The following is a 144,179-nucleotide window of genomic DNA, read 5'->3' as shown; positions in this document are numbered from 1 at the left end:
ACTTACATCGGGTTGGGGTTGAGCATTGCTGTTTTAAATCTTTTTCACATTAACTTATAATACTCCTTTGTTCCTTTCTACTGTTCCAAACATCAAAAATGTGTCCAAAATGTAGCACAGCCTCGCCGCTTACACTTAATCGCATCGGATGCAAGCTAACAAGCGCGTGCTCGAAAAGATTGCGTTTGTCCATTTCCTACTTTCATCTCATTACCGCTTTGTAAGCGAACCCATGCAGCCTATGCCTTTGCCGTAACGGGGTCGGTGCAGGTCGGCGCAGAGAGCCATTGAAACCCGAAAGGGCATTTGATCGGTGGCCACTGCAGTGTGTTTTTCTTCATTACCGATCGCACGACCGATCGTTTGTTACAAACCGATACATACCTGAATTAATAACTTTTGCTACCTGCTTGTGGCTCGCGCTGTGGAGTTTGGGGAGGGCGAGGGAAGGACACCACTCTTGCCGCGATCAATTGACCAGCGAACGTGCGCGCACCCACTTTGGTATGCAGAAAAGGATCTCAATCTGTGCTATCCACTTCCCACTAATGAGAAACGGCCAGGTTAATAGCTTTCCGCTTTTGGTGTCCCTCACATTGACAATGTATCGTGGACACGATTCGAATGGCAGACAATTTGGTACTTGACGGAACTGAGTGAGTAAGAGTACCAAAACCCTTTAACGACAGTAGCACGGATGCGGACGGATGCGAGGAGAAGGTGCAGCAACGGTCAGCAGCAAATCTCCAGTCATCATTAGCCCTGGAGTGGACGGTTACAAGAAGAAATTCCTTTTGCTGGACTACGGCAGAAGAAAAGCAGGCGCACACACACACACACACACACACACACACACACACACACACTGCCAAAGCAAATATGTCGGATGAATATCAATAATTTGACATGGATTTTATTGACTGCAGTTGTTGCAGTAGGGAGGGACCAGTTGGTGCGACCAGCAGCCTGTATGTGAAGGGCGTGAAAGGGAGATTGCAGAAAAACTCTCCCTTTTTCTGCGAGTGGGAAGCAAAGGTTTTGTCCTCAACCTTTTGGAGCCCGCAACGGTGACGGCAAATTAATGATACACCATGACGGGGTGGAGAGCAGAAAAAAAAAACGCAACCCAACGGTGACAAACGACAAGTGCATGTGCATAGAATGTCACACAGAGCAGAAGGCGCAAGAGAGGCAGATTTGGTATGTCGTTAGTTGAACGTTCAATCCGTCTAGTGCACTTATGATTGGCAGTGAGGTTTTCCTTTCTTTTTAACTCGTTTCACTCGACAACTCGCTACTTGCTTCGCGACCCGCCATCGCCATAAAGGACTGCCGGCCCCACCGTTCGTTGCGGAGCGAGGCGAAAGAAGTTACTTAGTGTTTTCACTCTTAACATAGAGTGGTCTGTCGGGGCTAGTTTGTGGCAAGTTGCAAAAAAACTCCTGTACAGGCAAGTGTATGAGCAAGGCGGAGCCGTTACGTCGTGTTAAAAGAATCGAAAACATTACCAACTCGAAAGCCATCAAACATGACCCTTTACCGGCTCGCACTAATCGGCGTTCGAAAAGTCCGGCGTCAGTACTGCTAAATTATTCATTCCACGATGCCACGGTGCCGTTTGTTTGTGTTTTGTCTTTCTTTCACTCTCTAAATATTTTCCTTCACGCGTGATGGCTCTAAGCGCATCCTCTGCGAGCGACCATTGCGTCGAGCGCTACCAACGGTGAGTGACTTACATTTTATGGACTAGCGGACACGGTACAGGGTAGACATGATGATGGGAAGCTGGGCTTGTTTTTTGCCCTTTTGGTGTGGTAAATTGCGTGTTGACAAATGGTTATTGATTGTCGATGTACAACACTTGTTCAGGTGGAAACGTTTGGCGCCGTGTTATCTCCTTAGAGGTCGGGTTGTTTCAAATACACGGTTTTTATTAAGTAAGGTTTAGAAGTGACAGTGAATATTCATTTATTCTTTCTATGCGGTAGCTATTGGCTACAATTTGCTTTTTTCTGAAACCGTTGTTTTGAAAATTTATTATTTTTTGTTGTTTTATATACTTTTTCCAGATTTTTATGCTATTTCCTTACTTACTTACTAGCTCAGCAATTAGCTCTCTGATTTACATACTTAATTTTTACTTTTTTTACTTACTAACTTACTTACTTGCTTAACTACTAACTAACTCACTTTTTTATAGAGACTTTGATCCAATTGACCTTATTTGCATCTTTGATTAATTTCATTAACATACTTACTCACTTAGTAATTAACTAAATTACTTACTTACTTACTTACTTACTTACTTACTTACTTACTTACTTACTTTCTTACTTAGTAACTAACTAAATTACTTACTTACTTACTTACTTACTTACTTACTTACTTACTTACTTACTTACTTACTTACTTACTTACTTACTTACTTACTTACTTACTTACTTACTTACTTACTTACTTACTTACTTGCTTACTTACTTACTTACTTACTTACTTACTTACTTACTTACTTACTTACTTACTTACTTACTTACTTACTTACTTTCTTACTTACTTACTTACTTACTTACTTACTTACTTACTTACTTACTTACTTACTTACTTACTTACTTACTTACTTACTTACTTACTTACTTACTTACTTACTTACTTACTTACTTACTTACTTACTTACTTACTTACTTACTTACTTACTTACTTACTTACTTACTTACTTACTTACTTACTTACTTACTTACTTACTTACTTACTTACTTACTTACTTACTTACTTACTTACTTACTTACTTACTTACTTACTTACTTACTTACTTACTTACTTACTTACTTACTTACTTACTTACTTACTTACTTACTTACTTACTTACTTACTTACTTACTTACTTACTTACTTACTTGCTTACTTACTTGCTTACTTACTTGTTTACATGTATGCTCACTTACTCTGCTACAGTCTTTATTCGATATACACTATCGCAAGGGACCGATCACAATAGCGTATCTCGAATTTTCGCGGATAGCGGATTCCTATGGAAAAAGAGTTTATACTACTGGTTCCAGGGTCGAAAAATATCAACGTAGAGTTTTGCATCGAAGTTTTTTGTTGTAAAACAGGTATCTTTTGCACCGTATCGATGTCGAATGATTTTTCGACAACATTAGTAAAATTCTCAAAGAGCATACAATATTTCTAAATATATTAATATTTTATTAAAAAAACACATGGAGCTGTCAAATTTGGAGAAACTGCGTGCTGAAAATTCGTGTAAATCGAGTATCGCGTGCTGTGGATAATTGCTGTACCTTTTTATTAACTAGAGTAAGTGTACAAAATTCTGGCTAGAGCGATAAATTGTGCATTTACATAACTCGTGATAGAAAATGGAGATTTTAAACTATTCATCTATCGTTTTTAATGGAGTTTATAAATTTATTTACCGGCAGTGAATTTATTGTTACCTTATTTGAGTGAAAACAATGTCACAAAATGATTTTGGTGTAAATATTCACGTGCTTTGTCTTACAGCCACCATTTGTACATTTGTGGCAAATTGCTAGGAACATTGTAGTCATAATTGGTACCTTGAGATGTAATTTTTAATTGAAAGTTTAAACTACTTCGATAAACAATGAGACAATATTTTAAAAATCTCAGGCTCTACACATTCTAGGCTTCAAGAAAACATAAAGTTTTTTTTAATTATACCCTAAATTTATTTTTACAGGAGTATAATTATACCGATTTTATGGCATATTACAGATATAATTGTCATTCTTGGCTTTTCCTTTTCGCATTAAAAGTTTGATATAACAATTGAAGGTTAATTTATATTACATTTAAACTTATTGAAGAATGCCGATAAAAAAAGATTTTCTTTACAACTACACCTACACTCTTTTTAAAATAAATATGCAATAATATTCGATCTTATATTCGTCTTCTTGAATCTGAGTCTTAAAATCTTAAATCAAATAGTCATTTTTTAAATCTCGTATCAAATTTTGAAACGAAGAAGAAAGTACCCCTAACTGGTCAAGCCGTTTCGCAGTTAGCCTCTCCAGCACAACGCTAAACTTTACCCTTTGCCAGCTAGCTATCAGTAATACAACCAACATTCACGACGTACATACTGCCTGCACGGGAACAATTTTAATAGCAGCGGGATGCAAACGTACCTTCATCGGCATCAGATCCGATCCACACGATTCGCAAACGGTACACTGCGACGGACGATGCGACGATCCGTCAATTCTTGTTTGACATGATTCAACTCCCATTCGATCCGGGACCATCTGCTGAAGCCGTTTGCAGTTCAATCGCGTGAAACACGTTGTTGCCGATACCGTTCCTTTTTTATTCCTTCTGCCTCTTCCTCCCAGCGCCACCCATCGATCTCCTCCTCCTCGTGCAATCATCTCGCAAAACATGTTTCCCATGGAAGATGTCGATGATCATCATTTGCAGCACGTACGATTTTGCGGCGCGAGGCCAATAGCGAGAACCAGATAAAATTGCGCCCAGAGAAAGCGAATCCTTTCCGCGCGCGCGCACTCGCGCGGTACGCTCAAAGGTCACCCCACGCGTCTGTGCCGTTGGTAAGCGCGATGCAGAGATGTAGATTTGCTCTCGGCTGAAGTTTTGAGCAAATATTTGATAGCATCAGGTTCGCGAACGGGGCGAAACGTACACGAATGTTTCGGTTTCGGAGCCGTTCTGCGTGGATGCTGTGCAATGGTAATGTGAATGGGAACATTCGGAGAGGCTACCCTTATACCCGATGGACAAACAAGGCAGCGCGGTGTCCGGATGCTCGCTCCGAACGGTGCGTGAAAGATTGTCTTTTATTGTAGAAGGAAACGATTTTCCCTGCGCGGCAGTGTGCGATAGAGGCCTCGAATCAATCGAGAGCCGATTTTACGCCTGTTCGTCGTGTTAAATAGATACCAGCGCGTTGATTGGGTCTTTTAGGCCCAAGCCTCACAAAGCGTGCAGCAACGCGTTCGTAGTGGATGATGGTAATGTGTGATGATGATGATGCTGATGAAATATCAAACGCTTCGACAACGGGGCTTCGCCAGCAGTCGAAATGATGATGAACTGTTTATTGGGCCACGGAATTCCGGTGGGAAATTGTGGGCGACCGAAACGAACCACCAGCACCACCGTCGCGGACAGGTTGCACGCATTCCGGAAGATTACTGTCCGAGAGCGAGCTGCGGACGGGGCTGAACCTCCGCGGTACAGATAGCGAGGGTATACAATTTTTGTTTCTAAATTTCGTGGGAGTTTGAAAGGCACGAAACGATAACGAAGGGAATGCCTTTCGGTGAGGCGTGAGCCACCTCGGGATTGGAAGTTTGTGTAGCGTGAAAAATAAAACAGCGAAAGAGAGCGAAACCTCATGAATGTGGCATTCTTTCGCATCTGGAGCAGTCGGGCCGGGCCTGGCAGGGCTGGACGGTGGAAAATCCATTCCTTTATCGCTATCCGTAGCCGTGGCCACGCTCGAGCTGCCATGAAATCAGTAAATATAAATGTATATATCTTTGCGAGTGAAATAGAACGCCTGATGTCGGTGCCGGTCCTTACCCTTCCCTTTTCGGGTTGTTTGCTTTTTGGTGGGGGGCACTCGAATCAAATCATTAACAGCAAAAAAACCAGAAACAACAAGCACCATCACCATCGCCAGGGTGAACAAAAGTTGTGTGCCTTTATCTTAACACTCCGACGATGCAACTTTCATCACGTCCCGTTGTAATCGCTACATTGTACGTGTGTATCCACTCGAGCATTATAATAATGTGTACGCAAAACTGCACAGCTCTTGCTGTTGTTTTGCTTGCTGCCTATCCATACCCTTCAATATTCACTGCTGACGCAAGGGTTTTGATCCCGGCCGTGTGCGTCCCGGCCGCGCGGGCTCTTGACGCAGCAGCAGCGCAGCGCTCAAGCTTCTTCCGAAGAACGTCGTTCTTTAGTCGTTGATCAAAGTGGTAACATTTAATCGTCTTGGCATTGCTTTCTTTCCTGCCCACCCCGAAACACAGCCGGCCACCAGGAACAAAAGATGGATGTCTCATCAGCGTCGCTTCCCACTTTTTTTTCTCTCTCTCTCTCTCTCTCGCTCTCCTCGAATAGCAGCATAAAGACACAGAACGAACGGTCTCAAACAAAGAAAAAAACAAACCAGCAACATCGACACACAGAGAAACAAAAAAACAAAAAAAATCCTGTCCCGTCCATCCCGAAACAACAATCTCCCGGGTGAACCCGCTAACCCGATCGTTGTTCGGACAAAATCTGTCCAGTTTTTCGGACGAACCTTTTACGAGGATCACACCCGGGGAGAAATCGTGCCTGTGCCTGTGCAGGGTAGTGGGGAGGGTTGGGCGGACCTGGAAGCGCGCTGGGAGGTGGGGAAGGAAATTCTTGCTTAACTGGTTTTACGGTTGAAACATGAAGACCGGCCCAATGTGACGATGTCGACGACGCTGATGATGAACCTCCTCGCTCGGCGTGGTGACCGATGGTGATCTTGCCCTTGATCCCTCGCCCCCGTTGCTTCCATGGTGCTGCTTCGGTTGGTTTTGATAGTGTGGGAAGCGGGGGGAGGGAGGAGGGGATATCCAAATGAAGATGCCGCACTTTCCTTTTCCTCGCTCCAACGCACCAACCAGCCCCGTGGAAGGGTGAATTCGAGCCCGGGTTCGTCGCTGCTGCTGCACGTGCAGTTGAAGTCTTTCCAGGCGCGTCTTGTTCGCGCACTTTTGCTCACGGGGGTTTGGTAATGAGCCATCGGAATCTGAGCGTGGAATTATTCTCGTTTTGTTTTGTAATGTTGTATTTTGTTAACGGTCTGTTAGTGTTATAAGGAGCCTTTAAGAGGCTAGCAACGACTTTGGCTTTGTTTTATTCATGGTTTTCGCCTTGTTCTTAAAATAAGAGGGATATAAATAAAATATTACTTCACCGCCTGGTTGCATGTACTCAAACATGTGTTTTGTAGTTTAAATTAAATATTTAAAAATAATTATTGTTGTTTATATCTAGATGACATTGGAAAGCAGAAACATCTCGATAATTAGCAAAAATTAGAAGAAAACGCAGGAACGTCAATCTCATTTGAACAAAGATTGTACAATGACGAACATATTTTTTTTCATCAAATGTATTCGTAATTTTAGATGCATGCACTTTAAATTTTTCATGTTTTTTAGGAATCCTATAAGTTTTTTTTCCAACACATTAAACATTTACCCCGTACAATTCCTATTAGAGCAAATGCTTTGACTGTTTCGATGGTTTGAAGTTCTCTGTTATATTTGAAATAATTTTCCAAGATCTCTGAAACGAGCTTACATGCAAAGGGTAGTTGGATGCTTCAAACATTTATTTTAGTTTTCATTGTTTTAAGCTTTTAACACAAATTAATTTAAAAAAAAGTATCTATTTCCAAGCATAGGCGTTTTGTTTTTCCCTACCATTATCCAGAATACTAACATCCATTATATGTTTATGATCTCACTCCTAACCGTTTGTTTTTTTGCGATCGTTCATAGCGATCATCATGAAATCGATCACTTTATTTACTCAAAACAACACCGCTCACATCGACAAACAAGTTTTATGATCTTCTGCCTGCTGTTTTATGGAGGTTGGAAATTCGCCACAAAATTAGCAATTGAACCGTTCAACAGGCTTACCCTTGCCCGAGCTTAAGCATGCTCAACCGTTCACAGTTATGTGTGAAAAGTGTAAAGTAAGGCTAAAAACGGACAGGTAGCATCCATACCGCTCCATCCAAACCCGACTTCAGCGGACAGCGTGGTGTCAATGTACGCTCAAAGCTTCATCACAGCTCAAAAGCAGAAAAAAACTCGTAAAGGATTTGGCCTCTCTGCAGAACGCTGCTCCAACTTCCTTGGCTTAACCGAAGAATAAATTATGTTGTTTCCAGCCATCTCCAGAAATGCCAATCATCGGCGCTGGGCGATAATCTTAATATATTCAGATGCTCAGTCATTTTTCTCAATCAATTGGCTTCTAATGTTTTGCGGTGTTTTATGGAGCTCGGCGCGCGGAGCAACCACACGAACCTTCGCTCCGAATCGGTTATGTCTCATGATTATTCATTTGCGATGTCATTCTGCGGGCGCCATCCTAACCGGATCCACGCATAGGAGGAGTCCTCTAGTGCTCTCCCGTCCCACCAAGGTTGAGGCCATCGTTAAGCGCATCAATTTTCACCTTCAAAGTCGTTTGACTGGTGGACCGCTGGTAAAAAAGAGAGGACCTAAGACGAGACGAAATTCAATCGGACTCAATCAGTGTGCGACAGCGTTTGGGAATTTCCCGGTTTCTAGTAGGAAAAGCAGCAACACAATGAAAGATTACCACCGTAAGGGGTATTAGGCTTCTGATTTGGACAGCGTTACGGCAGGAAGATGTTTTCGATCGTTAGCTAAAGGGCGTTAAATGTAAATGCTCGTTTGAATGTGCCGTGGAAGGGTGGAAGGATGGCGAAAGACAAAAGTGAAATAAAAATAAAAAATAGACAAAGTGAAATAAAATAATCAATTGGAACCATCATAACTCGTATCCAATTCCCGTACTCCGGCACCGATCCTCCGAACGGTGATCGATCGAGCCTGGGAAAGTAATAAAAACGCACCGAATTTTAAAGCGCAACCCTGCACACTACCTTTTTTTCCCGAAAGGCGACATCAATTGATCAAGATAAGCTAATTTTTATTTGATACTGATTGAACCGGTTTCACACATCACGGACACGAGAGTGGGCATTTCCCTCGCTCTTGCCCTGCTTGCTGCCAGTGTACGAGTGTTTGCTTAAGTCGATTACGGACTGGTGTGGACGAAATCGTTATGATATCTTAATTAATACTTTTTAACCCGATAAACGAGCCACCTGTAGAATGGGGATGGCTGCAGGTTGTTAAACGAGATGTGTGGATAATTCCCCCAGCAAACTCGTGTACCGTGTTCAATTCTGTCCCCTGCATCCCTGCACAAAAAAGGGGGAATGAAAAAGGGGCTGTAATGGACAGCATGCTGTCCTGGACGGTGGCGCCCGGTACTATAAAATCGGGCTAATAAACACTTTTATCTGGTGCAGCTTGGCGTTGAAATTATGGCTGCTCGTTTTCAGCCCACTGCCAACCTAGCCCGGTAGGTGAATGGGATGGTATGCAAAACCAACGGGAAAGAGAGCCCCAGAGGAAAGAAACCACTCGAGAGCGTTCGAGCCAACTGGGCTGTCTCCCGTAACCATACGCAGCTATCGCAGCTAATGTGCAAGACGCTTAAGATAGGCAAGATCCCACGGGATCCCACTGGCTAGGGAGCTGTTGGCGCCTCCAACCACGAACCACGCTTCATTGCTTCTTGTTGGGGGGAGGCATTTCATAGTATGATAATAATAATTTCACCTGTACGCTTCCCATCTGGCGTGATCAGGTTGTGTGTTTTGTGTGTTTTTTTTCGTGCAGTGACGAAGCTCGAGCACTCTTCTTTCCTCTCCCTCCTAGCTGGGATTAGATGCGAAAGTTCCCCAAAGGAATTTAAACCGCTAGCAGACGGAATTGGTTTTGTTGCTCTTGCTGGTGCCACTAGAGGTGCTATTGTTAATGAAACATAACTGTTACAGCAATTCAGCGAACCAAAGTTTTGCTTCGTGAAGACTGCTTGAAGCTTTTTGGTGATGTTTCCATAATTACCTCAGATTACAAATAATCTAACAACTTATTGGTGGAGAGCGTTATAAGATAACAATAAATAAAAAGTATTTGAAATGTTTAAGCTATTAAAAGTGTCAGAAACTATTCATTTGCTTTGGCCCGATCTATCCTAATCCTAATCCCAAATACCCTATTCGAGACAAAACGCCTCACAACAACTCAGTTTATTTTTAAACATTATTCTATAGCATTTTCCGTTTTAAGTTCGTAGGCTGACATTTCAGCCTGTCAGCTGTTTGCATTGTATAGCAGTTTTCGAGCAGCTTTCTAAGTGGGTATAATATAAAGGTGGGCTTATCCCACGGTGTATGTATTTAGAAGGCTGATTTTCTTGACCTGAATGAAAATTGTAAGAGTGTTTTGTGTATTCTTCAAGCCTCCAGAAAGCTTGTTTAAGCAAAAACTTTCACCCGTCCTGTCAAAAAGTGATATTCAAATTTAGTTTGAAAAACATGCTATGAGACCACCTGGACTACATACACTTTGATTCTAGATATCATCACCTGATCTCTTTAATGCACCTTGGGGTAAATGTAAACAACACCGTGTTTTCGAGCAGGTACTCGAATCTAATTCTAGCTTTGAGGCTAAAATAATCTAGACTGAAAATTGTAGACTAGTTTTATGTGTGGTTTTGCATGGAGTGTTTACATGATTTCAGCCTCCAACTGTCAAACTCCATACAAAAAGCTGACTAGAATCGTGAAGGGCCCCAATGTTGATCTTTTCTTTAGCCTGAAATGTACTAGTATCATAAGCCAATTTAATTTGTATTTTGTACGAGTCCTTAGTTTATTGTTAAGGTTTGAAATTTTGAATTTTGTGTTATTAGTATATTCAGCGCTTGAGGGCACTTTAGTACATAATTATTTGATCAATGCACCGATTATTTACTATTTTTTGTTTTTATACATAGTTTGATCTTAGGATACAGGTCGGACTGTACGATTTCTTAAATGAACCTTTCTGCGTCTGTTCGTTATTACGCAGAAGGACTGAAAAGATGAAAAAGAAGCAATCAAATATGATAAAGATTAACAATCTTAGAAAGAAGCTTTTCGGATAGCACGGTTTGCTTTAAAATACAAACATCGCAAAACATAAACTATGTGATTAGCTATTTGTAGAATGCTTCTACTTGTTGTGTTATTACTGTTGGCCTACTAACTCTTTGACAGATGTTATACCGAACTGTGAAAGAATGTGTTCGGAATGTCCAAAAAACAACTCCTCATGAGAACCCGCTGCCAGTGATGGTCCACGTTACGCACCCTTAAGTACCACGTGCGAGTGTGGCTTAAGTGTGGAATAATGGTGCTGCTCATCCGTCTTCTAATCCTGCTGCTGCTGCTGCTTGCCCAAACGGCCGTACGAACAAGCACATTGATTAGCACTTTGGCCATCGGAAGAGGGGAAGAGATTTAGCTGCCGGCGTGTCGAACATTCCGCGGTAGATGAGCATGATAGTCCACGGGCAAGGTGTCGATTTGGGCCCGAGCAGCTGTGGGAACTCCAAACACATGTGTGCTGGCGATGAGTTTGGTATTCTTGATGCTCCACCACCACCAGCCTCTCCTTCCTTACCGTACCATCAGAGAGGCACCAGATGGTGGAATCATTAGGAGGCAAAATCTAAGCGACAGTGTAGCAGCCAGTGAGCTTCGGGTGGAATGTAACAGCTCGAAACGGTGCTCGAGATGCCAACGGTAGAGGCAACACACCAAATATTCAATGGTTAAAACCGTATAAACCTACTACCAACCGTTTGATTAGTTTTATGACAACCTTGGAAGAATACCCCTCCCGCAATGACATTCTCACCACTCGATTCACGTATCCGATGCGTATCATTTAATTAGATAAAAGCTGGCCAGCACCGTTTGATTGCGCACGGTTTCACGCACCTGGGGCCGATTTTATTAACCCGATCGCGAGTGCCCGATAAGAGCACGGGTGCGCAGGGAGACCGGGATGTGAGGGAAGAAATAAAAGTCAAACTAGATTAATAGTTTCGGCGGAAAATTCTCACGATTAACGATTAAAGATCGATGCGCACGGTGGGATGGAAATTTAAGTGGAATTTTAATGGCCATATAAAACAACCAATCAATTATCGCACCTGATCAAGGGATGGAGCAAGGCCTTTTTGATGGGGATTGGTGGCGAGGTGTGAGTTTTTTCACAACCCTCAAACACGTTCAAATATCCGCAATGCAGAACTTCAACTTGAAGCTAGAGAGCTAAAAAATAGGTCATTTTTAAATATTTAAAACAAATTAATGCTCATGCTTTTAGCAAACACCTTCAATCTCGCGTAAATTAAAAATTGTAATTATTTATTCTTAATTAAATTGTTTTAATTGTAGCCAATGGATGATTTCAGCAATCAGAACTTATCTCTTATCCAACTATCTGCTACCGAATTATCTAACATCTCCATCATTCTAATCCGTTTTCACCGTCAAAGAACCAGCTAGATATATGCTTTCGTTTACACTTCTTTCGCGCTGTTATTTCCCACCCAGTCGGGATGATAAATGAACGCAAGTAGCGTAAATCAAATCATCGAGATTTAGAATAATAATTAACCTCCAATTTCCACACGGTCGATATCGATCGGACAAAGGGCACGCTTGCCTTCAAATTTCGATTCCGTTCAAATTTCAGCTCAGCAACGGGGCTATGCAACGGAGCTCACCACCATTCGTGAGCGGACGCGTTTGAACCCAAACGCTTGACTGGAAATTAATCAATCAAAACGCAAGTCCGAACAAATCGTGCCTCGATCCCGTGCCCCGTGCGGAAAATTCGAAAGTGCGACTTTGCTTCCCCAGCCTGGTCGGATGGCAATTTGAATGGGTCGCGCCGGTGGGGGTAACTGCTGCTCCCGCGGCGTCAGGTCAACAGCCGTGACCGTAACCATCGGGCGAGCGTGAACAGAAAAAAACAGTCCTGCAGGTGACGGAGCACGGGCACGGTGGCACGATTTCATCGTCGCGTGGACACTACGGGGCAACGAATGCAACCGGCAACGCAGCGTCAACTTCAAACGGCGGTTTGGGGTCCATCTGAGAGGCCGTTGGGCGGTTGGCCGAACGATTCAATTTAAAAGACATCGGCAGGCAGCGTGAGATGGAGTGGGCTGGTATCGCATGGTGAGAGGAACATCAGTACCCTCAAGGCGTTCCAGACACGGGAGGGAAGTTGGCATGTGTGTGTGTTTGCTGGTGTGGAATAATGAGATGGTACAGCATAGGTTTGCAAACATTAAAAGGAACATGCCGCGCGTGGTTCTAGGCTTTGTGGATTGTTCCTGGTGTGCGGAGGACAGTGATGTACAAAGTAATAGGACTGGTTAAAATACATAAAAAATAAACAGATCTATATTCGGCACCATCGTCTATCCTATTATTGAATTTTTGCAAGTTCGCATAGTTCCCTGAGTAAAAATATAGGATAAACAGGTTGGAAACTATTTAACGAAAATTTATCTTTGGGATTGCAATGCTTACAGAGTTTCTCAAGCCAGCTCAACATCGTAACACTATTTTTCAAACACGTTAAACACGTCAACATCGTACATACTATTGGAATCCGTTCAGTCTTTTCAAATGAGTAAAACTAGGTTTTGGGCCCGTAAAATTCCAACTCGAATCTGAAAAATGTATAATGGGTAACAAGACAGCCAAGATTTTCCACATTCGAGTTAGGATTTTACAGGCCCAAAACACGGGACCAAGCTAGAAGTTTGACAGTTCTTTGTTATGTGTTGAAAATCATGTGTTGAAACTGAAATTTCATTTTGAAACAAATAAACCATTTGACAACTGTTGAAAAATATCTTGGTTGCGGTGATAAACAATGGTTACATTCGAAACTGGCTTGATGACAATTTGCTGGCTTGATGACTGGCTAGGTTTTGCTGACAGGATAGGAATATTGAATTAGTTTTTAATATAGCTATGCTGCTCATTGCAGCTTAAAGTCTTTAATGAATAAATACGAATACAATCATCAGAAATCATAAATATAGCCTCATGTTGTAACAATATGATAAAATTTGAATATGAAAACGATCTTGAGAGCCGTCGATCTTCCTCCTGCACCTACACTTACAGCTCACACTGTTCGCTCGCTCCAACCAAAGTGAGATGTAATATGCAGGTGCTCCAATTTTCCTCCCCACGGGCCATCAGGTCCAACAGGTAGCGGCATGGGCACGTTTCGCCTTACTTATGACACCGCCACGCCAGCTCGAGGTGACGACGCCCGAAACAACAATGCCCGAAAACAGTCTTTCAAGCTACACATCAACAGAAGGCTACACAGGTCACCGGCAAACCGGTGCGCCAAACCAACCAAAGCCGCCTCGGCGCTCGGTGTGCGGCAAATCAGAACAAAAACGCGCACGAACGCGCAGCTTCTGGGAGTGAATAATCTACTCCGATCGAATCGCTCCAGGGCAGCGCCGCTTCATCGGTTGATCGTTGCCGGGGCTGACACGGTTCTACATCATGTTTCTACATGCTGGTAGCTGTGTATTTTTTTCTTCTGTTCCTACCTTCTGCCTCGCCCGGGCGCTGGTAATCAATCATCATTTTTCCCGATAAGGTGTTAAATAAATTGTAGCAACGAGAGTGCCGCAACGAGCGGCCGGGAGGACGATTGTGGCTCGCGGCCAAAACTAATCATAAACGTCGCTAGGAGTCTTTTATTTCCCCCCGATCTACTGTTGATGCCGTAGCTTCTGTCGCTTCCGTCTCTAATGTTCGCTTGATGCGAGAGGTATGGTACGGGAAACGGGAATGCACATTTGAGTGATGATCGACGGGATGGTGAACAGGTGAGCAACAGAATAGAATCAGCAGCGGTGCGGTAATTTAGAATTAGAAAGCTGCCGCAAGGTTAGTTGGTTGGTTGGTACCGGCGTAGGTACTAAAACTTTCTCTCGTCTACATTTGCTTGCGGGCTGTACGAGGCTGATTGTACGTTTGGTTGACATAAGTAGCTGTTTGGGGTATTTGAGATCGTGTTCTTTCGATCAATCTTGTTGCTGTGTTCAAGACAGTTAGAATGTGTATTGTGCACCATTTGGTCCGGCGTATGGATTTCTTATGCTGTGTAGGCATCTTTAATTGCATACCCCAGCATGAAGCATCAAACTCATTCTCTTTTGGGACATCATTTGGTCACCGAAGGCATCAAAAACGCCAAATGCTTTTATTTATTTATTTAATTATGTACTTATTTATTTAAGTATATATGTATACATTTATTTATTTAAATATTTATTTCTTTCTTTCTTTCTTTATCTATTTATTTATTTATTTATTTATTTATTTATTTATTTATTTATTTATTTATTTATTTATTTATTTATTTATTTATTGATTTATTTATTTATTTGTTTATTTATTTATTTATTTATTCATTTATTTGCTTATTTAATTGTTTTTCCATTAATTTATTTATTAATTCTTTTTAATTTATTCATTTTTTTATTTTTTTAATTGTTTATTTATTTATTGATTGATTTGTTTATTTATTTATTTATTTATTTTTTGTTTATTATTATTTTATTTATTTGTTATTTTTTTATTTTTTTCATTATTTATTTATTTAATTCTAATTAAACTGTCCATTTATCATGAAATTAAATCAGTTTTAGAGTTTAAATGGATATGTTTTCATACAATCATATTTCATAGTCGGATAACTTTAAAGATAAAATTACATTAATATTTGTTATAAGGCTTGGTGGACTTGTTTGTGTATCTATTTAGCTTCATGACAGTAGTAGTACTTTCCATTTTGCAGGTTATATGACTCAAACGTGTATGCTATAGTTGGATCATTGGCTTAATTCTTAGTATTTTTTCTTAAATAAAGAGAACTCAAGATACAAAGTCATTAAAGATCCTACAACAACAACAAAAACATGTCATGAAGATGTAAATGAACGTTATATTATACATAAATAATATCTTTTTCTCGATAGAACCCTTTACCTATGATGTGGCCTAATAACAATCCCAAAGCCAAACCTGCCCACCGTAACCGCTTAAGATATTCTTCTCTCACTCACGAGGTTCAGTTTTTGTTAGGTTCATTATCGCTTCCGGTGAGATTGTAAACAGCTTCTTAAGCATAATTTTGATCGAGAGTTAATCAACCTACACACACATACACCCTTAAGGCCATAGATTAGCCTCTTGTCAGACATTAAATTCATAACTCCAGGCAATTCATCAATTTGTCTACAATTTCCATACGATCAGCGCCTCATCTATTCACCGTGCCTGCCTTTCCCTTTACCGTTTGTTGCGCTTCTAACTATTGCAGGAAAAAAAACCCATCTCTCCTCAGTCTTATTTTTTGCACTGGGAAAAAGAGCATGAAAACAACCAACAAAAAATTAATAACAAATTGATGAAGCAAAAAAAAACACATCATGCTTACAGCTTCTCCGGCAGTCCCTGTGTGCTATGCTGGTGAGCCGCTGGTCCGCTGGTGGCACCAGGTGAGAAAGATATTCCCGTTTAACACATACCCACAGCCGCTTGACCTTTTGCGGGACGATTCGCGAACGGCAAACGGGAGCAAGAACGTTCGGGCTTTTTTTTTCGGGCTGCGTCGCCTGGCTGACGATTGGCATCAGCGGTCGGCGCAACATGCTTTTAATACTTACCTTTCAGAAATGGATTATGTTGTTGGCACGATGGAACCCTTCGCGAAACTGCCACAAAGTCAGCAGATTGTTTGCCACCGTCGTGCCAAGCGCTGTCCGTTAGCGATCCGTTAGGTTCTCGCCTCACAACCCGTCAGCCTTGGGTGAATGTTAAGGTACAGCTTTTTTTTTTTGGTTGGTTCCTTCTGGTTTTATTCCTACCGGACCGATGGGATCGGTGTATGGGCAATTAATCATTTTGCCAGAAATGTGCCCATCCATCCGGGGCAGCACACTTAAGCCCAAGAGATCTTGGGAATTAGCCTAGCCAGGGCTACCGAGCGGCCCGAACGCACATTACATCCAGTGACCGTGCTTGAGTGTGTTTAATTAGAAATAATTGAAATTAATGATGACCTGCTTTGTTATTCAAAATCTTGACCGTCTGGCGTAGTTCGGTGGATGGGAAGCAGTTCCGAGTGCGCGGTAGCGCTGTGGTAAGTTATGCATGATGGGTAAAGTGGATAAAAGTTTGCTTGCAAAATGGGATGGGAAACGCCAAAGCAAAGGTACGCCAAAGATTTGTTCAACTTAGATGACTTAAAGAGGATTTTGCTGATTAGCTGCGGTTGTGAATGATCATTTTCCATCCTAAAGAATATTTGAAATGTTTTTAAACATGATTTATTCTTGGCAAGGAAAAGCGTTGTTTTAAAATCTTAAAGCGCAGTGTCATTATGTTCTTCCTGGTTGAGATATGTCGTGACATCGCATGTGTACGATAATACCTGTTGTCAAGTACCGTTTACAGTAGGTGTAGCAATCAGTTACGGCGAAGCCAGATAAGATACAGCATATCATAAGCTTACGATTATGCTAAATTACTTTGAAACAGTTTTAAACGGAACGATTACATATTTTCTTATGTACTGAGTTGAATTTGACTAAATTTATTTGCCTATACTTGTCCACTTGATGATCATTACATCTTCATCAGCTCGCTTTCCTCAGGGTCATGGGTCTATACAGTCTGCTCCCGAGACATGTGATTCTGGAGATATGTGACAGTTCTTGCAGCATATTCTACAAATTTTACCAACGAATTCTATTAGATTTTTAATTTTACTATGAGCATCACTACTTTTAGATAGAAAATTTATATACTAAATGTATTTTGGTGGCAAATCGCAACATTCGCCTTACGTGATTACTGACCGTATCATTCCATGGTAACGGAAAGTAAACAATCAGATAAGATTACATCAAGATATACGAGGAGGATACTTTTGCAACCTACATTAATTTGGCAACAGACGGTCACTGCCCCCAGTCGCTTAGTTGCCCGAGAACAACGCACCTGATCGCAGTAACGATGGCGAACTACCGTACGGTGTACGATGAGACCACCCGAACCTGGCACGGTCCTACCGTGAAGCATCTGTTCAACCCGGAGGCCAGCATGGGACAGATCATGCTGGAGGTACTGAGCCGCTCGCCAGATCGCGTGATGCAGCAGGACATGGACACGGGGCGATCGCTGACGTACGCCGAGTTTCGGACGCGTTTGATCCGCTTCGCCCAAAACCTTACGGCGGCCGGTCTGCGGCCAGGTGAGGTGGTAGTTTTAGCCAATGCAAACAGTGAAAATCTGGCTCCCCTGGCGTGTGCCCTGCTAACGATCGGTGTACCGTTTAATCCGCTGGCGCCGGCCTTTAACGAGGACGATATGGAAAACATGCTGCGAACAACGAAACCGAAGCTGGTGTTTGCCGATGCGGACAACTACGAGGTAGTGCGGATGGCGCTGGAGCGTGCCGTACCTCGCGGGGACACGTTGCCTCCAATCTACGTGTTTGAGTGTACTCGGGACGATGTGAAACATGCGGAGGACTTCATGAAGGAGACGGGAAGCGAAGAAACGTTTGTGTATGTATAAGAGAGTTATAAGAGATTTGAATGTAACAATGTGGCCTTCCATCTCCCACAGGGCACCTTATCTGGGTGACTCCAAAAAAACGGTGGCCGCAATATTGTGCTCCTCCGGAACATCTGGGCCCCACAAGGGCGTGCAGGTAACGCACGCCGCCTGCATGCACATGACGCTAAGGACACGCTTTTTCGATGCCACTCCGTCGGTACACTTCAACTTCAGCGCCCTTCACTGGGCGACTGGTTTTGCCTCGATGCTGACTCCGTTCTTCAGCGGGACCATACGTCTTATCACCCGCAAGTCTTTCAGTGAGAGACAATTTTTGGAGGCGGTGGAAAAGTATCGCGTTGAAGCAATATTTCTACCCACGGCTTATTCAAACGCAGTGATGGCCCATCCACGTACCAAAACGGCCGATCTGAGTTCGCTCAAAATCTGGATGGTCGGTGGCAGCCACGTACCGGAGGAGTTGCGAGACCGGATCGATGCACTACTCCATCCAACGGGAGGCCGCTCGGTAACTACGTACGGATCGTCGGAGAATGGTGCCTGTGCAATGGACATCCCAAAGCGGAAGCCAGGCGCTACCGGACCATTGATGCTTAACACGATGATACGCATCGTGGACGAGAATGGGAACCGGCTGGGAGTGGGAAAGCAGGGTGAGCTGCTGACAAAGATGAGTGTAGAATTCGGCGGGTACTATGGTAATGAGGAGGCTTCCAGGAATGCGATCGATTCGGACGGGTTCTTTCGGACGGGCGACATTGGATACATCGACGAGGAAGGCTACCTGCACGTGGTAGATCGCAAGAAGGACATCTTCAAGTACAGTGGGTTACAAGTTGTACCAACCGAACTGGAAGCGATCATTACGGCTATTGAGGGTGTACAGGAGGTTTGCGTGGTAGGAATTCGAAATACGCAGAATGCAACCGATGTACCAGCGGCTGTCATCGTGAGACGACCTGACTCCAAGCTAGATGCTTCCCAAGTGCGCTCGATCGTCGACGGACAGGTATCCGACTATAAGCGATTGCGGGGAGGTGTTCACTTTTTACCAGAATTACCGAAAACCCAGACAGGCAAGGTAATGCGTCGGAAGGTTATCGAGATGATATCGCGCATGAACCATAATAACGCATCATAACGAACGCTGCGCAAGAATGTAAAGCAATTTTTTTGTGTTATTGTTCTGTAGTTCATTCAGGAGCGATTGATTACGAGCATTTCGTTGAATAAAAAGGATCTTTTTTAGTCAGAAATATAATCTTCAGTTACTGTAATTTAGTATGTATAACGACCTCCCTGAAGAATAATTTAATATTTAAAAAAAAACACGTTTTTTTACTTTTAATTAATACTTTTAATACTTTTTTCTATTGGTATTATCTGAACAAGATTAGTTTTTGATCTCATGCTTAAATGGTTCCTTATTACCGAATTATATACATCACAACCATACGGAACACCGCCAACTGTCAACAGCAATGCATCGATCAATGCTTAGTAAGAAATGTTTTGCCTTCACGAGCAAGTAGATCAGAACACACTCATCAATACACTTCACACTTATGAAACACACGCTTCCGAGGGAGGTACACTACACACTAAAAGCTATGTCCTTCCCACTTCAACGGCCGAAACCGAAGAGAGCCTCCGATATTGTCAAATACAGAAGGATGAAGGAAGGAAATGGAGCAATTCAACTGAAGGCACTACTTCACTTACTCCACCTGTCGATAAGCGCAGCAAAACCCGCAGCTACGCTCCTTGTTCCTTGTTGAAAAGAGTTATTTGGACGTGGAGTAGACGCCTGCGGCCTGCCCGGCTTTTTTCAATTTTTGTATGACTTCGTGAGTTTTGGACTGGCAGTGGGTGTTAATGTGTCACCTCCCTTACACTTCTCCTCCACACTTATACCTGCCTTTTTTGGAAATAGCTTGATATTTAACGATTCTCAGTATTGAAACTCTCGAAATGATCACGATTGCTTATCGGGAACAAAAGTGAAATTGCTTGTTATGCGAGATTTTACTCGTTAACAGGGCAACATTGAGATTTGCTCATTATGCAAAAAACTCGTTGTAAAGGGTACTCGTTATGAGGGGTTCCACTGTAAATAAATAAAAATAAATTATATTGGCGGTAGCCAAATATACATTTTAACATTTATGAAATCAGTTTATTACGAAACTGTGAAACATTCCTAGATGTGAAAATATGCTGTTCAATTTGATGAGTGTATCTTTATTGCCGGTTGGTAATTTGACGCTTTTTTAGTAATCTTAACAAAATGGTAATATAAAATGGTAATAATGGCCAGTTTTCTTTGTTACCGTGATGGTACTAGATTATAAAATGTCATGAATTGATAAAATGCGATGAAACTACGATTGATTCACTCAGTAATCTCCAACCTTTTTACGATCACAGACCACTTAGCTTGTCATATATATTTTCCGCCTGTCTGTTGATAATTTATTGATAGTTGACAAAATACAACAAAATCAAAACAGGAGGAGCGGTTCAAAAAAACCGTATTGATTTGAACTTTGATTACGCTTGAGTAGACTACTGAATTAACTAGCTGCAAAAACTGCAGGGTTATCTTGACATCTGACAAATAATCGTTTACTACTGTTTACATTTTTGGCAGAACAGGTAAAACAGCGAAAATCCGGTAACTCTGGGATAAGCCTTGCTACCCTAACGGGTTCACAATACTTCCAATCTATGTGTACTCGGGATCATGTGAAACATTCAGAAAACTTCATAATGGCGACGGAACGCGAAGAAACGTTAGCGTATGTATGAGAGAGTTGGAACTGATTTAAATATAGCAGTTCGACCTTCCATCTTCATCTTTCAATGCGATCTTCCCACCCACTGCCAATGCCATGGTGGCTCATCAGCGCATTGAATCGGCCGATTTGAGTTCTTTCAAAATCTGGGTGCTTGATGATAGTCACGTGACCGGATTGATTTGCTGCTCGCACCGACAGAAGGCCGTTTGATTAACGCATACGGATCGTTGCAAAATAGTGCCTGCTTTAGTCCATTGTTATAGCCGTGATAACGAAACATCGCCGTGCTGGTCATACAGATAAGAGCGATCTTCAAATACGGATGCTCCAAGCACGCTTCACAGTCTTTTTCTGTCGTGGGCCAGTCCAAAACTCCGCAGTAATTGTTAGGCTTTTGAACGCACAGGAAGTAGTAACGCTCCAACATGGCACTCTGTACGTACGATGAAGCGAGCCGAACCTGGTACGGCGTGCAGCGTGTTTCGATCTACAACCCAAAAGCGAACGTTGGTGAGGTCCTGAACCATATTCTGCTCCGAACGCCCGATCGGATCATTCAGATCGATATGGATACGGGCAGCCGGCTGAGCTGTGCCGAGTTCCGGATGCGCATGGTCCGCTTCGCCCAGCATCTAACGGACGTTGGACTGCGCAAGGGTGACATTGTGGCGATGGCAAACGGGAACAGCGAGAATGTGGCACCGTTGGCCTGTGCGCTTATGACGCTTGGAGCACCGTTTAATCCGCTTGCGCCCGGGTTCAATGTGGAGGACATGGCGCACATGCTGCGTCTAACGCAACCGAAGATGGTATTCTGCGATGATGACAATGTGGAGGTGGTACGTCAAGCTGTCTGTAGTGTGTTTGAGGGTGAAATCCCGATCTACGTTTTTGAGAGCCAGCGAGATGATGTAAAGCATGCGGAAGATCTACTGATTCCGACGGGCAAAGAGGAACACTTTATGTAAGTAAAGGAAATTTGGGATTTTTTTGTTTCTATTTAATTGTGGTTTCAAATGTTGTTCTACACTCAGGCCCGCTCACTTGGGAGATTCGCACGAGCTTCTGTCCATGATACTCTGCTCGTCCGGTACTACCGGCCCACCGAAAGGTGTTTGCGTGACGCACGCACAGACGGTCTCTACGATCGGTTGCTACCCAATGGACAAACCGGTGACAGTGTTCAACTTTAGCCCGCTGTACTGGGGCACCGGGGTATACGTGCTGCTCAGCACGTTTGCCAGTGGCTCCATGCGCCTCATCACGCGCCGCCTCTTCTCGGAGGAAACGTTCTTCGAGGCGGTCGAAAAGTATCGGGCCAACTTTGTGTTTATGCAACCGTCATACGCCAACCAGATTCTTCGCCACAAACGCGCTTTGCAGGTGGACTATTCCAGCTTGTGGGCGCTGGCGTTCGGTGGCAGCTACGTATCGGAAAATTTGCGCGATCAATTCGATCGTCTGCTGCCAAATGGGCGTACGTACAATACGGTCGGCACGTCGGAAGTGGGATGGGCGACAAACGACATTGCCAAGCGGAAGCCGGGCTCGGTCGGTACGCCGGTGGTAAACGTTGCCGTCAAGATTGTGGACGATGACGGCAACGATCTGGGGGTTGGTGAAAAGGGGCACGTAATGCTGAAAGGCGCGGAACCGTTCATTGGATATTATCAAAACGAAGAGGCCACTCGGGCAACGATCGACGGTAGAGGGTTCGCACACACGGGCGATATTGGGTATTTCGATGAGGAGGGTTACCTGTACCTGATCGATCGGGAGAAGGACATCTTCAAGTACGGTGGGTTCCACGTGTCGCCGAGCGAGCTGGAGGGGGTCGTCGGTCAGATTGAGGGTGTCATGGAGGTGTGTGTTGTCGCGGTGCCGGCAGACGAGGGGCGTATGACCGAGCTGCCGACAGCCGCGGTAGTACGTGCGGCCGGAAGTCCGCTCACGGCGGAGCAGGTGATGAAAGTGGTGGACGGGAAGGTGTCCGACTATAAGCGCCTGCGGGGTGGAGTTCATTTTGTAGAGTGCTTACCGAAAACGCAGACCGGGAAAAATGTGCGACGAAAGGTGTTGGAGATGGTGTTGGACCTGGTGAAGGATAAAACGGTTGCTTGAGGTAGGAACAAATTGATTTTTTTACTAACACACGACTGTCAACAGTAGCCGGTATGGTAAAGGATTCGTAAGAACTTTAGAGCATAAACGATTCGGAAATTGCTCCCCCCTTAATATGGTGTTGGCACTATAATTAACCTCGGTTTAGGTTTTGATCATTCCGATGGTATAGGTCCAAGGTATCTGGAGCTTGGCTGCAATAACTAATGCACAATTTTGAGCAGTGTTTTGATTGGCAGGCTAGTAAGACATTTAGTACAAATTTTCAAATTATCTTTTGTTTGATATAAAGAATACATTATGCAATATTTTTTATATAATATGCCCATTATTAACAAACTGATGTTACAATCTATTTTTTTTAAATATATTACCTTATTTACGAATAAAAATTATACAAATGTATATTTTTAACTTGTAGTAGTTAAATATGTTTTATCTTCAAAAATCTAACAATTTATCCAGAAGCACAACAAATTTATGACAAAATCCTTTGCTTTGTCTGTTTCGAATACTGACGCAACTAAAGGAACCATGCCACCATTTTGATACGCCTTGTTATATTTATAATGGTGTTATGGTTCCTTTAGTTGTCCAGTCAACTTGGTTATTGTCATAGATTAGTAATGGTTGAAGTAGACAAAAATCCGTCCAGAACTGTCTGGAGCCGTCTGGTGTCGTCTGGAGTCGGAGTCATCCGGATTGGGTGTCGTCTTCCGCAGTTGGAGTCGTCTTCCGCAGTCGGAGTCGTCTGGAGCAGGAGTCATCTGCGGTCGGAGTATTCTGGAATCCGAGTCGGAGTTATCCGGAGTCGGAGTCGGGTTGAAGTCATTCTGTAGTCGGAGTCAATCTTGAATCGGAGTCGTTCGGAGTCGCAGACATCTAGAATCGGAGTTAACTGAAATCGAAGTCGGAGTTATCTGAAATCGGAGTCGGTGATATCCGGGGTTGAAGTCATCCTTAATCGGAGTCTGAGTCATCCTGAGTCGGAATCGTCTGGAAACGGAGTTAGAGTCCGACTCCGAATGCTGACGACTTAGATTCCAGATGATAACGACTCTGAGAGAGCATCTGTCACGGTATGTGGGTTATTATCCAGAGGCCACTCGGCAACTATCGATGGCGGAGGGTTCGTGATGGCGGAGATATTGGCTATTATTACCTAACGAAGAGCTAAGCTTCCAAATCTACGTTGCATTGATTCAATCTTATCAATCCAAGTATCTTTACAAGGCGTTCAAGTCACTGATTTTAATTCTATAATAACATGCCAACAAAACATGGCAGTAACCGTGCGTCCAGACATACCGTAAAATAAAAACTGTTAACTTTCAAAAATATACGATAAAAAAGTTGTGTCAGCACAAAAACAACCTATAAGACGTATACGGCACAAACATAATATTTATATTTAACCTTTCTTAGGTATGATTTACATTGATAAACAATAATTCGAAACGAAACCACAATACACCAAATGCGGGAAGAGGATGTCTGATCTTTGCCCGGATGCGATCATCACTGATCGTCACTCCCAAACTACAAGACACAGTAGTCAAGGAATTCTTTGTATTTTAAAGTGCTGCAATTGTATAACAAGATGCCGCGAATAATAAAACAGTTTAGAGCTGGCGCGCGTGCAAGGGGACGTTAAGAATGTCAACTAGGGTTGCAAGCTGTTTTGTTTTGTAGGTCAGTATGTGTCGCAATAAAAGGTAATGGGATATTTGCTGCTGCTATTTGCGTAGACTTCAGAAGGAAGTGCTTTGTGAACAGAAGGTTGAACCTTTCGAAGGCATCACTTGAACGAATGAAGAATTATTAATTAACTATTAAATTAGTAAATTAAATAGATTCATAAAATAATATCGCAAGATAAACTCGTCTCGCTTAAACCTGTTTCTGGGGTATGTGGTGGTACTCATTATCATCTTTTATTAGCGGTGTGTAAAAAACGGAGATAAGCTGCAAACATGCAATGAATATTAAGGATGCTTCTGGTGACGAAAATTGCAAAAAAAAAAAATTAAAATAAATCAAAATAATCAAAAATCAACAAAACTGAATTTCAATGTCATCCGCGCACCTAGAAACAAGACTACAGCAAAAAGCAATAAAATATCAGTTTATTGACGAATTGTTGTACAGAGATCTCGATTGTTCTTTATCAGCCGTTTATCTAAATAGGCATCTACAGCTTAATGCACGATGTCATTACTGCCTGAAACGGAGCGATACAATAGTTGATCATGTGCTAAGATTAATAAACTAGATTCAATTTACTAGGCTTATGTTGTATGTGTGCTGGTGATTACACCTAGACATTCATCCCAAAGATTTTCCTATCTCAGTACCGTGTTATTTTTAGGTTAATTTAATAACACCCGATAAGATTACATCCAGTCGCACGTGTGAACAAGTTTTGTCGAGCCGAGAGCAACTATAACTCTGCAGCGTTCTGTAATTGCTCCTCAGTTGTCCCCAGATAGCTCGAGAACAACAACGTGTGCAGTGACGATGGCGAACTACAGTACGGTGTACGATGAGACCACCCGAACCTGGCACGGTCCTACCGTGAAGCATCTGTTCAACCCGGAGGCCAGCATGGGACAGGTCATGCTGGAGGTACTGAGCCGCTCGCCAGATCGCGTGATGCAGCAGGACATGGACACTGGGCGATCGCTGACGTACGCCGAGTTTCGGACGCGTTTGATCCGCTTCGCCCAAAACCTTACGGAGGTCGGTCTGCGGCCAGGTGAGGTGGTAGTTTTAGCCAATGCAAACAGTGAAAATCTGGCTCCCCTGGCGTGTGCCCTGCTAACGATCGGTGTACCGTTTAATCCGCTGGCGCCGGCCTTTAACGAGTACGATATGGAAAACATGCTGCGAACAACGAAACCGAAGCTGGTGTTTGCCGATGCGGACAACTACGAGGTAGTGCGGAAGGCGCTGGAGCGAGCCGTACCTCGCGGGGACACGTTGCCTCCAATCTACGTGTTTGAGTGTACTCGGGACGATGTGAAACATGCGGAGGACTTCATGAAGGAGACGGGAAGCGAAGAAACGTTTGTGTATGTATGGTAGGGTTTGAAATCATCCGAACGTAGCAAACTGACCTTCTATCTTTATCTCCAACAGGGCACCTTATCTGGGCGACTCCAACAAAACGGTGGCCGCGATATTGTGCTCCTCCGGAACATCAGGAGCCCATAAAGGCGTGCAGGTAACACACGCTGCCTGCATGCACATGACGATATGGACACGGTTTGTGGCCACTCCCGAGGTACACTTCAACTTCAGCGCCCTTTATTGGACGACCGGTTTTGGCTCCATGCTGACTCCGTTCTTTAGCGGGGCCGTTCGACTCATCACTCGTAAGCCCTTCAACGAGGAGCAGTTTTTGGAGGCAGTAGAAAAATATCACGCCAAAGCGATCTTTCTACCGACGGCTTATGCAAACGCTATGATGGCTGATCCGCGCATCAAAACGGCCGATCTGAGTTCGATCAAATTCTTGGCACTTGGTGGCAGTCACGTGCCGGAAGAGTTGCGCGACCGGATCGATGCACTGCTCGCACCGACCGGAGGCCGCTCGGTGAACGCATACGGATCGTCGGAGAATGGTTCTTGTGCGATGGACATTATTAGGCGAAAGCCAGGCGCGATCGGACCATTGATGCCGAACGCGATGGTACGCATTGTGGACGAGGACGGGAACCGGCTGGGAGTGGGAGAGCAGGGTGAGCTACTGACGAAGGCGATCGTGGATTTCGGTGGATACTATGGCAATGAGGAGACTTCCAGGAATGCGATCGATTCGGACGGGTTCTTTCGAACGGGTGATATCGGGTACATCGATGAGGAAGGTTTCTTGTACTTGATAGATCGCAAGAAGGACATCTTCAAGTATCGTAACTATCATGTATCACCGTCGGATCTGGAAGCGATCATTATGCGCATCGACGGTGTACAGGAGGTGTGCGTGGCTGGAATTCTAGATACGCAGGATGCAACCGATGTACCAGCGGCTGTCATCGTGAAACGACCTGACTCCAGACTAGATGCTTCCCAAGTGCGCTCGATCGTCGACGGTCAGGTGTCCGACTTTAAGCGACTGCGAGGAGGTGTTTACTTTGTAGCGGAACTCCCAAAAACCCAGACAGGCAAGGTAATACGTCGGAAGGTTATCGAGATGATAACGCACATGAATCAGCAACCCAACAAGTGTTGAAACTGTTGACAGAAATACATCTCGCATCTGTTATCTTTTGCGTGCGAACGGTTACCTTCGTTGTATTTCGTTGGCCTTGTTATTTGTTTTTTGGACTGAGCTTTTGTGGTTCTATTATAGCGAAGAGCACAGCGCTGGAACCTGTTTGCCTCGAGGAAGCAACACGGAACGAGCAGGAACCGGTTCTACTACGGGCGAACAGTGGGGCAGAGCGTGGGCACGCAAATGCTAAAACTTCGTGAACTCAGCTCAATTGCTGGACAATCCCTTTGCTAGAAGGCATTCGGATAGTTGTTATGGTCAGCGGTGTTGTGTTGTGTGAATTGTCGCTTTAGTTCCGAAAAAACCGTTTCACAAACCGCATTCCTCTATCCGAACTATCGTGAACGTCGTTGGTAGGGCTTAACTCGTAAACGAGTTCCGATCGCAGCTGTACCACTATCAACAGTGAGATATGGTGGAGATGCTCCAGCAAATCTGATAACCTCCACGACGATAATACTCCACGTATCATCTCGCAGCTACACTGACCGATAGCGACAGTCTCGAGACAGTCATAGTGCATTGTTATAGCCGTGATAACGAGGCATCGTAGTGCTTCTCTCACAGATAAGTCGAATACTGTTCACTGTTGTTCTCTGTCGTGTGGCAGTTCAAGACTCCGCAGTAAGTGTTTGGCTTTTGAACGCACAGGAAGTAGTAACGCTCCAACATGGCACTCTGTACGTACGATGAAGCGAGCCGAACCTGGTACGGTGTGCAGCGTGTTTCGATCTACAACCCAAAAGCGAACGTTGGTGAGGTCCTGAACCATATACTGCTCCGAACGCCCGATCGGATCATTCAGATCGATATGGATACGGGCAACCGACTGAGCTGTACCGAGTTCCGAATGCGCATGGTCCGCTTCGCCCAGCATCTAACGCACGTTGGGCTGCGCAAGGGTGACATTGTGGCGATGGCAAACGGTAACAGCGAGAATGTGGCACCGTTGGCATGTGCGCTCATGACACTGGGAGCACCGTTTAATCCGCTTGCGCCCGGGTTCAATGTGGAGGACATGGCGCACATGCTGCGTCTAACGCAACCGAAGATGGTATTCTGTGACGATGATAATGTGGAGGTGGTACGTCAAGCTGTCTGTAGTGTGTTGGGAGGTGAGATTCCGATCTACGTTTTTGAGAGCCAGCGGGATGATGTGAAGCATGCGGAAGATCTACTGATTCCGACGGGCAAAGAGGAACAGTTTATGTAAGTAGAGTGTTTCAAATTTGACGTTTTTATTTCCTAATGAATGGTGGCTTCATGTGCTTTTTGCATTCTCAGGCCCACCCACCTCGGAGACTCACACGAGCTGCTGTCCATGATACTCTGCTCGTCCGGTACTACCGGTCCCCCGAAAGGTGTTTGCGTGACGCACGCACAGACGGTCTCTACGATCGGTTGCTACCCGACGGCCAAACCGGCGACAGTGTTCAACTTTAGCCCACTGTACTGGGGCACCGGGGTGTACATGATGCTCAGCACGTTCTCTGGCAGTTCCACGCGCCTCATCACACGCCGCCCGTTTTCGGAGGAAACGTTCTTTGAGGCGGTGGAGAAGCATCGGGCCAATTTCGTGTTTATGCCACCGTCGTACGCCAGCCAGGTTCTGCGCCACGAGCGCACTTCCCAGGTGGACTTCTCTAGTTTGATCATGCTGGCAATCGGAGGCAGCTACGTATCGGAAGGATTGCGCGATCGGTTCGATCTTCTGTTGCCAAATGGGCGTACGTACAATACGGTCGGCACGTCGGAGGTAGGATGGGTGGCGACTGATTTTGCCAAGCGGAAGCCGGGCTCGGTCGGTACACCGGTGGTAAACGTTTCCGTCAAGATTGTGGACGATGACGGCAACGATCTGGGCGTTGGTGAACGGGGTCAGGTTCTGCTGAAAGGCGCGGAACCGTTCATTGGTTATTACAAAAATGAGGCGGCCACTCGGGCAACGATCGATGAGCGAGGGTTCATGCGCTCGGGCGATATTGGATATGTCGATGAGGAGGGCTACCTGTACCTGATCGATCGGGAGAAGGACATCTTCAAGTACCGTGGGTTCCACGTGTCGCCGAGCGAGCTGGAGGGAGTCGTCGGTCAGATTGAGGGTGTTTTAGAGGTGTGTGTTGTCGCGGTGCCGGCAGATGAGGAGCGTACCACCGAGCTGCCGACAGCGGTTATCGTACGCGCGGCCGGAAGTTCACTTACGGCGGAGCAGGTGATGGAAATAGTGGACGGGAAGGTGTCCGACTTTAAGCGCCTGCGGGGTGGAGTGTATTTTGTGGAGCGCTTACCGAAAACGCAGACCGGTAAAAATGTGCGACGGAAGGTGCTGGAGATGGTGTTGGAGCTGGCGAAGGAGAAGACGGGCGCTTGAGGAGTCAAATCGGAAGGAACAACTCGAATTTGTATTAACATACTACTGTTAACAGGGTGGAGGATTGATGATATGATAGTAAATAAATAGCTATTCTTATATGTTTAATTTAAGCTTAGGCAAGAATTGATTCATCCGAAAAGTCCTATTAGATAATCATCAGCATCTTGATTGAGCTTTGGGTAAGTCAGTTCGCCTTTTGATAGTCTGTCTGTGGTGGTTTATTACTACTCTTCCATATCTCTCTTTTTCTCTTTCTCTCTCTCTCTCTCTCTCTCTCTCTCTCTCTCTCTCTCTCTCTGTCGATGTCTGCGTTCGTCTGGTTCGTGATGGTTCGTCGGCCACACAATCCGGTGCGTACGAACGTGGAGCAGCAATACTGCAATAGATCCAAACTGGCTGACCACGCAGCTCCTCCGTACGACCATCAGGTCGCATAACAACAGACTCTAATTACTTCCGTGAAATTGAAACAGATGTTCCCGTGGAGCGGATGCGCGTGTACCTCCACAGCAGATCGATCCGATCGGCCATTGTACGATCCAGCTCTCTGTGTGTCTGTGTGCAAGCGGGCGCGCGCGCGATCGCCTATGACCTCGGTTACCCCCGGATGCCGCGGATGCTGCGATTAATGAAGAAGTTAGCGCGCTAACGCACACGCAACTCGCTCTCCGCAAGAAGGAAATCGCTGGCAGGAACTTTACCAAAAATCTTCACCCTCTGCGTGTTGCGGTTTACTCCCACGGCAAGTTCTAATGCGCACACATACACAAAGGAAGGGTGTGGAAGGAGCGGACCAAGGGGGTTGGATCGGAGATTGGGTTGGTTTACGCAAAATGGCCGTGTAGGTGCTACTCCCCCCAAGTTGGCCGGTAGTGAAGCTGGTTCGCAGAAACTCTATTAGGATTCGCATAAAAGATTCGGAAATTGACCCCCCCCCCCTCCTTTGGCCGGTTTTGGCCTCTGTAATTAACCTCTCTCGAGGTATTTGCTCATTCTGTGAGGTACGGGTCGAAGGTAACTGGAGCTTGGCAGTGATGGAAACGGGTCAGCACTAGCTAATACACGCTACTGTTGAGCAAGCTTGAGCAGTGTTTCGATTGTTAATAGATTTGAGTTGAAGTGAGGCTCAAAATTCAACATTCGATTACAGTTTTGTTTTGTTTTCTTTTTGGAGTTTAATTTAAAGAATACATTATAATTTGTTAATCCTTAAATGTGGCCATTTGTTAACGAACTTACACATTTTGTACTAATGTAACTATCATTAATTTACTGATTTTGTGAAGCAGATTCGCTACTTTGATAAATCAAGCACATTTCTAAACACTATGGTGTTGGTATTGTATTGAATTTAATATTATTATTATTGCTATTTTTATTATTATTATTATTATTATTATTATTATTATTATTATTATTATTATTATTATTATTATTTTAATTATAATTATTATTATTATTATTATTATTATTATTATTATTATTATTATTATTATTATTATTATTATTATTATTATTATTATTATTATTATTATTATTATTATTATTATTATTATTATTATTATTATTATTATTATTATTATTATTATTATTATTATTATTATTATTATTATTATTATTATTATTATTATTATTATTATTATTATTATTATTATTATTATTATTACGATAATAGCATACTGTTTCAAAACAAGCTTGACAGTTGGTGTCTGATATCATGACAACACTCCACACAAAACTGCACGCCAAACTAGCCTAAGATTTTCATGCTGATAAATATGTGAACAAATTTCGATTCGTGACGGGCTTGAATGTGTTAGCTCATATGAGGCATAGGAATGCTGAAGCATAAATAATATTTAAAGTTTAAATTAAAAAAGAGAAAAACAAAACAAAACGATTTTAAAATGTGTCTATGTTTTTGCACAAATGGTGAATTTAAGTATTGCGGACGATAATTGTTGAATCCGACTTCAACCCGGATGATATATATATAGTTCCATTGACAGGCTAAAATTTCAGCTTATTGGTCACAAGATATTCACAATTAGCATTTCCCTTACACAGTTCAGCACAACATTCGTTTCTCTTTTAAAAGCTCTTCTCTTACCCTTGTATACTATTCTACGATGCTAAGCTTTGCGCTCCCTAAAACGCCCTATTGCTGCTCATCCCAAGCTATCGCAACCTTTTGTACGTAATGTTGCGTTACGCATTTTGCTGCGATTTCAAACAATCGGTCCGGGCCTGCTTTTCCGGGAACACATTTAAATATAATGGAGCTGGCAAACGGAACTACTACTGCCCGGGGTCCCTATCGCTAGGGTCGCATCACTCGGGAACGGGGCTGATTCAAAGGAAAGTCCCGATCGCTGGCGTGACCCGAGTGGGGTGAAAATTCCATCTCATCGTCAGTTGAACTCCCTTACATGAAACGTCCCTTGCTGCTGCTGCTGCCCCGTGACAATTGGCAAAAAAAAAATTCTCACGATCGCTGGTAGCAAGAAGACGGACGAAGGTTACCCCAGCAGCAGTAACACAATAACGCGTCAAACGAGCTTAGAGGCTAAGGTTAGTAATTGCGACAAATTTCTTCGACCACGCACACAAACAGGCAACCAGGCGCTCGGTCGCTTAAATCATCGCAGTGACGTGAGTACGCGGGTCGACCTCACACGCTGGGAGGTCCAGCCGGCGAACGCGCAAGATGTGGCGCGTTTGATTGTTAACTTAATTGAACGAACGATAGACGATGACGGAATGTGTCACCTGATCGTAGCGCGCACAAGCAAAGCTTACGCGTTCGTTGTGCGAACGAGAAGAAGCTAAGTGTACGTGTGCTGACGCTGTGGTTAGAGAATGTTTTGAGCTTAAAATTCCGTACAAAATTCGATACCGAAAACATTTACTCCCACAGCTCCCCAGCACACACACACAATACACTTGCACCACCCTCCGCAAGCCGGGTGGTACATTCTCTTTTGTGTTGAAGGTTGTCTGCCGGCAGTGGCGTGAGTTTTACTGCTCCGTGCGTCCGCTGTCTGTGCGGCTCATAATCCTTTTTTACCGCAAGCGCATCGCCGCCACTGCTCCGAGCCAGCCACTTATGCAAACATCTATAAAATATTTCAAAAAACACAACGAACATTACACAAAAAAAAAAAAAACATACAAACACAAAAGGGAAAGCGTACGATACCGTGGTTACAAGGTGCTGTGACATCCTTACGCGGTACAGTACTTGCTCTCCCCGTTCGTGTCTTCCTTTTCAGGGTCGTACTTTATCGTTTTGTTTGTCGTCGTCGGTTTTGTTCCTATTTTCTTTCTGTGCGCTAAAGCATTCGAGGTCAGGTTTTGTAGCTTGGGCGCTGCAAGAGGGCAGCATAAAAGCTGACGTAAAAACTGTGCGAAATAACACAATAATGTAAATTCCAACACGAATCGTATTCGTGTACCATTCTTAATGCGTTTATTGTAGCTTAATCCTATCGGATTAGTATGACTTGTAAAGAAGCTTTTCAAAACAATACACCAAAAGCTCATATTTTCTAATTGATTAAACTGAATGATGACTAAACTAAACTGACTGAATGATTAAATTCGTCGGACAAAAGCAACTAAACTGAAGGTTGATATTTACAAAAATAAAATCAAATGCTAAGCAAATTATGAGTATTGCATTTTTTAACTTTATTTTCCAGTGATGCTCAATACACGTCAACAAATCAACTTGCAGCAACAAAGACAACTGAAGTTAAAAAAAGTAATATTCATAATTTTGCTTTGTTTTGTTGCCCTATTTGCCCCGTTTTATGAACGTCTCAAGCTCAAGTGTTCATAATTCCTTCTACAAACTGCTGTACCGTTTCTGAGCTCAAAGTAAACCAAAAAAACCCCAACCACATTCACATAAAACATGTGAAAAAGGGGAACAAAACCGGGTGCATTGTTTCAAACGACTAGCTAAAATAAATCCACATCAAAGTGGAGTGGCCCCTCACAGTGCCACATTCGCCACACTCCGGCAGAACATTAAAATGCGCCGTTTATGTGTTGTACGATCGTTCCATCAGTTCCAGCCGCATAGAACATGCTTTAATTTCACCGCGGACCATTGCACACCGTGCCGGCCGGGGCACCAGTTTCGTGGTTTCCCAAGAACCGGAGGCAAGCTGGGGTCACTCAACCCGGGTAAAACAGCAGCCGAACCAGAACAGTTTTTTTTTGTTTTTTTGGGGGGATTTATTTTTGTTCCTATCATGCAGCTCCCCGTGACGGATTTATGCAAGTTTCAGGGAATTAGTTTCAACGCAACAGTGCAGTGGAGTGAGGGCACGAGTTGTGCGATAACTTGTTGACAGATAGTTTTACTGCAAATGCTGGAATGTACAACCAGGCTTCCTGTAAGAAAGCCACTCTCGGTTCATTACGCCGACCGGTGTGTCGTGTAGTAATCGTTTGTCACGTTTTCACGTTGCTTGGAGGTACTTTATGGAATGATGGTTTGCGATTGTTGTCATGTGAGTAATACCTTTTAAACGTGTGTTTTTAAGTATTAATTTATATTTAGCAATTTGCATCACATACCAACATGCCAAAATTGATCAAATTTAATCAATTCAGACACTAAACTGACTCTAAAGAAGCATAAGCTTTCATTTTTTTATGATTGCCAAATAATTGTAGCACATTCCCATTCTCCCGTATAGCCCCAGAAGGCAGCCTTACCGGTTGGGTACATCAAACAGGTTTTTCGAACCGCTTTTATTTGCCGAACGTACGCGGTACGCCGTTGTGCAAATTTCTATTACGCCGTTTGATGCCCCCGAACACACATCAGGTCAGGCGTCAAATTCGCTTCAGGCGCGTACATCGGCCGTTAATCATCATTATCAAAAGACGGATAGAATTTGAAAAAAAAAAAAATGGCGTGAGGAGCACAATTGCCGATCTATGATTGTGCCTGCCCCGGGGAGGATCCGAGGGCAGCGCGATCTGCCAAGACTACCGGGGTTGCTCTTTGTGCCCCTGCCAGTGAGATTGGAGTGATTGGTTCAGCACTGAAGGTTCTGTCGGTGTGATCGTTAACCCCCTCCGGTGATGATGATGATATTGTGGGGAAGATTATTTATTTCCCAGCTCTTAATTGTACTGGAAATACTACCCCCTTTTAAAGAGCTTTTAATCCGATCGTACATCGAAGTTGTATTGCTGTGAGTTTTTACCGTATTTACTAACAACTTGCAAACAAAGTTTATTCGTCGTTTTACAATGTTTCTTATTCTTCCAGCGCAACCAGTTACCGTTTGGAGCGAACATTGTGTTACCTTTTGCCCAACAGGCACACTATCTACTAAGCATCGTTTCCGACTGACGTTAATGGCACTGTGGTTGTCACAGTGCCGCTGCCGTTTGCCGATAAACGCGCCCGACCTTGAGCGAGCGAGCACCCGCGTGTTTGGTGCCCTCCGCCCGATACCGGCAACAATAGAATCGGTCTATTATTTTAGTCCCATTGCGACATTTTGTTTCCGCGTCTCCTACTATCACTCGCTGCCGGCTTTCGGTCCCGGTTACGCTTCCTCTTCCGCCCGTCTGATTGCTATTATTATCAAATTACTCACGTTTCACTGGTGCGGTTTTGCACGGGGCAAGCAAAAACAAAAATGTCAAAATCTTTATAACCGGACAACGTGAAGCACAGGCACACACTTTGGAACACGCGATCGGTCGGACACGATATGTGGGGAGGAGGGAGGAGACCCCGGTTGACACAAATCGACGATTGTTTGGCTCGAGAGATGGGGCAAGAGATTGGCGAACGAGCATTGCGTCGTTGGAAGATCATAATGATGATGATGATGATGACAGTAAGTAATGTTACTTTAGCGCTCATAGATGTGTGTTAAAGTGTTTAAGGGTTGCCTTTCTTTGCAAAAAGCTCATTTTTTTAGGCGCAGTAAATTATTTAGAGACATTAATGCATGAAGCAGCGAATTTTACTTCACGCAAACGCTCGTCGTAAATGTCACAAGTACACAAATAAAAGGCACATTTGTTGAAGCCCGGTAACACAACCCCACACAATTGTACACTCACTTTTGTTCACCGTGTTTACCACTGCACATCACCATTTTTTTTTGTTGCCATGCCAAACCGTTGAGCTACCCTGTACTAGGTATGCCACTAAGAGAACACGGGAATGTTGAAAAAAATCCCGTGAATTCTTCCAGTGCCATTACATGTACCAGGGGAAAGAAGAAGCGAACTAACTCGATGCACGTGAGCTATTGGCAAAATTGCCCAACTTCAGTGTTGAGCCGTGTGTGTGGCCCGGCCCGAGAGCACCCAGCAACTGACGCCGGAACCTGCGCCGGCGTGATCGGGAAGCCTGCCTGCGCGCGTCCGTTATGCTGCCCGGTTCGGGAGAGAAGTTTGAGGCTGAAAAGGAATGGTGCGATAAAGAGCGAAACCAAAGAAGAATTGGCCGATGAGAGAGAGAGAGAGAGAGAGAGAGAGAGAGAGAGAGAAGGAGAGAAAGAAGCATAAAACGAGAACCGAGGGGGATGAAAAGGCTCTCGCCTCGTCGTACAAAACGGGAAGTTGTGGCCCTCGGGAAAGAAGGATGGATGGATGGATTGCGGAGCATGATCGGGCGAAAAAGTAAAACAAAAAGGAACTCGGTTGATCATGAGAGCAAAACAGAGCAATGTGTGCGTGTGTGTGAGAACAGTAACAGTAACTACAGGGAGTGGATGTGAAAGATCGCTCCAGTTTGTTTGATACACTGAGGGAAGGAGGGCCGAGAGAAAAAGGGGAGAAGATGGGAAAGGAAGCATTATCCGGAAGAGAGCAATGCGCACGGGAAATTAGTGTTTCCAAAATCAAAAGGAAGCAAAAGGGGAAGGAAAACGGGGGCGTCATTTCCCTGGGACTTTGACGGTGGGCGCCGTTTCTGACGCTTTACTTACAATAACTTGCTGGACTTCTCGTTTTTGCCCTTTTGGGTCGTTGCCTCATGTCCTAGAGAAATAGACAAAAGATTGAAACTGGAAGAAAAGTTAAAAGAATGATTTTTAAACAATTATTGTACCGTAAATTCCACTACGAGAGCATGGTTTAGTCTCTCACACGCTAAAGTTGCTCCCTTTTAGCCCACAAAGTCGAAATTTTTTCTGTTGTACCTGTCCCTGTCCCTAACCAAAACCTGCTCGGTGTCGGGCTGAAGAAAAACCGGACCGAAAACATGCGACCCGCCCGTCATCGGGCCGACGAGTGACGGATGGATTGACTTGCGCTTGTTTATTGTTGTGTGTTCTCTCTTTCTCATCCCTGTTATGTTCACCCTTGTGCATGTATGTATGGATACACTTTGCTTGCTTCACTCGTCGGTAGGTGGTGGTGAGACCGTTTGATGATGATGATGATGATGATGCGATCGGTACCCAAGCGTTGGCTTTTCCAGCGATGCGTAACCGTACCTTGCGCCAGGCACCGGTTGCGACTGTTTGCGCCGTGCTCGCCCTAGCGTAACGATTCATTTCTCCTCGGCTGACTCGGACGAGATTGTTCTTCTTTTTCCTACCAGCTTCACACACACACAGAGACACATACACCTCAACAGAAAACAATTATCGCCCTCCCTTGCTCACGGCTCGCTTGCACGAGGAGCTCGGAGGAGTTCGTTAGCGCTGGGGGTTGGTGGTTGGTCAGAGGGGAAGGAAAGGTGGCCGAATCGTCTACGTCCGGTTTGCTGATGCTACAAATTCATACAGTCATGCTAGTAATGCTAATACTACTGCTACTACTAATACTACTAACTCTGCTACTGGAGGGCTTAGGCTGTTCTCACTTTTGTTCCAGCCTGCTGGCGAGCGCTTCCACCATAATTAATCAATCGGTTCGATCTTTCCCGCGCTACAATGTTTCGTTTGGAAGTAGCACGATCCTGCGGCTGTATTTGTGCGTATAAGTATGTGTGGAGATAAATCTTTTTATTCCCCTCTTTTCTTCATAGCTTCTTCTAACGCACCGAGCCGTTCGTCATCCTTACCATCATCATTGCTCATTGGTTTTCAACAATCCCGCTCTTCCCCTTGCTCGGACAGCATACTATGGTTTATTAATTATTTAATTCATTCACCGAAGCCTTACCGAAAGCCCACCGGCGAGGAAAAGCCAGCCACCGATCGATCCGAGCACTTTGTTTGCCACGCGTGAGCGACAACACAATTCGTGGAGACAAAAAAACAGAATAAAAGAGAGAGAGAGGGAACGAGCGAGAAACAACCGAAAAAAACGCGGTCATTTGAGCGCGCTTGGTACGGAAAGACTTAAACGCTTGCGTGTGGGATTTGAAGCGACGAACCCCATTGTCGAACGAAGTGCGTGTGGCGTACGGTCTTGCTCGGTGGTTTCGTTTTGAAACAGGAGTGGTAATAAATATTTATACCTCATGAGTATTTATAAAATAAGCTGCTGGTTGGATGCAGGTGTGGCGGGTAGAAGTTGGTTTGAAAATTCATTTGATAAAGCCTTTACCTAACCAAAAACGGCGAACTACGTTGTTAATCTCACACCGATAAGAGCTGTAACACCTGGACCAGCATTATGCTGTTAAAAAAAGGAACAAACAAAATTACTGTCTATTTTGCCTTCTCTTCGGAACCCGCAGGTTTTTTTTTTGGTGTTACACGTCTGTTTTTTGTGGTTGTTTAATTCTAACTTCAACTAAATGTGGCAAAGGAAAAACACGTCTATTACACCTAATCACTAGTGTACACTGCTTAGTTCTGCGAAGCGAATAACAGAGTAATTGCGTGGTTTTATGTGCAACCCGGATGAGCTCAAAGGCAAGCAAGAAACAACAACGAAAAAAATACAGACACACCGTCAAGAAGTCAAACACGAATTGAAGCATCACAACCCAGGATCCACACCATGATGAAATAACAACGGCGAATGGTATTTTTTTCCCTTCCTCAGCAAGTCTCACAGTTCATCATTGCATTGAGGAGCGAACCGATGACGCCAACGTTCACTACTGGTGGGCAAACACACACGCAGGCACTCCAATTTTAGACAAAAGGCTGGGAGAAGATCATAATGCGGATCAAGCCGCAATCGACTGGTTAAACGACTGGTGGACACAGCGCACACACTCAGCAGAGCACGGTCCCGACGGACGGAAGAAAGGCTGGCCAAACGGTTGTTCGAGCAGTTGTACTGCTTCAGCAAGCAATACCCGTAGTACACACACACACACTGACACACACCCGGATACTGCTGGTCCGGAGGAGGAGATCGAGATCGGTGGCGTCACACACCGCAAACACACACTTGCTGGCCCGAGGTTGGCCTTTTTTGTTTGCTGAAAGCACAAGAAACCAGCCGGCAGCTGGGCACCAGAAACACGTCCACTCGAAGCGCGATCGCGATCGTGAATAGCAGCGACGAACCTCGCGCACCGATCGCGAAGCCCATCGAAGCCGCTGTAGCGTCACAGCGAGCGAGCGCGTGTATCTGTGTGTGAGTGTGTGTCGATTATTTCTCCTCTCTTTCTCGGCTGTACAGTCTCGCTCGCTTACGCGCACGAATTTTGTACCGATCTATGCTTCGTTTTTTCGCCTCTTTACGCCTTCTTTCACCAGGCTTTGCTTTTTTTCTTCGTTGCTTCTACCCTTTTAGATTCTGCAGGAAAATCAATCGAACGTTAGGGAGCCCTGGGAAAACGGCAACAACGCCTTGAAAAACAGCTGGTATTTTATCGGTGTTTGCCCTTTTGTGCCGAACCCCGGGACTCAGTGCGCGAACGGCAAAGCGTGGAACTTCCAACGTGGAAAGACATCAACGATGACACACGGCACGAACCGGGCCAAATGATGAAACGACATCGGCGATGGTCCCACACGTTGAAATTGTGTACAGCTCTGTTGCTCTTTCTCTCTCTGTCTCTCTCTCTCTCTCTCTCTCTCTCTCTCTTTTATCTCACTTCCAACATTTCTAAGCTGCTACACGTGATCATGTGAGCTGATAATTGGATTAGAAATGTAATGATAATTAGTAGCTCGCTGTCGATGTCGATGCTGAATCGCTCGCGTGGATAGAAAAACTCACTTTTCAACAGTGGATGGAGCTGAAGTTTTGATTTCTTGGATCGAGTTCGGAAACGTGATAACGTAGTTTAATTAAAAACTTTGTTCAGTACTGCATAAAAAAGCACATTGATCCATTCCGTTCACTCACAGATCCACTATCACGGTGATAACTTTTGCTGGAATGCTACCTTTCGTTTGGTTTGAGCGTCTGCTCTGCTCGCCCCACAGATGTACCAGAAGTCCTCTTCTGCTGCTCGCTCGCGGCAGTGGCTAATCTTTGACAGATCGAGAAATAAATTCATCTCATGCTTCACTTGCTAACCTCACGCTTCCAGTTTATCACTCGCTCATCGAGGGCTTCTCGCCTCGCCTCCTAATTGTGCCCTCGAACCGTTCAGTTTAGTAAACCTGTTTTCCCTCCCCCCCCCCTCCCTTCTTCCAGCTACCCCTTCATTCCTTCGCGCTCCAAGTCTTCGTGCACCAAACGGGGGGAAAAAGGGCGCAAAGTGCTGTTTGTGCACCGTATCGGCGATCATCATCATCGTCGCATTTCCGATCGCAAAACCCTATTTAACATGGTCATGTTCAGCTGTCAAACGGTGACACTTTACTGCTGCCGTTGCTGGCTGGTGTTCCCTTTGGCCGGAGCGCGCTTCATTTACCGGTTTTTTCCCTCCCTGCCAGGCCGACGCCACTGCTGCCCGTCTTTCTCTTTCAGGCTTTGTCTGCTGCTCTGCCAACTTTTCAGAGATAATTCCATCGCAGTGCAAAATGTTATTGTTTCCGCAAATGATGCAAAACGCGCGCTCGGATACTGGGGGTCGGGGAGGAATGGGCATTAAAAATTCGTCCCCAACTTCGGTCTTCGGTCGGTGGTTCGGTTTAAGCGCATATGAAAATGAGCAGCAGCAGCAGTACATCTACCCCCGTTGGTAACAGTCGCACGTTACCAATGTAACGAGGGCAAGCATAAAGAAATGGAACAGCCTTAAAAAAAAGAGGAAACAACATTACGATACTTTGGCCGCCAGCATCGCGCCATACTACCTCGCTCCCTCTCTCGCACGGTCTCCTCCTCACCTCACCTACGGTAGAGGAATGGTGCTTGTAATTTTTTGAACAATTAAACATAAAGTTGAAGTGACATCGCGCGGCAACCGCGGCAACAGATATCCGCAAACGCAAACTCAGTATTTAACAGCAAAAAGGGAAGCAAAAACAAAAACACAGAGAGAAGTACTACGAAACAAGCCCTGGCACTCTCCTGTCTCCCCCCAAACCAGATGCCGTTTGTCAACTTTTGTCTTCGTCAACCGCGTTTACCCGCTTCCCACAGCTGCTGCTGGTGGCCTCAGCGTCGCCGTTTGCACCCGGGCGGAACCTGCACTTACCCCCAGATGGGGCCGGAGCGCGACAACCCTCTGCCAGGCTATGCATCTTCGGGGCACGACAAGACCACGATCGACACGACCGAAAAACCGGTTCAAGCGGGGCCGCGCATGCATGCGCGTACGTTACGCCTGCCGAAGAAGGGATGCACCCTGCTTGCGCGCGTTACATCGCGCACCCCATCCCACGGTGCGCATCGCCCAAATTGGCAGGAAAGGACGAAAGGCAGCGAGGCAAGAATGTACACGGCTCATTTCGTCATAACTGGCTTTTGCTTTTGTTTTTTTTTTTCACGTGTGTGTTCCCTTCTTCTGCAGGTCGCACATTCGAGCAGTGTGCAGCAATTCGAGCAGTGGCGACCACACACACATGGAACGCGCCCCGATGCAAAATGTCAAACCAAACGATGCGACGCAAGAGTCCACGGAAGTAACCTGCACGTTCAGCAAACCGTCACACACACACACAGGCACTTGTTATTGAATAATCATCTGCCACGAAATGTCACGTCAGCAATGTGCGTGTTTTTGTCAGATTGTCATAGTACGCACATGTTCGTTTTCGTTTTTTTTTCTGTGTCCCGTGCCCAGTGTGACTCACAAATTGCACTTGTGGACAAATTACAAAGGTAAGGTGTTTTTTTTTTGGGGTGTGTGTGTAACTCCCAACCTGTGTTCATAAATGTGCGGTGGACAGGGTAAGCTTGGGGATGGTTTTCGGGTTGTTTGGGATTGCGTAAGCCCTATTACGAAGCGGGCAGGGGGGATAGATATGCGTTAAACGTGCTTTTAAGAATAATTTTTGAGGGAAGGTAAGCTTAAGCAATCAGCTTTAAAACGTTTTAGATAATGACCGTACGGGTAAATGGGTACTTTATGCCAAGAGTAGCTGTAATATGAAATTCTTATATGATTTATTTAATTTTAAACATTATTTAAGACGAACTTGAGCAACGATCCAAAACTAAAGAGCAAAATCGTCTTATAATAGCACAACTATTGGACAAGTATTAGTTGCTTGAAGTCTTTCTTCAGGGATAGATAGATGTTGCCAATGCTGAAAGGCAGCTCCTCTTAGCTCCCATGCTTCCATAAATGGGGGAAACTCGAAAAACCTTCCCAGTGCCTTCTCAACCACTTTGGTAGCGGCTAAACCGCAAAAAGGTGATAAAAAGTCGATCCGACACAACACTTTCCATTCACCCGCTAAACGAGCCGTGTTGATATGTTCTTTATGTTGATTGCTCAAACAACCCCTCCCCTGTTCCCTTTGGCGACCGAAAACCCACGGTAGGTGCGGCAAACGGATAGCCAATAGAAATATTATGCTAATTTAACTGAACATCGGTGGCGTGCCTTCCGTTCGAAGACGCACCCGACCTGGGACGCGGCCATCAGCAGAAGGACGCGCGTGCCTACCGTACTACCACAAATGGATGGCGGAGGGGGGGGGGGGGAGAACTGCCATTGTGGAAAGTGGAAGGCGTGAAAAATGTTCTCCCACAGTTTTCTCACCCCTTTTTCGGGGTGGTTTGCTTCCAAAGGCATCCCGCGAAGCGGGTCGACGACGTGACAATTGGCACCCAGCAGCGGCACTCGCGGATTGAAGCATTGAAAGCGGTGCCAGGGGAATGTCAAGTCTCCCACAGCACGGGGAGAAAGAGAGAAGGAGAGAGAGAGAGAGAGCAAGCAAAGATTTAGATGGCTATCTCGATGGCGATTAGGACGATAATTTACGGGATCACAGAGCGCTTTCCATCATTCGTACACGTCAACGGGCTGGGTACAGTAAATCTCTCCCGGGCCACGGGACCTCTGCACCTTACCGGCCTGTTCTGCAGAAACAGAACCAAATTCCAGGAAGAGCTGGAATCCTTCCAACATCGCCCGCTCTCTCTCTCTCTTCCCCGAACGGATGAAGATGCCACCAGAAAGATGATACGCAATCGCTCACGTCCGTGGAAGGGATGATCATGCCACGCGCGTGAGTGATCGTGCAGCAGTGTGTACGGGTGTGGATTGATTTAGTGCGTTGAGGTCCCGACCCGTTGAGTTTAAATTCGTGACGTGGCACTTTGGGGTACGGAGGAACGCGGGGGGTTTTTTTTTGTTGGTGTTGCGAACTTTGACTTCAGAGTTCGGTTCTTTCTCTCCGTTGCTTTTTCTCTTTGTTTCATCCACATTCCACCAAGGTTCCGAGCGACGGGTTCCGTGCAAGGGCACGTTTTGGGCCTTCCGGTGTGTTCCGGCGGGTTTTAACCTACCATTACTACGATCGGATGTTATATGAGGAGCAATTAATAGCAATTGCTGTATACCAAAGAGCACCAAGCTAAGGTAAATCGATCAAACGAACATCAGGCAAGCATTCAAAGCTGCCAAGGCAGGCGAGAAGTTCCGACATGTTAGTAGACAGTTTCCAAATTAATCTTCTTAAAGCTCTCAGAAGATCATAATGTACAATGTTTCCAACAGTTTTTAATTTCCTCCCATATGAAGAAGCCGCTTCCACACACACACACGCACCGAAAATCCCATTAATAATTAATTAAATTGAATGTTCAGGTTTACACACCGATCAAAAAGGCTTCCCATGCTTCTACTATATCCCACTATTACCCACAAGGGTGTAGATTAGGGAGCGTTTTTTTTTTTGGAGATTATTTTTTCATACCACTCTAAGGTTGTGACGATCGCTAATGATCATCGGCAGGCAATCAAAGGCATTGTAGCCTGCGCCGCGCTCATCCAGCGCCTCAACGCATAAAACAGGAAATGACGGGTACGAGAATGAAGCTGCTCGTTTAGCGATGTTTGTTTGGCATCCTATGGACACCAGTTCCGGATTTGAGGTTGCGTTAGAGGAAAGGAAAAAGAAAACCCCGAAAGCAAGGCACATCATTGGATTAGACAACGAGATACAAACCATCCCAATGTTCCCCAAGTTCGTCTCTTCCGGCCTGTGCCACTGAGTGGACCACCAGCGATCTGTTTAGAGAGATCTGGTCTGGTTGGGCGTGTGTGTGTGTGTTTGGTTGCTCGATACCTACCAACCGATTAGGCACAGCCATAATCGGCGGAGAAGATTTATCGACGAATAAGCCGATCCGATGATAGATCGTTCTTTCGCTGGAGGCGAGCGGAGGAACTATTTCCTGTCCAGTTTACAAATCCAGCGCCAACCATTGGGGAGTAAGCAATTGAGAAGGTAATTTTCTTTGACAACTCGCTGCTTGTTTTGACAGCTGGCAAGGGTATACTGCGAGGGGAACTACCTCAACATCTTCCTCAATCTGTACCATTCCTGCTAATGTCTCCGGTACGTTTGCCTGTGGGTTATTAGATGTGATTTTCCCATGCCTCGGAGCTCCGGACAAGGGGAATTAGAGCGCGCTTGACTGTGTCCGACTGTCGTGGCCTGGATTTTCTCTTGCAGATCCCCCCTCCTCCACAATATGTCCCAGCAATCTGGACGGCACTGCCGTTGCTGTGATCATTTCATTCCCGACTCTGACAGTGTCGATCTCGAGCCCTTTTCACGCGCCCTTTAACGATCGTGTGGCACAGAATCCGCAGCAGAACTCCGTGGACCGAGCGCGCAATTGAGCAAGAGGCAAATTAGGAGGTTAGGTTCCCGCTTCAGAGTGCGACAAAGCACGCTGAAGACACTCACAGACACACACCGTGAGAAGCGATCGGCGGCGTGCTCCAGATCGTGTCGGGATAGCAGCAAAGCTCTTCCTTGTTTCGTTTCAAACCGAACGTGACAGCGCTACTCACCCCAATGTCAGTCCATGGTATGAGGAGGTTCGCTTGGCGTACTGTCTTCAGCGTTGTCGTCGTCGTCGTCGTTCTCTCCTCGATAATTGCCCGACGCGGAAGCCCAATGACCCTTAAGGGCTGTACTGCGCTGTGGGGAAAAGACATCTCAGCGGCATCCTTTCACCGACCGAGCGCACGATGTCACGTGTCGGAGCGGCGATCTGGTCGTGAGGTCATCCGATCAACGGCTGCTAGGTGTGTCTGTGTTGGTTTCTGTGTTGTTGGTGACGTTCTATTGGATTAGATAGCCTCGCCGGATGGCGAGATGTGCGAGCCGTGCCTGTTCGATTAGATGCTCCAAGATTTGTCTGCCGATCTGCCAACGGAACGGAACGCACGCAGGAACTGGTGTACTGGCGAACACAAAATTTACGACATTTCTTCCCTGGGAAGTAAAACGACGGAAAGGAACAGAAGCAAATGGGTATACTTTGCGTGGTTTAAATTCTACCGTCCTCAGCCGGTAGGACTGTGCGGAACGAATAAATAATTTCATTTCCCCAGCCTCGGTAACGGAAAACGGCGAAACTGGGGCAACGAAATTCAGCGGAAATGCTTCCGTTACTTAACGGCTAACACGGAAGCGCACGCTCACGAGAGCAAGTCCAATCTTTATTACACCTCGCTAGGGGGATGGAAACCGAGATGCCATCTCACGGAAAACATTGGCCACACAAAAAAAGAGGCGCACCATTCTCTGCGCTCTCGCAATATCTTTTTTCCCATTGTAAATTCATTTAAATCATATCTTCTCCTCCACCGAGCTGCAACCAAACATGCAAAAGATCAACTGCGATCGCGAACGACCGATTGCGAGGGGGGAATAAATTTATCGCTAAACGAGTGCGCAACTACACCAATCTAATGATAGACCTTTTCGCGGACCGTGCCCTATACGCCCTGCAGTACCCTACTTCGAAGCCTTTCGGCGAGCCTTTCACTTCTGCGCGAACTCTCGCAGTTTGCGTTTGACATTTTGGAACCATCAGGCAGCACCAACCACCCAGGCCCTGGGTCAAACTCACCAGGTTGAAGGCCCGGCCCGGAACGCAAACTGGGCGCGTCCTGCGTACCCCTCCACGAAAAAAAAAACCCACCGCCGATGGCTCGCGTTTGACGCTCCGGGGTCACGAAGTGAATGACTCGCGAGTTATTTTCCAGCCACGCGTTTTGGAGCTCGAAACCGCACCGGTTGCGCTTTCCTGCCCAATCGCCCAATACTTTTCGGCTGTGTTATATTATTCGAGTGCTTTGCTGTGCGTACCTGAGCATTTTTAGTTGCTTCCGTGCTTCCAAAGAGAGCGATGTTGTGCCTTTTTCACGGAAGTAAAGTAGAGCTTAAAAACGGATGCAGACGAACGAATGTTTATAGTTCAGAACTCAGACATAAACAGTCGCATCTAAAGTGGGTTAAAAGTCTACGATGAATTGTTTGTTGTAAATGATGCTCCCTTTCTGGTGGTCTCCTATTTCTCAGATGTTGCAAATGTGTTATTTCTTCCCCTTTCTCACACCACTTACTCTCAAAGTTGCACAAGCTCCCAAGCACAGTGTCTCGGTCTGCGAACAGCAATTTTCTCAACCCCGCCACAGACACACGCAAAGCAACACAGGCAGAGTTTGATTCATTCTGAGGCTTCAAAATCGCACCGCAAGTTTGAGGAATTGTAGCAGCGAGGTGTTAAATTTCAATCGTCCACAGGCAGGTGTATTTTGCAGCGTGGCCACACGGTCTGTTCGTGCACATTGAAAACGTCTACGCTCAAACTTCAGCAGCTATGTAGTAGCTAACAGCTTGCCCGGTTGTGCAAGCGTTAGCGAAAAATTCACCTCACCCCGGCCAGGAAGTTCACTGACATTTGCAGGCTGCCCGAGCCCGAACGAGCTGGTCTATTTATTCTAAAACGCTGCAAAAACTACCCCACAGGCAAACAGCCCCCCTGTTTGGGGACCCTGCACACATTTGCTATTCGCAATAAGTCAGGTGTAACGTTTCAACGGCCCACCGCCAACTAGCGCAGGGAGCGTGAAACGGAAGGCCCGCTGGGAAAAGGTTGACGAACGACAATGGCACTGCGGGCTGTTTATAAACAGCGACGGAAGGAAGTTCGAAGTTGGCAGCTCGCCCACGGGGGCGAATGCAGCAGGAAGAGCTGGCCCAGAAGCTGAGAGGTAGCGAAAAGGTTATCTCACGGTGGCAGCATGTTTCGCGTCATGTTTGAAGCATGTCGAATGGGGGTCGTGTATCCCCCAGCTCAGCGCACCTAGTGCGCCATTTGCGTTATTGCCAACGCGTTGGTGCTTTGCTCTTCGACCCTGCGCGTTATTAGTCATGCACACCCCTGTAAACGCTACTGCCTGTGTGTTGTGTGGTAGCATAACCGATCGGTTTTCTGATCGTATATCGCTGCACGGATAAGGCTAGTTGCTGCTGCTGCTGCTTCTGCTGTTAGTTCAATCAAGCACCATTTTACGAAACTACGCGCATTTCGACCTCTTAAGCCAGCTTCAATCAATTGGGAAAAGAACCTCTTCTTGAGGTTCCAAAACACACCCTTCAAAGCTCCAGGTGAAAGTGTCCAGAGAAACGGTGGATGTTTTTTTTTTGCGGCGATTGCTTAATTAACGGCAAACCTGCACACACACACATACGCGCGCCCCATTACTTGTACCCTGAGCTCCAATAATGTTGACCGTCCCCTAGGTCCCAGGAACGGGCCGCCACGTTCTCAGGCAAAACTGCCGGTCTGGTCTTTTGATGGCCGTGAGAAAGGTATGACTTTTTTGCTGGACCGTCCCGTACCTCCCGAGATCGGCTTCTCCATGCCAGCAAAGACTGGCAGCAAGACTGTGGACAACTTGCGACGACTCATTGGAGGTTCGAGTGGCTTTTGGAGTGGCAGGCTGGATCTACTTTTGGACAGCAGCCTGGAGGATTTGCGGTTCAAGCGCAATTGCCTCTCAATAGACCAAATAGGTCCCCGGTGTACCATGATACGCGCGGTGTTTGCAAAAATAGCTCTTTTTCAAGCTCTGTGGTACATCCAGCTTGGAGTTGTTGCTTTATAGCAGTGCCTGTATACTGCCTGCACATCATAGCAGCATAGAGGGGCTGTGGAAGCCGGCAAAGGCGCTCACAAAATGGAAAGTCATCGCGCCTGACCTCGCAACGCGCAAGGGATCCTTCCGTAATTACACACCATTACCGGGCGCGTTCGGTCGGAATCGGTGCGCTCCCTTCTGTTTAGGTTTATCCTGGCTGAAGCCGATGATGCTGCTGCTGCTGCTATCGATTTAGTTTCTGATTTCAATTTCGTTTCGTTTGCTCGTCTCGGAGCAGGCAGCAGCAGCAGCAGCTTCAGTTGTGGCACAAAATAAAGAAGAGAAAACACAACCACCGCATGGGAAGAGGAATGTTTCACAGGTTCAGAACAAGTTTTCAAAACTAAAAAAAAAAACACTCAGCCTCCATGAACTTTCCGATCGCTCAAAGGTGCGGAAGCGTAGCCATTGCGAGTGGGATCGAGTTCTTTCGGGGGTAATTTCATGCTCCGCTTCCACAGCCCCGGCAAATCGATCCGAGGCGCGACATGGATCTTTGGCCTACGCCCGGTACGCCCGGTCAAAGTGCCCCGTTTCACTTCCTTTCGGTTGAACGGAGGGGGGGGGGCCCGGACAGGGTAATTACTAATTATCTGTGAAGTTACGGCTCCCGTTCTATGGCCTGTGGATAATTGGTATAATCAGCCACTGGCGAGAGTGGAGGAGAGCGCGCAAAAAAAGGATTGAGAGTACGGGCGAGCATCTCGAGCCCTCGCTAGCCACTGGGGCAAGTCAGATTTCTATGCCGCGCGTTTGCCTTCCAACGACTTTTGCAAACTTCCTGCAAGTTTGCGTCTATTCGAGCTGGAGGGGTTGTGGCTTGGAGGATCATAGTACAAGGGAGATCACCAATTGGCTTTACCAAGCGAGGCAACTCGGGCCCGCCCGCGGGAAGGGATGCCCGCGGTTGAACTCCCGGAACCCTCCGCGAGAGAGCTCGGCAGCTTCGAATGAGCCTTGAAGAATTCGAAATCGATTTCATAATGTACCATTTCCTGTCCGCCGAGCTCGGCGATCATCGGCAATCTCGGACGCCTTTTCGGGAAGCAACGCTCGGAGCTCGGAGGCAAGATTACAGTTGACTTCTTCCCCCCAATGTACCTATGAGGCCCTCCAGATACTCATCGCCACACGCCTTTCGCTTCAGCGGATGTGGTCCGGCTTGGGGTAGTAGCCTCAAAAACCGGTTCACCCCGATGATGGCTTCACTGACTATCACCCCCTCGTTTAAGGCCCCCTCGTAAGTAAAGACCCCAAAAAGGAAGCTTCTGCCGCGACCACTTCCTGCTGAATCGCACCACTCTCTGTGTCGCATTCTTGCGCTTGGTTTCTTGCTTTATCATTTCCATTTCCTCACCGGTCCGGGGCTTAATTTCATCGTCAACGGGCGATGATCGTGAGGCCGTGGATGGTACGATCGCTTTCGCAGTCGCGCCTTTATGATGGGAGCGCTGGTTCCTATTAGTGCGCGTGCCCATTGGCCCCATGGGAGACGTTTCTTTTATCCCAAGGCCAACCAGTTCCAGCCAAAGGGAGAGTGATGAAGTTTATGTCTTTCTGGAACCCCCACCCCATCCCCGACCTCCAAACGACACATTCGAATTCGTGAGCAGTGAGTAAGTTCTCAGCAATCAATCATCAAATCTCATCTCAAACTGTACAGAACCTGTACGGGGGATTCCCGCGTTTTATTTTGGGATCCGTTGCCTAACATTTGGACAATTGGAGATCTTCACTCAAGAGAAGCTCAAAACCATCCATACCTACTTTGGCGCTAGATCCACCATTCCGTCATCCGGCTTCACCATTTTGGAACCGGCAAAGTCCCCCCTCCGAAAGACATGTCTCATCCTCCGATTCGTCACAAGACGAATGGTATTACAACGCCGCACCGTGGAGAGACCTCATTTGTCTCGGCTCGGGAAAAGGGATAAAATATAGCGACTGCGCCGTGACTTTCGGGATCTGGGGACTGTATGCTTGCCACGGATGTGAATGTATCGCGCGTCCACCGTGGCTGGACGCCGTGTGACGCACGATTATTGCTTATTAATGGTGCCAACAGCTCGTACACTGCGAGGCGCGCGCTCCATCCGTCGACGGTGAACTCGAAAATTGATTTCTGTGGACTTTTTGTTCCCACCGAGCACCGCCCGAGGCTACGGAACTTGTGGCGTTTTGGGAGGTTTATTTTTGGAGAAGCTGCCAGCGGATGGATCCCGTCCGAGGCGATCGCACACGGGTTCGTTGTAGGTCTTCCTTACCAACACTGTCTATAGGAGTCAGAGTTTCGTGAGAACTTACAGCACGCGAAGGAATGCATGATACACAGATACTCACACAGATAGAAGAGACTATGGATTGCTGGGGAGATGCAAAGAGTCCCTGAAGTCTCGCTTCATCAAAGAGGTCTCATTCTGTCTTCCTGTCCTAATGTCCGCCCGGAGAAAGCACCTCACTTTGCACTATTTAGTTTGATGGATGAGAAGCTCGAGAGTGATTAAGAAATTTACTCTCCACCCGTACCAAACAGGGATCACGGGACTTGAAAAGAGGGGTGTATTGTTTTGCGTGCCTAATGGGGTGCGAGATGCCGTGCATCAGAAACAGAGTCTCAACAAAAAAACAGGCCATATCTCTTTAAACACACGGCACCACAACATCACATCGGCAACTGAAGCATCCTGTGTTTAACAGATGGTCATCGGGTGTTTTGTTTTGGGCAGAGTTTCACGAGCGGGGCACAATGCTTTGCCGAAGTTTCACCCTTCTAGCGACGTCTCATGTTACCCGAGGCGGTTTGGTGTGGCGTTTTGGTGTGAATCTTTCTGCAACATCACGCAAAGAAGACGCGCTCAAAAGTGCAGCAGAGGTTTGGTTGTATGGCTGACCAAAAAAACCCGAGGGAACCTGCTAGCATAGCAACTGAGGGGAGGATGTTCCATTCCAGTGTTTGTTTTAACCAACTCAACTTGAAATTTGAATGACTGTGTTTGTGTCTCTATCATTTGCTCAAGTATTTGAGCTTGAGAAAATAAAAAAAAACCTTTGCAAGCGCGTTAGTGCCTCCTTTGCTGAAGTGTTAGTAATGTTATTATTTTGAGACGTGCTTTTTGCACTACAAAATATAGTTGTTTTTGCGCAGAGTGCTATTGCAAATGGATTTTATCGAAAATTCACTTTGATGGTGTAACAAATTCGATTTGTTGAAGTTTGGTTAACATCGAACCATAACAAACGCATGCGTTTAAATGGTTCGTTTGGGTTTAGGCTGGCTGGGCTGCGGCCTGGGCTCAAAGTAAGTAATCGGCATTACTGTTTTTTTGGTTAATGTTTTGTATACCACGCCACATTGTGTAAATGCTTCGTTTGCAGTTTTCAAGAGTGACGCAAGCCAGGCGGAAACACAAAATAGTGCTTAATTTTTTGTCGAACATATTTTCCTCAGAATTGACTACAAAGCACATTATTCAACGTTTCTATATTTTTTGTCAATATTTTAAATTAAATGCACACGTTTGCAAACAAGTGTTGCGAATTAATGTATATCCCTTTGGAGTCTGCAGTGGATTCCACGTGTTTCCACAAAACAGGCGACATTTCCAATAAGAAAGAAACACGGTAACGTTTCCATTAGCAGCCGGCTAACTAGACACAGAGCTCTTCTCGCACAGACACACACACACACACAAACTCAACAGCCACACAAGGGAACGTCAGGTGAGCACGCACATGTGCTTTGGAACGCAATTCGACCTCGACTGAAAAGAGCAACAGGTGCTAGGCTGAGCAGCCGGGTGCAGCCACAAACACCAGCCCTCAGTTTTGGCCAGTGAGTTGTTCGTCCACCCTTCGTCCTTTTCATTTTGCTGGCCTGCTCCATTCACGCACACGCACACACATAGTGCATCGAATGATAAAACGCGCGGGAAAAATGCTTCCGACATAGACGGGGTTGGAAGGATGTTGTATAATTATGCGCTTGTTATGCCGTTACTGTCCACGATCAGGATGTCTGCCTACCTGCCCGGGACAACCTGCTCGAAGTAGCTTCTTCTTTTTTTTTGTCGAAGCAAATGTTGTTTTTTATGTTGCCGTTTTTTTGTGTTGTTTATGTAAAAAAAAGACAACCTGCGGAAGAAATGAAACGAAGATCGTGCATCCCTTCTACAGAGTCCTCATAAAAAAGCTGACCTTTTTTTGTGTGTTTGTATGTCTCCATACTAAACCCTCTGGGCCCGGGAAAAAGGGATACCGCCAACCCAAGTGCGTGGCGGAAGAAGCAGACTAATTAAAGGGACCCGACGGCACACCGATGGCGATGTCCAAGTCACCCGATGTCCGACGGTGCAGCCGGTAAATGCTAAAGGATGTGGAAGAAGAAATCGAACAAAAATAACGTCGCAAACAACAATTTCCAAGACCACACCGTGGCCCATTTTTAAATTGATCACCACCAGGGCAAGGATCTCACTGTGGCCTGTGCGACTGCTTAATGGCAGCATCTCCCAGCTCACACACAATCAAATAAAGTCATCCAATAAAGCCCGCAGAGGACCACAGACAAATCGATACGTTTCCCCAGCCGGCAAAAGCCATACGGAGGTGACGGATGTGCGTTTCTTGCGCGATCGTCAATCTCCTGGATGCAGCTCGGATGCGCGATCGTAAATCGATTCCCGAAAGCAAGAAAAAAAAAACAACCTAACCACACTTAACTGCTTTACGATGGTTATCGCTTCTGGAGCTTGCCCTTTTTTTATTAACATTCTGGAATGTTCAGCTTCCTTTCGAAGCGGATTAAAGGGTTTCCTTTTCTCATTACCTTAAGGGTCGTAAAACTGTGCTAACACAGCAGCAGCAGCAGCAGCAGCCTCAACGAAACCCTTCCCCAATGTGCTGCGGTAATTTGAATGTGCGTTTGGCATCCACGCGCATGCTTAAACACGCTCCAAAAAGGTTTTTATCAATCGTGCCGGATCGTGCTACGGCGCAACGGGGCACAGAAATCCCACGGTTCTGGCGTGGCCACGCAATTACCTTCGGCTCAGTTCTGATCGAGAGTTTTTTTTTGTGTTTTTTGCTTAGTAAAGATGTAAGCCTTTATGTCGGATTGGAAAGTTGAAGGGAAAGTACGACCGCGTGTAGCGGTCTTACCGTTTTACTGGAGCTGGAGAAGGTTGTAAACTTAAGCCAAGGGGTTTTGAAGCTTTAACGTGCGTCAAAACGCTCGCATTAAATCACAAAACGAATCCGGGAGAGTGTGATCGTTGATCACAATGGCATGTGATTGTGCAGCATCGGAACGCAAAAGGTTGTGCTCGAATCTCCAACCTTGTCGCATTACAGTTAGCACAGAATTGCTGAAAGAACGCAATAATTGTGGTACTTTGTAACTGCTTAGCTTGTGAAGAGCTCTCACTGGACACTCAACGAGAATAATCTTTTTCGCTACACCCCACAAGATAAGCCGTTCGTTTCGTTCTTCCCAAACTGATCCTGAGGTATCGATATTGGGACAAAAATATCAAGATAATTTTGTCGAAACAAAATAGCCACGGGAAAAGGCAACGCTCCAATTAGCGCGATTGTAGCGGGCTTAAGGCGGCGGTGTGCGGGACCATCAATTAAGCGACGGGTAGTGGACCGGTAATGTGCGTCCGACCGATTCTGGCCCGCAAAAGCAAAAGGTTCGGGTAATGATTCGACAATATTCTACCGGACGGCCCCCGGGGACAAACCACTCGAAACCGAAGCCAACTTGTTTTGTCGTAATTAGTCAAAACCTTCTCCACCGAAGTGGTTAATTAATTGGCGGGTACGTGTGTTTGATCGGCCGTTCGGGAAAGGTTTCGTACATTATGAGCCTTGAAAACCTTCTTTTTTTGTGAAACAAAATTGAGCATTTTTTTTACCTAAAACCTCATGCACTGACTCATGTTCGATCACGTACATTACCGGGCATTGGTGGAACGGTTTGAGGGCTTTCGTTTGGTCAAAGAATGAGAAAACCTTCGCAGGCGGACCCGTTTGTGGTGTAGGTGGTGTCCATGTTTGCTCGGGCGTTTGCTTACCAAAGCTCCAAAAAAGCGACGCAACGTTTGAAAAGAAATAAACAAACTTCAAACCAATCCTACGCACCGTGCTCGAATGCTAGAGCTGAAGCATCTAGCACTCTTTCGGTGCTATTTGCCCCCCGGAACCTAACCTGTGACAAATATCGTAAATCAACACCGTTCACACCCTTCTGTAAAGATGCGTTTGGTTTGGTTTTCTCTCTCTGTCTCTCTCTCTCTCTCTCCGACTCCTAACATTCTTAAAGATTTCCGATGATCTAATGTAGAGACTGACACATTGTTGCTGCCTTTGATAGTGTGGACGCCATTTCGCACATCTTATCATGCCGATGTGAACGTTCGTTTTAGTAAAGTTAGTGTCTTGCTTAGCGTGGTAAGTAGAAGCATGCTAGTAATTAGTCACACAAACACACACACACAGAGGTGGGCTAGTAAACGTGCAATTAGTGGATTAATTCACACAGTGTATGCATGCATTCACTTAACGAATAGATTTAGGGTTTTCATATTGATTTTCATGCTGTTCGGTTTTTGTTCTGCCTTTATCTTATCCTTTTTTGTATTAAATTGTAATTTAGTTCTCAGTTTTTGTTTCTATTTTTTCGATTGGGCTTGTATTTTCGTTGCTTTTTTTCTTCTTAATTTTAGTTTTAATAATTTGTTAATCAAGCATTATTAGTCTTTTTAGTACTTTTAGTGACACATTTGAAGTTAATTTTCTTTTTTTTTTTAGTTTTTTCTTATCGTTGTTATTTTTATGTGAATTTTATCGCATTTTAAATTCCTTTTTTTATTTAAGAAGAAAAAAAGTCTTCTGTCTTACCCACAATTGGGATATTTCTTTTCTGATAGAGCTTTGCCCATACTATCCTCTCATTCTAACGTTTTTCAAGCCTTAAAAAATGGCTTGTTTGCAACTCAAAATCTAATACGCACACTATATCCTTCTAAACGTTTGCTGTACGTAACGCTCTGTGCAAAAGTGTTGAAACAATACAATCCAACACGCGGCCAATGGCCTTGCGCCGTTCTACAGGTTAGAATAAATGATTTCAGAACGCTCCAAAGGTCTAACGCACGTTTCGTGCGGTTCAAACTTCCCCATAACGAATTTCGTCCGATAAAGTGACCTCGAGCCATTCGCCGCTTTACGTTCCCATTTTCTAACACACACACGCACAGTTCAAAGCAGTATAATTACCTTTAACAATGTGTTCAACGCAAATAGCAACGCGCTCGCTTGCCTGCGCGCGTTCGTCATCGTACGCGATGGTGCCTGGTGCCCGCCTGCCATTACTAAACGCCATTTGCGAATAATACCGGAACCGAAGCTTGATGTGGGTTTTATCGCGGCATCGCGGGAGTTTTTTTTTCTTCTTCTTCTCTCCCTCACCCGCTTCCCATTACTGCTGTTCTCACGTCTTGCAACACGCTGCGCAGGGTTTAGAACGAGCGCGTGCGCGCTTTTGGTGACACAGCAGGTAGGGCCAAATGTCGGGCTCAAAATGTTACCACACAGAACGCACCACGGCACACGGCACACGGTCAAACGCGGTCTCTCTAACACACAAATGCTGTAGCGCTCCGGCCCGGCGTGTCTAGCGTGTGCGTGTGCTGACGTATCGGCACCTTTTTGACGTCAGACCCGGCCAGGCAGTGCAAACAGAACACCGTCCTCTCTCTCTCTCTCGCTCTCGTGTCTATCTATCGGCGCTATCTCGTCCATCAAACGGGCACTTGTTCACACTCTGTTGGCTGGGTGGCAGTTTTTTTTTTGCCTTTTTGACAGTAGAGTTTTTACGAGCTACAGTAATGTCGCCGCCGTTCGCAAAAGCACACAAAAACACACAACTGTTCTGACGGGCTGTAGAAAGGCTCAGCCGGCACACAACCACGGGGCGAGGCGCAACACTGGACTGGACTGGAAAGTTCAGTTCGCTCAGCACTCAGGGCCGGCGCGATCACTGTCGATCCGCACCGATCGAGATCTTGTATCGTACTCCGAGCGTTCGACGGTGTTCGGCCGAATGTATATGGGCGCGACAGGCCTCCCCGAAACGAGCGGCCTCCACGCAGCCGCTTTCTCGGGTCCTCTCTTTCGCTCACGTTCGTGCGCGAGCGCGTCCAAAGCACCGGGGAGCTGCCCGCCGCGGGGGGAACGAACATCGATGTAAAAAGCTCGCACCCGGCCCCGAGACGCCGTGAAGCAGAACCATCGCTGGTGCGGTGCGGTGCGGTGCTAGTGTGAAAGAGAGCGAGCACACGAGTGCGAGAGCACTTTTGCATAATTATACGTGCGTTAGGTTCGTTTCCCCGTTGGCCGTGATGGAGTTGCGTACGCATCTTTCTCACCTGCTGCGTCGCGCACCGCTTAAGTTGCGACCGGTTCGTGCGGCTACGACGACGATGGCGCAGCGTAGCGGCAGTGGTATTGGTGTGCACACGGAACACGTGTATGGGTATGGGCAGCTTTCAGTACGAGCGAGGTGTACCGGTGCTTGCACCTGTGCAGTCTGTCGCTCTTACAAAACAGTTTACATTTTGTTTAGTTTAAAATGTAAAGAAGTTGTAATTCATTGATATTTTCAGACAAAGTACCCCCGAATTACATTGTCAAATGTTATAAATCTTAAGATCATTGAGTTTCACAAGTCCACATGTTTTTAAAAAAATAAAAAAATATATAAAAAAGGATATGCGTCTCTCGTAACGCAACACACACGAAGTAAACCGACAGACCTGACTTCAACCATGCACCTGTGACCACACAAACACACACAGACACACAGCCACATGTGCGTACTGCCGTGGTCAAACGGTTCTGCCTGACCGAATCGGCCAACGGCCAACGAACACAAACAAGTTATAGTGATACAATTCCATCCAGCTCGAAAGCCTTCCTCTGCCGAAAGCAGCAAGGATCTGTGGCCATTTAGAAAAGCACGTGGTTGCACAGGTGTGTGTCACACGTGGTTTTCGGTGCAGTTGCAACAGCAGCAGCAGCATTTCCTTTGCCTTTCCCGTCTCGCTTCGGTCTGCCCGATCCTGACACTAATGTGGCGGAAAGATTGATCGCTAACCACGTGCACGAAGTTGGGAAGTTCGATGCACCAACAGCTGTTTCATATTTATGACGGCTGCGTGCAGCGAACTGGCGAATGCTCGATTTCGAACGACGCTAACCAGCATTCGAGATAGCATCTTCATCTATTGTTTAGCTACGCCATCGAGATGTGTAACAAAGATTAGAGCTTGTTTTTTAGAATAATAGACAGAGTATCGAGAGAGAAAGAGGGAATTTGTGTCACTCTGCTTCACAGCATGACGTTTCATAAAGTTTCTAATTGTGTGCGTTGCTTTAAAACATACAAAATGACATGTTTGGATACGAAATTTTATTTGATAACTCAACAAAAAAACATCACAAAACAACACCTACTAATACGTTGCTGGCTGGTTACAAGGCGTAACAAAACTTCAAAGTGAATGATGCAAATGATTAACAGGCGTTTAACACGAGCAACAACAACAGTGAGCCACCGATGAAAATGACCATGAAGCGCACGGTAGGAATTTGTTTTATAAAATTGAAATTATGATACTTTGTTTGATGATCTGTAACACCAAACGGCGTGTACGAACAAACCTGTCCGTTGAAGGTGCGATGGCATGATGAATAAATTAATGGTATGTGTACTACTTTCTCTTCGGTTTTAATCGATTGAAGCACAAGGAAGGTAAGGAATTTTGTTTTTCCATTTATGCTTGCTATACATGTTGTGTAGACAAATAAGTTTGGAGTGATCAGTTTAAGTTCATTCTTTTAAATTTAAATAACTCATGTAAACCAATAATTATTATACTTGACAATTTTATGCCTCGATGGCGTTGATGCTTCACCTACCAATAAATAGTGTGATATATGAATTATGATGTATGCCTGAGTAGTTGAAGACTTTGCTTCCGAAGAGTCAGTAGCACAAGTCATACAAACATTATGATTACCAGGTCAGATCTGAAAAATACAGCAAATGCTCCAACTGCTAATATATTATTGTTTTATCGTTCGTTTTTGTCACTGTCATAACCATGTTCATGTATTAAAATTGTATGGGTCCTTGTTGACTGTACTATTCATGTGCTTAATTTTCTGTAATATTTTGCTTTTTTAAATAAAATCGTTTGCTACTTTGTCTAACTAGCCTTACTTTTTTACCATTTCGATTTATTGAAAAATGCTAATATTTTTATTTCGTTTCAATATATTGTTTTCCATTTCAGATTCCAATGAGAATAGCATTCGCCACTTGTGATATGGGTTTCAACAGGATTTTCGAATTTCCATCTTTAAAAGGAGTTAGTGTTATGGCAAGCTATAGGGATCGTTGCTTGTTGCCAGGTATTCCAAACGCTTCAACATCGTACCAAAGTTAATCAAAGTGTTTTTGTCAGCAAATTGTTGAAGAATGAATTGGATGCACATTTCCTACTAGGAAAGCCTATCATTTATGCACCTGCTAGAACCCTTCAATCGCGCAGTTTACTTAATACCGTACCTAAATGCACATTACAGGGAACTAACGATACTGTATTATCAATGAAAAGTCAATTTCAGGCAATTGGGTTGATTATTTTTATCTTAATCTCTCGACTGATTCGTATACCAGTCGTAGATACTAGTTGTTGAGCGATTAGTTCGAATTGTAATTATAAACTTATATAATAGCTTAATAAGTTGTCGTAGCATAAACATGAATAACTAAATAAATACATACATACATACATAAACATTTCATAAATTTGTGACAGATTTATTGTTGAAACAATATGTCGTGAGCAGTAAGTAATGCCTTGATTGAATATAAGACAATAAAACACTCGATATATAATGAGTATCTCTGTACATTTATCATTTTGCAGGTCATCGAGGTCTTATGTTATTCTGTAACGTTTTTGAGCGTGTAAAGAGTGATTATGACAAGTCAAAAGGTGTCGAATCCTTAAGTTAGCTCAGTTAGCTTTTATGAATCACAAACTATAAGCATCAAACATAACACGTAAAAATAAGTAATAAAATTCGATTTGCAACTAGTTTCAGTTGATGATTATCTTCGTCTTTAGTCTGTGGTACTCCAAAAAGCAGCTCAAGCAGTGCATAATCACTGTTTTATTCAATCACTTCAACTACTACGTTATGCACCAAAATCCATAATGAAATCGATTTCCATCGTTTACTAAATTAATTCACCTCTTCAGCCTGCGACGTCAGCCGCCTCGGAACCAGGAACAGCTTGAACGGCTCAACTCTCCCAAATCCAACCCAATCCGACACGATTTCTCTCGTCACAAAACGGTTTTCCAATATCCTTTGCATAAAAGGATTTCATCCGCCACAGCTATAACAGTTTCCAACTCTACACCACCTTATCCGATCGCGCCAGCGAAAGATAAACCGTGAAAAAGAGGGACCATACCCGAACAATGTCGATCACGTCCCAATATGCTAAGCGTACCGGTCGGAATTGTGCGTTGGCCACACTTTCCATCACTCGCCAAGCGAAAAAAAATAAAATAAAATAAACGGCACGTGGAAAATAGCCAAAGCGTCACAACCGTTTAGCGGGAGGAAAGCCATCAAAATTATTCCCCACCTCACCAGTTTCTGTTGTTTTGCGCAGATTTTTTGGGCTCCGACCGAACGGCCGGCGATGATTTCCACCATTTTCATGGTTCGACGTGGTGGTGGTTTATGCGGATCAGACGGGGAAAGGGGCTCCAATTAAATTCAGCACCGCGTTCAGCACGAGCGTATCAAATCGAGCGATTGTGTGCTTTTCCCCGCACTCGATCCCGATGCACCCCTTTTCCCGTTCCCGTATGACGCATATGATCACTCTCTCTCTCTCTCTCTATCTCTCCATCACACTCTCGCGAGCTGTTTTTCACCATTTTCAGTGAAAAGCTTTGGCTGGAGGTAAAAAGTTTTGTTATGATGTGTCTAGCGACCGAGCGAGCGAGTGTGTAATTAAAAATTTAATATTATAAACCATCAAACCAGATCGGGTTGAAACTTACGGGGCCGGAACGGTGGCCAACCAGCGAAGCAAGCATCGTGGTTGCTCTGCAGCCCCCTATCCCTATGCTTTTGGGGTGGTTCAGAAGAAAACAAAAACAGCAAAGCCTGTAAGAGGAGGCTCGGTGGGCGACTTTCCTTAGTGACGAATGAGTGCTTTTCTCGTAGCGTCGCCGGTGGTATAATACGTGGGTACGAGGGGGCCTCGGTTGATGTTAATCGGAGCTCGGTTAATTAGAATAACGACAATCGTGCGCACACTCTCGGTACTGCGGGGCTGAGAGGATAGCAAAGATAATGGCAGCCAACAGGGTACGGATCTTAGCGAAGCAGAACCGTTGTGCAGTATGCAACCGTGGACGAAGAGTTCAACAGGTTGTTGTTTGGTCTTGTGTTCATCCTCCGGCAACTGTTCCAAAGCTTTCCGCAGATCTACTGTTGTTTTTTGCCCCATCCTCAACACACTTCGCAAGCAAGCGGCTTCATCAGATGTGTGTAAAACATGCAACACCACTTCATGGTGAGATGAAATCTAAATAACTTTAGCTATTTTCTGGTTTGCGGTATGATTTATTGTGTAATGTGAAATGATTTGGAGCAGAAACAATATATTCACCATTTTTATTTTTATTTTAACACCTTGCTTCGACCAGCAAAACACGGGGATGTGTTTTACATAGTCAATGTGCTGGGCACAAAAATATGGTTGGATATATTGTAAAGGTGGCTTCTAAGCGATGATGATGATAATTACCGTAAAAAGGTTTCACACTGATTTCATCTAATTTATGGTAGAAAAATATAGTTTTAAGTATACACAGACAAGCCAAATCAAAGAGGATTCCACACAAGAGTTCCTTTGAGAGCGCATTACAAAAAAGGGAAAGTTTGAAATTGTTTTGTTTGATTTTCATGTTTTGCCCATCAAGATATTGTTTGTCTACACTATAATACACTTTTATCGAAGCAAATCATGATCAAATCGACCACCACAGATAATAACTTGTTTTTTGGTATTTTAAACATTTTAGATACTTATCTTTGGGGCGGTCCCGTGGTACAGTCTTCAACTCGAACGACTCAATAACATGCCCGTCATGGGTTCAAGTCCAGAATGGACCGTCCCCCCATAGCAAGGATTGACTATCCTATCCAGCTACGTGGTAATGAATTAAGTCAAGAAAGCCTGTATAGGCCGGCATGTCCGCGTAGGACGTTACGCCAAATAGAAGAAGAAGATACTTGTAAGAACCTCGTTCGTTTGTTGATTGTAAGAATTATTGTTGAGGCTAGTCTTATCGTTGATTAATCGTCATCTCAACCATTACTAAGGACAAACAGTGGTCTATTAATCTCCCTAATTTTGGCTCTATCGAACAGACTCTATTTCTATGAATAATCTCTCAAAAATTCCTCCTCTCAAAAAAGTTTATGTTCCGGATACCATTCTCATCACATGGTGAGCTTTCACTGTACATACACTTTGCTTAAGGGCAAAGACCACGCAGCAATCTCCAGTTTTTTGTCATTTTTGGGTGTTTTAGTTTTAAAATCATGTTTGTTTACCCTAGGTGTGACATCTCTGACATCAACTTGGTCGTCGGTAGGCATCCAAAGGAACATGGTCCATTTACAGACAAAGTGACCCACTGCAAATTGTGGGTAAGTGAACGAAATGTTGGTATAGACCTGATCGACTTTTATGTTTCTACTTCGGCGGCCAAAGATCGTCTTTGTTTTCGTGTTGGCTAGGGTTGTAAGTCTAAGCTAAGCAATGTTAAAATACACAATTGTTTTACTTTATTTCATCTAGTTATTTATTATTTTTCTTCGAGAAATTCTCAAGTCATAGAATACACGAGACAAAAATTGGTGTAAGGTACAGAGATACATCAGATAGCAACAATTTTAATGAATTTCAGACCCACAGTGTTTCAGTTATTTCTTCCGTTTCGTAGAAACGATTGGCAAACGATAGTAAATGTTGCTTCGAGCTGAACTTTTTACTCAGAATTTTACCAACATTTAACTTTTCAGTCAGATGTTGGTACGTAGAACGGACATTGTAGAATTGTAGAACTAGATAGTAGAGTCAAACTATTAATCTTGGTACCATTGAATTAAGTAGCAGAAAATCAGATCAATCAAAGCTCTCTGTAACTACGAGTAGGTGGGCTTAGAAGACATCCCAAGATGTGAAGTCCTCTGCTCACTGATTGACACTGTGTAATAGATGTGTTTGAACAGCAATCATCACCATCCCACAATGTATTGGACGATCATTCGAGTTGAATTCCATTCGGTAAGAGCCGATCAGTTTGTATAAATTCCTCCTCCTCACAGATAAACCTTCCCACGAATCGATCGTTCGATAACGGCATAATCGATTTCATTAATCTCTCCTCACTTCACGCATTTACCACAAGCATGCTGTACTCTCGCCCGGCCTCAGTGCGCACAATCATTCCCATATGTTCTATACCTCACAGCTGTGCACGATATCGATCACCCATCCAAACAGGTGCTTGAACGATGGAAGGTGTACATAATCCTTTCGATTGCTGCTTCAAGCTCATCCGTTGCGTGTTTTGTTTGTAACCCATTCGAACCACACTAAACGGTCATCCAGATGAAGAGAGGGAGAGAAAGAGAGATCGAACAAGAGTCGTGTAAACACACTTTTGCCCAAGTGGAGGCCTCCATTTCACGTTGCAACAAAACGGCGATCGCACTGCCATCGATCGTAATTTATGCGTGCGTTAAATGCTGAGAACGGCTCTCGAGAGCAGAGTCGCTTCCACCTTCCCCTAAACCTCTGAGAATAAGTCCCACCGGAATAATGCCACGCCACGGGGTAAAGACCCGAGCCGTTTGGCCGACGCCGGTGTCTAGCCGGTGCCACATTTTCCGGGTATAATGATCAATTTCCCATCCACCGTACCGGAACCGCTGGAGCAGCTGCGGCAATGCGTTGGTGAAGAATTTTAATTACCAAAACCATTGGAAACTGTCGAATGGTTGTGGTCGTCGTGCTGGCAATGTACCACGTACGAGCAGAGCGCGCGGTGCGATCCGGGGCGCGTACTGTGATAGTGCCCAAGGAGGGAGTGAAACTGTTTTCCACCGTTGGTTTTGTTTTGGTGCTTTTTTTTTTGGGGGGCTTTGCTACCATTTCTTACTGTTATTTGCTTTGCAGTATGAACAACTTTAGATTGATTCCGCGTCGGCCAGGAAAATTGAAGGGTAGAAGTGTTTTATTGCCTTTTTGATGTATTTTATCGTTAAATTATCCGGCGAATCGGTTAGGGGAGCGCGTTCGTTACACGGCTGAATCTCATGTGAAGCATTTATACGCACATCCGGTCGTTGCAAACCATGGTCAGGTTGATTATTGCTGCCAGACGAATGAAAACGAGGTGAAACAAAAACAATTACATTGCACAATATTATGTGATGATATTTTTTCTCGTTTATATTTTTGTTTTCAAACTGAGCCAATAATTACGTTTACATGTTCTTAGTTCCGGGTAGTTAATTAGAGAAATTATGGTATTTACTTGATCTCTTATCATATTGAATTTTCAAAAAAAAACCTCGTACAACAATTGCATCTTACATTGTATATTCTTAGAAACATTTCTTCTTTTTTATCAAAAGCTGCATACATACTAACCTTTGCACCAACATGCACTGCTGAGACAAAACAAAAGTCCCACCAAACCATCCATCATCCTCTTGTGCTAGCTGTTGACCCTTAACCCTCCAAGCGGCAAACATAGGTCATACCCTGTGTGCTGTAGTTAACCCTTCCGAGTTACACGAACCATTACCACGAAAACTAAACTAGTTGGTAGGCTGATGACACAGCGAACCGTTCCGCTCGAACAAGGTGTCAGATTGGGCTGGATTACCACCCTGGCGGTGGGGTTTTCTCGGGAAGAAAGTCGTGTGAATGTTTTGCGATGAGTTTGGTGTGTGTCTGTGTCTATATTCACAAGCTCGCAATAAATCATGTGTCCAACAGGGGGTTGAACGTCGGATAGTTTAACATAGACAGCAGACACCGGGATTTGTTTGAGAAGGTAAGAACTTAATTAATTAATTACAGAGTATGATTGTGCGTATTTGCAACACTAAACAGTTTTATTAAAATATAAAAAAAAACTTAAATGTGATTTTTATCATAACAACAGTCACAACATTCCGTGAAAGCTCCAAGTACTCCAAATTGTTCACCAACAAGAGATCAAAAAGGTGAACAAAACGTGCTCCATTACAAATGTTCAAGGGAGCTAAGAACAGTTTGTCATTGCCAGCAAAGCATCACAGCGTTAGTGTATTCTCCGGCAGGCAGAATGTAAAAGTTCCCATCGTTTGTGCGTGCAGAAGTTAAGCTTGCGTTCTCATGAACTGCAAGACGAGCAGCTTCTACAGACGACGTTGCGTGACCTGATGGTGCTGGTGCGAACACCAAAAGGTCAGAGCAGTGTATTAAATTATCCGTAGACATTTCTAGAGACTTGGTGACGATTTCGAAGCAAATCATGAAGCAAAAGGAAGAACTTAGGCATATACTCGGAATCATAATAAATGTGAGGTTTGATATGGTTTGAAAAATAACATAATTTATACAAGACATAAAATAGTATAATTTATATAAGACACAGGAAAGCATTCCTAGTCATTTTGTTTCTTAAAATGATCAATTTTCCAAGGCGTATTGCAATATTTGATTAGTTCTTATGTATTTTTTATAGTGTAATAACGATAAAAGAGTAAGATCCTAAGATATTGGTACAGAGATTAGGGTAAGGAACCGTCAATAAATTACGTAAAGTTTGCAGATCGCTGGAATGGTATTTAAAAATTGTTATTTAGTACAAAATAGGATGTAATCTAAAATCGGAGGCCCTATTTCTTAGCAATGGGAACTGGAAAGGATATTAAAAATATTGGAATAGCTTGATTCATTGATAGGTCGTAAAATAAAGAACTCAAGAATTCAGGTAAGGAATAGAGTAGGGACTACTCATAATGATCAGAATTATTTCGAATTGTGGAAAACACAACTATAGACAAAGATTAGAATTATCTCGAAAAGTCCGAGTGCCTTCTAGGTTTCTTGAACTGGGCAAAAATAGAGTCTGGATTTTGGTAAGAGCTCTACCCTCACGTTCTGTAAAGTAAATACTTTTAATATAAGATAAGATAATAGAACATAAAAATAGAACAAAAAGCATATTTTTTGCGTAAACGTATTCTATGATATAACGATAAAGGTCTATTGGATATATGGAATAATCGAAACACTTTCTACAGTGAGAAAATTATGCAATTACTAGAGACTATTTGAATTAATAGTTTAATGTGATAACATTTTACCCACTCAAACCCATTTGGCCCGACACTAAAGCGTCTTTCGTGTGTAGGTGCCCACTAACGGCAATCGTCTGAAGTTTGCTTACGCACAAAGAAACGATCCCCGAGGAAGGCGAACAGAAAACAAAACAAAAAATAACGCAGATCATCAAAATGCAGCAGGTACGCACACCACCGGTCTTATTATCATCCCTCTAAAGCGCCAAAATTGAGGTGGTTTAAGATGCTTCCTCAAAAAAAACTGATTCGGCACTCTCAAATGGGAGAAAAAGAATAGAAATAAGACACAAATAAAAAGGCCGCCACTATCTTTCCACTGCCGGTCTTCTGAGCTTCTGAGTGGCCTATCATCGGACGGGTAGGAGGAATGGCACGGCGCAAAGGAAGGAAAACTTCCGGTAAAATATCAATTATCAGAGGGAGATGGAAATTATTTATCATTACTGGGCAAAATATTGAGATTGAGTGGTGGAAACGGATTCGGGCGGTTTCGGTGTTTTTCTGCGCACTGCGCTTAAATTGCGCACGGTCGATGATCGCCTGGCACACGAAGCGCACCACCCCCGGTAAGGCTGGGGGACGAAAGGAAAACTCCCGAAAAAAAACCTCCCCAAGCCAACGGCCAATTGGGAAGCATGGCTGGTGGGTTGAGTCTGTGCGGATGTTGGATGCGATAATCTTACGACGGGAAGCCGGTGCGCGTCGTACTCGTGGAAGGCTGATTGAGCATTGGCGGCTTGGTGCAATCACCGACCCGGTGCGGGTAATTTCTTCCTGGCCCGCTGGATTTCCGAAACCCGGTAGCGGGCCGGTTAGGTGTGTAAGAACAATAAAACATATCGTCCTGATGGTTGGTTGATGTTTCTCCGTGGCTCGAGAAAGCGAAGCAAGAAAAGGTATTGTACACAAATCGAGTTCTAAGCTAGATAATACATGTTTCTAAAGCTAGATAACTAAGTTATCATTTTGTAACTTTGATCATCAGCAACTTGGAATTGAAATCAATTTTAATTTGTAATAAAGTTTTCAAAATTTTAATCAGTTCCTCAATCAATTTCCTTGACACAAAAAACCCGCGGAAACCAATTCACCATTCAACCGCATTTGCCAATATGGAACCATTATCTTTGCTCCTGTTCACCCCTACCAAAACCAAATGGGCACTTCCACTGTCGGTAGCTGCAAATTGTGCTGGCGTTTCTTTTCGATCCTCAATTGCCTTTTTATTTACCGCCCTTTTTTGTGTGCGTGCCATGTTATGGGGGATGTTAGCAGTGGTGGATGGTTCCATACTGCGATTGGATAAATCCGGCCAGCGGTCGGGTTATACCGGATGGTGGTGATGAGGATGATGATGTTGCAGAGGTTAAAGTTGCTAATGATACTATTAAATCTGTTGGAGGAAATCATTTTGTGCGTGTGATTGTAACAGCAGAACTGGAAAGATGAAGACATTATGGTTGTGGGTCTGCTTGAAGTCAGACGAAGTCTGCGAGAGTAGAATCTTGAACGGAAGTCTTTGTAGTTAGTGTACTATAAGATAATCAAGATATATGCACACATCTATGACATAAATTGTTATCATAATCCAATCAGACTTTGCTGTACCCTGCACTGTTTGAGCCTAGTATAAATGACTATATCGGTAAGAACCGAACTGCCGTAGGACCCTTTCATGATTTAAGCTAGAAAACTCAAATGTCAGCCTGTCAGTGGAACAATATGCATCATCCGACAGTATTTAGTAATAGTAAGTAGTAAAGAGTGGCCAGTATCGTTCCGCAATATAGGATGTCGACGATTTTGGACAGAAAAAATCTGTTGAAATCGGTTTTGTTCAAGATTTTTCTGTTAGAAATGAGTTAAAATACTTGAAATTAATTATAAAACTTTGCTTGAAACTGTCTTCTGACCTTTCTTTCAGCAAAAATGATTCAGGAGATATCATGTTTTAGAAAAACAGCCACATTCTTCACGTTCTAATTGCGTGAGCAATTAATGTTTCCTCTCCAATAAGCTTTAAGATTACTTGAAGTAAATAAAACACAGAAGAAATGATAGTTTCAACATAAAAAAAATAATACTGTTCATTGTCTGAATCTGAAGAAGTCTGAAGTCTGAAAAAATAGAGAAGTAGTCTGAATTGCTGATTTGCAGCCATAATAAATTAACAGAGAAAATGTTTTCACAGTTGCTCGTACGCTTGTGTGATCGATTAAGATGTTGCAAAATGTTTCTTCATTGAACCTTTATGAAGAGAGCAGCCTAAGTGGCGATGGGATGCAGTCAAATTTGTCAATTTTCCCTTCAAATTTGTGTCCCTTGCCCCTCATACTGGACTGCTGAATGGATGCTTATTATTTGGACTAGAATCTTTACAACATCGAAGAATGACGGCACAGTGTATTTGCCTTCCCAAGGTTATAACAGCGATTATTGACGCCCCGGCTATTCTAATGCATATTAACTTCTTAGCTCTAGGTGGTCTTTTACGACCAGACTACATGACTACTCTACATTGCTCTAGCGATGCAGTACTCCAAATAATGAACTCTTATAACACTCTAGGGCACGAAGTTGATTTTCATATGGCGTTTAATCAACTAAGAACTTGTTTAAGACAGCTTTTCTGACGATTATTTCATGTTCGGTGCAGCTTTTTATTTTTATATTTATTTCATTATTTTCTGACGTTCAATTCAATGGTTTCTGTTTAAGCTAAGAATGGTTTTGTAATGCGTTATGTAGGCAAAACATGCTCGATAACGTAATAAATAGATAGATAAAGAAATAAATAAATGATAAAAGAATGAAAGATCCTTAAAAACTACAGTGAATAAATGCAAAAAAATCTATCAAAATCCCATAAAAGTATATTGGTCGTTTTCATGTCAGACTTTACTTATTTATTTCCTTGCTGACTAGCTCTTTCAAACGATGCTTTCAAAGATGAACATCAATACACAAATATAGCTGAAAAAATATAATCAAAAACTTCCGGATCGAGCGGGAACAAAATCGTGTCCGAACTGTACGGTCCGTTTTGATCCATTTCCTCGATCACCGTTTCTTACTCGGGGAAGGAAATCATCTTCAGCAAAAAACCAACCTATCATTGGGCAGATCGTTATTGGATTGAAAACATTCCCATTTCCATCGATCGCTATGCAACAATGGAGCAAAGCCATCGCGATCAATAATCACCCACCAGAAGCAACCGATTGGTTGTTGCATTATTGGAACGATTCTAGGATTTCCTCTCCTCCCACCTCACATACAAGAACAAAGCCATTCACACACACACACACTCCGATCTACACTCGTGTTTCTTGGGTGGCAATTTCAGGGTGGGTAGCACAGACAACCCGGGTGGGAAGCGAGAGCTGTGGGAGTTCGTTTGGTTTTGATTTCCTTCCGATCCGGACGGACCGCTCCCACGGACATGATCGAGAAAACGCTTCCTCCCACTTCCAAACACATACAACTCGCTTCGCATCCCCCTTATTCGTCCTGCTCCATCATTAAACCATTCACAACGCCAACAACGGACAGCAACACACACACACACACAACATAAAGTACACTCGAGCTTTGGTACCATTTTTCTCCGGCAAACGCAACGAAACACATTCTCCACAGTTGTTTGTTGTGGCATGATTGTTTCCAGGCTGAATTTGTAGGCACATTCCGCCCCACATTTGCCCCTTTGCCGAAACCGCCCCCCACACTGCCCATTAGCGGCTTTATGCTATATCCATTCGTATCGGATTCATTTTCATTCCACCGATCCACCAGCTTGATTTTCCATCTTCTTTGGCGGGAGCTTGCAATAATCCCTCCAGCCCAAGCACACCGCGTCCAGCAAGCCTAATCCCATTCCCATTCTTTCCTACCCACCCGAGTTCCTACCCTGCGTTCGTCTGTTTGTTTGTTTGTTTGTTTGTTTTGCTTCGTCTTTAACGCGATACGCGGTCGATCGGGAATGATGAGAAAATAGGGCCTCGGGATCCCACACCGAGCTACCCCATTAGCCATCCCATTTGTGGGCGCAAAAATAGTAATCTCCTAGCTGGCCAATCTTTCGATCTTTGGTGGTGTTTGATTTGAGGTGGTAATAAATGAATAAAAAAGCACACACATAAGCATGGAAATAAACGCACTGGAGGGATGAGGATCGGGTTAGATTATAATCTGTAACTATGTAACGTGCGATCATTTCCGAACGATCGTGAGCTCTGCGAGCATAGTCGGGTGGGGGGGTGATGCCACTTCCTGTGCCACACTACGATGATGGTTTGTTTACGGAACGTGCAACACTTTGCTGTAAAATTGCTAATGATAAGCGTGGATTAAATTGGCACCGACTCCAGCAAACGACCTCCTTTTTTGTCTTACATTCGGTTAACATTGTAGAACGCAACGGTGATCAACGCTCTTCACGCTGTTCGATCGAGCGTGAGGTGAACATCAGAATTTGGTCTAGATTTTTTAACCCCCTATATTCTACCGCATCCTTGCTGCTTGATGCATTACACATTGCCTATTTCTGATGGAAGATTATCAACGTGCAAGAGAAGGTAGGGCGAAGTAGGTAATTCCTTCGGGAATGAAGATTTTATGCAAAGACGAGGTTTTTGTACGAGACGACCAAGGGCAAAAATATCAGACCAGACGTTTATTACTGCTTGCAGGAGATCAATTGCTTGTTATGGCCAGAAATGATAGGTAAAGATCAAATGAATTGGTCCTGCTGCTTATAAATATTGAGATTCTACAGCAAATCCATTTATTGCTAAGTATGTGTAACATTTTATGACGGATACATGATAAATCTTTTGCAATGCACAGAGTACATAGACAAGAGGTGTTTTAACAAAGTATGGATAGCTAGAATATTGAACACTTTCAGCTAGCAAAAAACCATCTACTCTGACACCTGGACATATTTAGTTATTACCTAAAAAGGTATGATAAATGGATTTTTCTTTCATTGGTTAAATTTCACATAGAATCAGCAATGTTTTAGCCAATAAATATAGCAGTTTTACTTATTTTGTTTAAAAGACATCAAAAGAACCCATTTTGGATGCATTACGATCTACGGTACTTATTATGTCGTATATATGAAACTATATCCTACTAGGTACTTGTCGTATATATGAAACTATATCCTATTTTATTAAAGAAATAAAAGCCTAGCCGATAAAAGCGTATCGGTAGCCGTAAATACTCATTCGGGCTACGTAAACCCTCAATTTGGGTATTGACAGTTCTATTCGGGTTTTGTGAAGTATGAATCGGTCATAGTAAAGAATGAATGTGGCTTACTCTGGATAAGTTGTTTTCTAGTTGTAGAATAATGCGAACAACAGCGACTGTTTTGTTACACCTGTTGTCATCAAAACAGCTTAGCTTTATCACATTAACACGGTAATTTATCGATCATTTTAAGATAAAATATCTGATATTCAATGCTCATAAATCTAGTTTAATGAAAATCAAATGTCGGTCAATTGATGCATCAAAAGGTAGCAAACAATAACAATAATTTAATAAAATATACTTATTATAATCCTTGATAATCATTTAACAGTATGTTTAAGGGTTAGATTACCCTTCACACAGATAAAGAACTTCAGTTCACTAGATACAGAACAGCTTATAAAACTGTTTTATCCATCCACAATGAACAATATTCATTAATGTAACCAATGGTAATTCACCTTCTTCATTTTACTTGCACATTTGCTGTTTTTTTTTCTCTTTACCATTATTCCCCTAATTCAGCAATACATTTGCGGTAAAGAAAAATTGCCCCACATCCATTACACTTTCGCAACCCCATCGTAGGTGCTTCCATTCATCGCCTGCTACCATCTTGATGTGAATTATCAGTCCCTGGTTGTTTTTATGCACTCATCTTCAGCATTACACATCTTTATCAGCAACGAACCACACTGTACTTCGCTCCCCAACCGCACAAACGCATCGGACTCGTATTGCTCGGGTGGAATAATTATAAGCCTTTCACCCTTTACCCTTCCAACCGTTTCATTCTATATTTAGCTTTTTATTTTTGCTTTTTTTGCTGCTCTCCTCGCCTAGTTGCACGCCATCATCATCTTCCGCTTCCTTGCTCAAGTGATGGTGCTAATTACAAGTAGTACGGAGAGGGTGAGAGCGATCTGAAGAGCCTCAGTAGTTAAAAGCATATAGCTCCGCGCATAGAATCTCTCCTGGATGCTCTAAAGAAATGCGAACATGAAAGAAAAAATAAAAATAAAAAAACACACACACAAGATAAAGCTCATTGCTCCAGCACAACCCAACGTTCTTGCGGTCGCCATCTTGGCGGTTACCACCGCCCGTTTCTCTCCTTCACCTCCCATTCGCATGAATTATTCTCCCCTTCCCACACGGGGAAAAATGATTATCTACGCTTCACATTCTTTCGCCATTCGCCATCAAAAACCATCAAACCATATCTCCTGCTTTCGTTTGTACGGCTTAGGGTTGGAGCGTTCCCGCTTCTTCGACGAAACGAGCCAGTATGTTCCAGCGTGCGTCCAGGTTCCAGGTTTCAAATGCAGAGGTTCCTATTTTTGGGATTTCATTCCCCCAGCAGGGAAAAGCTTGCCCAAACGCTTTTCGTCGCAGCTGATGGGTCTTTAGATTCGAAAATCCTTCAGTGTGCTGAGAGCGTTGCGATCATTACACCGTACGCTACTACGACTAGCTGCTGCGGGCAGTGTACCCAGGGCACCGAGAATTTATTGGAGCAGCGCCGCGTGGAAAGGCAATGGCCCGAGATTAAATCAAAGGTTCTGCACCACTACCCCACGAGCCACGGCCACCCCATTTACGGCCGGAGCTGTCCTCAGGAGCAGATGTTCTCTACCGTTGGCCAATGCTTGGAAGGGGTCCTATGAGCGAATAAGTCACCTGTTAGCTTCCACTGGCTGCGCTCTACCACTCTACCGCTGTAAGCTGTAATAAAATTAAAGTGTTCAGCGGAACGGTGTGTGTGTTTGGGGGAGTGTTATACCGGGGAGAGAAAGAGAGCTGCCGTGACAAGCCAGATTCCCCGTTTGATGTAGCCTGGTGGCGGCGATGCGGAACCATACCATGATCTTACCACCAGCCCTTTTGCCTGGCCGGAAGACTTAGCCACTCTACAGGTGGACAGGTGGCAGAGCAGTGCAGCGAATGGGTAGACCATAACCTTAGAGCCCTCTCTTTGACCTGGACCTGATTTTCAAACGCTAGTAAATGTATCCATAATGTGCTGGTAAGTTATTATTGGAAGCAAAAGGCGCTAGGCTGCAAGGTACCATCACATGCACAACAACGGGGAGTTCAGGGTCTAGGAGTTGGCCAGCAGCAGGAAAACAACAGAGCCTCAGTATTTTAAGACAAAAAAATGATATATACTAAACCATTAAAAGGTACAATAGCTCGTACGGTGAGTGTGACTTGTGGAGTCAACAAACTGCGCTGAAACCGGGACTTTGGCAAGGGCAAAATCTTGAGATCGCAGTGGAAAATCTGTTCTATTTCTCGCGGGGAGTTCCTTTAAGTCACTCTCTCTATCTCTCTCTCTCTTGACTTCCCATTCCCGCTGCCTCAGTTTCAACAATGGAATGTGCAGATTGGAACCGTTTCAAAATCGGAAACAATGCGACACCAAACACTGTTTGGTCATCCTTTCCGCGGCGATGGTAAGGAAATGGAATGAATCTTGCACCCAGCCGAGCAGGGAGAGAGGAAGAAAGTGCAGAAAGAGGTGAAACAATAAAAAACTTCAAAACAATTCCATACTCTTCCGTACCGTATCACACAACCCCTTTGGCTTTTCCATCCCCGTGCCACAAACAGTGCGCTGGAGATCACCAACTGCCCCCCGTGAGCCCGGCAAAACGAACCACTATGGACACATAAATTGTTCCGCTTCGGGGCGCACTGTGTCGTTGAACTAAAAATCAGTGACTTCGGGGGTGTAGGACTTTATTCATTTTTCAAAGGCACTGGTGGCACTGGAACACTGGTCTTGGCATTCTACGGGACACAGAACACAGCACACGCCTGGGACAGGCCGGGTTTGCTTGGTGTTGAGAAATTCGCCACGCCGGTGCGTGTGGAACGTGCAGCTTAAGCTCCCTCCGGAGAAGGGGATGGTTTTAGTTGGGAAGGAAGGGAGAAAAAAAATCTAATGAACCTCTCGCCCAATGCTTTCTTCAGGACCGTGGACCGTGCTACAGGTGAATGACGTTGAAACAATGACAATCGCGAGAATGGGAATTTGTGAGTGTAACAACCGAAAATGTAGCAGCACAGGGGGAGGGGGGGGGGGGGGGGTGCGTTAATTATAAGCTAGAGCTGACAAAATGTTCCAAGCCTTTGATCATAAACATGGGGCTCTCGTGTGGTGAAAGCGCTTTAAATCTGATTAATCGTAAAACGTGCAGCCAAGTAAATGACAGTTGTTGCTGATAATGGGGCAGCGGGAACGGCGTTATCTTTTGATTGGCTTAATTAAACTCCGGATACAGGGTGTATATGGTGTATCACATTACATTACAGCGCTGTTAAAACTTTATATCTTATTTATCGTATTACATGTGCGTAGATGACACATAAAGGACTGTTCAATCTGAAATTTAACGTTTGAAGGTAAAGGTTTCTACCGCATGACAGTCAATGTTAATGTGCTCGGTTGGATTTTTGACGAGCGTTACTAAGAAAATGATCGTTTTAGTGCTGGAAGTAAAATTGGATTTTGAAAAGTCAGTCATCATCATCGCTCCATCCTAATAAAATATAGACCTTCTGGATTATTCTAATGGTCTTGGAACGTTGGGCACATATCTAATAGCAACGCTTATTTCAATAAAGTATACAGTTGTTCCAGTAGTACAAATGCCTAGAAGTGTATAAAATGTGTCGTGACAAATCGTAGCTTATTTTCTCAACGCAGTTATAAATATGGGGCTCGGACTCATTCATGTTGCCTATTCATGTGTTTACAAATTGACGACTGTATCACGAACCCTGTGCCACTTTTTTACAGTCGATTTATAGAAAATATTTAGAGACATTTTAAACTCGACTTGCATCCACAGTCTGTTTTTGTGCTGTTTTGGGCGATTTTCAGTACCAATATTTGATCATTTTTAGAGTTTTTTGTACTGATTTTACACAAGAAGTGTCCAATGCACAATTATTCTCTTTTTGGAAGTATTGTAACATTGAATAATGGAAAAATGTATGCTTATTTCTGCATGAATCGTATTGAATACTGTCTTTTGTACATAAAACAACTACATTTAATAACAATTATCAATTTATGAAGTTAGTATTTTAGTTTGCAGTCGTTGCCACCTAATTTTGTCCCTAAGGCATCAATTTTTGACAGTGCACATCCATTTTTGCTTCTAAGGCATCAATTTTTGACTCTTGTAGAAATTATGATAATTTTAAAGGTATTTAAGCACATGTTTGCCATTTGTAATTTTAGATCACACAAACAATACAAAAACCCTGTATTTTTTTGTTTTTTTCTTTTTTAATAAATGAAATTTTATAGATTCTAAAGCCATTGTTTACACCTGAAGATACATGGCTTTTTTCACTCCATTAAAACTTTTAATATAGGTATAACAATTTTTTTATTTTAAATTCTATCAAGGAAATTATTCACTACTTAACTTAATTTCTTAATGATCTTAAACCTAATAATATCAGGACCCACAGTTTCAGAAATTACGTTAAATTTTGTAAATAAAGCGATCAACTAAGCGAAGACAAAAATTGATGCGCACTGTCAAGAATTGATGCCTTTGAGGAAAAAAATGTGGCAAGCTATCAAAAATTGGTGTCTTCGAGACAAAAATCGGTGAATTAGAGTAAAAATTTAGCGGCAACGACTAAATTTAGTTGATAAATATTAAAATTGATAAATAGCAATACTCGCCATACGCGAATATTTGAGTTTCGCTAACGCTTTCAGATCACTTAAACCGCGTAACGCGAGAGCTGCTTGTGACCCTCAAATATTTTTCATTATAAAGAAAACAAGTGTTTATAAAGACCGGTTAGGCATTGAAACAGGAAAATTTAAAATGTGACTTGGTTTAATTCACATTTTTATTAATTTCAATGCTAAGATTAATTTATATCAATCTTCCTCAACGTGCAATGATCGGATGCGTCCCAATACCAGTGAATGTCCTTTCTACATAGCAGAGCAATTACTCTCACATTTTTGCTTATTGTTTAAGCCCAAAGTATACATGAAATTAAAAATCCGTTGTAAAAATATCCCTAAAATGATAAACACATGATTTCAATATAATTTTCCGTTAATGAGAATTGATTAAAAGCGGCAATTTATATAGAAATCAATCACGCACAACCGGGTACAGTATCGGACAGAAAGATAGGGCATTGGTTTTTTAACGCACCGTGCACCCGTTGGGCCAAGTTTATGTGTGGTTTGTATGTGTTTGTGTGTGTGTGTGTGTGTGTATGTGTGTTTGTGTGTGTGTGTGTGTGTGTGTGTGTGTGTGTGTGTGTGTGTGTGTGTGTGTGTGTGTGTGTGTGTGTGTATGTGTGTGTGCATGTGTGTGTGTGTGTGTGTGTGTGGATGTATGTTTGAATGTGTATTGATATGTGTGTTTGTTTCACAAGTAGGTCGTTTCGGATAGATTTGTAAGTAGTTTTTTTGTGTTTTGGGTTAGGTTTTTGGTGTGATAAGCAGGACCACCGCCCTCGCGATCAGTGTGTTTTCGATATATTAACAATGTTACGGTCTTCTTTCGCCGTGGTCTTCTGAGGACGTCCGGTTGACTTGCGCGTTTCGGTTGTCCAAGCGCGTTTCAGTTCTCTAAGCACGTTTCGGTTGTCCGAAGCGCGTTTGCCACAAAAGTGCGCGATCGTTCCATTACGAACTCGATCCTTTTGCGCTTAATGCCAGCAGCAGCCATTCGCTTTTACATATGGCGCTGATAATCGGTACATCGTTTACCTCGACCTATTGTTACTAATATTGCTTGCTTGGACCGTCAAGAACGCGCTGGTTAAAAACTTGGACACGGCTGATCCCGTGCTCTGCCTGCGTTATACTTCTATACGCGATGAATAACATCGTTGTCGAGCAGCGAAAACATCGCATGGATAAAAACTATCAACGAGTACGCGAATAAGCGTCTTCCCTTCAAAATCGAGAAAAGAATACTGCCGCGCTCATGAAACAAAACGCCCATTGAAAAGAATAACTGCGCGCCAGCTCAATACACGCACAAAGTTTACCATTCGCACACAACGTGCAACGCAGAGATGCACGAAGGCCTTTCAATGGCGTGCACTGGAGAAACACCTGTGAGGGAATGCCGAGTTCATTGCTATTGTGCGCGTGTCCATTTCGCACCGGTGTCGCATTCACATTCATGAAACAGCACACCTGCGTTTTCGTCCGAGGAACAAGCGCTGCTGTCGATGCAAACTTTAGTTTTTATCCAAGTGTAAACGCACAATGTTTCACATGATAACACACATAATAAGAATAATTTCAACGCAATATGACATCATGGCAAGCTATGTTTTTCAGACACAAACCTGCGCACTTGCAAATACACATTAAAAAGCACACTCTCTTTCTACTACTACACACACACACACACATATACACACACACACTTACACACACAAACACATACACACACACACACATACACACACACACACACATACACACACACAAACACAAGTAACGTGGCAAAACAAGTGCACGGTGCATTGAAAAAAAGGGTCCTATCTTAATGTCCGATACTGTACTAGGCTGAGGCACTCAATGCACTACCATATCAAGCTCATCAAATTACTTTTAGCATGATAAATTAATCCCCAAATCAATGATAACGAAAAACTGTATGACTGATCTACTTCTAATTAGCATCGGCAGTTCAAGGCTCAATGACACGAAACAGATTGAGATGCAATCAAGGCCACCCTTCACACACTACACCCATCCGCTGAATGCGATCAATTTGCGTTCCGCACGTTAATGTCTCAATTAGCCAACGTGTCCACAAATTATCTACCAGCGTAATGATGACATATCGATTATTTATTGACCGACCGACGGCGCCCGCGTAACGATCTGCGAAAATCCGCAACCACCGATATCATAGCGCCTCTCAGTGGTGATAGTAGGTACTGGCTATGTATGTGGGCTTTTTTTTATTTCCCTCGTTTGTTTACGTACGCGAGCAGTTAATTTTTTCCATTACTTTTACTTAATTTTCTTTCCAGCCCCCGGTGCGCGAAGTAGCCCTGCACGCGGTAGCCGATTTGCCGATTTTATTCGTCGACCATCTACACTGTGCTTCCCCCTTCTTAGATGGTCGGCCTTTTCGAGCCGCCGTGAAGCTGAGCTGAGCCTAAAGCGCGATGCGCGCCACCACTTCGTGTGCAGTTAATTAACTGCACAACAGCGTCCAATCTCGTACGATCGCGGCCACGTAACGTCGCGGGGATCGTAGTTTACGCGCAACATGAGAGAGTAGCGGCATCGGCGAAGAAGCTATACGCGCCGGAACGCATCCTAACCGGGCTCACCACACTTTGATCGGTCAAATTACTTTCCAGGATCAATTAAACAGAAATAAACATCCATTACCCTGGGCCGGGGCTGGGCTTTCGAACGGCTTTCCCGGCGGTGTCATAATTATCAGTTGTAAAAGTGTACTTTATTTATGCGCTGAGTGGTACAACATCCCTGCGGTAGCTACGAGCTGCCCTAGACACGTCTGGGAAGCAATCGGCGCGAAGGCTCGAGAAGTAATTAAAAGTTCATGCTCGATTCTGTTCTCGGTGCGTACTACCATTTCTGCTGTCTTCACGTGGCCTGCCACGACAGAAGCTGACGTCCGTTGCGTCCGTTTAGTGGCAGTAATGATCATTCGCTGTGTGAACAGCAACGGCAACACACACTCACACTTTATGGACAATGCGTTGGATGAGGAGGTTTTGTACATGATCGAAACTTACCAAAAACAACCAACGGACGAAACAATCTTAACGAACGGTGTCATTATGTGTGTTTTGGAAAGATGTTTGGGAAACGTTTAGCAGACTGTGCCGCCGGAAGAGCTGTAGGTCGAGTTTAATGATTTCCTAAGGACGCTTAATGACTTGGTGTATGAGTGATGCTTTTCAAGAGCAAGGTTTGCATTAGCTCGATTTGGCCCCTTCCAAAAACTTCCAAATTACACCATTATCTAGATTTTGATAATATTTGTTAAATGTAGTCTTAACACTACACTAGCAACTACCAACAAAAAGCAAACGTGAGAAAAAGCTTATTGTTGTAATGCGTGTTGCATAGATTTAAGCTCGCGCACGGTAAAGCTTGAAAGCTTTTACGGTGGGAAAAGCTCTGCTCAGCGCACAAAGACGGTTAATCCGTGTTTGAGCCGATTGTACAAAAAGTGGAGAGCATCGCATACAAGTTTGGGTACGGTCGAGATCTTACATCTGTGGAATAGAGTTCATTTTGGGTGAACACTGAATCGCGAAAGTGTATGAGAAACCAGATTCAATCTGCGTGCAAAAGTTAGTAAAGCTGTCGATTAGCGAAAAGTACATAAACGCACTGTATGTTTACTCGTCATAGTTTGATACTATCCTATTATTTGGTTTTTTTAATACTATATTCACTATCTTTTACAATTGATACTACCAAAACGGAATATGTTCATGAATGAACCGTGAGCTAGTAACAGGACATCGAACTAACTTTTTCCAGATTCAAGTAAGAATTTTACGGGTCCGACACCAAATGCTACAAGGAGAAGAAGGTAGGTAAAGACGGACTCGTTAAGGAAAATGTTAAAAATCTAGTGATATAACGACCATTCATTAACTTACACCCATATTTTTTTCGAAAAATGTGTTGACACCTGATATAGGAAAGATGGATATTATGAAGTGTAAGATATCCATCTTTCTCTTAGATATCTGTAGAAAACATTGACATTAAAATGGTTTATAGAATTTTAACATATCCAGTTGCTTTTCAGGTCGTGGTACGTATATAAAATCTTGACCAATTGCAACGACGGTACATTCAGCCGTGAATTTAACACTTTGACCGCCAGCCTGACGTCACAGTTTTTGAGTGAGCACGTAGCGCATGGCAAGAGAGCGATGAGAGCGACAGTTTCTCGTGCGATTGTTATCACTCTTTTGTTTCATTGCGATAAGCGGCGTAGCACATGTCGTTCTCGTTCTCTCTTTCCTACCTCATTCGTTCTCAAGAGAATCACTGAGCGTCAGATGCAAAGCTGAACGGTGAGCAAACCCGTCATGCGAATTTATATGACACGGCGCTTAAAGTGTTAAGAATCGCAAACACCACTTCTAACACCACGAAGAATGCACAATCTTCGGCCGAAAATACACGGACCGGAATTTCGCGGTCACGGAATTTTTGTCTTCCAGTTCGGAGTCTGCATTGTTGAATTATTTGATACTTATTTTTTATCATGTATCATGTTAATTACTAACACATTTTTCATCGTTTCTCAAAACAGGATGGGATTTCGCAGCGAGATCAATTATTTTCTTTATCGCTGTTAATGTTGTTATTTCAGGAATATACGCTACCATTGCACAGTGGGCATTTTGGAACAATTGCTGGGATAAAACTTTTCGGCACGGGTACTTATTGAATGAAATATGAAATCGTACTAACTCGTGTTTACTCGTGAACCTATGACAACATTACAATAATGATTCCGGAATTTATATGTCATTGACCCATCGAAAATGGAATGTTTCTTTGTTTCTGAATTTTTATTGTGAAATTTTAAATTTTTATTTCTCTTGATCTTCAATTTAATTTCATAAGAAATCCTACTCTAGAAATTTAAGCATAAGCAAGATTTTCAATTTTTTCCAGCATATGAAGAGCATAAGAAAGATTTTGCAAAATTGAAAATAAAATATGCATGTTTTTAACAATTTAATACTTACATGGTTTTAAACTTCAAAATATTTTTCCGAAAACTTAAATATATGAATTAATCTTGATTGAATATTCAAAGGGTCGGAAAACTAACTGAACAAAAAAAATTCATTAAAAATGAAATTATTTTTGAGGTTTCATCGCAGTAAATGCCCGCTATGCATTGACGCATGGCTATATTATCATTTACGATAGCTATTTTTAAATTCTGTTTCCAATTCCCATAAATATTATCAGGAATGTGTACTTATCTCAATGCCAATTCCTTTGAATAAACTTTGCAGTAGGATTTAAAAAAAGTATTACCTGATAGTATTACCAGGAAGTATAAACACGATTAAAGTAGAAGGCGAAATTAAAATCTGTTCCAGAAACTGATTGTTTATTTGATAAACCATGTTTGTGTCGTGTTCTGGACAGTTCTCGAAAAAAAAATTTGGTCAAAAATCAAACAATCGTTGGGTAAAAATGAAAAAATGCAAAGAATTAAAAATACGATGTCATTGTTTTAATTTTATATTTTACCATGGTTGCGCTTCGATTTCGTCAATTTAAACTATTTTGACAGTTTTTTTGTTTTGTTGCTGTTATAGATGTTAAAAGTATAAGGCCGCGGGGCCACGGGGCTTTCTCAAGCTGAGAAAACATTCTCAAGAACTCATTTAAGTTTCTCAAGCACTCAAAACTTGTTCTCAGACGCGAGCTCGTGGCCGTCGTCAATTTTTCTCACTCTGAGAAACTGATAAAGCCACTCAAGCTTTATTTGGAGCTTTAAATAGAAAATATGTTTTTGATCGCATGTTTTTTTAAACTTTTTCAATTATAAATATTGAATACCTTTTCCAAAGTGAATATCGAAAAATAAATAGCACAATTGCTTATATTTCAGTTAGCCGATCGCTGCATAGTCAACATTCTCAAAGATTCTCAAAGATTCTCAAACCGATTTTGTGCCGATTCGACAAACGTTGAGAATGTAGGTTTCTTAAAAGCACTCATGAGTGCTTGAGAAAATGAGCGTTGAGAAACCCCATGGCCCCGCGGCCTCAGAGTGGAGAGACGTGCAGACTCGGCACAGCTTTCATGTAAATCAGAATGATATAGAGTTATCGGATGGTAGTTAGTGAAGAATTTGAGTATTATAAATGAGTACTATCTCATCTGGATAAATGAACACGTTGGAAGCATCGTCGACGAAAAGCAGCTCTTCTATAAGCAGCTGGAACAAGAGTAATAATTTTTGTGTCTTCAATCTGTCGTTTGTGAAAAAAAAAAATCGATTTTTTTTCCACAAAAATGGATAAATGTGTGTATTCAAACTCCCTTTTAAACTACCATCCACGAGGCCCTCCATTAAGATTCGTAAGTCCGCCTACTGTTAACCCCTGCATTAGAGAGATAATACTTCCTTGAATCGCGATAACGAAGGCCTCTAGCAATGATAAAACCGTGCAAATTTATTTACCCTGGTATAAAATGAGCTGATGAGAATCGATTATAGACAGTAGTTCCATTTAGAGCCGAGTGTATCCCTTCGCTTTAGAATCAGGTCGTTTTCAAAATTTCCTTACAGTAGTATCAATTCCGCTATCGGTTTCGGGTATGTAAGTCAAAACTTTATGGTTTACATGTGTTGTGTTTTATTCAAATCTTTAAGCTATCTTTTGATTATGATTCATAAATTTCGAGTTGATAGTGAATAATTTGATTGGTACAATTGACACAATTTTTTTTTATTTAACATTAACACTTTGACGAGCGCGCACACAACTGTGGTGCTATACAGGGATTTCCAGGGGTTCCAATCCAATCCAATTTACTTTAGAGAAGTGAACTTTATATTTGACTCTATGGTACCCTTGCTAGGCAGACTTATTAAAATTTCCTATCGAATTTGTCCAAAAAGCATACTACAAAGTCGAATTCCTATAACATATAGTTCATTTCCCGCAAGAAAGAGTCAAGAAATTGTCCAAAAATTATGAGAACCCATGAAAACCCCTGTAAAGAAATCATTGGTTAATGGCTGAAAACACCATAATGGTGTGATGAAATCAAGTATTGGCCTAGCACACCACTGTGCTGTGATGCAGGTTTTCGTTTCACCCAGGTTATTTTATTGTGTGCCTTTCATTATTTAACGGCATTCTCAACTGCTATGGTAAATAGAATGTTACAGTTGAAACCTGCACAAATTGTTCGGATCAGAATAGAACAGTTCCTTTTTGTCCGGTTTCGTGATACAGTCGTTAACTCGAACGACTTAACGCCCCAGGAGTGTCCAAAACTGCTCCCGGTCTCACGCCTTCGTTTGCCAATCCGTTAACTTACAGGGTTTCCTACAATTTATTGGTCGGTTCCCATAAATATTTGGGCTCGTCGCACGATTTATTCATCGTATCCTATAGATTTTTGGTTCGTTCCCATAATTTATTGGAATCGTCTGATTGAATATCAATACAATTGAACCAAAAAATTCTGGGAACCAACCAATAAATCGTGGGTATACACCAAACAAATATGAGAAGCAGGCAAACAACTATGAGAACCGACCAATACATCGTGGGGAACCCTGTAATAGCTTATAAGTCATTTTTCGTCCTTAATTAGGGCCTACCACGCCTTCTCTGTCCTTGTGAACGCCCTAAAAGACTTTACGAGCCTCATACGTTTTGTTAATTGTTTTGGCGATCGTTTATTTTAAAGGAAATGAGCAACACATTAGCCGGCATCGCGAATAAATGAACTCTTTTTAACAGTAGTTTAAAGTTCATTTTGGTTTAACTGAGTTCATTTGTTGTTTATTCCTGTTAAAATAAACGATCGTCAAAACAGTTAACGACTGCTCGATATCGCATATAGGCAAACATGGGGAAAAAATCGAGCAGTATAATTAAACGACTGTTAATTTGCATCGCATACGCTCTTGACAGTCGTTTGTTTAACGGCGGCATATGACCAGTCGGTTAAATTAACAAATGAACTCAATGCGATCGCGATGCTAAATTCTAGCAATTTTTAACGACTCTGGTTAGCTTTTAACCATTTCATTTATGCCGGCTATTAACTCGGATAATGAACTTTAAACGATTGTTGGCAATCAACAAGCTTCGCGATGCCGGCTATCATTTCGTAATCCGATTTCCGATTTCGAAAATGTTGTTGTTATTGTTATTGTATTGTTATTGATAGTCACTATGGTTTCACCAACACATGAACCGATATCTATGCGTTGCCACATTTTGTTCGATATCTTGAGTTGCAAAAAACACGAGGAATAAGTTGGTTAGCAATTCCTTTTGAGGCCACTTTAGTATCATCACTCATCAAGTTTTTTTTTATAATGGGTGGTTTTGATTTCTATTTCACTGCTATATTTACGTTTGTAGAAAAATGTTATAACTAAACTAAATATACGTAATGGAACCAACAAACCCGTCGTCTGCCTTCGTAGAGATAAGCATACCACATGGGTGTTTGAAATTTATGAAATAATATTTATGCTACAAACACACATAATGGTACGTATAAATGTATGTTATATAAATAAATAATGTTATATAAATTTACGACAAGTAAACATAAAGATGACATCAAACGTATTTTTTTGTTTTTCACATCAAATATCAGTTTCCTTCAAATTGACGGGTTCCGTAAATCTAGTGTTAAATATGCTCCCAATCTTCTTTTCTTTCAGACACCATTAGCGATCTATTGTTACACCGTCAGCTCGATTGAAATTATAATATTCTGCAGTAGAAATGTCTTTGGTTGCATTCTTGTTTGGAACCGCCGGAAAATCAGCAGCAGTTGGTACAACTGGTGCTATCATAGGATTGATTGGCCCACAAGCTGCTGTTAGTATAGCAGTAGTAGGTGGTGTGTTAGCGGCGCCCGTTATATTTAAAGCTACTAATTTTGTTGGAAATTTGGCTGTGAGAACTGTAGTAACAACTGCTCAAGTTGCTGTTAAAACAGTAGTAAAAACATATGACATTATTGATAATGTTGTTGATGTCCTGGTCACCTCGGAGAAAGGATCAAGCAATCAAGCAAATTCTAAAAATAATCAAAACTATCATAACAATAAGGAAAACAAACGAGAAAACCCCAACACACAAACCCAACACACAAATAACACACGATCAGATGGAACTGATTGTACCGGAGGCCCCGGCGGTGATGATCCTAGAAAACCAAATCATAACCCCATCCCAGTAACTTCATGCAGGAATCCAACAACAAGGTCAAGAAGAAATTCAGCCAACTTCCAGGATGAGGATTCTGATAACATACATAGACACACTGGCTACACTCACTTAAAATCAAGAGTAATAAATGGAGTTCGATTTGGTGGGGAGGTTAAAAAAGTTTCTGAAGTGTCAAATCAAGCAGTGACAAGCATTATTCATGAAGGAGCTAGTAATTTTCAGGCTGGATATATAAAACCAGAACATCCTGATTCAAACATGCATAGAGCTCACACGATACGAATTAAATTAGATAATATAATAGTGGAAACATTATTTCCCATACTTTGGAAACTATTGACGGACCACGCTGGACATACTCAATGGGTATCAAAGACTTTCAATGTATGGGGCAAAATTGCTCAACGGATCGATAATCTGCAGTATGGGTGGATAGTGAGAGCTGCTCGAGCTAATTTTCCTGCAGGAAAAACTCCTGAAAATCTAGCTATTTTTGAATCAATTAAACAAGACATTTTAAAAGTGTATGATGATGAGTTAAGTTTGCACGCGTGGAAATATACTGAAGAAGAATTAAATGAAATAAGAAAAGCAAGAACATGGTTGGAAAACGTGACAAGTGGCTATTTGTTTGAAAAAGCTCTGGAGGGATACAATCTGGAACATACATACGACAATCCAAGAAGACGACTATAAATTCTATTGGGGTTTGAGAGAACCAATGTGTGAACGCGAATAGAAATATTTTTTATTCCAAAAGAACAGTCCATTCAGAATAGGCCATTTAGATCTTTAAATAAAACTTAATAAAGTCATATATTTAATTGTGTTGCTATTAAGTAGTTTTTATGTACAACAAATGTGGTTTTAAGACGTGAGAGAACAATCGCGTCTTCCATGTAGAAAATGACACAAAAACTGCATTCATGCTGGGGTATGTGTTATTCAAAAAGGCTAGCATACAAGCCTCAAATCTACGTAATTTCATGTCGTTAGTTAGTTTTTACAGTGATAAACACATCACATCAGTCCAAGTGTTTAAGTATGCTGCATATACTCATTGTTAGATTGGGTAATATCGTTACCATTCTACTGTTCTTCTTCTTCTTCTTTTGGCTCAACAACCGTTGTCGGTCAAGGCCTGGCTTGTACCACTTGTAAGGTTGGCTTTCAGTGATTTATTGGTTACCCCCTCCATAGCAGGATAGTCAGTCCCACGTATGGTGGCACGGTCCATTCGGTGCTTGAACCCATGACGAGCATGTTGTTAAGTCGTACGAGTTGACGACTGTACCATGAGGCCGGCTTTAGCTTTCAATACTGGGCGTATTATTGCTTAAGAAGAGCTACCATTTAAACATACATTTAAAAGGCCAAACATAATATTTCTAAACCCTGTGTATTGCAAGGAATAAAATTTCAAACTTAAAAACTTAAACATCCAACAATATTAAAAATCGTTCACATTTAGGTAAATGAATGGAGCATCTTTCAACTACAATATTTCAAAAAAGTACTGCTTTGATTTTGAAGGTCAATAGTTTAATTAGAAAGAACATGTGTTAATCTTTAAATAATTTATAAATTCTGATGGCATTGCATCTGTTGCAGGTCCTCTCCAACTCGCTTCTCTTATAGTATTACATTCTCTGGCTGTTAAATAATGACATCGCCATCCAAGTTGCCCCTATATTTTTGCCCTCGGGATTGTACTGACAATTACCAATGGTTAATAAAGGCAAGTTGGTTCGAGATTGGAAGATTGCCCGACCAGAATAATAATAGAATCTGCTTTAAGCGATTGATAACAATAAAATTTGCGATATTCACGTCCACAGAGTATCAAAGCTTTAACCCACTTGTAATTAGTTGATAAAACTAGCCCTATTCGATTGAACATCTAGCTAGGTCACATAGACTGAATGTTTTTCCGATTTGTTTCAAGAAGGGGCTTACCTTAAAACACTTGTAGCATCACCCTCAACACCATCTCTTGCTTTGATTTGATGGTTTGATGATCCGCTCACTGTTGAACACATCGGGCTGACAGGAGCACCATGTAATTGTTACTCTGAAGGAAATAGAATACATTTACAATCCTATCCTATGTTCATATGTCAATGCAATACGATGCACTCACTTGCAAACGTTTGGCAACAGGGCCATAGTCTTCACCCGTTTTCAAAAACATCAAAATAACGAGCATCGAATAGGGCTCTAAGAAATTCTATAAGGATCATTACAGCGGAATACAGACTCTATCAATCAATCCACTCGAGCTTGTTTTTTCCTGCACATGTAATTCCATCATCAACGACCTATAATGAAAAATATAGGAGTACAAATGTTGCTTGCACAGTCATTTGTGGAATATATAATAATAAATGACATACTTACAATACTTTTTACAATAAAGTTCTTCATGATTTGTTCAGTAGCGGCTTCAGTAGCAGTCAACAATTGGACGGGAAGTGGTTTTGGTGCCAATTTTGATTTTACAAAAAAACGTTTAATGTTTGTTTACAAACAGTCGACGTGCTTGACGTTTAGCCGGATTCGTTCACAATTCCCAGTTAACAAATTTGGAAGTTGTCGTTTATCGTGCCCAAATATCAAATTTGAGTTGTGTTCGCAAAGTACGTTTTCTCAAACAATCGAAAGCAAGCGAAAAAATAATGCAAGTTAAACTTGAAAATATCTTTATATTTGTTTTCCAAAAATTTTCTATAAAAATATGCTCGACAGTTTTCAAAATGTGAATTCTACAATTTTAAGAATTTTTGGCAATTTTACCAACTTACGATTTCTTAAAATAATAAAACATTTTGAAGTTTTTGGAACTAATCCGCCAATTTTAAGAGCAATGTAAATCATTTAAATTCAATTCATTATATAAATACATTTCATTAAAATAAACCTTATATATGGCAAAAATCTTTTATGCTTTTTTCATCTCATTTACTTACAATTACAGTGGAGCGCCGTTTATCCGGAGTTCTCGGGACTTGACCTCGCTCGGATAAGCGAATAACACGTACAGGCGGTCCCCGAGATACACGGTTAATGGGGACCGAAAACGGCCGCAAAATACCGCGTATCTCGAATTTCCGCGTAAGTCGAATCTCGTGATTTCCAGCTAAAATATCACTAATTTTCGTGTAATTTTGCAAGTAAGGGGTGGTTTTAGTCACTTTATGAATTATTTGATATTATTCTGACTGAATATAACAGTTTTAAACCATTTTAAATAGTTTTTAACATTCGATCAAAACGGAAATTATTTGGCAATTTGCAATTGATGTGTCAAATCAGTACAATTTGCTCAAAGAATTGTCAAATTTAGAAAACCGCGTATCTCCGAATCCGCGTATAAGAGGTACCGTGTATCTCGGGGACCGCCTGTATAATGAGTCAAATGATATATTTTATCACGAATTCCTAATGAGGCTTTGGGAAATTTTCTTATTTTCTGATAAAAAAAAACTCCGTTTTAATTAACTTCATATTTTTTCAATGAGAATATTTGGAATCTGTCATAAATTATAGTGGTTTTTGTTATGACAATGTGCTCTTACAACCGATTTTTCAAATATCCTCCTCATAACGCAACCTTTCACTTTTGTATTGAACTGTCATTTCTCAACAGCACGGAAAACAGAAAGCCGGATAAAAGGTACCCGGATAAACGGCACTCCACTGTAGTTCAAACCCTTTGTTTTGAGAACTAAAAACATCGAAAAAAAGGAACTAAGTTCTGAAGCGTCATATAAAACCTCTTAATTGACAGCAATGTGCTCGTGCCATCTACCATCTGTCAACTGTGTCAAACTTTGCCCATTGGGCAGTGCGGTTCACACAGCTAGCCGAGAAGGTTCCGCTGGATAATGTTTACTGTTTAATTTTCCCTGCACGCGCAACGAGACGGGTTTTCCACAGCGACTCACGGCGAATCGGCCAATCGGCACGCCGTGTTGCGAAGGAACAAGCATTTCCTATCGCTGGACAAACCAGCTGGCTCAGTCTGCGTGTGAGTGTGTGGTTTGTGGTCGGAAAACACAGCCGCACTGCGGAATGCAAAGAAGTTGGGTTAAGGATTAGGGGAGTTGTGTGTGTTTTTGCCTGTGCTGAATTCGAAAAGTGAAGGTGGAAACCGTAGTCCGTGCTCCGGCAAACAGTGTAAGGGCCAAGCGATTCGTTAATTGGAAGCCTTTAGTGAGTGTGTGCGGCACTAGGCAGTTCGTTCCACACACATACACGAAACAGTGTGCACCGCCTGCTACAGTAAACGTGCAAAGGCGGTGAATTTGTGAATTGCAAGCGAAAAACGAGAGTTGTGTTGAGTGCTTGTGTGCGGGCAACCAGGTCGCTACTTGGCGCAGTCCTCCCTCTCCATCCCCCGTCCCTGTGTGACAAAAAATTGCGTGAAGTGTGAATTCAAAATTCCTCCAGCAGCAGCAGCAGCAGCATGTCGCCCGCATTCCTGGCGGTTATCGCCGTCATACTCTGCATACTGTTCCGGATACTGAACGTCAGCAGCACGCCACAGATCCCCAGCATCGTCTGCAAAGATGGCCAGTTCATGGAGTGCTTCAACAAGATTGCCCCGATGCTACGGGAACCGTAAGTCATTTCATTGTGTTTTCTGTGTGTTTCGCCCCAACACTCCCATCTACCCAACGGAGCAGCAATTAGCGCTGCCGCTGCTCCCATTCATCATTCTGAAAACTCCACCTTCCTCCACACGTAGCGGCGCATATTCGCTTCCATGTGTGTGTGTGCGTGTGTTTCCACGCCTTTTTGTTTTGATTTCGCATTTGCACTCGCTTCCTCTCTGCGCCGTCGCCTATTTTCGCGACCGAAGGCCAAGCTTTCCCTCGTCAATGGAAGCGTCTAGATGGAAGAATCCGTTCATACGGAACCGTTTCTGTCGTGTGTGTGTGTTGAGTTGGTGGAGATGGAGCAGTGTGAAGGGACAACGCAAAAGCCCTGAACCCTGTCTCTTTCTCTGTACGCATTTCAACCCGCCACCAGGCACAATGGGGCGATTTTGGTGCAGCAAATTCAAAATCAAAGCAACCGTTGCGCTGGTGGCGGCTTACGGTCGCCTTGGAGACGACCGATACGCTGTAGCGGAAGCGCTCCATTCCCCAAAAAAGGGTTCCCTTCTGTTAGGCGGCAACCGTTCATCCCCTCCTCCAACCCCCCCCCCCTACCTTTCCCTCACGTTTTCTTTGTGTTTGCGCACACGTCGTTTGATGGAGAAAGTTCCAAAAACGTCGCAATAACATGGGCATGGAAAAAGGGCGTGAAGTCGAGAAAGGTGCAGACAATCGGCCGTGTCCGTGTGTTGCTTGTTTTTCTTGTACACATACACACACACACGCTTCGGTGAACGGCTGGGCAACAGGAAATTGGACCATGTTTGGGAGTTACAACCAAATTATCATACAATTCACGGGAGAGACGAGACCCGGATCGGATGCACCAGGGGAGGTAGTCAATTATGCGGTAAATTATCGTAATAAGATATTGGAACTATGGAGAGAGGATCGTTTGGTGAACTGTTAACAAAAGTTAGCACGTTGGTGAAACAAATCATGCCACGTGGTTCTGTAATTTGTTCAATGTTTTATTGCACCTTTGAAACATAAACAAAAAATTAAAACAAAAATATTATATTGATGTAACGATGGTTTGATCAACGGTTATGTTACCTCAAGTGGAAACTTAATATAGTATGACATTAATAATGCAATATTTTAAGGTTTGTTAGGTAACAAAGCGATATTGTACGTTGTCTATACTTTCGTAATATTTTTAAGCATTTTTTAAATTATTTTCGCTTCAATCGAATGATTTTTTTTTGTTGAGTTTTGTGGTTATTTTTTATTTTATTTTTTATTTATTTTTTATTTATTTTAGTTTTCATTATAATCTATTATCATATACTGGTTGTTTATTATTTTGTCTGGACACACTTGCTAGGACACATGCTTATGCCCAATGTACGTATTGATCTTGATCCAAGCATATTATCGGTGAAATAGATTCGCCAGATCTATTGGCAAAATGTAGTATAAATGTTCGACCTAGAATGCTTCGTAATTATAGATTAATAAGAACTAACCTTACAAGACGTGTGTATACTGAGAACGACCCTGAGAATGCACTGACCCGTAAAATTAATCAGCGTTACATGTTATTTGACTGGCACCTCTCTACAAGTATTCGTCTTAATTCTTATTCACTGCGTTTGATTTGCTGCTTGTTGTGTTAGTATTTATTACAATTATTTAAGTTTACTATTTACTCAGTGACAATGCAATTAAACAATATTCATCTAGCCTAGAGTAGTCTACATAACAATTCGCAGCTTTGTACAATCTCTAATTAACTTCGGACCTATCTGAAGTAGGCAACATAAATAACAAAGTAAAAATATCGTACTAAAAGGCTGTTATGGCAAAAAAAATAAATAAATAAATAACTTTAAACATCATCAAAACGTTAATTTATCTTCAGATAACACTCAATAATGTTGAGATTCAAATATCTGAAATAAATAGTAAATAATACGCATAAAGTTTGAAAATGAGTTGTTTGTTTTTGTTAAGAATGGGCCGGGAACCAAATCAATCACTAATAAGCCGCTACTAGCATATCTTGTGTGGTGCTATTAGATTTGGTAGATGGAATTGTAATCGGTATGTGAAAGCCCGTTTAACAGAAGTTACCACGGCTCCAAAAATGAATTCGGACCGCCCTATCTAGATTCTGTACCGAGAGGAATTTAACTGACTGAGAGCTAAAACAACCTAAATAAAAGCCCATTTTCAATTAAATGGAAGGCTGAACAAAAGCAGACATGCTTTCCACGTGGTAACAAGCGTTTGAGTCGATCAAACAGAAGAAAAAAAACAAAACAAATTCCATTGCAGATTCCCTGCACGTTATTACACTAGAGACAAGAATTCAAATGTCATCTCGCTCTGATCGATTTTGACTGACGAATTCCATTTCCATCTACCAAATCTAATAGCATCAGTAAAGATTCCAGTCCTAAAAGCTGGAACAATAACAGAGTTACGTACAATAACGGTATAAATCCAATCAAATTCTAATATCCGATTTTTTACAATAGAACAAAACGTTGTGGAACCTTACGTTCATTTCCGATACGTAAGATAACTCCTAATAGACAAACCCCTTTAAAACACAAAGACATAATACTTAGAATTAAGTATCAATTCGTAACATTTAAGATATTCGTTTTAATGTCGATGCCGAAAAGACGTTTTAACTTTAATTGCTTATTTTGGAACATTTTGAGCTTGATCTGTTAACATTTCACATCCTTATTGTATGTGCTCTCCTTTGCCGTGATTTATTTCTCAAGATATATATTTGCTTCCATCCCATTGAACGAGATCTGCAGACGTTGTAAACAAACTTAGATGATGTTGGTGCAATATTCCATGTGCTTAAATTTACAACGCATGCAATAAAAGCACCCCCCCCCCCCACCCCCTCTTACACCCTTGGAGAATGTTCTCGTTCACACAAATATTGGTAGGGGGAAGGACCAGTCGCCCTTGCGCCAATGCCGCAGCTGGATGCGTTTCCACGGCACGGCACGAAAAGCAGAACCGGTTGTGTAAACGGTTTGCCGGCGTTTTGGTCGCGTTTTTTTTTTCTTTCTTTCTTCCTCTCCTCCGTTTCTAGGTCAGTTCCCCATTGATGGCTAGCGGCGGCGAGGCTAAGAATGCGTCAGCAGCTTACCCTCTATCACTTACTTGCAGTAGCGACGGCGTCAGTAGTCGAATGCAACAATGTGTAGTGGATCGGATTAGTCGTTCTTCTATACTCCTTTTTATCATTTCCTTTCTTCTAAGCAATGTTTTGTTCACACAGTTTATTTAAAGACTGTGTTTCACATGCCCTTTCTGACTAATCACACACATATGCGACACTTACATCATTCGTGTGCTGCCTTCGCACACTTGTCATACGACTGATAACGACACAGCGGGCTAGACTTGTTCTAGAATACGCTCACTTATCACACTGCTTTAAAAAAAGCATTTCTTGTCGACGGGGCACGCTTCGTCAGACAGCGACACGTTACTTGCGTCCAAAGTTCATACGGATGATATCATCGTCCGATCGGTCGCGTCTGGCTTTTTCGTGTGACGGTGAGTAAAGTACAAACTCGACTTAGCAACTGCCAAATCCGCGTAAGGAAACTGGGTCCGGCTTCCCCCGCCTAACCATAGGCAATCATACTCGGCTGCGGGTTTCGCTGGGTGGGGCAGATGGAGAATAAAGCATGATGATTTGTTTGTTTTCATTTGCACCAAAAATGCTGGGAACGATTGGAAGGGGGGCAGCGAAAGCGGTGGCAGCTGGAATGCATAAACCAGCAGACGATTAAATATTCGCTATTTCGATGAATATTAATTACATGAGCTTACAGCGTTTGGTGTTGAGATGAGATGAGAGAGGCCTTCTTATGGCGTACATTACTTGAAGGCATTTCATATTTTTGTGATTTCTGCATGTCCGGGAGGAGATTCAGTGTTGACTGATTACATTCATAAATTGATGTTATCAAACCACTTTTCGAGATTTAGCTATTTATGTCTAACGAATTCTTTGCATTCTCTGGCATGAGAAAATGGTCAGCATTCCTCGATGAGTCGAATGGCTGCAATGTTTTTATTCTTATTTCAAACATAAAAAAGGAGACAACCGCAAGCTTTTGCAAGAAATACTGACATGATAAATTCTTTCTTGATTAAACCAATTGTTGTTCGCTGTAAAGCTAGCCCCACTTCCCATTATTTACTGTAAAACTTTTTCATTTCCAAACCGACCTCAGCGCGCATCGGTATTTTGGAACAGAGCTCACGTTTCCAATCTAATTGCAGAAAGGCAATATTTACCCTAACACCCCCAGCACCTTCGTTAACCTGCCGAATTAGTTGCACCTAAGTGGCGAAACTTTACCCGTGCTACGAGATCAGCCACTAAGGAATTATTTTGCGAATCGCAATTCGTGGTGGTGGTGGTAAATCCTAGACCCTATGGTCAATCCCCCCCCCCCTCCCCCATTGCTAGTGCAGTGCAAAAGTTGTAACGAGTTTAGGTAGATGGAAAAACAGTGTTTGGTAGTTTAGAGCAACAACATCTAGATAGTTTTTATGGTTCTTTTTTTTCTTTCTTAGCTTCGGACTGTAAAACAGTAGATACAGTTAGAACTGGGTTTGATCGTGACCTTTTGCGGGAAGTTTTACAAGCAACCTGCGTCAACAAATAATATATTCACTGGTACAACTTTAAGGAAACGTAGGATCTTACAAACTTTTTTAACTTCGTTATGTGTAGTCGTGGACTTAACAACATTTCACAACATCAAGAGATTACGTTTGCCACGTACATTTTGCCCAAGACATGGTTAGGCTGTAAAGGTTTGATTTTGTTGAACGTTTTCTTGTAAAACTATTTGGCAGGCATTAGATACATGCAATTCTACCAAATTCAAATTCATATTTCATCGTAAAATAAATCATCATTCATGCCTGCATTTAAAGCACGCTAGTAAGTTGTTGTTGTTTTATTTTTTTACGAGGCTTTTTAGCATTCGCCTCTCGACGCTAGTAAGTAAGCTAAGGACTTATTGAAGTGAATCTGTAAGCTATTCTAAACTTAATACTCCAAGCTTAACTCTGAGAGTGTCCTTCAGACATTGTCCTTGTGCTTTAGGAAACGTTGTCTTTTCGGGTATTTGCTGACATCCAAATACTCTGTCTTGTGATGTGCGAACATATTGAGATGTATGGTCATCTACACTAGGTCAAGGTCAGTAACAATTTTGGGTAACGTTTGATCCATGACCAACTCTACAGCATTTGCTAGGAGTTGCTGTTCGGTGCAGTTAAGTATTGAACCCTTTGGAGATGCGTATGCGTAAGCCTGGAATTTTGTATCATAATACTACGACACTGCTCAAGGGTGTCCTGAGGTCATTCGGTTTGTGATCATCTTAAGAAACAAATGAAGTCAGTCTGCCCAACATCTCTATTAGAAAAAAACCTCCGTATATAGAGAAATCATAAGCCTTCTGGTAAAGTGTTCAGCTTTCGTAACCTTAACGAGTGGTGTGTCACTTTAATCTTTTTTTCCCGATTTGCTCCGAGTTGAATTCATTTCCCTTGAATATATATTCCAATTTGAATAGCATTCGAATTCGAAGGTTTGCTTCGGCCCTCGTGGATGCCATCCGAAAATTCCTTACATTTCAAACAGCGGAAGGAATAGTAACACATCCGTATCGGATGCAAAGCGGATACACATTCATCGAATATTTTAACTGGACGTGCAAAGATTCTACGCACATACGAGAACATCACGTATGTGATAACATGGTTTCAAAGTCAATTGGAATATATAATCATAGACAGAGGCTTGTTGGAACATTTAAAGGTGATTTATTAGCAACTAATGGGATGTAACAGCAGATACAGCAGAACTGATAACAACTTGGTCTAACATATTATTCTTTATGAAATCTTCTAAAAGTAACTGCTCTTATCTCATCTCGTCTGATACACGGAAGGACACGGGTGAGACTTTTTGTATGTTTTTTTTGTTGGATGACCAGTCCATATTTGGCCCTCGTTTTTCACAAAGATCCCTTGTGAGCATGTTTTATGCATGAGTTGTTTATCATTATTCCATCCACGAATTGGCCCACCAAGCCCTGGCGGCCCGGGGTGTGCTCGTTTCGATTTGCCGATAAGATCGATATTGCCAAGGTATCACAACGGCGCACTATCACAATAAACACTTCATGTGTTGTTTTGTCACCACACGGGCGGCCTCCATCGAGCAGGATGATGAGTGTTATTGTGCAAACAACATAAGGAGTGTGACAAATTGTTAGAAAGCCGTAGAAGACTTGGGTAAACAATGGGGAAAATATGTGACTTTACTATGCTTTTACTGTTCTTTGCAGCAATTTGTATTGAACTCATATCAATTGAATGAAAATGAAAGTGCATGGCTAGTCGAAAGCAGCATACGCAATTTTCCCAGCCTCAATGTTTTGCGTCGCCGGTAAAGAGATAAGAAGCCAGCTGTTTCTGTCCACCGTCGCCGACGCCATTGTTCCGCCTGACTCTGTGTCGATGATTGTCCTTCAACAGACAACAAATACGCAATTGGAGCACCTGGTACACCTGGTTTGGGGATGTTTGCCGCGTTTGTGCTTCCAGATATAGTATTCCCGCCTGGGGAACGCCTGGGTAGCGTTCATTTTTTCACCTTTTGGGAAAAGTAAACCATTGCCAGCGGAACGGAACAAACTGGCCACGGCCCAATGCGTCTCTGTTCCTTCGGTCTGTCTTCTGTCTCAGCCGAAAGTATTGGGAGAGGTATATTTTTAGCAGTAGCCAGTGTTGTTGTTGTCTGCCGTATGCGGTATCTGAAGGTCTGAAGGTTCCGACTGCCCACCCCAACTCAAGCCCCCGGCGTCCCCCATCTCCCAACGGTATTCCAGGGTGTTCTATGAGAAGTTTCAGTTTCTCGTACATTCCCAACAAGCAAACGTTCTTTACTGTGCGTTATCAATGGTGCTGTGTGCTGTGGTTAGTGTGGGTGCGTACGAAAATAAAAACACCTTTAACAAGCGCATAAACCACCGCCAGAGGAGCGGAGTAATAAACCGACCCGCCAAATCGAGAGACCCCGTTCCGTTCGAATCGAACACCACTACTCTGGTGGTCGTGTGGCTGTCTACTAAGCTCGTGATTAGAAGGTTCGAGAAGGATGATCAATCAGCGACCAACGGTCAAACGGATTTAGACAAAACAAAAAGGAAAACAAACATTACCACAAAGTGTAAGCGGGAAAATAATACTAATCATCATTCACTACTAGCACAGCACAACAACACTAATGATAATTAACGTTCCCCTCCCCTATCCGACTGTCTATGCCGAGGGATAATTTATTGCCAAACACAAGCAGCCCTGATTGTACTACTACTATCCACTGCCCACGACTACAATCCAACCAAGCCGAACAGCTTCTGTTCACCACAGTTATCCACCAAAGTGTTTTCTTCACCTTTTCACCATTACGGCCAAGTCATTATTCAAACTTTTACTTTTCGACGCTCTTTACTGCGCATTTTAATTTTTGCAAAGAAAAGCTAGCCTTTATGCATGGTTTTTTTTTTCAATTTCAATCTCCCACCGTAAACGACCGGATAATTGGTCGGAAAGTGAGTTGTTGCCCGCTAAAGGAAGAACTTTTCCAACTGGATGACATTTGCGGGGAAAAAAGTATCAATGTCTGTGGAAGGCACTTGTTGCATTTCGTCTAGCGTAAGCAATTATGGTCATTTAAATTGCTTTCCCTTCAACCTGTGGAGGATATTTTTTCCTTGCTGTGGAGTTTTTTGCATTCCCGGTTGGAAATGATTTCGTTATGATCTAGAGCGACAAAAAAAAAGCCGGAAATAAAATACAGACATGTTTTATCGCACTGAATGGGACTATTTTTTCACTCGAGCTGGAAATGTGTAGCTTGGGTGTCGTTTCGTCTGTAGATCGATAGCTGACGGCTATAAAATTTATCCCAATGACCCTTAGGTCAATTGACGGAACGTGTGCGAAAGCTATCGAAGGCGAAGCGGTTTATTGCTGCCGCATTAGTAGCATTTTCAATGATTGATAGCAACCTAGGCACTTTGCCTGTGAGCGGGAGCACTAACCGCCTTGCTTGAGGCGTTTTTCAATTCTTCGAGGATATAAATGCACATTGTTATGTATTGTTCAAACTCCCTCCAGAGCCGATAACTAACTAACTCAATTCAACTTTCGCCTTTCAATTGATTCGTTTCGATAACGTTGAAAAACTGACTCGGTAGTACAACCGCATAAAGTCGCCTCATTCACTCCCTGCGGCAGCCGCAACCGTGTTCCACTGGTAGGCATTGACAGTGAAAAACTCATTAAACAATCTGCCTCCTTGCGCGACTGACTGACAAGAAGGCGTCAGCTGGCAGGCTGAACACAGAGGGCTATTAGCTTTCTCGAAGCTTTACATCAATCTAATTAACGGAAGCTTGTCACAGCAGGGTAATTTTAAATTCACCTTTAAACACTCACTGTCAGGTGTAATGCGCATCGGTTTTGGGGACCGTTCTTTCACCCCTAGTTGTGGGAATGCTAACATCACCCACCTACATAACAGCTTCGGTTTCCCATCGCATCCTTGGAAGATTGTTTGAAACGAGCGGGCACTGTACCATTGGGAGCACGTTTTCACAGCAAATGGCATATCAGAGATACGGCAGTAGCCCGGTAAACGACAGCAAATCCTACCACTCTCTCACATGTTCTCGTTCGTGCGGCACAAAGCCGTCGTCGGAGCGGTTTTGTATTTCAATTAAGTAATGAACCTTCCCAAACCCGGTGGTGGGATCGCGTGTGATGGTGGCCACAACATATGAGGTGACATCTTAACTCAGGGACACGATGGAACAAGGTTGATGGGATCCTTTTGTTGTGCATGACAGTGCAGCTTGAGTGCAAATTGAGCTCGTAATGATGTTTTTGAAGGAGAGAAAGCGTTTATAAATTCGATTCTATTAGCTAGGAAAGTCCTGTTGGAAAGTAATTGATGTAACATTGATTTTTTCATTCATCAATATGATTTTATTGTCTGAATTTTAAGTGAAACGAATTACTGCATTGTTAATTTACCAAACTGTCTGAATTGTCGTACAGAGTAGCAAATGTCGATAAACATGAAAATCATATTGACTTATCAACTAAAATTTGAGTAAATATCATCATTTGTAGTCACCGAAAAGTTTTTTTTTTTATTTTGGAAGCGCATCCACAATTAGAGATTCACATTAGAATCGAACTTACAACCAGCGCTGTTATACACGTAGCGCTTGGCGCGACGCTAACTTACCCCTGCACTGGATGTACGCTAAAACCTGAACTGTTTCGTCCGCGTCAAGTAGGGACGCTCAATTTTGAGCGAATCTAGTGTTCAACTGAGCTTATGATGTATTAACACCGGTCCATTGAAAACAACAAATCAAAAGAATATGTTTTTATTGCCATAAACCTGTCGAAGGGAAGTTATTACTAAATCATAAGAAAATAGCAATAGCACTTTCATGCATTGCAAGCATTCCCACGCATTGAAAATTTAATCTTTTACAGCTCATTTAGCATCTCCATTCAGTAGTACCATCATCGGAACGCAGCATCCTTTTCACGACCGTTCCCTTGAAAAGCGGTGGCCGGTGAAAGCACAATTTCAAGTGGACCGATTTACACACACACAAAAGAATTCCGTGTGACGTAGAAGGAGCATCATCTGCTACAAACCCACTATTGGTCGCGTGGCTACCGAAGGGGGAAGAGAATTATCACAAAAATACACACAAACACACACACACACACACACCCACACAAATACTTTTAGGTCCATTGTAAGCCTGATGCGGCCGAACGGATGGAAGCACAATCATAATAATAATGGTCCACCGGCCGCCACTTCAATGCACTTGGCCGTGGTCGCGTTCTGGTTACAGTCCGGGTGTCGTAGGCCTCTGTCTCTCTCGCTCTCTCCCCGGTCCAGGGGACAAACGACGTCACACGCCGGGTATTGGTGTGTGTGTAGAAAGCGAAACGGATCGCGCTGAGGCAGCAATAAATGTGCCCGGCTTGACAAGAAGAGTGTTCAATAAATTGAGAGGAAATAAAGCGGAATGGGAAAAAGAAAGGAAGCCGAGGAGAAGGAGAGTGCCTAGTACTAAGCGAGGTGGAGGCAAAAACCAACCTGATCGTTTGAACAAATGACCAATTTATAGATACACAGCCGCCCGTCTTCGTGGGCGATTGCGCATGGGGTACGAAGGAGCGAGATGGAAATTCTTTTACTTTCCATTGAAGTGAAATAGGAATTGGTAGAAAAGCGACATCTTCAACCATTCATGCGCGACAGTTTTTACCCGCCGAAGCGTTGCTGCTGCCGATGGCAATTGGTACTTTTCCATCACACGACGGTTCAATGTAGCTAAGTGATTGAAATATTCGTTGGGAAGAAGGCCACAGCCAAGTGGGGAGACACAAGAAGGTTATGACAATTTTCCAATCGATAGCCAAAATACTAACCCACACCTAACAGGGAGTTTTGTTTCTAGGAAAAAGCAAAACCGTTTTCCTTCGAGCGTTTACTTTGTCCTCCAGCGAGGATACACAATTTTCCTACGCATCGAAGAGGTCAACGTGTTGCGCTCCCCCGGGCAAGGACGCAAGGGGTGCAATATTCGTGTCGTCCATTGGGTAGCGTTTTTTTCTGTCTTCCGTTCCATTCCTTTTGATTGGGGGGAAAAAGAAGCTTCCATTTTGTGCACCAAAGCACACACCACAGGCCAGACTCTTCCAAGAAATGGCGTACGGAGCGAGCTAACGAGATTCGGTTGATTGGCAGCAAATGACCGATGTCATCAGCCCCTGCGTGTGCTGTGCACAGTTTTTTCCTCAATGCTACCAGGATTTGCCGTTTAATCTTTCAGTTCTAATGCACCATCGTCCGCTATCAACGGACGAATGGAACATTCTTTCCATCACTTATCCTTATCCGCAACGAGTGGAGTATATGAAGTGTTTAATTACTTCAGCAAAAGCCCACCAGTCGTTTTACTCGAAACTGAAATCAACGCCACCGTGCAAAGCCGCGGACTGCGGAAAGATTTTTCCTCACTTGCTCTGGGGTAAAGTTTCGTGGCTTTATTGCTTAACTTTTTGCCATTTTCTTGGCGCTGGCGTTAAAGGTCAGCTCGTTATTCTCTTTTCCTGCCGCCCTCCCTGTCAATAATGGGGGAGGGAAAATCCTTGAAATAAAAGAGTGAGTGAGGACTCCCCTACTATCGTCTTGATTGTCTTGACGAAGTGGTGCTTCCGTGCAGAATGCCGGTGAAAGGAAAAACTGACAAGGGTGTCTCTTTCTCGCGGGCCCTCTGTGTCTCAAGCTCCGAGCTGGCTGGTGTGAATTTGTTGCAGGATGGAAAATTTAATTGACCTTTCAATTATCTTGCCCGCGCAATCGAGCTTTCGCTGGGTCGTGATTTGATTGTGATTTCTTGTTCAGCTTTTTTTACGTAAAGGTTAGTGCGGATTTGCATGCGATAACAGTTTGAAGTGATTGTGTCGATATTTAGCTGTATTTTAAAGCCTATTAGAGTTATTTCACTACTTTTTTCCAATCTGTTATTACTTTGACAAAGCGTATTTCCGACGCTTTGTGACCCTTTCCTATTGGTTTTCGTTGTTTGCCAAGGGCACCGACGCCGACGGCCAATTCGATTAGTCGAACACGTGAAAAGCCTCGCGAGTGCTGAATCATTTTCAATTTACTCTAATTGAGTCGAGTGAATGGATCGAGTCGAGCAGCAAACGTCGAGTGTTGTCACCCACGTATGGTAGTAGGTTGCTTTTGCGCCACGTTATTTGCCATAGTTGATATTTGGGACGAATGTGTGTGTGTTTTTTTATTCATTTTTCCTCAAAAACTCCACCATATTCGTTGGTGTGCTGCTTCAGAATGGATCCCCTTGCTCCACGAGCAAAAAAAAAACGGATCCTCAAACATTTATTTGATTCTGAAGCAGTGCATCCCGCACAACCGAGGTGGATGAAAACTTCGCAACAACAATAAGCCAGTCAGGAGGCCTGTATATGTGTGTGTGTGTAAGCAATCCTTGTTTTTCCAACCAAACTGCGAAAAGGCACAAGCGCACAACCTTTTGAATAGTGTAAACAAAGAATGTTTTCTCTCATCTCGTAAAAAAGGTCATGGAAAACCTTGAAAGTCGTCGCGTAATAATCGTTCAGTAGCGTCTGGGCACACACACAGCTACACAATTCTGGAACGCAATATGTTGTGCTGCGTGCGCGCTCTGGTAATTCATTTCCCACAGTCCAGAAACCTTGGGAAGAAGCAAGCGGAGGAAGTCTCGCAGTAAAGTGGAGATGTGTCGAGCGTCTTGTTTGGTGCCACTTCTGCGAGTGCCGAGACAAGTTTTTCACGTCCGGTGGGACAAATGTATCATTGCATCTGCACATCGTATGTGCAGCGGGCACCTGAAGCCGGATGCAGCCGGTGTGTAAGGATGCGATACTCTGCACAATGCTTTGCACACATGTCCGGGCAAGTTTCTCCGACAGCGGGCGACGAATGTACCTCGAAGCCAAGCAGCTAAAAACGAAGGAAAAATATGCTCTTAAGGTTTTTTTTCACAATCCCGTTCTTCCCCACTAATGTTCTTCATTCCCCTTGCAGCGATCCTTTTCTTTGGGGGCTGTGTGTCGAGTGTCTGGGCAGAAATTTTCTTTATTATCTCTTTGAAAAGATTTCAGCATGAAAATGGACACCTTTAGTTGTCGGTCGCGGGTGGTATAAATGTCCGTGGAAAGTCGTCGGAAAGAAAAATAAATCAAATAGAGGAAAACTTGGAGCTGTGGAGTAAGAAAGTTGAAACAGCCCCGCGTGTGCTTATCGAAATGGAAAATAATCATTTTGAAAAATCTTGTTTTCCCCCTTTTTCTTCCCCCGTTAGGTGTGTGATCGGCGCACGTGGAGCGATGTGAAAGGAATTAAATTACAATCATTTTATCCGCCACCAGCCAGCCGGGTCAGCGAGCAGTGTGCTACGCTCTTTCTTTTATGATTCTTTTGCTTTTGATGTGAAACAACTTTAACCTCGGGTCGGTGTTAAGCGCATGGAACCGATGGAACCAAGAAGAGTTTAATACTGTTAAATTTTTAATTTTGTCAGTGCCAGGGGGGGGAGGTAGTGAAAAGCGGTGAAGGCCCCCGCTATGCTATGCCGGAAGCACCAAGTTATGCTTTAGATGCTATGTGGAACAGTTTCAACAACAAAAAACGGCCAAATTTAGGACGTTTTCCCCCGTAGTTTATGGTTTTTCCCCATATGTGTGCGGAGTGTCAAGACCGGCACTGATGCTCGCGACATAAAATGCATTAGAGTGCAACGCTGGCCGGAAGCATTTAGATGAAAGAAAAGAGAGAGAGATAGAGGGAACGAGACAGTGACAACGAGCCAACGTGGCAGAAGTATGTTGGACGCATGCATGATGGATCGGACGAATGCTGCATCGTTCTTTTTTTTGGCGAACGTCCAAACACGGTTTGAACTATTTTGTCTTTCATCTTTTGCCGTGGGTGGTGGTGCAGTTGCATATGTTTCGATGTGGTTTCTAGCGGCCCATATGTTAGCCCCGAAACTCGTGCAAATGCGGCATGATAAATGGTGCCCGGCGTACTGTGAGTTGTTTATTGTTGTGCTGTGCTGTGTTTAGGTGTTGCTGTGGGTTGCAACGGGCGCATGATCAGTGCTTTATGTTTTTTTCAATTTTTTTTTTAAGTGAGAAAATGGGTTTAATCGCTTTCTGGGCTTTTTGCTCACTTTTAGTTGGGACATCTGTGTTTGAATTTGAATGAAAAATGCCCAATTAATTTATAGAAGTGATTGATGATGTGTCACTTCATGTAAAAAAATATATATTTTTCATAGTTGAATAATTTAAAGTCCTACACATTAATCGTTCAATCTGGAAGATTTTCTGAAATCGAAAACTTATGAAATCGTAAAAAAATTTTTTTGCATATTATTTAATAATATTCTTAATAACTGTACTTTTTGAGAATTTCTTATATAATAACGCAATCATTTGTCTGCTGTGATAAGCTTATTAGTTTGAAGTAACATAAGCATTAACTGGGAAATTAAATCTAATTACAGGGGTTTCCAGGGGTCCTCATAGCTGTGGGACACTTCCTTGACTCTTTCCTACTGGAAGTGAACTTCATATGTTGGAAATTGGACTCTATGGCACCCTTTTTGGACAGGCTCCTTGGAAATTCCTACTAGATTTGTCCGACAAGGGTGCTACAGAGCCCAATTCCCATTACATTAAGTTCATTTCACGGTAGAAAGAGTTCATTAAGTGTCCCACGGCTATGAGAACTCGTGGAAAACCCTGTATGTTGACCATGAACTTTAAATTCGATTAGCGTTAAATTGATCACTGATAACGTTCTGCTAAATTGAACTTTAACTCTAATGCGCACCATAATAATCCCGAAATGGCTTTAACATTGCAAAACACACGCACATACACAAATGATCCAATTTGCTAAGCATGCAAAATCTCGGTGCAAACAAAACAGCCAAATCGTAGAACGATTCGCGAGGAAAATAAAGCCATCTCAAGAGCTTTCCTGTAAGCAGAAATGGGGAAGCCTTTGACTCGCACCCACCGTACTACCGAAATCCAAAATCGATAACGCAAAGCTCTCTCGTCAAGTCGTTAGGTTTTAATACCCATTGCCCATTAGCTGCTGCCGAAGCTTCCGTTTGTTTTTATCATCAGCAACATCATCATTATCATTAACCGGCTCAAATGGTCTAATCGGCTTCGCAGTGACTTAATGTGTCTTTGGCAAGCGGATAATGTGTCTTTTTAGCCTGTGCGCTGCCAAACGAGATACACGATTTGCCCGTTTTATTTCTTTCCGTTGGTTTTGTTTCACCTCTTTGCCTCAGCGTCGATTAACGGCTCCGTACTCCGGTCGGAATAGACTTCTAAATCCGGTTAAGCGATCACGCTATCAGTGGCGTGATTTTGGTTTGTTTCGTTCGCTCTGAACGGGTCGTCTGTGCTGTTTCTCTGTTCTCTTGAGCGATAAGCGAACCTCATGTGCCAAAATTTAATTGGTGATAACCGGATTCAAGCATTAATTTTTCATTTCGTTTCTTCTTGTTATGTCGCCGTACTTGAAGCTTGATTGCGATTAGCGTTTTGGAAGGCGATGAACTAGAAACACGTGTTGTAGTTGCATTGCCGCTTACTATCAAGCTGTCTGTGACTTTGAACTAAAAGGCGCCAGCAAAGCGGTTTATTGCGCAGTGATCACTATTTAATAAACCAATTAAGGTCTTAGGAAAACTACAATTTAATCATACATGAAACTCTTTCTTTAGAGACATGTCCACATTATAACTACTGACTGCTTTTTAACTGCAATATCCGGAGAAACAATATCGATAACTCTTGTCCTACAAAAAGACGCTCCTCTTGCACGCTAACGATAACCTGCCCTTACCCAAATTGACTTTTATCTTGCTATATCGTTACAATAACGAATCAATCCCGGAAGCATGCCACCCCACGTACCCGTTGGCTTGATACCACCATCCTCGCTTGCTCGGCAAACTGTCTTCAAGATGGCATGCTTTGGTGCTCTCCTTTCCAGTTGTATTTCCGATTACAATTATGATAGCGCTGCCAACTGTCGGTTTTATCGATGGTGAAGGTAGCAGATATTGCTTGCTGATTACATCTATACCTTATTTAATCGAATTGCGCTGCCGGAGTTGGATTACGTTTGAAGTAACGAAACAATACCAGTCAGGTAAATGGTAATGAAGCAATGTTTTTTCAATAATTTTTGTCTTCAATATCAATTCAATATAATAATATCTCGAATGTTTAGACTTGTTTTGAGCTCTATCTTTGGTTTTGTCTATTTCACATAAAACAATCAATTTAATCGTTTTAATTAGTGCAATTCTAAGTTTAAAAATGTTGCTTCTAAGTAGGTTTTTTATGTAAAGAACATTGTCTTGAAGTAATCATGAATTTAAGTGTCCAGTCAATTAGTCTTTTTAATGGATCTCTGTAATAAAATTCTTTTCTTTTAATTTTATTGTATTTTGTTTTCTTTTTTTTGTATTTATTTTTAAAAGCGTCCTAAATCTGCCTGCTAAAAACAAACAAACAGGAAAAAACTGAGCTTAAGAGATCCTTGACTGAGACTCTTCAATTTGACGTAAACGTCCTACGCGAACATGCCGGCCTATACAGGCTTTGCCGACTTTATGCAGTACCCAGCAACCGGATAGTCAGTCTTTAATACGGGAGGACGATCCATTCTAGGATTGAACCCACGACGGACACGTTTTTAAGTAGGTCGAGTTGGCGACTGTACCACGGGGCCACGCGATATCGATACAGGATCTGTCTTTATGTCAGAATAAAAAAGGCAGAAGAAGGCCTGCTTCAAGTTAGTAATGTTGTCAAGATCTGTTCCAGGATTGGTACAGCTTCTGAATCATTTACAAAAGCGATATGCAAACGAATCAATGTCAGATCTGTTGCAGGATTGGCATGGATTCAGTTAAAGTACTGATATGGATGCCAGGATCGGTATAGGATCAGATCCAAAAATCGAGATGGAATCAGGATTAGTTGCAGAACCGGTATGGTGTCAGGATCAGTTCCAGACCCGCGTAGGTTTAAAATCAACTCCAAGACCTGGAATCAGTTTCAGTACTAGTACGGGTTATGGGAAAGTTCCTTGAACTAATTTGTCTTCATATGTCTCTTGAATTTAATATGCTCCCTGGAAATTGCGTTGTCTTCAATAAACCTTTGTGCGCATCCTAATAACTCCACAATTGAATAATTGAATAATCTCGGAGGAACCCTTTTTTCATCTACTCTTCAATTATTTTGTGGTAGTTTATTGCTAAAAAATCAAAGTCACGGTATTTAATAATCAATCTCTATTATCCGTGTCTGCACAAACCCTCCAGCATACACTGTACTGAGAGTAATTTTAATTATGCTCCATACACCAACAGTTGTAACTAATCAAACGTGCATGCCTTAAATGTAAAGCATCCGTTCATTTGTTCGTTTATTTCTCGTCTCGTTATTGCATAAAGTAGCTATTTTTCTGCAAACCACTTCCATTTGCCGATGACATAAGCCTCGGTGCAGTGAAGTGCTGTGCAATAAAAGACCCTTCCCTTTCCGTACCTGTCGAATTTTCACCCTTTTATCCATTCATTCATGATGCAGCGCTCGCGTGCAAACCTGGTGAATGATACATGCGTTTGCATTTGCTATCGGTCTCTTAGCTATCGTTGTCCATTTACTACTGCACAGCTCGGCGCCACCTTTCCACCAAGTCATCAATGCATCCATCACATTCATTACGAGATGCACCTGCGCATCAGCTGCAATGAGGAAGCGAGAAGATTGCACATCATGTGCACGGACAGTACTGCAGTGCCTTTTCCTCCATTTTGTCCATTTGCGGCCCCGCTCTTTGCGCCAGTTGTGGATCATTGTTGTTTTCATCGCCCCATCACCTTTGCTTAGCTGTTTTGTTTCGTATTTCTTGTTCACCAAGTTGCTCTGTTGAATTACAGTTTCGTACGTAGTGCTCGCAAATTTCTTCTCCATTGCTCTCTCTCGCTCGTTTCGTGTTACTGTGAGTTTTTTTGCTCTTTTTTTCATTTGCCGTTTTCTCTCATTTTCATGTGTGTTTCGTGATTGTTTTTTTTTTCTACTTCTTTCTGTTTTATTATGCTTGTCCCGTCCCGTTGCAAGCTCGATTAGCGGTATGTTTTATACCTAACTTCCTCTTTCTTCGCTTTCTTCGCGTTTATTGTGTAATGAATGAGCAAAAAAAAATGGCAAAGCGGTTTTTTGTGTTTTCTTTTGCACACCCGGTCTTAATGTTGCTTTGACATGGTTGGGTCATTCAACCGATGGAGTGCTAAAGCCTGATGGTGTGCACATATGAAGAAAGGCTTTCTTGATTATCATTTAAAGCGAATATTTTGTTACCTTTACAAGCGGTTTAGATTCAATAGCAATGATTATGGCTGTTGGATATGAATTTGCTGTTGTTTTCCTTTTCATCAGTTGTGAATTTTAATGAAAACGTATAAGAAATGATAATATGTTGTCTACCTACGCGAATAAATACAACTAAAATGAGTTGTTTCACAACAATTTCGTCAATTTCTCCTGTTGACTTTGTCTCTATAACATAATTTTACATATCTTCATACTATATCCATCCGGACAGTTTTGCTCCATTTTCATTTCCATCACATCCATCGGTTCAACACTTAATTCGATTTAATGAAACGTCATTCCACTACCTTACGGTAGGTCACAAAATGGGACGTTTCCCAGTCGTCCAGCTAAATTCCTTTAATCAGTCCCGGTGGGAAACGCCAGCCGGCTGTCCTACTTCTTTGCCGTCTTGGCAGTGAGCCCCATCAAGCCCCAAGCAACGTTCCGCACTTGTCACCTTTTGTATCCCACGTGGTGGCATGTCTGCTGGAAGGCAATATTCTACTCCTTGTTCCGGGTAGGCATGGGTGGAACATCCTGCCAACCTTAAGCCTAAGGACAGCACGTGCATAATCCAGTGTGTCGCTAGGAGCTTTCCGAACTGGGAGGCGTAATAAACCATACATGAGCCGCTGGACGCTTCCTTTCTGCCCTCATAAGTCGTTGTCCGTGTCTCCCTTATATCCTTGCGAGTAATGGCTTCTGCCAGTGAGTGGGTGCCTAGTGACACTAAGCATACCATAAATTTCGGTACGAACCAGAATGAACTGTGTGGTGGTTGGGCTTTTAGAGTGCCACCAACCGTGCAATATCGTCCAATCGGCCGAATAAATCTGACATTTTATTCCCTGTTGGCCTTTCTGATGCGCTCAACAAGTAAATCTCCCGCTCTTGTTCTCTCTTTTTTTCGCTTTGCCTTATGCTTACTGTGCTGGAACCAAAGCGCCATTCTACACAAGATGGGAAAATTGGGGAACCGTGCGAAGCGCTCATCATCCTCCAATCTGTGGTCAGTGAACGGAAATTGAAATGGTGTGGAGACACGCACCAAACTGGGCTGGTGGTGGGGTGGTGCTGTTGCCTCTACTCTACGCCATCCACATCAATTTAAGGGCGAGCGACGGTCCACTCACAGCCCATGTTATTGCGCCCGACCACAACAATCATTGCACATTATTGTTGCGTGTGACATTTTTGGGGTCAACATTGATTTCCACCTACGGCTCTTCCCATTTCGACGATCTAGCCAACGCTGTTGGGGGAAATTTGCAACCAATCTTGTTTTTCGGTGTGGCATTCCTGTCAATGGAATAATGACGCGCGTGTGTGCCGTGCGGTTTTGACGAACCGCCTTGGGGTGAATTGGGGTGTGCCCTTATCCAACACACAACCCACCCTCTTTGCTAACCACCGAGCTCGGGAGCATTACTTCATTTTTCGGAAAATTGCTGGAGCTGCCAAAGGTACGAAAAATGTGTATGTGTGTGCTTGCTGCTGCTGCTGCTGGTGGTTTGATAAATTGAACCGGCGTTTCGTGGAAAATCCATTCCCAGTACCTTGATAGGGGAAGATTGTGGTGGGTTTGTGTCCTCCTTCGGCATGGGAAATTTCTCCTTTCCTTGTAGCTTAGTCGAACGAAGAGGACAGAGCCTGGTGCTGCTGGAGCAATTGTTCCAGGGATTTAGTGGAGCTTTCTATCTTCCAAATTGTCGTCGACGATGGACGCACGGGATCAGCCCGTATAGATCCTCGACCGTATGACGTTTGACGCTTGAGGATGGTTGAGATGGATGCTGAACAAGATACTAGTTGAAGGATGGATTTTAATTTAAGTTGCAGACAGTTTTCTATTAAAAGGGATTGTACCATTGTCAACCAATCGTATTGAAGGACTAATTCTCTGCACAATCGTATTTACTATCGCGACGGATGAAATGTGGAGTCTCATCATATGACACGGTTCAATCTCATTTCTCAATTATATCACTATTTACTTGTATTGTCTTCCTTTTATTTAATAATTAAATTATTCCAATTGCTCTTTTGTGAATTTCGTTTTGATTGAATTTATTAAATGTCATCAAAATGATTCGCGGTAAACGTTTCTGAAGTCTGTACTTTACTCCAAAACAAAAACAGCAACGACATGCTATTAATTAACTTTAGCTTTCACTGTCAATATGCCTCAGCTCTCCAACCTCCAGGGGATTGCTTCCGTTGTGTGTCATTTTGCAAAACAATCATTCATCAACCTCTGTGGCTCTGTCATTCATAGTCGCCATAAATAAAGGGAGGAAATAAAAGTCTAATTAATTAATGAAAACACTCTACATTGGAGGACCGGTACATTTCCCTCGTCATTACATCCTTTGGCTGGTTGCAAAACAAAAGGGAAGCAAAAAAACACGGTAAATTGGACCAATGTTAGGCAATTTAGGGCAAGCGTAAAATGTAAACCACACCAATTTCATTGTCGATTAGCTGCTGCCTTTCATGCTGCCCGTCCGAATGTGTCGAATGCCGGAAGTGAAAAGTAGGTGCAAATAGCGCGCAAAAAAGGCACCGTAGGTATATCAAGAAAAAAAACAACTCTTCGCTTTCTCAGGTTTGCTAAAAAACTGTAAATGAGAACAGAAACGAAGACGGGAAAAGAAATACTTCTAGTGTGTCCAGTATGCCCACAGACATCCCTTTGGCTTTTTACCTTCTTAGGTGCGCTTTTGAAGCATTTTTATGTCCAGCGTCAACAGAGGTATGACGGCGCGAAACTTCATCAAACAGCACTGCGATGACTGTCCGAAAGCGATAATAAAATAAAAATCCCCAGGAAACCCTACAGGGTTTTGATAAAGTCAAAAATACACCGCAGCGCCCGGGCCGGGACTTGTTCCGAGGATTTGTGTCTGGCGATCTCCTGGCCGAAAGCGGATCATGATAAACGATTCCATTTCTTTTTTTTGTGTGTATTTTGGTGTGCACATTTTATCCGAATCAGAGTCCACCCAAAGCCAGACGGTGAAACGAGCTACTAACTGCTGTTACACCCCAGGACACCGTGCCCTTAATGATGTCCAAGCGCCTGTTGGTGTCCTTGGTTTTGTGACTTTCCTGCTGGCGCTTCAGCAAGTTGTCTGGCTGGTGGGATTTTGGAGAGATGCAAGCGGTGCTGGATGAAGAAATGACAACATACTGGGAGCTTTCCTAAGCTCCCCTACCCGACCGGACTCATGTAAAATGTAACCGGATCGCTGGCTCAATTAAATTTTACAACGCACAATGCAGCGCCACGCTTTGTGCGGGAAATTCTGTTGTTGCAACAACAAACACGCCCGGTTGTGTCTCTCTGTGCAGTGTCGAATTAATTGCTTACCCGTATCGCTTTTCAGATGGGTGGAACAAATGTTTAAAATGTCCGAAATCTGATAACGTGACAGTGGTGGGATTAAATTACTCCGGCAACTATAATATGGAAATTGAAAGCGTTCGTGCGTGCTGGAAAGCAAAGGAAAATTCTAGAATTGAATTTGTGTTATTCCCGCATTTCATTCCAAGCAACCCTTTCAATGTCATCTAGGCAGAGCGATTACACTTACGTGACAAGAACACAAACAAACAGCACATGTGTATGACACGTCCGCAATCGAATGAAGTTTATTTTTTATTCATAAAATCACTCTCAATAATGGGCTCCCCTCTATTGCCGCCCTGTGCGCCGCTATCAGTTGGTCCGTCGATGGGGAACGAGTTAATGGAACACGACAAGGGGGGGCTATCCTTTCCTTTTTCCGGCTGTTGGCACACATCAACCGAATTGTCATCTACGATTGATTTCGGTATTTCGAAGAACGCATTTCGTATGCTGGTGCTGCCGTCCACTTTGAAAAAATGGCCCTTTCTTCCTTCCGATGTGCAGGAACAGGTGGGACACGGGTAGGAAAGGCGTAGAAGATACATCATTCCCACACTTCCTGCTGCTTCCTCACTCGTCACTATTGGCAACAAATGTCCTTTCAATTTATTATGCATTTGTCGTCGGTGTAAAAGCGTGCTGACACACAACTGCAGAAGAAGAGGTGGCGTTGGTCAACACTCAATCTTGCTTCCGCCGGTATAATGCATAATGCGCAATCACATAAGTTTGCATGGCTGTCGAATACCGGATGTGTTGTTTTAAGCAGGTCGATGGAAGAGGGTTTTTATTGCGAACATGTCGTCGCATTTCATAATAGTGGTCGATACAGATACAGGCAAAACTCCGGAGTAGACTCCGCCCAGCATTATCATTTATCATTATTATTCAGAATCGTCTGGAGCCGTCTGGAATCGCGTGGAGTCGTCCGGAATCGGAGTCGTCCGGAGTCGTCCTTCAAACCAAACTACTGTATACGAAGTGCACACGCAAAGTGAAAAACAAAAAATACAACGAAAGGAAATGCCTCATCACAAGCAAATTGCACGTCATGATCCAGTTGCCTCTAACAGACTCCGGACGACTCCTGACAATCCTGGACGACCCCGAACAACCCTTGAAGACTTCGAACAACTCCGGACGACTCCGGGCGGCTTCGAATGACTCCAGACGTTTCTGAACGACTCCGGACATCTCCGTACTACTCCGTGCGATTCCATACGACTCCATACGACTACCACTCCGGACGACTCCAACTCCGGACGACTCCAACTCCGGACAACTCCGAATGGCTCCAGACGTTTCTGAACAACTCTGGACGACTCTGATTCTGAACGACTCCGGACGACTCCAACTCCGAAGGACTCCGGACGACTCCAACTCCGAACGATTTCAACTCCGGACGATTTCAACTCCGGACAACTTCAACTCCGGACGACTTCAACTCCGGACGAATCCATCTCCGGACGACTCCAACTCCGGACGACTCCAACTCCGGACAACTCCAACTCCAGACGACTCCAACTCCAGACGACTCCGAATGGCTCCAGACGTTTCTGAACAACTCCGGACGACTCTGATTCTGAACGACTCTGAACGACTCCAACTCCGGACGACTCCAACTCCGGACAACTTCAACTCCGGACGAATCCAACTCCGGACGAATCCAACTCCGGACGACTCCAACTCCGAACGACTCCAACTCCGGACGACTCCAACTCCGGACAACTTCAACTCCGGACGACTTCAACTTCGGACGAATCCAACTCCGGACGACTCCAACTCCGGACGACTTCAACTCCGGACGAATCCAACTCCGGACGACTCCAACTCCGGACGACTCCAACTCCGGACAACTCCAACTCCAGACGACTCCAACTCCGGACGACTCCGAATGGCTCCAGACGTTTCTGAACAACTCCGGACGACTCTGATTCTGAACGACTCCGAACGACTCCAACTCCGGACGACTCCAACTCCGGACAACTTCAACTCCGGACGACTTCAACTCCGGACGATTCCAACTCCGGACGACTCCAACTCCGAACGACTCCAACTCCGGACGACTCCAACTCCGGACAACTTCAACTCCGGACGACTTCAATTTCGGACGAATCCAACTCCGGACGACTCCAACTCCGGACGACTTCAACTCCGGACGAATCCAACTCCGGACGACTCCAACTCCGGACGACTCCGAATGGCTCCAGACGTTTCTGAACAACTCCGGACGACTCTGATTCTGAACGACTCCGAACGACTCCAACTCCGGACGACTCCAACTCCGGACAACTTCAACTCCGGACGACTTCAACTCCGGACGAATCCAACTCCGGACGACTCCAACTCCGGACGACTCCGAATGGCTCCAGACGTTTCTGAACAACTCCGGACGACTCTGATTCTGAACGACTCCGAACGACTCCAACTCCGGACGACTCCAACTCCGGACAACTTCAACTCCGGACGACTTCAACTCCGGACGAATCCAACTCCGGACGACTCCAACTCCGAACGACTCCAACTCCGGACAACTCCAACTCCGGACGTCTCCAACTCCGGACGACTCCAACTCCGGACAACTCCAACTCCAGACGACTCCAACTCCGGACGTCTCCAACTCCGGACGAATCCAACTCCGGACGACTCCAACTCCGGACGACTCCAACTCCGGACAACTCCAACTCCAGACGACTCCAACTCCGGACGACTCCGAATGGCTCCAGACGTTTCTGAACAACTCCGGACGACTCTGATTCTGAACGACTCCGAACGACTCCAACTCCGGACGACTCCAACTCCGGACAACTTCAACTCCGGACGACTTCAACTCCGGACGAATCCAACTCCGGACGACTCCAACTCCGAACGACTCCAACTCCGGACGACTCCAACTCCGGACAACTTCAACTCCGGACGACTTCAACTTCGGACGAATCCAACTCCGGACGACTCCAACTCCGGACGACTTCAACTCCGGACGAATCCAACTCCGGACGACTCCAACTCCGGACGACTTCAACTCCGGACAACTCCAACTCCAGACGACTCCAACTCCGGACGTCTCCAACTCCGGACGACTCCAACTCCGGACGACTCCAACTCCGGACGACTTCAACTCCGGACGTCTCCAACTCGGGACGTCTCCAACTCCGGACGACTCCAACTCCGGACGACTCCGAATGGCTCCAGACGACTTTGATTCTGAACGACTCCGGACGACTCCAACTCATGACGACTCCAACTCCGGACGACTCCAACTCCGGACGACTCCAACTCCGGACGACTCCGACTCCGGGTGGAACTAATGGTTCCCGCTTAACCGGAGTTGGAATCGAACTAACAGCAGTCGTAGTAGGATCGGAGTCGTGGAAGCGCTCCAGGGAGCACATCACTATTCCATTATCAAAATGCATATCGAAAGGTGGTGCCTTGCCGCGTTGGGTGTACATTGTAAATTGCCGACGTGTGCTCTATCAGTATCGGTCGATGTTTCCGAAACGTTCAGTGTAAAGTGCAATTGCATTTAATGTTTAAGTAAAAAAAACTATTTGTTTATGCACTAAGCAATCTATGGGAAAGCGTTTGTAGGCTGTACTAAATTCTCTTTGAAACATGGAGCCTAAGCGACTCCAAAGAGAATATTTAGATCAAAATGAATGCTTTGTTTTTGTCATAATGGTCACCTTGAAACCCTTTGCAATATGTTTACCAATCTATCATCATAGTACAAAAGCTCTCCCTTATCTCTACTTTTAAGCAAATCACCACCTTTAATGCGAGTGACAGTGTGCCCTACCCACCGATTACACACTCTCTCCCATAACCCGAGTCCTGTTTCCCGCTGTTCCACTGACCATAGCACGCCATTTGACACCCGTTGGCGCCAACACAATACGACCGTGGCGTGAATCAACGGATGCGTCGGGCTCGATAGCGCGCACACACACCGGCAGGCAGGCAGCAGCAAATTGCTAACCTGAGGGAAAATTATAACCTTTTCCCCTTTGGGTGAATCGATCGAGTGCGCCACTGTGCTAGCTGTTGTCGTTGTGTGGAAAACTTTGTTGTCTTGTTGCCTTCCAAGCGGAGGGTTAGAGAGATGTTTGTCCAATCGGTTCTTTCTTGCCGGTGGAAAGGAAGCTCACCACCGGATACAGTTGCCATTGGTTGCGGGTGTTGCGGGGATATTTTCCAAGACATGTCAAGGTTTCAAGATCAGCTATTCCGTATCACGGTTTGATAAAAAGTTTCCTGGGAATGCTGGCCAGCTGTGTAAGCCACACGCAGCAGCCGGATGCGACGAGAGTACAAAAAGAAGTTTGTTTTTCCGCACCGCACAGAGGAGGTACGGATACTTTTTGCCGAAGCAGCAGCAGCGTTACAAGATTGGATCTGCTTCGTGGAAGGTTACACTGTTTGAGTGGGTTTGGGATTTTGTGCGAGTGATTTCGATGCACCCAAACCCAATTCACAATTTGGTTGTTTTTTCAAGAGTGTACGATCACTGGAAAGGGGAAAATGGGTTTTCCAATTCCAATTGCTATCATTTTTCAAAACACAATTTTGAAGTAATCTCTTGTTTCAACAAGGTGTGTACCGCGGGATGAAATGTAATCAAGATTCAAATAGCAAAACCTTCAAAAATACGACAAAACCTTGATGAGAGGAAATTTGAACTTCGTAGAAATGGAACAGCGTGTTCGAAGAATGATTTATAAAAATAGGATAGAGCATTCTGCAGTATTTATGAGACTATTTAATATCCCATCTAAGCGAGAATTCAAACAAATCATTCTTTTCTCCAACCATTGCTTAGATTGCTTCCGTGTTTTCATAAAATTGTCAATAAAAAATAAGACAAAAGTCTACTTTTATCTAAGAATTTTTAAAAATAATCGTTAAATCCTTTTACAGGCTTTTACAAATTACTTTGGAATGTGCATATAATTGGTACACCATTGATACACCAAGCAAATACACCATTTGACAGCTGTTGAAAAACATCCTTTTGGCGATGAATAATCACATTCGAAAGTGACTTGGAAAACCCTGTAATGATTACAGGGTTTCCAAGTCAGTTTCGAATGTCAAATGGTGTATTTGCTTCAAAATGAAATTTCAGTTTTTCTTCTTCTTCTTCTTTTTTGTTAAGTCCTCCTATAATGGAATTGTCAGCATAATCAGAGGCTTGGCTATATGCTAGAGCAGGCTTGTATTTGACAGCCTATATCTCTTTATCTTTCTAACTTTGCTTTGGTTCGGTCTCGTTTACGTCACTAATTTGAGGTATCACAACATTTCAGTTTTTACACATGATTTTCAACACATAACAAATAACTGTCAAACTCAATCCAGCTTAAGACATGTTGAACATCATGCTGGGAAAATTAAAAATTATGAAGATGGAAAAGAAATATCAAATTGATGTGGATTAATATCCTGCACACGGTGAATAACAACGATTACATTCGAAATTGACTTGGAAAACACTGTATAAATGTTAATTTCGTCAGCATGATTTTCAACACGTCTCAAGCTGGATTGAGTTTGACAGTTCTTTGTGATGTGTTGAAAATCATGTGTAATAACTGAAATTTCATTTTGAAGCAAATGTACCATTTAACAGCTGTTGAAAAACATCAACAGGATTTCTGGGATCTGGTAGTTTTGGCTCGCTTTCTGAACTATTTCGCACTATTTCCTATTGCTGATTATTTCCACACTTGCGTCTTTCTACTCGGCAACGGCGAAATTATGCTTTAAGAAAATCGTTTAGTAAATTATATACTAAATTTCATGTCCTTTCATTATTTCGTTTTGTTTTTTTTTATGGCAATATTTGACGTTCAGATTCTGAATGGTGCCAGCTTTATCACCAGCGCACCAAACCAGTAGCACTTTCTGTCGAAAACCTTATAAATTTGGTAAAGAATAAGCAAGCGAACGAGAGCTGATTACTAGAAACAGGCTTTTCTGCCGCTTATGCTTCAATGAACCTCAAAATTGCTCCCCTTTCCCTGTGTGTAATATAAAGCTCTCCTTTGAACGGGGAACGCTTCCATGGAAAAGGATTTGCGTTTTGAATCGGTGCACGGGCATCGGATTGCAATACCCGATACGGCAATTTGTCCTAATTCATCACAACGCCATTGGTTTCCTTCCGGGGCAATCTGGGCCGCGGCGGGCTCTAAACAACGCGGCTTGTTGTGGCATACTGCCGGCGAAGAAATGCAATCACAATCACAGCAGCGCCAATGCCCCCGGATGTGACCTTTCTCTGCCGGGGGGTGTGAGGGCACGGGTTACCTTGAAACAAAGTTACACGTGCCACACGTGTCAGGTGTGTAGGATGGTTAATCTACTCCTTCTGCATCGGCGGCAGGATTGCGTGCCAGCCATCTTCGGTTTCAAGCGTATCGGAACGACAGCAACGACCGGGAAGAGTAGTGTACACGTTGTCACTGATTTATCGCAAGCGCAAGCCTTGAAACCCGCGCTCAGAGATAGATTGCGAACGATAAAAGCGAAAGGATACTGCTTGTGGTTCTAGTAGGGTTGAATTCTCATACATCAAATCGAAACACAGGAAGGAGGTAAATGTTTCTACCTCAAAACCCAAGAACCATTCCTCGTGCCCTGTCGACCGCTCGGAAATCCTTCGAATCGTACGTAACCTTTAACCTTTTTCGGCAACCAAGACTCTCTTATCGCGGGCGCGTTGGTGTTGGAAGGTGCCATTGAGTAATGTGGCAAGGTGATTTGGTTTCTGCGCTTCAGCGACCAGAGTGCGTGACATGGCCGTGTGTCCTTATCGATTCTCCCCCGCTTTTACGATCGCGTTCAACCCGCCCCGGCAACACGGGTTTTGCGTTGAAAACGTAAATTTCATGCTAGCCGAAGGATACTAATGTTCTATACCTTTCTCTTTCTCTCTCTCTCCTTCCGACACAGGTACATTCCGACCCGGCTGTGGGGCTTTAGCGGACACATCCAGACAATCATTCACAGTATCGTGGGGCGCGTCAAATGTCCGTGGCCGCTGGGCGAACGGGTCTACCTAGCGCTGACGGACGGGTCCACGCTAACGTACGATCTTTACCAGCCGCTAATTACGACGGTCGAAGGTAGGTGGCAGTTCCATATCCAGATCAAGCCACCCCTGTGTGCACGCAATGGGTTAATGGGCTTTCCCGCAAAAATGACGCTTCATTAATGCAATGTGCATGTTTCCTTCCCTTCTTTTTTTTGCAAATACACAGACGACATTACCGTGGCCATCTGTCCGGGCATCGGCAACTCGTCTGAGTCGGTGTACATCCGCACGTTCGTGCACTACGCCCAGTGCCACGGGTACCGGTGTGCGGTGCTGAATCATATCGGCGTCCTCGACAGCGTGCAGGTGACATCGAGCCGAATCTTCACCTACGGTAAGCAAGCGCAATTGTGAGCAATGAAGAACGAACGCTAACTGCTTTCACCCCATGCAGGCCACACGGACGACTACTCGGCGATGATAAACAGCCTGCTGAAGAAGTACCCGACGACGAACATCGTCTCGGTTGGCTTTTCGCTCGGCGGCAACCTCATCTCCAAGTATCTCGGCGAGGCGAAGCGGCCGGCCAACATCATCGGTGGCGTCTCGATCTGCCAGGGCTACAATGCGGTGGTGTAAGTGTAATCCTCTCCTCCCTCCGAAGGATTTGTAATGCATGTTTTTTTGCTTCTTCTCATTCGGTGCACCTTCCAGTGCCACCCAGTGGCTGCTGAAGTGGCAAAACTTCCACCGGTTCTACCTGTACGTGCTGACGGAGAACGTGAAGAGCATCATCATGAAGCACCGGCACGTACTGCTGTCGGACGACATCAAGCAGCGGTATCAGCTGAACGAGCGCGACATTGCCGCGGCCGCCACGCTGCCCGAGCTGGACGAGGCGTACACGCGCCGGGTGCACCAGTTCCCGACGGTGAAGGACATGTACAGCTGGAGCTCGTCGCTCAACTATCTCGCTAACATCCAGCGCCCGATGGTGTTTGTGAACGCGCGGGACGATCCGCTCGTGCCGGACAATTTGCTCGAACCGGTCAAACAGTTTGCCTGTAAGTAATGGGGTGGGGGGTTTGTTTTTTGGGTTGTTTGCTTTGCTCTTCGCCACGAATCTGAAAAACAACGATTTCTTCCTCTGCATTTGCTAGCTGCCCACAACCAAACGATGTACGTCGAGCTGGCGAACGGTGGCCACCTCGGCTTCTACGAGGGTGGGCTGGTCTACCCGAACCCGGTCACCTGGCTCGACCGGGCGGTCGTGTCACTGATCGGCGGTATCGTGATGTCGCACAACGATTTGCTGGTGGCGAAGCGGACGGCCTCCTCCTCGATGGTGATTTAAGATTCGCTAGCACCATTCCCTTCGTTCGGTGCCGGTGCCGGCGGCCCAGCCCAGCTGCTCGACTACGGTAGGGCCCGGTGGGGGCTGCTGTTTGCCGTCCTGCCCTCAGCTGCGCCCTCGGTGCGCGGTGTCACTGTGGCCGTGCTGAAGCTGCTCCTCTCGCTGTTCGTCTCGAAGCCGCGGGTCGAATTTACAGCCGATACACCGACGTAAACTACTCGCGAACGAGCAAACATCGGTGAAAACGGGGCGTCTAATGAGCGTACGGCGGGGCCAACTGGTGCATGCCGGGATGGTATACACGAATGGGAATGGTCGAACGAATGGATACAAATTACCGCAAAAATGGCTTCTGAAGCAATAGGAAGCACAGAGCACAAATTATTATACCTACTAAACCAACCAACCACCTTAAAGCAGCATCATATCCCGCGTGGTGTGGTTGGGAATGGAATTGAGAGGGCGCTGCGTGTGTGTGGGTGTGTGTGTGTGTGCATGAAAGCATTAACTTCAACAATACAAGCAGTATATCCAGCGCGCATTAACGTTACAGCAGGAGGAAGGAGCGCTCTTGTGTTCTGCTGGCGCTGGCACACGGGATGCGCGGGATACACCACGTCCCGGTTTTCGAATATATATACACTATATACTATACTGCTCATATTTCCCCATTTAACCCCGCCCTAGGGTATAACTAGTTAAGATAAGTACCACTCCCCCCATTTACTCTCTGTCCAGTGTGTGCATCGCTCTGTTTGTTTAATTTTCTTGATCCCCCTACATCTTACACGTGCTTATTTTTGTTTTCTCGTCCATCGTGGATGTCAATATCGCGCTAATGCTAAAATATCTCTAGATGATGAAACACGTGCACACATGCACTCTTCTACGTTTTAATCGCGACATACAGATCGATGCCTCCAAACGTGTGTCCTGCTGCGAGTATTAACGCTAAATATGTTTTAACGCAAAAGTGCAGGGAAAGAGAGGCTCACTACTCTGCGTGTGTGTGTGTGTATGTGTGTTCTTGTATTTAATCGATGTGTACTCCTCATAATTGCGCACACAATACGCGCACACTTTGCGCAGCATGGTATGGGGTGGTGCATACGCCAAGAGACACGGGACGAAATGATGATTAATCATGAACAAGTGTAACAACGTTTGCTTAAACGTTTTCGGAATTCCGAAGCAAAAGTATAAAAAAACACCAACATGTGTTTGTTGCGGTGTGTGTGTGCGTATGTGCAGCACACAAGGAGCCGAGTGAGGGAGTGCCGCATGGCTGGCGATCCCAATTTTTACTCTAGGAGGATAGCTCGTAAAATAATATATTGTATATTGTGATAGATGTTATTTAAAAAAAAACAAAACAAAATTGCTGTTGCAACATTCAAAAAGAGAAAAGCAAAGTAAAGCGTTTCCCGGCGAAAAACACAAAGGATAAACTAAAGTTATCAAAAATAAGGTCAGATAAGGGGAAGAGAAAAAGCAGCCAAAAACGTGCTTGCCGGTAACGTTGAGTGCGCGGCGCATTTGCGTAGTCAGCTTTGTTTTTGTGCTATTGTTGCCTGTTGTGTAGGTAATGCAGTTTTTTTGTGTTTTAACGTCCACACTTTTAGGGATCACCAAATAGTGCGTAGGGTCAGCGGCGCAAGAAGATGCAAATTTCGCTAGGAATCGGGAACGGTTTCATCATCATCACGCGTACTTAGGGTGTGTGTTTTTGGTGCATTATTGCGCAAGGTTTCTGCTTGTAGTCGAACCCCCCGCCGAATAAGCTGAAGGTGATATGATGGCAAGCTAAATCACTGACTGATTGCTTAGAGTTTGAGAAGAAGTGGTGGTGCGTGTGTGTTTGTAATCCTCTTTAGGCATGTTATTCCTAAGAAAAATTGCTAGTTTCTCCTCCATGCGTACGTACTGCTCAAAAACTGCTTCTGAATGAACGAATTTCTCGATTAAATTATTGATTAGTTAACTGCGACGAAAAGGGTGAAGCGAAGCGTGAAACAATAACAACAGGGCAGAGTACGGAACAACATTCCACAATACCCAACCAAAATCGAAGCAAAAAAAAATATTATCATATGGATTTTTACCCAGATTTCATCTCCAAACTGCCTTTTTATGGACGAGAGAAGATATCCCCTCGACGTTTATATCAACTCCTTCCGCGCTCTTGTGTGAGTTTTTCGAAGCTACTATTGTGCTTACTTACGTGAAAAGTGTTTTACGCTGCACTTACCTTACGATAGTATACGGCGTAAATAGCGGCCGTAAGCGAAAAGGTGTGAGGTGGGGTGTATTTTCGTACAATAAACATAGACAGACAGACGACTTGTTGAAATGTTTGTTATAGGCAAGGGAAAGCGAAAATAGGCGCAAGGTGCGTGACAACAAATACAGGACAAAAATTAAACCGAAGATCGAAGTTTTACCCCCCCCATTGGCTCTAGAGCGTGCGGTTGGACATTTTGGATCGATATAGCACTCGTGCCCGCGTGTTCCAGTGGGACAGTACGATCGGGGACGAAGCAAAAAATGGTGGCAACAAAGCTGGAACTGCTCTTACTGAATAAAATATTGATTGTGTAAACGTGGCGATTACTTTTGAGAAATGGAAAGAAATATTGTTTAATTTTTTTATTGTGTAGGCCAGTCGTCGAAGCACTTCAGAAGCAATCGTGTTGTTATTTACTAAAGTATTTACTAAATTTACAGTTGTACTAAAAACGATACATTAAGGTTTTATGTAGTGATCAAGAATAGAGAGGCACGACTAGAAAACGAGATTCATCAAATTGTTACTGAGGTGCGGGATCATCTACCCTATATACAAGAAGGGAGATAGGTGGGACTGAAACAATTACAGGGGTATGACGGTGTTCAATCCAAGAGGATTCCGAAACAGAAAATCAACCACCATGCGGCAGATCTTGGAGAAGATGGCTGAATATGGACACGACACATACCATCTCTTCATTGACTTTAAAGCCGCATATGATAGCATAGCCAGGGTAAAACTGTACGACGCTATAAGCTCTTTTGGAATCTTGGCCAAAGTGATAAGACTAGTTGGAATGACTATGACCAACGTCACTTGCCAGGTGAAGGTAGATGGAAAACTCTGAGGGAATTTTGCTAGCACCATATGTCTACGCCAGGGGGACGGGCTTGTCTGTCTCCTATTAAACTTGGCGCTAGAGAGGGCCATCCGCGACTCGAGGGTGGAGACTACGGGAACCATCTTCTATAAGTCAACCCAGATCCTGACATACGCTGATGATATAGACATCATTGGTCTGCGGCTCTCCTATGTAGTCCAGAAGCCTACCAAGGGATCGAGCAGGCGGCAGAGAACCTCGGATTGCAGATGAACGACGCAAATACCAAACTGATGGTGGCAACATCAGCGGACCTACCAACAAATAATCAGAATCTACGTAGGCATGACGTACAGATAGGTGAACGCACTTTTGAAGTCGTCCCACACTTCACCTATCTTGGGTCAAAGGTCAGCAACGACAATAGCATGGAAACTGAGTTGCGCGCAAGGATGCTGGCTGCCAACCGGTCATTCTACAGCCTGAAAAATCAGTTCACCTCAAAGAACCTGTCGCGACGGACGAAGCTAGGACTATATAGTACCTATATAGTACCGATACCCATATACGCCTCTGAGCCATGGACACTGCCCAAATCTGACGAAAACCTCTTAGCCACGTTCGAGAGGAAGATGCTCAGAAGGATACTTGGCCCCGTATGTGTGGAAGGACAATGGAGGAGCCGCTATAATGACGAGCTGTACGAGATATACGGCGACCTCGTGCAGCGTATCTAGCGTGTGCTGGCCATGTTGAACGCATGGAAACGGACGACCCAGCCCGTAAAGTCTTTTTAGGCCGTCCACAAGGACAGAGGAGACGTGGTAGGCCCAAATTGAGGTGGCAAGTTGGTGTGGAGGCGTCCGCCATTAAGGCCGGGATAACTAAATTGAGGTTTGATTTTTACACTTTTCTTGCAATAATTAGTCCTTTTCCTTTGCTGTTACAAATTCAAAGCTAATTCCTGCATCGCATGTTAGTGCTCTAAAAATAGCTAAATTTAAATAACGTACCATTCAAAACTCAATCCCACGGAACAACGTCCCGGATAGCAACCGTTCCCTGTTTGACACTGCGGAACATACGTTCCGCTACAGTGTCACAATCCCAACGCAACCATCACTAGCACCGCAGCAAACACAAACAACATCCGAAGCACGTACACGAGAAAGCCAAACTTTTCGCAGCGAAATTGTTAGAGCAGGAAACAGAACTTTCCCCTCCTTTTGCACCGCAGCTCCGGTCGAGGTATGAGTGCGGCAGAGCACACCAGCACCGGCACCAGCGGCGGACAAATGTCGACCTCGAGCACCATGCTGAGCCTGGCGGACAAGCAGAAGTACATAGAAAACTACGACTTCCCGTACTGCGACGAGTCGAGCAAGTATGAAAAGGTGACCAAAATCGGCCAGGGAACGTTCGGGTGAGTGTTTGCGTGGCTGTCTTTGCCCGCCGATTAATTCCTCCTGCGCCCATGCCCATCACGTTTACGTACTGTTTTGGTTTGTGTTTCGCCGTTTGTCCGGGCATGACTCACTGATGCGCACTTTCGACCGTCCTTCCCCCCACCATCCGCTGCTCCAGTGAGGTGTTCAAGGCGCGGGAGAAGAAATCGACCAAAAAGTTTGTCGCCCTCAAGAAGGTGCTGATGGAAAATGAGAAGGAAGGCGTAAGTAGGAAGCAGTAGCAAGTGATGGGAAGGATGATTAGTAATGATTCCTTTGTTTGTTTACAGTTCCCGATTACGGCATTGCGCGAGATACGCATCCTGCAGCTGCTGAAACACGAGAATGTGGTGAACCTGATCGAGATCTGTCGCACCAAGGCCACCGCCCAGAATCGCTACCGTTCCACGTTCTATCTGGTGTTTGACTTTTGCGAGCACGATCTGGCCGGTTTGCTGTCGAACATCAATGTGAAGTTCAATCTGGGCGAAATCAAGAAGGTGATGCAACAGCTGCTGAACGGGCTGTACTACATCCACAGCAACAAGGTACGAATGTTTTTGGGCACTCGAGAGAACAAATCCACCTCACTCACACCCGTCCCATTCCAGATCCTGCACCGCGACATGAAGGCGGCGAACGTACTGATCACGAAAAACGGCGTCCTCAAGCTGGCCGATTTTGGGCTGGCCCGTGCATTCAGCGTATCCAAGAACGGGCTGCCCAACCGGTACACCAACCGGGTGGTGACGCTCTGGTACCGACCGCCGGAACTGCTGCTCGGCGACCGTAACTACGGGCCACCGGTCGACATGTGGGGTGCCGGTTGCATTATGGCCGAAATGTGGACCCGCTCGCCGATCATGCAGGGGGCGACGGAACAGCAGCAGCTCATCCTCATCTCCCAGCTGTGCGGTTCGTTCACCAACGATGTGTGGGCGGATGTAGAAAACCTGGAGCTGTTTCACAAGATGGAGCTGCCGATGGGCCACAAGCGGAAGGTGCGCGAGCGGCTACGGCCGTACGTGAAGGACCCGCACGGTATCGATCTGCTCGACTATCTGCTGATGCTCGATCCGAAGAAGCGCATCGACGCGGACACGGCGCTGAATCATGATTTCTTCTGGACCGATCCGATGCCGTGCGATTTGAGCAAGATGCTGTCGCAGCACACGCAGAGCATGTTCGAGTATCTGACGCCACCGAGACGGCCGGGCCACATACGCCACTACCAGCAGCAGATGGTGAACATGCAGGCCAAGCCGCAGGACAATAGCTACCAGGATAGGGTGTATTAGGTTGTGTGCGCCTGTAGAACGCATGACCTTTAACCTTTACATAAGACTTAGTGACTCCCGTCGTATGGTGGTGTCACCGTAATCGTTTTTTTTTTCATCCCTTAAAATACATTTATTATGAATTCCTATGAATTCGGATTGAATCTAACAAACAAAACAAAAACACGCCTTTTCCTCCTCTTCCCCCTCTCCTAACCATACTGACTAGTGGTGCATGGGAGGGTGGACATGTCTTTATTCCGTGTCGGGCGCATTCAAGTCTTCCGTGCTAGCCGTGTGCTCCTCTTTGGTTGGCTTCTTATTAATTTTGAAAAACTGCTTCACCTTCTCCCCGAGCGACACTTTGTCCTTTTCCTTGCCCTTCGCCACGATGCGCTTCGTGGAGATGTTATGGATCGGCCCAAATGCAAGCGCCACCACCGTACACGTCAGGCAGATCACATTGTACGGCATGCTAAAGTCCGGCGTCGGAAGCGTCAGCAGCAGCGCCTCGGTCCGCACCTGCAGAAAGTAGCCGGCCAGCTGGGTCGCATTGAACGACTCCCGGAACAGGGCCGCCTCCCGCGGAATGGAGGTGTAGTTGCGGGCGGACGGCAGCAGCAGCGAGATGATCGACGATGGAATGTAGTGGCCATGGTTCGCATCCGGCGGGTACTCTTGCCACTTGAGGAAAATGTAGTCGAAATCAATCGACAGCTCGATGGTAGCGCGGGCCGGGATGCGGAACGCAACCTCCAGCCCGTACGGCCGCTCCCGCTGCACGCCCGGTGTGTAGTGCAGGAAGGCGGGCTCGATACGCTCACCCCCCGCCCGGCGGATGGTGAGCGTGTGCAGGTAGACGGGCACAAACCACGGGATGGTTTCGAACACGATCAAATCCAGCGCACCCCAGTGGGCGTTCGTGATTTGCGTGACGATTTTGCCCCGCTCCTGTCCAACGCCCAGGATGAAGCGTTTCGCGTAGAGGGGCGGCGGCCCGGCCACCACGATCACGTTCGGATCGCGCTTGTCCATTACGGCCACATTGAACATGGCCCGGCGGCCCTTGGCCGTGATCGCTTCAAACTGCTTCACGTCGAACCGGTGCAGCTGCGTGCGCACTCCGCCCCTGACCGAAAGGATCGTTTCGTCGGGTTGCTGCGATATCTCCAGCGCCCCCTCGCTGTCGGTCACGTCCACGTACACGTTGCTGGTGGTGGCCAGTGCGCACGAACCCTCCATCCCCTGGCCGAACAGCTTGCGGATGGACCAGTTCGGGCCGCCAAACAGTCGCAGATCCTGCACCACGCTTACCGTCTGCTTCACCTCCAGCTGGAACTCGCTGCACGCCTCATCCCCGCACAGCTTCCGGATGTGCACGCCGAGCGAGTGGTAATTGCTCGAGTAGATGCTGTCCGGCACGAGCAGCGATACGAGACCCTCGCGCGACCGGCACGGTAACAGCTTCGCCCACGGGGTTAGGTTTTCCGTGCAGACAATTTCCCGCGGCAGTGCGGCATAGCGAAGGATCGGTTCCGGCCGTCCCGGGAAGTGATGCGTTTGCGGTCGCAGCGTGTACACCGGCACGAACGTGTTGCTCGGCTCGATGAAGCTAAGCGAGGCGCAGAACAGCCCGGAAAGTGTTCCGCACAGCATCTTCCACCGGTGGTCGATGGAGGCGCGATGGTCAGTGGTCGGTTCAAACCAGGCCCACACTTCCGCACCGGGGCCGGCATCCGTCACCGGGTAGCCCCATGATTCGTACCGCCACAGGCCGTACGTGAAGCTAAGGTGCAGCTCCTGCACGCCGAAGTGATGGAACAGCTCGGCCAGCGGTCGGGACACCAGGTTAGTGTGAAGCACTGGAAAGATGGCAAAGAAATATTTATTAATTTAAGAGGAAAAAAGAAATGAAAACACAAAACTAAATACGTACGGCTATCATTTTTGCCCAGCTCCCAGCGGGTCGTGAACTGGAAGTAGCTGTAGACGAACTTATCCGGCAGCGGTTTTATGAACAGCTCTTCATCAAAAATGTCGGAAAACTGTGCGCTTGAGCCTTTCAGGCCGCCTGCCATCACCAGCACGGTCCATAGCGAGAGTAATTTCCACATTAAAACAAAATTATTTCTTAGCAAGGAGTGGCAACGACAAGGCCCGCACACAAGCGGCGTGTTTTGTTTATGTCGATTGTATTTTTTTTCGCTTCTTTCGCTTCGTTGTTCTAAAACGGTCGTCGCGCTGTCAACATCATGACATTTGGAGTTTTTAGTACAACCCAACGAACAAAACAAGACTACGCGTGGTTTCAAACGTTTCCATGAGGCGGGCTTCAGTTCAAAATCAAGTTGGCCAGGCAGAAAATGGATTTGCTTATGTGAATAATTGGCTACGTGCAAATAAAAGTAATGCTCGAACGAATTTAAAGTAATTCGTTCAATCCAGCAGACAATTCGTTGCGTTAAAACAAAATCGCTACGATGCGCGCGGGTATAGCTGTAATTGTTTACCTTTGTAAGGATAAAAGAATGATGCAATACGTTATCCTTCTTGCCTAGGTGTCTAGGAACGTGCACCAAAAGCCGACTGTGATACGATGGAAATGCAGTGAAAATTTCGGAAAACTCCTTAACAATGCAACATATATGTGCAACCGTTAGGACGCTTCCTGCCGGCTTCTCATTCGTGCCATCCTTAGCACCCAAGCTTAGTGCCACCCAAGCACCCCAGCACGATGTTACTCAACCCGGCGTCCCGGCTTTTTCGCTCAGTTCTTCAAAAACGTCCAACTAGAGATCGGAAAGAGCAAAGAGGTGAAAGAGAATGTGCAAAAGTTTCGCGAAGAAGCGCAAAAGCTCGAACAATCGGAAGCCCTGCAGGCAGCAAGGCAAAAGTTCAACACGGTCGAATCACAGGCAAGCAAAGGCGGCCAAGTGCTGAAACAGAATGTTGCTAAAATACAAAACCGCATGGCAAAGGCGTTAAAGGACGCGTCCGACACGGAGCTGGGCAAGCGGCTAAGCGAAACGATAACACAGAAGGGTCAAGCGATCGGTCAGTCTGGAGCGCTGCGAGGCTTCAGTGCAACGGCAAGAGCCGTACAGCAGGAGCTGGACAGCCAGAGCGTCGATACGCGAGTATATCGCAGTCCGGCTAAGCTACAAAAGCGCTTAGAACTAGCAAACGGTACCGATGACACCTCATGCACGACGGTGCAACCGAACGCAGCCGCAACGGCCGTGGAGCTGCACAAGGACAGCAAATTCTACCAGTCGTGGGAAAGCTTCAAAACCAACAACCAGCACTGGAACCGGCTGCTCGCGCTGAAGATACAGTACGACGAGTCGGAAAACGTGGCGATTCGCACGTCCCGCGCACTGACCGATAAGGTGAGTCAGGTGATGGGCAACCTTTTCTCCAAAACCGAACTGTCGGCAGCGCTGACCGAGGTGTGCCGGATCGATCCGAGCTTCGAAGCGAAACAGTTTCTGCAGTTTTGCGAGCGCCATATCATACCGAACGTGCTGGAGTCGATATTGCGCGGCGAACTAGATGTCCTGCGAGATTGGTGTTTTGAAAGTGCGTACAGCGTGATCGCGACACCGATCGTGCAGACACTGGAGGCGGGCTGTAGGTTTGAGTCGAAGCTACTGGACATCGAAAACGTAGAGCTTGCTATGGGACAGGTGATGGAGCAGGGCCCGGTACTGATCGTGACGTTTCAGGCGCAGCAGATCGTGTGCGTGCGGGACGGTACGGGGGCGGCGGTGATCGAGGGCGATCCGGAGAAGGTTTTTCGCTGTCACCATGCGTGGGTGCTGTGTCGCGATCCGAGTGAGTTGAACCCGCAAGCGGCCTGGCGCATCCTGCAGCTGTCGATGAATTGTAGGGAACAGTTTGTGTGAGGATTGTACAAGTTTTGCACCACTTTCGCAAATCCGATTTGTTTGGAATTGTTTATGAACTTTTGGAGAAAAAATTATTCGTTTGAAGAGTACAAATTATTTTTCCATTGAATTCTTTTGAATTTATTTCATTAAAACAATAGTATAATATGCATAGTATATACAAATAGGATGAACTAAATATTTGGCAAAATTTAACAAAATTAGAGCAGGGTTAACGGTAGAGCAACGAGCGTTATACAACTATCTTTTGGTTTATGCAAATCCCTTACATGATCTCATGCATCTGCAAATTGTTCCACCGAATATGGATAAGTAAATTATTTCAAGTATTCCTATAGCTGCATCTTGTTCAGTACTCAAAAAAAATCCAAAATGTTTAAATTACATTACATTATTACATTTTTCTCTCCCGAGTAAACCTTGCGTCGTGTATTTTCGGCCTTACATTAATACAATAAGAATCGAAACCTATTAGAAAAAAGGCTCTAGTGGTAGACGCCCCATTTCTTGCAAAATAGGTTGGTTCAGTGTCGTTCGTTCCATATAGTATATTGCTTATAGTTTCTTATATGATAGTAATTCATTAGGGCATGCTGTTTACATTAATCATTTAATTGCCCACCATACGATCATTTCCATAAAACTAATGCATTTCTGTTAGAGATTAATCACACGTTAAATTTGTGTTCGTGTGTGTTTCATTTTCTTTTGCCCATATCACACGAACAGAAAATAGAGTATTCAACAAGAACAAGATGTACCATAAACTCGATATTTCTTTGCAAGTTTGGGGGAAAAATCGATAAAATCAGCTGTGAACTATACCAAACATTTACCTACATTATTAATTGTAGAACAGAGGAAGGGTCAAAATTGCTTAAACTCCATTTCGCCATACATAGTAAGACAAATTTAAACACCGTCAAATAGAAGATGGGATTAAAAAATGAATGAATAAATAAGTCGAAAAATAGAATAAAATATTGAACTCAAACTTATCAAACATTTTTCAAACGATTTTATAACTCATCCGTATTGACATAAAAATTGCACGTAAAATCCCTTACAGTTTATATAAATGTTATTTTTTTTACTATCTCTTAACATCTCAACCGTTAAATAATTAAAAAAAGGTTGTTAAGTTTCGTCCACATGCAAAGTGCATTTGCAAAGCGCATTGTGCAAAGTATGCAGCATCGCATTCCGTACAGACACCTTCAGCTATCCCCGAACACGCGTTGCACCTTTGTAAGATACGGCTCCTAGACACAATTGCATGGGATGCTATTTGCTATAGAAATTCCGACCGCATTGTATAACGGGAAGCTGAGACCAGCAAAGGACAATCTTAGGAGGTGCATAGTAAACGCGGCTCATTAAATAAGCGCACAAAACAGCAAATGTGTGGAAGATGGTGGAATAAATTCAACCTGTCACGATCATCTTCGTCGCAGGCCACAGTGCTTGTGTGCCACCGTCAGACAGATGCATCTTATCTAATATATTCTTTGGTACTTGCAAAGCAGGGGAGTACTACATACTCGTTGGAGACACCTTTTCACACCATTTTGAGCGCGACACAAAATAGACGCGCCAGTGTAAAGTGTCCTTTTTCATTTCCAATTATCCCGAAAGCCGTGTTACGGTTAGTCTTCCCGTTTGAATGAATGAACGTCACTTTGGCCGCTTTCGGCCGGGGTTGGAGGTCCTTGCGGTGGACGGGCAATGAAAGTAATCGTTAGGGAAAGCGTCGTCTGCCTTTTCCGGAGATCGCCGAGCCGAGGAGAGTGTGTGTGTGTGTGTGGAGGTTGAAGGTGCCATGTGTCACCCTTTATCGTACATCATTTCCTTTGCAGAAGCTTGGAAGGATTTTCCGTTTAGCTTCCAGCGTGCATGGCCTTGCGAACGAGCGACGGAAACGGTCGGTGTGTTCCCTTAAAGGTGTTTATTTTTGTTGATAGTTTTTTTCCCCCATTTCTTGCTCATTCTCACGCTCTCATTCTCTCTCTCTTCTGCTCCCTAGATCCATATACTCCCGTAACGAACGTTACATGCACAGTGCTGCGAGTGCATCCCCACCTCGCCCTTAGACCGAGCACGTGGCACTGCCAAACGGGACGAAGCGTGGCTCCTGCTGCAATCCGGTCGGTGTTTCGTCGGCTTGTAAACAAAAACCCACCCGCGGAGAGGGCGCAAAATGCACCACAAACACACACATCGAAAAAGGGCCAACAGTCCGCAAGGACACACTCCGCGCGGAAACCGTGGAAACTCGGCAACCCCATGCGCTCGCCGTCGACGCATGTCCGTAGAGAGCGAGCGTCCGAACTCGCGAATGCACACGAGAGCAAAGCTCTTCGTATAGGCAGATTGCTGGAGGATTGCGTTTACCGTACGCCAGCCATCGGATTCCTCGGATTTCAGTCCTCGGCTGACTGTCAACCGTGCTGGACGCTTTGCTTCTTCGTTCGCGGGTGATAACGGCACTCTTCAGAAGGGACAGCTTTCTTCAGCCTCTTCAAGGCGGTGGACAGAGTTGGTGGACGGCAACAAAAAGGGAAGATTCGTAATTTGGCAAGATTCCTTTTAGTGTGTGTGCGGCACAGGCACAGGACTTGCGGCCCAGCCTTCCGGGACAGCAGTGAGGGCTGATCAGTGTTGCCGCGTTGGTGGCGTTGTCTTCTGTGCATGTGCGGTGTATTTTCATTGCAGTGAAGTGAAAATTTGGTTCGCGTGGCACACTGGCCACTGAAGTGTGACGAGCTAAGTCGATAAATTAGTGTCAAATCAATCAGTGAAGAAAGCGGGAAACACACCCGCGCGGAACGCCGCCCGCAAGTGCTCGATCAAAAACTCGCAACGGCACTTTGCTTAGTAGGCTGGAGGGTTGTTTTTGTCGCTTCTTTTCGTTTTGTCAAAACCGGAGTTGATGGATTTTGTTGAAGGCTTGTTGTGACACTCGCAGCGAGACGCAGCGAGCAAAACCAGGTCGTCGTAGAAGGCGGTGTAGGTTTTGGTCGACTACAAATTTCACCCCGCGCGGACACAAACGAGCGAGGAGCAAACTGGACGGTGTGGTCCTCGTGGCTGGGTAGTGCAAAGTGAAGTAGGTAGTGGTTGTTGGTGTCGTCGTCGTCGTCGTCGGGTGGACTTGCTCAACTTTGAAGGGCGTTCTTCATTGTTATTCATCGTCTTCTTCATCGTACAGCAGCGCGCACCACCACTACCCAAAGGAGCGCGAAAGGAATCCCAACTCCTTGCTAACGGCCATCGCAAGAGTAAGGTAAGAAGAATATTTTCTTATTCTGTCGTCGTTGTTGTTGAAATTTTATTTAATTTTAAAGTGGCCGACTCGAGCGTCTGCGAGGCAGATTGCTCCCAGGTTTAATTCATTTCGACCATCCGCCTCCTTCAATGGGGAAAACGAACGAGTGCGCTTCTGGTTTACGGTCATTAAATTTACACGAATGTTCAACCTCCCTCTCACCCTACACAGCTTCAGCGGCAGGATATCGGCCTCCTCCTTTGTACCTTTTGGTAGGGGGGTGGGTAGCATACAATCGAAGGTCGTGCTCCACTCAGCGCATTTGACAGCGTTTTGCATACAAAGCACAAAAATACGACGAGGAGCAGCAGCTCTCCACACCTGGAGCCTTCTGGAGAACGGGGAACTGGCGACTGGAAGGCCAACCGACCGCTCACGCTTGATGGGTTTTTCGTTCCGTTTCATGTGGCGTTACAAGCGCGATGATACGATATCCCCCTTTTGGCCCTGATGGATCATTGCACCAGCAGTAGGCTGGCATCATCGTCGCCAGGGTTTGAGTGATGATGGTGGTGGTCCTTGCGTATTACAATTTGCTGCTTGACGATTTCGTTCTTTTTTTTTGTATCTCCCTATCTACCACCGTCAGCACGGGTTTCCTGTACGGTGTGCCAAAAATGACGAAATGGAAATCGGAATTTGATTTGCGATGCAAATAACACGAAATGATGAGCGTCGGAGTGGTGAGCGGAGTGCACAGAACGGTGCCCCGGAACGGGATGGGAGTGTTTTATTCTCCTTCTTCCCTCTCTCTCTCTGCAGTTCAGCTACATTTACGCTTGACTTGTCCCCGCACTCTTCGCCGTCCGTTTTGACCAGCCCAGTCGCCCTTGCTTGCTTGTATGAAACAACCTCAAAGGGAACCGAACCTATACAGAGGCACCATCGGCATCGAAGACAAAAGCACACAGCGGCACGATGAGGGAGAGGTACAGAAAAGGAATATCGTTCTCCCCCCCCCCACACCCCCTTAACAAACGTCATCAAATGTCGTCGCCGTTGTCGTAGGTTGTCACCGCGCAAAGGACTCTCAAGTGGATTTCGACCACATTCCATGCCACTGCCGCAGAGCCCCGCCATCATCCGCTGGAATGCTTTGGAATGCTCTGGCGCGCTCGGATTTTGTGTGCCATCCATTTCGGCATCGTTTATGGCCAAAATGGTAATGGAATGAAGTGATTGGCCAACCGCTCGCAGCAACATTACACACCTTCGGGGCCGCCGCCCCGGTGGCCCGATTACAGTGGGTGACGGGTTTTTGGTCGCCGAGCTGTGATGTGGAGTGGTTGTTGCTCGTGCAATGAAAGGACTGAGGCTAATGATATGACTCGTGTTGATTAATTCTGTCGTGTTCTATTCTTGTAATTGAGATATTCTGACATCGTTGAGTTGATGAATTGTTGTTATGGAGTTTAGTTTATCGTCTCGAATCTAATCGGAATCGAAATAAGCATGATTACTTATTTCTTGGTAGATCCTGTATGTTTGATGCATCTTTCCAAAGATTTTGGGGCCCTTCACGATTCTAGTTAGTTTTTGTATGGAGTTTGACAGTTGGAGGCTGAAATCATGTAAACACTCCATACAAAACCACACAAAAAACTAGCTTGCAATTTTCAGTCTAGATTATTCTAGCCTCAAAGCTAGAATTAGATTCGAGTAGCTGCTCGAAAAATGGCAAAACAAGGTGATGTTTAAATTTATCCCAAGGTGCATTAAAGAGATCTGGTGATGGAATCCTGAATCAAAGTGTATGTAGTCCAGGTGGTCTCAAAGCATGTTTTTATAACCAAATTTAAACGTCACTTTTTGGCAGGAAAACTGGTGAGAACATGATTTGCTACACTCGTGAAAACCAGGGTGAAAACTTTTGCTCAAACAGGATTTTTGGTAACTTGAATACACGAAACACTCACAAAATCTTCATTCAAAAGCAGAAGCAATAAAAATCAGCCTTCTAAATACATACACCTTGGGATAAGCTCACCTGTATATTACACCGACTTAGATAGCTGCTCGAAAACTGCTATACAATGCAAACAGCTGACAGGCTGAAATTTCTGCCTACGAACTTAAAACGGAAAGGGCCCCTTTGTTAGATTTCATTATTCTCAAAAACCACAAAGTTGAAGCCCCAGAGTATTTAATATCTGAAGTTGCTCAATGTTATGCTCTTATTTCTTCTTATTTGACACTGCAACTCTTAGTAGGACTACGCTCGCCTTAGCCACTAATAAGTTTGGCTATCTGTATTGTGTTGGTTTACTCGTAGTAGGATAGTCTGCGTATGGGCGTGTGCTGTTCGGTCCTTCAAAGCAACTAATCCACTTCTATTTATGATTTTTTTTGTTCATCTATTCCTTTTATTGATCTTTAACAATTAATTTATGGATTGAGTTTTTGTTTTATTATTTGATTTATTTATTTTTACGATTTTCCAAATTTGTTTGACTCTTTCGCAAATACTTTGAATTGCGTCATTTGCATTTTTATCTTCTTCTTCGTCTTCTTATGACGATGGGGGTTGTTCTCCTATGCTGCAATAAGCCTCATACTCAGAGGAATAACCATCTCTTATTGAGCTAGACTTCTTTGTCTATTGCTCTTTGGTTGTGTGTTGTATTGGTCTCTTATTCTTTGGTTGTCACATCGTTCATATCACAGAGTTTGTTAATCACAGGTCGTTTGTTTTGTTTTTTTTTGTATTGTCTATTGTGTCTTTTTGGTGTCTTTGTTGTGTGTAGTGTTTTGTAGTATATTTTAACTGAGTTTTGTTTTTTTTCAAGCTCTAGAGTTATTGCATTAATAATTTAAAAAAACTGAAGGACAGATTCAATGATATTTAGTTAACCAGGAACGAAACAATGAAAAGTCATGAGAAAGTTTGGAAAAAGCACGGGGTACTCAGTAATCATTTGTTTCATTTATTGCGAGTCTAAGTTTTGAAGAAGTTATCAAAGACGAATGAGTAATTTTGAGATTTTATGAAATTTGAGTAGTTACGGAACGAACTAATTAGCGATAGTCCTTCGTTATCATTATTAAGAGGCGCCCTCTATCATCTTCTCGTATTCCAAGTGTTCCCCAGTAGCCCAGTGCCATTTTTAGACTGTTTTAATATGTTTGAGAAGCGTTATTTGAAGTCTAAACGCGAGATGCATCTTTTTGTTTTATATAGCATTAATACTTGACATTAATTCCTGTCCAAAGATAATGGTTCGAGAGCAAAATCCTTATACAATTGCGATTAGCAACACCACACGAACCAACAGCTACCATCTGTGGCTCCGAAATCCGATCATCACTGTAAAATGCCCCGGCCATCGTACACACCGTCGATGCGATTATATTTTATGTTGCTTATTCTATAGTCAACACCGCAGCGCGCCACCCCGGGATTTCCTCGTTTCTCTCTCTCGTCCTTTTTTTTGCTTCCTTCCCCAATGAATGTGTCTGCAGCTGAGTACCTCTTCGCGAGTTTTGTGGCTTTCCTTTCCAGCCCACAGTTGCCCTCTCCCTTCTTAATGCCGTGCCGGTAGCACTTGAGTTGATCCCAGAGCTTCTTCCGGCCGGCCGATGTGTAGTACCTACCGCGCGCGCTGCTGGACTACTTTGTCCGGATTGCGATGGGATTTTGTGTGTGTGTGTGTGTGTGTGTGTGTGTGTGTGTGTGTGTGTGTGTGTGTGTGTGTGTTTGGGTTCACTCATCGCATACATACATCCAAAACGAGAGCCAGGAGGCATGTGAGCGGGACACAGGAAGTAGCGCGACGATTGGAACCGTGCAGCGATAAGAGATATACCGAGAGCAGAGGAGCAGCAGAAAAAAAAACCCTCGACTCACAAAACTCAAACCACCCAACCCGGACAGCGGGGTCCCAAAAGGACCAGTGCCCTTTGGCGGATTACTTCCCAACCAGCACGTCCAGCGCCGTTCCCCGAACGGTTTTCCTCCCTGCTACGCGCTCACGCTGCACAATGCTGCTGCGTCCACCAAGTGGAATGGTTTTTGATGAAAAATTTCTGTCCGCAAAGAACACACACATAGAGAGAGTGAGGGGACAAGAGATCCCATCATTAGGCTAGCGTTCGGAATCCGGCAAACGCAAACGATTACATAAATCACGGTGACCAGTCGCGCAATCATTATGCAGCCAGCCGGGGGAAGACACCCGCCCGGGACAGGAAAGTCCACGCGTTTCCTTTGCCGTTTCCCACTTGCAGTCCACAATGTCTCTAGAGGATTGGACCGTGCGGGTGGAGGGATGGCATGGGACAGCCCGAATGCCAAGGAATTTAGATGAAACGGGAGAAATGATAAATTGTGAAAATTCCACACTGACTTTGGTTTCTCGCTTTAGCTTGCTGCTGCTGCTGCTGCTGGCCCTGCCGACTGGCCATTCAAATGTCGGCCAAACACTCGGCGGGTGGTCCGATCGTTCCGTGCACCTACTCTCTGGTAGGGCTACTCGGCAAACCACAAACGGGGGTAGAGGGCAGCCAAGGCAACGCAAGGAAAAGAAACGCGCGCACCACCAACTCCAATGGCACCCCGATGGCACTGGCTTTGGCAGCCCTTCGGCAAGCTTTCCCCCGGTTTCGGTCGGCAAATGTATTTCGGTATTTTGGAATTTCGGAATTTTGGAATTTCTGTCACCCTCGCCTCCCCTTAGGACCTTCTCTCGCTCCGTCGAAACAGCTCCCTGTCGCTCGTGTGAGCTTTCGGGGAAACTTTTTCTCCTCCACCCATATATTTCCCATGATACGGTTCACCGCGAATTTCGAGTGACGTGTTCCCCGCAGCTCACCCCCTCCCGCCTCCGGGTCGCCTTTCCCCCCTTTTTTTGTAGCTCTTGCTTTCACTGCAAAAGTTTCACCGGCGAGGAGGTGTCGCCGGCGTTGGTGGACGGGTGGGCTGGCTTTTCCCTAGCCTAACTTTTCCGACACCTTGCAAGCCACGAAGGAGGGCGAATGGCTCAGTTTCAGGCAGTGAGACGTGTGTGGCAGTTGAAGGGAGTCAGGGGGTTTTTTTCATGCAATTTTAAATCATCTACTCGCTCACCTACAGACACATACACACACACACTGGTTGCATATAGAAATGATTGTGAAATAGAAGAAGGATAAAAAAACAGCAAAATGGAAAGCTTCTTTGAGCGGCGGAATTTTTGATTTTTGAAATCCTTCGCACCCACCCCCTACTGAGCTGAACCTGAGTGTGGCTGAGGCTCGGGAAGGGGAGGAACAAAAAAACTTTGCCCAAACAGATCAGCAACGGTCAGTGAGTCACACGCGCGAATAAGCTAATCGATCGTGACGTACGTCCTGCGACGAAAATGTCGCTCGCAAGGTGAAACTATTTAAGGGATCAGCCATAGATTACGCAATCCCTCACGGAGCAGTTTCTTCAAACGTTACGATTTGCAATTTAGGTAGAATGGGAACTTGCGCCCCAAACTGGGTTTGTTGGAGGCAAACACACCATCGAATAAAATTTCACTCTTGGGCAGATTCCTACACATCACCTGTCCTTCGACACCATAAGCCGGAATGAGCTATGGAACATCATGCAGAGGTATCAATTTTCCTGGGAATTTGATCCGGTCGTCAGAGACCACCATAAACGGGGTGCAGTGCAAGGTGAGAGTGTCGAACTTGATGTCGGAAACGTTCGTATCTCACAGGGGTCTGAGGCAAGGTGACGGACTCTTCTCTCTGCTCTTCAACATCACCCTGGAAGATGTCATTCGAGGCGTGGGACTAGACAGCGACATCCATGACTACCGGGATCCTCTACCAGTCTCTCCAATTTCTTGGATTCGCGGATGACATCGGCATCATCGGCAGGACAACACCGAAAGTGTGTGAGGCGTCCACCCGGGTCAAACGCGATGCAGCAAGAATTGGATTGATAATTAATGCAACGAAGACGAAATACCTGCTTGCCGGAGACCCATGGTTCATCATGGAGAGAAAGAGAGAAGAAGATTCAAATATTATTACGTAACACAAAACAAGATTCGCAAAAAACTTAATCTTGGTATTAAACAGATTCGTATTCGGTAGATAAAACACCGATGATAGTTTATTCGTGGGAAGCAATCAGAACAAGTCTTTCAATCGTTGTACAGATCAGACTGAATGATCGAACGTGATTCAAAAGTTTAAAAATATTATCATAAATATATGCTGCTGAATAGTCATGCAATTCACAAAAGGAATCCAGGGGATTTAAGCAGTTCTCATACTTTTGACACTATTTTAATACTTTTTGAACCTCATGTGAAGTTATTTGCCAGATCTTTCCTTGCTAGGTGATATGTGACGCGATGTGGAATCCATGACAATCTAATTGGAACGTCAAATTAATAATTTCCTTTGGAATTGTCATTCCAAAAGGGGTGCGACAGTTTTATCATCAGTGCGCCATACATATCACTCGTGTGAAAGAGTTTAGAAAGTGTGTCAAACGTATCAGTACCAAGGATTGTGTAAAAACGAGGTCTCGTAAAGTAGAACGATTTGATAAGTAGCTCATTACAGGCAGTTTAACGTTTAACAGTACTTACCGATTCAATTTTTAATTGTGATTATACAGGGTTTTCCAAGTTAGTTTCGAATGTAAACATTGTTATTCGCCGCGTGCAGCATGTAAATCCACATCAATCTGATATATCATTTCCATCATAATAATTTTTAATTTCTTCAGAATGATTTTCAACACGTCTCAAGCTGGATTGAGTTTGACAGTTCTTTGTTATGTGTTGAAAATCATGTGTTGAAACTGACATTTCATTTTGAGCCAAGAAACCATTTGACAGCTGTTGAAAAACATCTTGGATGCGGTGAATAACAATGTTTACATTCGAAAGCGACTTGGAAAACCCTGTAATGATGAACCAGTCTAGTCATCGCTAAAAGGATGTTAATTGGTTCATGAATTTTACAGAAAATGAATGTATGCCCCTTGTAATAATAATTGTTTGAAGGGCTTTCTTCTGTCAAGTGACATTCAAGATGGCTAAATAAATTTTTAGCTTCTTTTAGTTGAATGTTTCGTGTTGCGTAGTTTATAGATGACACCTGGATGAATGTCAACCGTCACAAAGAAAAAAAAAACAATGGTTGAAGCAGGTTTAACACAATGCGCAACGGTGACAAATCATCGATCCATACAGAATCCACTGGTCACATTTTTCACTTTTCCACACTTTTCCGTTTGTAGGTCACACTCACACACACAAACACACCGAGCTTTTGCGATCAGGTTGTAGTGTGCCACTCTTGAATGTTGCGTCGTTGTTTGCGTTTGCTTTGGTGTTGAGTGTTTATTTTAAGGGGCACACAACCTTTCACCGGGCTGAGCCAAAAATCCACCCCCCCCCTTTTTCTACCTCTCCGACACCACGGAAAGCTCGTTTTTCGTTTATCAGTATTACTTTTGCCTTGGAAACCTTTTCCCTCTTATCGCCTAGCACACCACCAACAGCATTCGTGTGCAGCAGCTGTTGCCCGATTTGGTCGTCGCTCCTGGTGGCCCCCTTTCATGTCGTGCCGGGGCGACCTTCCCTTTTCTTTATTCCCGGGAACGAGAAAAAGTAACGTGCCAAGTGTTTCCTTTATTTTTACATTTCACTCGGTGGGACGGGAGAAAACGGGAAATTCGAATTGTTTTATTGTTTGCCTTTGATATTGGTGCCAAATGTGTGTGTGTGTGTGTGTGTGTGTGTGTGTGTGTGTGTGTGTGTGTGTGTGTGTGTGTGTGTGTGTGTTGAACGACCGGGATCGGTGCCAGTCGGAAGATCGGAACGCCACCGTCCCAATCCCCTTTCCTCCCCGTTTGCTATTGTCCTTGCGATTTCGGAAAAAAACCTTTGTGTGTGTGTTTTCTCCACCGTCTCATGCCTTGGAAATAAAGTAACAATTTCCCTGTGTTTCGTGAACACGAATGCTGACGTGTGTGTGTTCGCGCTGGGAACGCTTTGGGAGTTTTCCCTGGATAGAGGAGGTTCCCGCATAGCCCCGGCAGCTGGTAGGAACTTTTGGGTGTAGTGTTGGTGTGTGTGTGTGTGTGTCCCTCCCTCGGTGGTAGGGGACCGGGCTCTACCGGGCTGGTACCAAGCACAATGTTTCGCCGGCACAAGGAAGAAGTTGCCGGGAAAATGCAAAACCCTCGCACCTTCCTCATTATGATGCTATCCTGCCCGGCTGCCCTCGACCCGCCTCCTCCTCCTCCAGGATCATGCCCGCTGGCAGCGGCGAGTTGAAAAAAGCCCGCACAGGAACGTTGGAAATTTGATTGAAACTTTTCCTTTGTGTGTGCGAATTCATGGTATTCCCCGCTGCTTCCCGTACTTCTTCCCGCCAAGGGTTCTTATCGTCTGCCCTGTATCGACATCGACCCGCCCCCCTCCCCGGGGTTGGTGTGTATTTGGCGGACAAATTTTCGATTTCTCACACCCACCTGATAACCTAACCTGATTCGACTACTCCTCCCCATCCCGCTCTAAAAGGCAGCCCATTTCCCAGACAGCCCCGTTAGTGCTGTGAACCGCCATCGTCGCTCGGCTGGTGTATGTGTGTGTGTGTGTGTGTGTCTGGAGCGAGTTTATATTGACCGCCGTCAGAAAGTATGGCCGGCGGGCGTGTTTTTACCAGCGAGCGTACAAACTTTTTACACCACGCACACCCTGCCGTGCACCGTCCTCCGTTCATCTCCCCTCCCGGTAGTGGCTTTGCACTTTTCACTCACCCACGCCACTGCCAGCTCATTCTCCGCCCTCACCCGCACCTTGAAAAAGGCTGATTGCTATTAGCGTCGCCGATACACACGGCCCATGATGTGGCGGATTGGAGATAGATCGAAAAGGTAAAATGTCATTATCACCCGGCGGAGGCAGATTCAGGGCGGATGAACTCTGGACGGAGTCAAGCTGTGCGGCGAAGGATGTTGAGGTTTTTAGCTAGGGCGTGTGGTCTCTTGGTGGTTGGTTGGGGAATGGGTGGGATAAGGCAGTTGGCAGTTTGGTGTGGTGGTTTTGTGCCGTTCGTTCGACAGCATTCAAGAGGTTCCAAAACAGGGGTTACTGTATAACCTGAAGCTGGGAGAGCCGCCTTTTAGTTGGTTGTCCTTTGACGTCCTTGGTTTTCGTGTGGAAAAATATACTTTTTTCCCCTACACCCGCTTTTCATCAACACTGCCCTTTTTTCCCCCCTCCCAGCAGAGGATAATCTTGCCCCGAGCACGGGGCTCGATTTCGCGGTTCAATGGAGTTTGTCGGCGAATACTTGGCACAAATTTGATCCTTCAAACGCACCAAACACGTAGCGTAAATGCGACAAATATCGTTTCGGCGAACCGCGTTGGTAAAGGTTGTTAGGTAGCAATATGGGTGTAATGTTCTATGTAAAAACGGGAAGCGAAAAAAGGGGAAAGTTACATTTCTTCTAGAGATTGAGGATAGAATCTGTGTGAAGCAAATATTGCGAGCATCATCCACCGGGCAGACACGCTCTATTCTGCTATAAAACATTCGATTTTTCCCTCCGGGATGCTTGCTCAGCTTGGGCTCCGGTTGCGAAAATAACTTTCCCGGAAATGTATAGCACAATTTGATATCTGTTTGATCAGGCGATGGCTTGGATGCACCTGGCACTGGCTGCAATGAGAGGGCAGAAATGCAAATTCGCTCAAATTAACGAATGCCAATTGGAAGTGCAGATGGATTGAGCGCTGAACGATAAAGACGCTTTGTTTTTTTAACTTCGTTGCGGAATGGTTGCAGTTCATCGGTAAACTGATCGGTAAAACATAATTAATATCTCTTCTCAAGGCTATCATCTTTCGATTGTAACATTTCTATTATTTTGGGTTCAAATTAGCTCATTATGAACTTATCTGTCCAGTTTGAGACATAACTGGTATCTGGACAGTTATTAAATCTCAATACCTCAGATAATATTAGATGAGGTATATTCTTATTCCATTGAACCATTAAAGACATGACATGTGTCAAAGACATACAATACTGTTACGTACTTCGCCTAAGAACATGATTACATGCGTTTCATCATCACTGTGAAAAATAATTCGGAATCGACTCCGGAAGGTAAGTCCGCGCTGCAATATCCGGAGTCGTTCGGAATCGTCCGGAGCCGTACGGAGTCGCCCGGAGTCGCCCGGAGTCGCCCGGCGTCGGAGTCATCCGGAGTCATCCGGAGTCGTTCGGAGTCGTTCGGAGTCGTTCGGAGTCGCCCGGAGTCGCCCGGAGTCGTAGTCGTCCGGAGTCATTCGGTTTCGTTCGGAGTCGTTCGGAGTCGTTCGGAGTCGTTCGGAGTTGTCGGAGTCGCCCGGAGTCGGAGTCGTCCGGAGTCGTTCGGAGTCGTTCGGAGTCGTTCGGAATCGTTCGGAGTCATTCCGAGTCGTCCGGTGTCGTCCAGAGTCGTTCGGAGTCGGAGTCGTTCGGAGTCGTTCGGAGTCGTCGACTCCGGACGACTCCGTTAGACTCCGGACGACTCCGAACGACTCCGACTCCGGGCGGATCTAGTGGTTCCATTTTGCCGGAGTCGGAATCGAACTTACAATAATCGGAGTCGGATCGGAGTCGTGGGTGCGCTCCATACAGCACATCACTAACTAACAATCATTTAATGCTCATCATGGTTTAATCGAATTCATTTGTTGTTTATTCCTGTTAATTTAAATTATCGTCAAAACAGTTAATAACCCACACTATGCTAGAAAATATCTGTTAAACACACTTTTTCATTGGGGCAGGGAAAGTCTTGCAGCCTTAGGCGAATCTTTTTGGAACAATCCACGCTATCCGCAGAGAAATACCGATTTTTTTGCATTTGGACTTTTTTTTCCAACTGCTTCCATGCCTAAAGTGCTCTAACGGTGGCATATTCTGCATTTCTTACAACAAGAACCTATACTTAATTTTTTTTAGTCAAATACGATGTCACACTTATTTCTGGTGGAAGGGGAAAGATTCGCCAAAAAATATTTGGGGTGTGTAAACGTACCTATTTAGTATCGCATAGGTTCTTGACGATCGTTTGTTTAACTACGGCTTAGGACCAGTGCATATTTTTGATATTTTCTACTACTAATAAACTAAACTGAACTATTTCATACTACTAAACAAAATGATAAAATATTGCACTCAACGTTTTTGTTGCAGTTGCCGTAAAAAAGGTTTTATCACCTGTTTGATAGTTCCACATGATCCACTTGACTTGTACGATTTGCCTTAAACTTGTGTATCAATCGTTAACTCAATGCGTTTGCGATGGCAATGTCGAGCAGTTTGTAATGACTATGGTTATTGTATAAGGACTGGTAATAATTATCCATTTATTCCGCGATGCTAGCTAATTTCACTTTTTTGTTGTTTGCTAGAGCATTGCAGTCGACATATCTTTTCACCTGAATTTTACAATCAATTT

General features: G+C 44.2%; 6 protein-coding genes across 11 annotated transcripts; 5 read left to right on the top strand and 1 right to left on the bottom strand.

The window, feature by feature from the left end:
• Positions 1–17,732: 17,732 nt before the first annotated feature.
• On the top strand, positions 17,733–27,598 carry LOC120957929 (probable 4-coumarate--CoA ligase 3). 3 transcript variants are annotated; one of them, XM_040382619.2, is made up of 3 exons: positions 17,733–18,348; positions 18,410–19,370; positions 27,377–27,598. In XM_040382619.2, the coding sequence occupies exons 1-3, from the start codon at positions 17,795–17,797 to the stop codon at positions 27,509–27,511; spliced, it is 1,650 nt and encodes a 549-aa protein (XP_040238553.2). In that variant the 5' UTR covers positions 17,733–17,794; the 3' UTR covers positions 27,512–27,598. The 3 variants fall into 3 exon arrangements, with proteins under 3 accessions (XP_040238553.2, XP_049464656.1, XP_040236328.2); XM_049608699.1 differs by lacking the exon at positions 18,410–19,370 and having other exon boundaries at positions 17,742–18,348; positions 26,419–27,598; XM_040380394.2 differs by lacking the exons at positions 17,733–18,348; positions 18,410–19,370 and adding an exon at positions 25,731–26,351 and having other exon boundaries at positions 26,419–27,598.
• LOC120957930 (probable 4-coumarate--CoA ligase 3) lies at positions 21,518–30,032 on the top strand. Of its 4 annotated transcripts, none has more exons than XM_049608703.1 (3): positions 21,518–22,123; positions 22,194–22,270; positions 28,915–30,032. In XM_049608703.1, exons 1-3 carry the CDS (start codon positions 21,585–21,587, stop codon positions 29,922–29,924), a joined length of 1,626 nt encoding a protein of 541 aa, XP_049464660.1. In that variant the 5' UTR covers positions 21,518–21,584; the 3' UTR covers positions 29,925–30,032. The 4 variants fall into 4 exon arrangements, with proteins under 4 accessions (XP_049464660.1, XP_049464659.1, XP_049464657.1 ...); XM_049608700.1 differs by lacking the exon at positions 22,194–22,270 and adding an exon at positions 28,314–28,762 and having other exon boundaries at positions 21,523–21,674; positions 28,838–30,032; XM_049608702.1 differs by lacking the exon at positions 22,194–22,270 and having other exon boundaries at positions 21,520–22,123; positions 28,838–30,032.
• Positions 30,033–88,951: 58,919 nt separating this feature from the next.
• On the top strand, positions 88,952–122,265 carry LOC120956511 (abhydrolase domain-containing protein 2). Its single transcript, XM_040378013.2, has 6 exons — positions 88,952–89,721; positions 118,231–118,403; positions 118,539–118,706; positions 118,767–118,947; positions 119,027–119,376; positions 119,473–122,265. Exons 1-6 carry the CDS (start codon positions 89,567–89,569, stop codon positions 119,664–119,666), a joined length of 1,221 nt encoding a protein of 406 aa, XP_040233947.1. The 5' UTR covers positions 88,952–89,566; the 3' UTR covers positions 119,667–122,265.
• A 1,611-nt stretch (positions 122,266–123,876) lies between these two features.
• LOC120957293 (cyclin-dependent kinase 9) lies at positions 123,877–125,644 on the top strand. Its single transcript, XM_040379416.2, has 4 exons — positions 123,877–124,196; positions 124,358–124,442; positions 124,509–124,766; positions 124,830–125,644. The coding sequence occupies exons 1-4, from the start codon at positions 124,024–124,026 to the stop codon at positions 125,514–125,516; spliced, it is 1,203 nt and encodes a 400-aa protein (XP_040235350.1). The 5' UTR covers positions 123,877–124,023; the 3' UTR covers positions 125,517–125,644.
• Positions 125,645–125,682: 38 nt separating this feature from the next.
• LOC120957292 (GPI transamidase component PIG-T) lies at positions 125,683–127,691 on the bottom strand. Its single transcript, XM_040379415.2, has 2 exons — positions 127,432–127,691; positions 125,683–127,357 (listed from the first exon to the last, which is right to left on the bottom strand). Exons 1-2 carry the CDS (start codon positions 127,607–127,609, stop codon positions 125,751–125,753), a joined length of 1,785 nt encoding a protein of 594 aa, XP_040235349.2. The 5' UTR covers positions 127,610–127,691; the 3' UTR covers positions 125,683–125,750.
• A 438-nt stretch (positions 127,692–128,129) lies between these two features.
• LOC120959531 (mitochondrial import inner membrane translocase subunit TIM44) lies at positions 128,130–129,426 on the top strand. The gene is made up of 2 exons (XM_049610740.1): positions 128,130–128,150; positions 128,207–129,426. The coding sequence occupies exons 1-2, from the start codon at positions 128,130–128,132 to the stop codon at positions 129,398–129,400; spliced, it is 1,215 nt and encodes a 404-aa protein (XP_049466697.1). The 3' UTR covers positions 129,401–129,426.
• Positions 129,427–144,179: the final 14,753 nt, after the last annotated feature.

This window comes from Anopheles coluzzii, chromosome 3 (assembly GCF_943734685.1).
Source record: "Anopheles coluzzii chromosome 3, AcolN3, whole genome shotgun sequence".
Taxonomy (NCBI): domain Eukaryota; kingdom Metazoa; phylum Arthropoda; class Insecta; order Diptera; family Culicidae; genus Anopheles; species Anopheles coluzzii.
Note: the sequence above shows the minus strand (reverse complement) of the source record. Positions and strands in the feature narration are given on the sequence as shown.

What these genes read in the sequence shown, in the direction of transcription:
- LOC120957293 (XM_040379416.2), top strand. Translation starts at nt 124,024, where the DNA reads ATGAGTGCGGCAGAGCACACCAGCACCGGCACCAGCGGCGGACAAATG. An exon ending in TGGAAAATGAGAAGGAAGGC is followed by an intron (nt 124,443 to 124,508) that starts GTAAGTAGGAAG and finishes GTTTGTTTACAG; the next exon opens with TTCCCGATTACGGCATTGCG. An exon ending in ACTACATCCACAGCAACAAG is followed by an intron (nt 124,767 to 124,829) that starts GTACGAATGTTT and finishes GTCCCATTCCAG; the next exon opens with ATCCTGCACCGCGACATGAA.
- LOC120957292 (XM_040379415.2), bottom strand. Translation starts at nt 127,609, where the DNA reads ATGTGGAAATTACTCTCGCTATGGACCGTGCTGGTGATGGCAGGCGGC. An exon ending in GCTGGGCAAAAATGATAGCC is followed by an intron (nt 127,358 to 127,431) that starts GTACGTATTTAG and finishes CCATCTTTCCAG; the next exon opens with TGCTTCACACTAACCTGGTG.
- LOC120959531 (XM_049610740.1), top strand. Translation starts at nt 128,130, where the DNA reads ATGCAACATATATGTGCAACC. An exon ending in TGCAACATATATGTGCAACC is followed by an intron (nt 128,151 to 128,206) that starts GTTAGGACGCTT and finishes ACCCAAGCTTAG; the next exon opens with TGCCACCCAAGCACCCCAGC.
- LOC120957930 (XM_049608703.1), top strand. Translation starts at nt 21,585, where the DNA reads ATGGCACTCTGTACGTACGATGAAGCGAGCCGAACCTGGTACGGCGTG. An exon ending in GGCAAAGAGGAACACTTTAT is followed by an intron (nt 22,124 to 22,193) that starts GTAAGTAAAGGA and finishes TTCTACACTCAG; the next exon opens with GCCCGCTCACTTGGGAGATT. An exon ending in TACTACCGGCCCACCGAAAG is followed by an intron (nt 22,271 to 28,914) that starts GTGTTTGCGTGA and finishes GTCCCCCGAAAG; the next exon opens with GTGTTTGCGTGACGCACGCA.
- LOC120957929 (XM_040382619.2), top strand. Translation starts at nt 17,795, where the DNA reads ATGGCGAACTACCGTACGGTGTACGATGAGACCACCCGAACCTGGCAC. An exon ending in GGAAGCGAAGAAACGTTTGT is followed by an intron (nt 18,349 to 18,409) that starts GTATGTATAAGA and finishes CATCTCCCACAG; the next exon opens with GGCACCTTATCTGGGTGACT. An exon ending in GCTCGATCGTCGACGGACAG is followed by an intron (nt 19,371 to 27,376) that starts GTATCCGACTAT and finishes GTCGACGGTCAG; the next exon opens with GTGTCCGACTTTAAGCGACT.
- LOC120956511 (XM_040378013.2), top strand. Translation starts at nt 89,567, where the DNA reads ATGTCGCCCGCATTCCTGGCGGTTATCGCCGTCATACTCTGCATACTG. An exon ending in GCTAATTACGACGGTCGAAG is followed by an intron (nt 118,404 to 118,538) that starts GTAGGTGGCAGT and finishes GCAAATACACAG; the next exon opens with ACGACATTACCGTGGCCATC. An exon ending in CAGGGCTACAATGCGGTGGT is followed by an intron (nt 118,948 to 119,026) that starts GTAAGTGTAATC and finishes TGCACCTTCCAG; the next exon opens with TGCCACCCAGTGGCTGCTGA.